General features: G+C 42.0%; 3 protein-coding genes across 3 annotated transcripts in view; all 3 read right to left on the bottom strand.

Annotated features, from left to right (window-relative positions):
• The window catches only part of TRIM36 (tripartite motif containing 36), a gene marked incomplete at both ends in the record, with an annotated part of 17623 nt that extends 6668 nt beyond the window's left edge, over positions 1-10955 (bottom strand). Inside the window, 4 exons of the mRNA XM_080638337.1 lie at positions 2673-2998; positions 7739-7768; positions 10029-10260; positions 10806-10955. Coding sequence (XP_080494463.1) covers positions 2673-2998; positions 7739-7768; positions 10029-10260; positions 10806-10955 — 738 coding nt within the window. The remainder of the gene's footprint in view (positions 1-2672; positions 2999-7738; positions 7769-10028; positions 10261-10805) is intronic.
• A 19213-nt stretch (positions 10956-30168) lies between these two features.
• On the bottom strand, positions 30169-65150 carry PGGT1B (protein geranylgeranyltransferase type I subunit beta). Its single transcript, XM_080637301.1, is given in 10 exon segments — positions 30169-30735; positions 30738-30869; positions 34646-34754; positions 35025-35209; positions 36646-36691; positions 40570-40702; positions 41786-41937; positions 48913-48980; positions 58016-58134; positions 65008-65150. Coding segments are annotated over 10 exon segments (1122 nt in total). The 5' UTR covers positions 65139-65150; the 3' UTR covers positions 30169-30688.
• A 232-nt stretch (positions 65151-65382) lies between these two features.
• Positions 65383-91037, bottom strand: CCDC112 (coiled-coil domain containing 112; the record flags this gene model as incomplete). The annotated part of the gene is given in 17 exon segments (XM_080638336.1): positions 65383-65433; positions 67357-67368; positions 67371-67454; position 68156; positions 68158-68425; positions 68428-68521; positions 68523-68561; positions 69662-69695; positions 69697-69760; positions 71044-71093; positions 71095-71131; positions 72841-72962; positions 74494-74525; positions 74529-74588; positions 74590-74610; positions 75350-75484; positions 90990-91037. Coding segments are annotated over 17 exon segments (1152 nt in total).
• Positions 91038-144179: the final 53142 nt, after the last annotated feature.

The following is a 144179-nucleotide window of genomic DNA, read 5'->3' as shown; positions in this document are numbered from 1 at the left end:
ACTTCATGTAGCCTCCATACTGCAATTAACCCTTTGCTAATCCCTGAAGTTGCATGCCACAAGCTCCCTACACTGTTCTTCACAGCTGTAATTGTAAATGCAATATTTAGCACACCCACCCTTTCAGATTTAACCATGTCCACAACATTTCTTGAAACAGCTGTGAACTGTTTCTTAAAGCAAGAGTTGATATAATACTGCCATGATCTAAGTTTAAGCAAGACTCTGATCAGTCACATAGCCATTAATCTTAGAACAACAAACAAAATGCAGCCACCATGACCAGTCACAGTCATTTTAAAGACAAAAGGCTCCAGGGTTGCTATTTTTCTGTCTGACTCCAATTACAAGTTGTTCATGCTTAGCACTAATTCCAGTATCAGTTTGAACAGCATTGTGAAAACCGGTGTTCACTAAAAGTCATCTTTCAAAGACTGAACATCTTGAAATAGCTACTCTAAGAGGAGAAAAAAAATTGCTGCTCTACTCCAAGCTCAAGCAACAGATAAAACCATCTAAAGTGAGGGAGAGGGGGTGTTAGAAAAACCTAAATATTTGCCTCATCCCAGAGCACTAAAAGAGAACATCTGAGTCTGTCTTCTCCATGTTAAGCAAAGAAGAGCTCTTGATAAGGCTGTTCAGTTTCAAGTCAAGGAGAAGAGCAAGACAGCAGTGTCAGCAGTCGAGCTTTAAAAGTATAATCTTTTATCACACCCCTTCAAAAAACCAAGACCAAACCCCCTCTCACCCCCCCCCAAAAAAAAAAACAACAAAAAAACCACAAACAGCAAAGGGCACCAAAACAGAAAATTTTGAGTAGCATAGATATGGACACAGTAAGCTAAAACTGCAGACCATTTCAAGCCTGAAACATTATCTTAGGCTTGTGCTTTCCACAACAGTGCATAGTAACACCTAACAGAAGCCATGCATTTTTATTCACTTCATCATATAAGCAAGAGTTACAGCCTGCAAGCTAAAGATAGGTCAGCAGATTACCTAGTCTAGCTCTTTAAAATTTCAAGATCTTCCCAGTACGTGCTTCTCCTATCCCCACCACACATTACAAAGTGTTCTGCAATCTGGCTGCAAATTTAAGTGATGGCTAGGAATATTGTCTGGGAGACCAACAAATACTCTGTGCACTCAGTTCACATCTTAACCACACAGTGCACTGAAAAAATGCACTTTTCTTTCTAATAAGTTTGAGGGGTTTTGTTTTTAAACAGTGCATCTGTCTTAACACGATTTAAAAAGCTAATTACACACAGTTGATACATCAGGATGATCTAAACCACTTTCCCCCCCTTTGCTCTACTTCAACAGAGTTCAGCTACTGACTTTTAAACGCAAATTAGTCTGTATGTAGGCATGCAGAATTCCTTTAAGTAAGAATGTTACAGCAGTGAGAGCTTAGATACCCTAGAGGCAAAGTTTTAGGGTACTCTACTGCATTTTAGATTAAGAACTGGAAGACAGCATGCAAACTTTTACCTTACTTGTTTATTCAACAGATGGACATTTCACAAAGATAGCTGTGTGCTAGCACACATTAAAGCACATAAAGCACATGCTTGTTCTTACAAGGAATTGAGGCGTTAGACCTAAGAAAAACAGCACTAAGCGGACTTCTGGATGTTCACTGTCTGTCAGCTCGCTAACTTTCAAGGCTCAAATTTTTCCAGCCTCAGAATAAAGGTACATCACTAGTTAAGCTCTTCTTACGCATTGCACATTAATCAAATTTACTTAATTTAATCAAAATTAATCAGGACTCTTTGAACATCAGCATTTCCAACATATGCACGACCTCCAGTGAGGTCACTGGCCACCAGCACACAGAGTGGTTGGACACTAAGACCTGCAGTGGTCCCTTGCTAGGCACATGGCAGCTGTGACAATTCCTCATGTCGTGTAATTAAATTGAGTAGGGCACTGCCACGTTCTGCACAACACTTAGCAGAAGAGACAAAGGTAACTGCACTTTGCAAATATTCTTTTCTGTCCAAATGTGGCAATAGCAACAGCACCGTGTAAAGCAGAAAACTGCTCATTACATTTCTCTCTTCTGCCACAGCTGAAAAAAAAAAAAAACCAAAAACCCAACAGTGTAAAAACAGCAGAGATCTGAGCTCCACCTTTTGCTATTGCTAGACGCAAGGAAGGAGGAGAGGAAGAAGATGCTTTGTGATAGATCAAACTCAGGCACAGAACATCCGAAGGGAACCTGCCTTAATGAGGCAGGGGAGGCCAATTGTGTTGGGTTTTTTAAGCTTACCCACACAGACATCTTCCTTAACTTGACTTCTACCAAAAATCACCGCCACTCTAGATGTTCAAGATCATCAAGTCTTCCAAAAAAAAGAAAAAAAGGACCCAAATCACAAATACCACAATCCATTCTCCAAAAATATAAAAACCCCACACAAACAAATAATAATAATAATAATAATAATAATAAATCCTTATTTTAGGGTCCCCTTCAAGTATGCTCTCAATGTCATGTCCAACAACAACCACTTGAGCATCAAGAATAACAAAGGCATATGGTGCACTCAATAAATAACAGCAATAGTCAATAAAGCAGCAACGTCCTAAAGTGCACAGATATGCCTGAAGCTCTATGGATGTGAATACTGCAATGCAAATCCTGTAAGATACAGTATACTTACCTTGGGTCTGAAGTTGGTGGTTGGTCCCACATATTCATGCTGGGCTTTCACAGTTCCCCAAGGATGGTATATTTTGAAGCATTCATTACAATAGCTTGCGCTGCAGTCCATGCAGCTCTTTGTGGACTCTTGAGGTGGAGGTTTGCAGAAATCGCACATAATAGCAATGGCTGCCCTGGCTGCCTGTCTGTATCTTTCCACGATGGTTTCCAAAGTAAAGTTGCGAAATAAGCCACTGATGCCACGTTCTCCGAGATCAATATCCCGCTGGCAACCCGGACAAGGAAACAGACTAGATCTAGGAGTCAGTGAATTGTGTTTCCTGCCTGGGTAGACACCTGATTTAGGAGTAGCATAAACAGAAGATGTTTAAAGGGAGAGGCACAGGAATTTATGAACCAATTCCAAACTATCAAAGCACAGTATCCAAATCACTAGATTACCAATTCATACGCAGTCTACCAAGCCAAAGAGAATACATTAACCATAACAAGGTAGTGAAATGTCTGAGTCCAAGGGACATTATAAACTACTACTCTAAAATTAATTCTGTGGTAAGCTTAATTTAGCTGTTTCAATCCTGTCTTCATCTAGTTTCAGATACATTCAAGCTGCAGCCTTTCAAAATGCTGAACATAGAACCTTCAGAAAAATTTTAGTTTCAGGTTAACCGGCTGGCTATAGAGAGAGCAACAGCTTTGTAACAGAGTGAAGTGAAAGATGCTTATTCCCAGAGTGAAACTAATTATTCCCAGACAAACATAGCAAAGTTCGAGCTCCCTAAAGGTTGCTTTAGCTGAGTCAAACTTACCTGTCTCATCTCAAGGAACGTCATTTAAAAAAGAAAAAAAAAAAAAAAAAAAAAAAAGAAACAGTACCCTAAAAAAACAAAAACAAAAAAAACAAAACAAACAAACAAAAAAAAACAAACAAAAACAAAAAAAAAACAAACAAAAAAAAACAAACAAAAAAAACAAACAAACAAACAAAAAAAAAAACAAGAAGAAAAACAAGAGAACTAGATACTACCAGTATGACATCTCAGCCAAAACACAGGGAGAGGCTGACTTGACTCTTGCTGAATGGCCTTGATAAATCCCCACACACCAAAGGGAATGTTGAGACGGTTATGGCTGGAAGATTCCTCTACCTTGAACTGGGGAACCACAGATCTGCAGTTACATAGGGTGTTACATTTCTCTGCATTTCAAAAGAAACAGCAGAGAAGCTGCACTCCTACCAGCTATGCAAAAATTTCCCCTCCTATCCAAACTAAAGTGATTAAAGGCTCAAGTAAAGCTGCAAGCCTGAGGAGCCTTAGGAGCCTGCTCAAGGGGATGGCTCACAAACCCAAAGCTATTTACAGGGTAATGTTCTTGAGACTGTCAAACAGGGAGGGCATTCCAGTGTCTCACACATGAACTCAAGGAGCACAGCTATGTCTTTATGTATTTTTGAAGCAAGCTAGGCAAGTGTTTAGGCTTGACATGTATCCTCTCAGCTTTCTCTGGCAAAGAAACAAATGAAAAAATCCATCTTCTGTAGCTGGAGTGTGGTTTTAAGATCTCTTTGAGAGGACTGCATGGTGTTATACCTAAGGTTGTTACACCTAACAGATTTGTAAATGGAGGCATGACTTTAAGCTGAATTCTCTGGGTTAAAATTGACTCTTCTTCATCTGTATTTAGTCAGTATCTTCTCATCAGAAATGAATATGCTTCACCTCTTTTTGAAGTGTCCTTTGGTACTACTCAGAAGACACTTACTTGTCTTGTACCACTTCTCCTCTGGCTGCTTAACACAATCTAAAACCTTCCTTCCTATCATGTCTCTAGCATGTGCCCTCCTATCCAGTCTCTTTAAAAAAAGACAAGACAAAAAAAAAAAAAAACCACACACACAAAAAAAAAAACACACACACACAAAAAAAAACCCCAAAAACAAAAAACAACAAAACAAACAAGCAAAAAACCAACAATAAAACAAGCCACCACACAAAATGGAAAAAAAAAACCGAACAAAAAAACCTCAAACCACCCACAAACCAGTACTCCTGTAAGGAACCAGTTCCTTTAAAGAAATCTTTCTAATGTGCCCCATGGTAGTTATGCATGACTATTCACGTCAGAAGCAACAACCAGAGCATGAGCACATGCATACAAGCTGGCAGTCCCAAACCTCATGCCTTTCTGTAGGTTCTGAGTGGACCAACTAGACTGCATTTACAGAACAGTATGCAGGACACAAGGCACCGGCGTACAACTCTCCGGCTAAGAGAAGCAGCGATTTTGGTTTTTCCGTTATAGCACTTACTTGAACTGAATTAATTGCCCAGCTGCACCTCCTGCAGTACCTGTAACTTGGCATACACAGCAAGACACACATGCAATGCACAGCAACAGTAGTGAAACACAAAACTATACTTCCATATTTCCAACGTATGCTCCAAGCTAGCACAGCATACAGGAACACAGAGAGATCTTCTACACAGACGTCCACAATGGCCTAACAAGAGATGATTTCACATGCAGTGCCATGCAGTCACCAACTACAGAAAGCGACCCAGAACACTTATATTTGCAAAAACTAATAAAAGAATGATATAGTGTCATAGGTACAGGGACTGCCTACAAGCAGTATGCTATAGCAGAAATCAAGCAATGACAAAGCAAGATAGCAAAAGAAAAAAACATGGTGCAGTGGTCAAGTTTAAAAATACAATTGGTCAAGTTTAAAAATACAATCTGAAGTTTGTAACCAGCAGCATGCTTTTCAAGTCTGGCTCATGTGGCTCAAACACGGAAGGGGCGTTTATTAAACTCAAAGATTAGTTCAGTTGCATTTCAAAGGAGGCCTTTCATTCTGCCCGTAGTAGAACAAAAACACGGTAGACCAGTTGTGAGCTCTGCAACTGGTGACACTGCTTACAGAAAGCAACTCAGTAGCAAGGAAGTCCTGTGCACCTTCAGATGTCTCATCCCTTGTCACTGACAGCACTCTTAAGAACCAAGGTTTCTCCCCACCATGTTTCAAACCGTGGAAGTTTACTTGCTAAGCATCTCGGTATGCTCTGCCACTTAAATACTTAAAGTATGGAAACATCCTCTTTTTGCCAAGTGTTGTAATATTAACTAACATGCAGTAAGAATTAGTCTGCTTTCTGCTTATAGGATTTCTACACTCGGATTTAAAAAAAAAAAAATAAAAATTATTTCTTCAGCAGGGCTTAGAGTACTATCTTTCTTATTTGCCTTATGTCCAGTTTGCTATTGCTTATATACAAAACAGAACAGCAAAACCCATGGATTCTGTAGTCATATTAGCTGTGCAGATCAGAGAAATTTAGGTTCTCACTATATTCTCTTTTACACTTTGCCAATCTGGTTTACGACATACAAGTATGGATTTTGTGAAATCACCAGGAATCCTCAAAAGAAATTTTCTGCTGTGATTTGTAAACTTAAAAAGACTTAAACTTAAAGACTGCTCCACTTGCACTAAATAGCTTGGTCACTAAGTAAAAAATTAGCACAGCGTATGCTCCTGCTTAGACTCCAAACTCCAATACTGCGATATTGATTGCAAAGACCAAAGTCAATCTTAAGTATGTCTTTTAAAGACAACTTTTAAATATCCTCTTCCAAAGAAGTGATACCAACACTTAAAATGTTGAAAAGCCGAGTCTCCAGCTGGTTGTTTGCAAAGGGGTAAGACATCTTAAAGATAAAATTGTGTTTTTCAAGTAAGCAGGATCACCAGAATTCTACAGTTATGGAAGACATGGAAGTTAAATGTGTGAGAATTTAAAAAAAAAAAAAGAAAAAGATTTTAAAAGTCAACTGGATTCTCATGTAAGTTTTTAAAAATATATAAATGCATATTGCCACCTCCCCCCCCCCCCCCCCCGTTACTATTTTTGGAACAATTTTTAGGAAGAAAGAAAAGAAAAAGGCAACAAACAAACATGAGGTAAGTCATTAGCAGCAAAATGTCATTTTTCAGACACTTATCTTCCACAAACCAAGGGTGCTTTCTGCAAAAAGAGCAAAGAAGGACAGCTTCCCAAGAGCTCTGATGGTGTCCTACAGTATCTTTGTTTTATGACACTTCCAGTCTTCAACTGAGGCAATTCAATCTTCTTCCTATTTCCTGTCCTCCACTGAGTGTGAAGTTCAGGTTTATGTTTAGCTCAGTTCATGTCTTTCTTGGAAGATACAGTACTTTTATGGATTGCTTGTGTGCCTGCCAATATTATGGCAACATGTAGCTTTGTGGGGATTTCTGCCACTTTTGACAGAGCATCCCATCAAAAAAAAAAGAAATATTTGTATTAACAAGCCCATGCAGTGGCTGAAATGCTCAGACTAGCTTAGTTTTGGAAAGGAGATGTATTTAAACCAAAGAGACACTGGCTATCCTTCCACCCAATTGTGTCGTTAAGCACACCAAACATCACAGTTTAAAATATGTAGGTTTCCCTGTATATTCATGTGCCATGCTAAATTGCCAGATCCAGAACTACTATTCAGATTAACATGGTATAAATTTCTGTCTGTTTTTTTATCAAATTAATCAGGCTCAGATACAATGAAGAACCAGTATTACCTTCCATTTAAAAGCTATGGCCAACCACAAGCTCTCAATGTTATAAAGACTGATTCAATAACTATACTTCACTACCAGTAAGTCAGCAGTTTCACTGGAACTTGACCATATAAACTCTTGAAAACTAAAAAGTGTGGGAAAGGGGGGTGACTGTTGGGGTTTTATTTTTAAAAGGAAGAGAGAATATGCGGTTTTGCACCCATCAACGTATGTTCAGACACAAGAGAAAAAAAATATAATTCAACTCCTAACTGAATTTCAGTCCAGTTGACCTTTAAGTCAATGTTAAACAGAATGAAAAGCTTTCCTTATAGAAGTCCTTTGCTGTACCTTTGCTCACTGCAAAAGCAATTTTGTGGACTTGACCACTGACAAAAAGCTATATGCTAACCAACAATATTTAACTTGAGATCTAAATGCTAGACTACCTCTAGCCAATACAAGAAAGCAAGCATTTCTACCTCTCCACCCAAAAGACCTCCTCTGTGAGGCTGTGAACAATGAACAGAAAGCCATTTAGAAACCCAAAAATGAGATATACCATTGGTTTACAATGGTTTAAATAAAAACCATCAACTGTTATCTCTCCTGTGGCTGTTAAACTCCTGCAGGGCTGAAAGGAAAGAGTGTTTAATTCCCTCGCAGGTGAAACAATTGTAGTATTTAAGCAGAACTGAAAAAGGGAGAAAGAACAGAAAGATCTAACACCCCACACAGCAATGGAACTCTGGCTGCAACATCAGAAGTGAACACAGTTTAACCTGACTAGCCAAATACAATTTTAAAGCTCCCATTTCCATATGTTTTCCATTTTGCAAATGTGAACTGCCTGAGATGATAATTTGCCTGTGATGTGCATCTGCCCAACACTCTTTGAGGGAAGAGAGGGAAGCCCGTTATTTTCATGTCTCCACCTTCTCTTGCTACTACTCATCAACAGGTATGCAGTCTTTAGGAAAGTATTAATCTCCCTCAACTAGTAGGTCCGATCAGAAGATAACACACATAACTTCCAATCAGTTGCTGGGATGATGGCAGGCTACTGTGGATTCAAAGATTAGAACCCCAGCAACAACTCACATGCATGTATCTCATGGCAGGCAGGAGCACCATGAACAGGTCTATGATTCTGTGATTCTAAGAGCAGCCAATAACTATGGCAGCACTGCAAACTGAAACTCCGCAAATCTAGAAGTATTTAAATGTCAGGTTCTCAAGGGAGCATGGCCCCCTTCGAGCACAGGTCACACTGACCCACAGCACCAAGTGCTGGCCATGCTGCTCTAGATCACTGCCTGAATAAGAGCCTGCTGAAGAGCAGCTTCTGATGGGAGATAAAGCACTACCTCCTCACTTATGCTGCAGAAGGCAGCACAGGGGCTTCTCCCCACAGGCAGCCTGTCCAATTCTCCCACACTCCACAAGCCACACAGGGAGATCGGGCTGCCCACAGTAGGCCTACCACTCCCTCAGCACTCTGATGTTCACGTTGTAAGAACGTACATCTACAGTGGAAACCAGCAATCACATCAGTCCATGCATGCAATACCATGCCAGAACATTATGCTTACTGAGGAAAAAGAGAATAGGCTTGGATCTGGGAGAAGGAAGGCACCAGTAGGCTCTATTCATTCAAGTGTCACGTAACACTGCAGTTAGAAAGCAGCTGACGTACGCAGAGCTAAACAGTGGCTGTGGGACTGCTCACCCCACATCCGTAAAATAGGACTGTAATGCAGATAACTAGCCGTTTAGTTTGAGGATTCACGCAAATCATGTAAGCTTCAACCAGCCCAGCTACAGCAAACACAGCATTCACTCATCAAACTGGTCTGAGAGAATACCAGTACTAACAACTGAGGAGTTGTATGAGAGAAGCAGAGGAAATAAAACATCTGAACTTTGGAAGCTGGGAAGATGAATGTTAGTAATATATGAAATGCAAGACACAGCTTCAGGGTTTGTCTTGCGGGCAACTCTTCCAGAGCATTGTGGAGTCTGGTTTTAAAGAGGATAATTATGTCAGAAGGAAGCCTAAAGGTCACGATCATGTTTCTTTCAAGAAGTGCAGCATGCACAAAGCACTTTCAATTTATCTATGTAAAAGCACATCAACTTATCCATGGATTATACAGACAGCTGTAAGAATCTAGTGTGATCCCACAACGAGCGTGCGCCTGACAGCCAAGCACTCCTTTGAGAAGATCATGCTGAAGGAGCCTGTTAGTACAGTTTCCTTACAGTCCTCTGTCCCCAATTCTGCAATGATCATCATCTATGGAAAATTATTTACCGTAAGCATACTAAAACAGGTAAGACAAAACGACCATGTGCACCGTCTGCAGGAGGCTCAGATGGAAGCTGGCACTAATGAATTCAGGCTGGCCGAAACCTGAGAGAACCACCTCAACAGTACTACTGACAGGCAACAAAACTGCTGAAATCTACACCTCAACACTACTGAACATGATGCTATTGCATCTCGATGTAACTGAAACACAGGAACAAAACCACACAATGGTCACAAAGATTTACAGGATGCCACAAAGACAAATTTATTATCTACAAAATAAAGTGCATTGTCCTTGAAAATATTCCCATTGTTCTTGCCACGGAATGAATAAGACTTGCAGTATCTCTAAGTCACCATCTCTTTAACTGCCTCAGACATTTTACCAGTGCAGATAACATTCAGCTCAAGTCAGTCCAATACATTAAGTCAGGAAAACGCACAAAAATCCTGACACATACCTGATCTACTGATCCTGTCAACTCGGTCCATGCTAGAAGAGATTTTAATTCGAGGGCTACTCTGATTAGAGGATTCGGAACCTCCATCAGCAAAAGAGTCTTCAAATGCAAATAGTATTTCTTTCACACACTTGTGACAGATACTGTGCTGGCAAGGAAGGATCAGCGGATGGGTGAATAATTCCTTGCATGCTGGGCAGATGAGCTCTCTTTCAAATCCCTTAATGGCAACCTTCATGACAGAAAGATGGAGAAACAAATGTAAGAGCAGAGAACATGAGCCAGCATGGCACAGCTGTCTGTCACCAAACCCCAGCTCTGCTGAATAATCGCTGCACAGTTCTAGCTGGTTTGAAGCACTCCTCCAGTTAACTCTGCAAACAAATATAAATTAACATTTATGAGAGCACTGACAACATTCATTTCAACTGAAACGAAAGCTGCCACTAGGAAAATTCAGTTCATCTTTAGGTCATGTCTGCATTGCAGGCGAAGAAAAAGAGGAGGGGAGAAGTCTTAATTCCACTCAAGGACCAACTGAGATGAAATCAACCATACTTCCTAACAATAGGAATACACACGTTTAATCCTGCTTCACCTGCTTTTCAAGAAGCAAGAAAAAAGAATTAAAAAAGGAAATAAACTGTCAGGCTGGTTCAACAACAGGCTTCCCTGCCCTGCAACTCACATTTAAGGAGAAACTATTCTGACTTCATTTGGCTAGTAGCTCTAGTCAGGAACATTATTTGTTTGTTTGCTTGACGCACAAAGACCCGCCTGTGCACCAGTAGCAGCTCTTCGGCAAGTTAACGACTCCACAGCCGCCTGGTGCTGGCTCCCGGGCCTGAACCTACCGGCACCTCCTCGCCGCGGCACTGGCCCGCGTCCTCGACTGTCCAACCCGCCGTCAAACCACACCAGATTCATGCACAGGAATGAAACCCATCGCTTGCGCGCCCCGAGCCCCGGCTCAAGGTCCCCGTGCGAGCCATGCCCGCCGCCCAACACCGCGGGCTGCCGTCGAGACCGCTCCAGCCGGACGGGGACCGGGCAAACACACCCCTACCCCAGTGTCGGCTCTCACCGCGCTTTCCCGCCGGTCGCCCTCCATCCCCAAGCCTCCTCCTCCCGCCGATTCCGCGGCTGCAGCTGCCATCGCGACGGGACGCCGCCGGCCCCGGCGGAGGGGGGGAGGCTGTGCCGTGCTCTCGGGCGGGGCCAGAGGCAACGCCCAGCTCACAATGGCGAGCAGCACCTGGCGCCGGCGGCGCCACTTCCGCAGCGGCGGAGGGTCCGGCAGGGGGCAGCGCGGTGCAAGGCCTGCAAGAGCCGCCCCCCCAGACACCCCCCCTCCGCTTCCCCCTTCGCAGCGCCGGGGAGCGTGCATAGAGTCCTAGAGTCATAGACTCAAAGAATGATTTGGGTTGGAAAGGACCTTAAGATCATCTACTTCCAAACCCCCTGCCATGGGAAGGGACACCTCGCGCTAGACCATGTCGCCTAAGGCTCTGTCCAACCTGGCCTTGAACGCTGCCAGGGATGGAGCATTCGTAATTTCCTTGGGCAGCCCATTCCTGTGCCTCACCAACCTCACAGTAAAGAACTTCTTCGTTATATCTAACCTGAACTTCCCCTGTTTAAGTTTGAACCCATTACACGTTGTCCTATCACTACAGTCCCTGATGAAGAGACCCTCTCCGTTATCTTTGTAGGCCCCCCTCAAATACTGGAAGGCTGCTTATGAGGTCTCCACGCAGCCTTCTCTTCTCCAGGCTGAACAGCCCCAACTTTCTCAGCCTGTCTTCATACAGGGAAAACAGTCAGCAGCCTTATGCTACACAACAGGCGGAGGTTTAGTGAATTAAAGTGGATGGAGCCTGGACTACATGAATGATGAAACACTGTAAGTTTGACAAACCCTAAATTTGACCTATTTGTGTGTTTGAAAGACTAACATCAGGATAAGATCCTTTCTCCACTCAGAATTACTGTTTCAATATGAGTCAATAAAACAAACACATGGAATGTCTTATTTCAGTTTTGGTCATTATTTACATCTGGGATTCAGTGTCCTGGACATGAAATTTAAATGAAAAATAACATTCACAAATGATGAAAACAGAGGAGACTGCATAGCATATTCAGTATTACAAAGAGCTTTCTAGAGAACACATGTAAAGATGCCGTTTCACATTTACTTTGGAAAACCGCCCTCATAAAAATACAGAGCACTGTGCTTGAAATAATTCTGATATTTAGTATTTATATTCAAACTGATTATAAATGCTCACAGTATTTATATTCAAACTGAAACATGTCACTTAACCAAGCATGTGGGGAGAATGGTTTGGTAAGGACATGAGTTGTCAGCCTTGCAGCTATGTTTTGAGTAATGATTTGCAAGCATCCAAATAACTATATTATGCCTTAACCACCTTTACTACCCCCGAATTTCCTGGTGTTACAGGCAGGCTTTAAAGGATGTAGCTCTTAGTAAGCCCTTGTCTATGTTAGCACACTACCAATTGGTGACACTGGATGTGATTGTTTTGGAGTCAAATAAACTATCTACCACAGACCAGCACAAAGGCCCTCTTGGCTCTGCTGCTGCCTTTCGAAACAGTGTGAAGAACTTTCGTCTTTGGTAGCACAGCAAGGCAAGCCGTTCTGCACTCCATGCCAGAGGTGTATGTGCCAGCAGAGGTGGGTCTTGCTAGTGTGGACAAACTTGGATGAAGCACGTATTCTCTTACTGTCCTCTTACAGCCTTCACACAGGCCACAGTGCTACAGTCAAGACTGGTGACTGACTCCTCGTTATATCTCTTAATAGATCATTACCATATTATCTTGTTTATGTGCCTGTTTGCTCTGGCTTCAGGGTAGTTTAGAGCATGATTTTAATTACCACTTCCTCTACCACATTACGACGTTACAGGATTAAGAGGTCCTTGAAGGCTTCCAAAGTGCAGAACTCCCGTGTGTGCTCTCACACCTTTTACTAGCATTTCGATGCTTCCCTAGGCTAGGACTACTGCATTTGCCAGTACCTTTAAGGTACTGGGAGGAAAAAAGCAACAGCTAGGAGTCACTGGCACACTGAAAAGGCAAGAGCACAAATGACTGCTGAAGGAGGATCCTGTCGTTTGCCTCTGCAGAAGGAGGAAGTATGACCAGTGCAGCCACGGAAGTCAGACCTACCCTTCTGCTTTGTTTCCAGCCACTTGTGCATCACTCGGAAATCTCTTCTGCTAACAGGGGACTCCTTTTACATGAAGTAATACCTGGAAAGTGTCAAGACAGGTCAACACATTCTTTACAGTTCTCTCCTGCCCCTCAGCAGGCAGGGTCTGACCAGGTGTCAACAGCATGCCTTGAGCTCCCACACAGCAACACAACACAACCTGGGCGGGGGTTGTCATCCTATTTTCCCTCCTACCTCAGGTTCAATGTGCTTATATCAATCTCTGGTACACCGCAGTCTCCTAAGCACTCATTTGCATTAACTGTCAGTACAATGCAAAGAAGGATGATGCAGCCAGGTTTTCAAAGATCCTACACTTGCCACACAATGTAACAACATTTGGGTGGTTGAGGCCCTACTGCACGAAGCAGCACAGCCCTGCCCCAAAGCGCTCAGAAGTTCTGTCAGCACCTCTCATGCCTTTAGCAGTCAGGATCCAAGACCAAAGCTTTCCAGGACACTTCTTTTCATGCTGCTTTTGCAACCATGGCTCAAGCCTAAGGCAAGTTCCCAGCTGGTCTGCACTCCTCTGACTGAACTGCTGAAGCCTGCCTTGCAGGCTTCCAATGCTTCCATGGCAGAGGTACGCAGGATGAAGAGTGAGATTTGTTCCTGAGTTAACGTGACTATCTTGGGCACTGAGGTACAAGAGACATGCTTTTTTTCCCCTAAACAATTGTATTCCTGCCAAGATGGATGTAGTGAGTGTTTAGCCCACGTTCTGGTCTCTGTAAATCATTGGTGATGCAATTTGCTTCTCTACTTAACCCTGAGCAGTTGAACCCGGAAGATGACTGTTTTCCCCAGGATTTTCTCAGTCATGCAGGCTGAAAAATATATTGTTTGCTCAGCAATAAGGCAAGAATTTATGCTGCCTGAGAGAAATGTGCCTGCTTTGGCTCAGGAACATAGGCTCTTCTTTGTCTATTTGATGTTTACCTTTCAATTGTGTCGCCCCAAACAACCAGCAAGGGCCTTAGACCCTGGGGTTTCAAAATAAATATAACAATTATTTGAGAATCTGTTGTCATAAAACAAAAAATATCAACCCCTAACCCTTTGATTCTCTTCTGCAGAGATGTGCTACAAGCCCAGAAGCGTCACAGTTGGATGGGTTTCCTAACAGATCCCATAACCTGATAAGCTGGACCAAACAAGTGTGGAAGGTCACACAAGCTATGCTCTCAGAGCACTCAGGCAATAAAGACTGCAATCATGCAACTGTGAGAATGTTTGGACCATAATCAGCTTTGGGTAGGATTTGTAGCTAGCACTTCTCAAAGCGTGCTAAACTGGCTCAGTATATTTTTACTTTTTTCAGTTACTGCCATGTGTAATGTACTCTGCTTCAACCTAGGACATCCAGAAAGCAGCAGTTACAGAAGATCCAAAGAGCAGACAAGAGTCCACACAAAGGACTCTGCTGTTTCCCCCTGCACTTGAAAAGCAAACGAAGGAATTGTAGTGAAAAAGCTTCCAAAAAAATACATGACATTTAAATCAAAATATCCTCCTGCTCTGAAATAGGGAAGAACATAGCTGTAAACAAATTATTACTGTTTAGCAGTGTTGGGGTTGGAATGTATTGAAACTGTCAGATACCATGGGAAGGAGAAACTACAGCAGGCAATTAAGAGTGACCCGTCCCTGACTGGTACTTGGAAGATGTTGGAACTGGCAAGGAATAAGGATGTCGGAACTGGGCAGAGGATGTTGATAAGAAAAATCAGATAGACCTTTTGCCCGAAGTCGTAAATGTAACAGCAAGGCAGACACAGATACGCTTGGCTGATTGCTTGGAGGCATATAAGTATCGTTTAATCCTTGTAATAAATTATACAGCTTGTACTCTGCCTCTGGGTCCGTGCCTTCCATCCTCACATAGCAGAAAGTTAATGTACAGATTATTTTTAAAAGGACTTAAAATATAAAAAGTTTACATTAAAATAAAAAACCCTAAAAATTTACAGGAAGCCCAACCACAGACTCAGTTTCTTACACCATAAAGATATGCACAAAAATATATGAACCGTTCACACATAGCACATGGGGGATTTCTATTCTGTCCTGCTGCCTTCCTCCCTTCACCTGGCCATCCCCAAAGCTGGCAGCTGGCCCTTCATAGAATCATGGAATGTTTACGGTTGGAAAGGACTAATGGTGTCCCCCTGGGCAGGGATGCCTCACACCAAACCGTGTCGACCAAGGCTCTGTCCAGCCTGGCCTTGAATGCTGAGGGAGATGGAGCCCTTGCCACATTATGTCCTGTGCTCTTGAAGGCACTTCATAGAACCCACTGCTGGAGCGATGAGAACATGCTTAAGCATGGAAACACATCTTTGTCGCAGAGTCATTAGCCCTGCTAAGTAACTCAGATTGAAAGCTGTGAAGACAAGCAAATGGGATTTTAACTCATTTTATCTGCAAGATTTCAAACTCAGACCCCTCTGCAGCGTCTTAACTTAAGCTGTTAACTGAAACTGAACTCCCAAGTTATCTTCATGTGCTCTTTTAACATAAGTCACCTTTTTGCGCAAATACTCATCACAGCATAGACGTAACCTGGCACACTACTGGATATCCCAGAAATTAAAGAAAACTGCTGGTAAATGGCCCTTCTTCTCATAGGAACCCACCCCCCTATTAAGGCCTTTCCTACACATAAGCAAGAATTATGGAAAGCCTTAAAGATGAGCAGTAGAACTCCAGATAAGTTGAGTAAGGAGCCCAGAGCAACCCCACAGCCCCCACAGCTGCTAGTAAACTTTGCTGTATTTTTTCTCTCCAGTATCTCATGTGATTTGTTTTTTTTCATGCCTGTGTGGCTCTATCTCTGATTCTCACCTGGATAAAAGTTGGAATGCTACCATGAAAGAATCCTGCATCAGTTAGTATATGAAACCAGGCGAAAGGGAGGACAGAAATCAGTGTTATCTGCAGGGTCCAGGTGGAGAACATGCAGAATTTTAAATGCTTTTAAATTTATATTTATATATTTCTCATGTTTACGTCATATGGGGTTTAGAGCTTGGTTTTAGTAGTATCTATTTCTGTAAATGCTTTTAAGTGTTTTTAAAGCTTTTCCTCATGAATCACAATCTGTCAGTTTCTGAAAACCATGCAGAGCGTAGAAATAGAGAGTAAAACAAAGAAAATGTGAGGGAAAAAACAGAAGGGTCTGATTAAACAAATGAAGTGTATCAAGTTCCTCATCTCAACAAAATCAAACAAGCTAGTGCACAAGGACAGTGTCAGTGTTCCTAGCCTCTCTCTGACGTTCACATTTGTTTATATTGGCTTATTGAATTTACTCCACTTACAGGAAAATGACTGTAAATGTTTCTACAAAATGGATGACTGGTATCGATATCAGTTTCCATGTCAGGCAGAAATGTTTCTTCATAGCATCTAAAAATTCTTTGAAGTTAAAGTTGCAAGAGAAGCAGATGCATTCCAATCAAAAAAACCGTCTTATTGCACCTAAAGTGTTGCATGTATCTTTCTGTTCCAGGTACAATGTGCAAGCTGTGTGTGTGAATCAGAGTCATGGAGGAATACTTAGTACAGATCACTAAAAGAGATAACAGGTTTTTGAAGTGCTACTCCCAGAGGGAAAAGTGACATATAATGATTTACCTAATTTGAGGGGTCTGACAGAGGATGCAAGCTAAGTGGAAAAAAAAGCATGAGTGCCAAAAAAGGTCACATGCACAGCATTGAAGAGCTGATATATCATACTGTAGGGACCCTACACAGTGAGTGGTGAGTGTGAGAGTGTACAGGATTGTTATTGAGTCTTGTTTCTCTAATAGTTCTTTGTTCAGTGAAAGCCAGATACTCAAAAGTTAATTCAGAGCATGTTCATGCACTCAGGCTTTGTTGCAAAAACTTTATTGATGTAGGAGAAGAAGAAAGGGAAAACCAGGACGCTGGGACCTTTAAGCAGTAATACCCTGCCCCTAAGTGAAAACATTTTACCATGCAGAAGACTCCTTTTGCTGGCATGATTTATGTCACCTGAGAAAGCAGCTTAATTATCCCAGCAGATACCTCCAAGCTGCTGGGTAACATCAATAAATTACAAAGGGGCTGCAATCTGAAACCCTGGTCCAGAGGTAAAGAAATGCAAAAGGAAAACATGGAGCGCGAGAGATCTCAGAACTGGCCCTTGGAGAGCCTCAAGCAGTGACCACCACTATGGAAAGTCTGTGAAGGTCACACAACTGCTAACTGCTCCTCTTTTTTCCACATACATCAAGTGTCTCAGAGGATGGGACTTGGCAATGTGATGCTCTGTGTATAAACAGCAGTCTTGGCAATAAACATGCATGATTCACACTAGTGTTCTAACTCTGCCTGTCTACCAAGCCATATGCTCTTTCATCTGACTCAAGCAACCAGCACAGGCTGTTTAAGTGTTAAAGAAGGGCAGAGATAACATCCCTTTACAGGGAAATCACAGGCAAAGGGAGTTTCTTGCATGAAACCGTTTACGATTTTGTATATTACTTAAAATGGACAAGAACAAGACCAGAACCTGGATTCCCCCTCCTTTTTCTACAAAAGGCACATGTCAGTTTCCCTCAAAATACTTGCAAGCTCTGAACTATTGTGGGGGCAGAGGGAGGGGAGTTTTCTGTCCATCACTGACCACTGCCAATCCAGCTGCGAAAACAGCCTGTGTCCGGCGCCAGGCTGTGTTCAGTGGTGAGCAGCCGGACAAACTGACGCACACCTTTCAGAGGGTGCAGAGGTGCCTGCCTGTGCTGGGCCAAGCAACACTGCCCATTTTAGTTAATTTTTTTTAGTTTTTCATCCGACAGCCTTGGAAACACATGGCAAATATTAGAGTCATAGAATCAGAATAATTTGGGTTGGAAAGGACCTTAAGGTCATCTAGTTCCACACCCCTTCCATGGGCGGGGATGCCTCACACTAGACCAGGTTGCCCAAGGCTGTGTCCAACCTGGTCTTGAACACTGCCAAGGATGGAGCATTTACCACTTCTTTGAGCAACTTGTTCCAGTGCCTCACCACCCTCACAGTAAAGAACTTCTTCCTTTCATACCTAACCCAAACTTCCCCTGTTTAACTTCAAATCCATTATCCGTTGTCCTATGCTACAGTTCCTGAAGAAGAGTTCCTCTCCAGCATCCTTGTAGAACCCCTTCTACAGGGGGTAGAAGCTGGAAGGCTGCTATGAGGTCTCCACGCAGCTTCTTCCTCCAGGCTGAACATCCCAAACTTTCTCAGCCTGTCTTCCTACAGGAGGTGCTCCAGCCCCCTTTATCATGCTCTTGGTCCTTCTCTGGACTTGCTCCAACAGCTCCATGTCCTTCTTATGTTGGGTGATCATCTGTACATCAGCTCTAAAGACGAGTCAAGTTCCCCTACCCAGAAAAACACAAAACTTAAGGGCAGGATAGGCTCCTCTTTCAAGGCTGGAGCCAATCCTCCTCTCCAGGCAGATCTGCAGGCGGACGCCGGCCCCGGCACCGCCACCTGCTGGCCCCGCACAAGTGTCCGAGGGCAGCCGCTCCGCACCCCTGTGCAGTGCCTGGTCCAATGCAGCAATGCCGCAGTGCCACAGTCCCGCAAGGACCACGCCGCCCCTACCTTGTCCCGCTTCAGCGGGCCCAGGACGTCGTCGAAGTGGCTGCCGGCCGCCGCCGCGGCCTCTCTCTCCGCCGACACCCGGTCCCTGCAGAGCAGCCACGGGTGCAGCAGCCACGGGTGCAGCTGCCACGGTGCGGGAGATGTGCTGCCCGCCCTCACGCACTGGCACCTCGCTCCTGTGGAAGGGCTGTGGGGCACATCGCGGTGCCCAAAAGCACCATCTCTGCTCAAGTGCTGTGCGCGGTATTAAAGCTGCTGAGATTACACCTGCCTGAGGTCTCGCCAAGCCCGAGCACGGCTGTATAAACAACGCCGGGTCATCGCTGAGCCCGTGGCGTGAGGCTGGTGTAGCGCCCGGGTCTACCCAAGGCAGCATCCCGATGTGGGCATGCCTCTGTTAGCACAGCTTGAAGTGGAATGCATGCTGAGGTACAGTGCGGTGTATTTGTTCCCAGGCTCCTGCTAATTCTCTTAAACTCCAGGGTTTCGTTTAGATGAGAAATTGTGCCTAAACACATCTGCAGAGAAGAGCACTTACTAATGTGATGTACATTACTGCATGTGTGATCTGTCTCATATTCATGTGCTTGGGATATATGCTTGTCTCCTATGCTTGTCTGCAGGGTAACTCAAAAAGGAAGAAAGCTTCCTATGATGTTTTTCTGCATCTCAGGCCTGATGCTGCCATTTGAGATAGGTACAATGTGCCTGTATAGAACCGTGGCAGAAAAACTGGTCCCAGCAGTTCAAGTCCCCTGCGCTGCTTGAAGAAGGCAGCAACCCTAAGGGCCCATTGAAATGTTCATTCCTGGCGAGAGGGCCGGCTACCAAGAGACACAGTTGCAGGAGAGGCATTGCAACACTCCACCCCAGCCATCTCATGGATGGGGAATGGTGTTCGTGATGTTGCAGACATTGAACCCCTGCTCCGTGCCTGTCTCCATTCCATGATGCTGCAATAGCTTGTTTCTGGTGGAGGAACCGCAGATCACTTCAGCCAGCAGCTGGCTCATTTCTTCTTCTGGTCTCAAACCGCTCCAAACCCAAAGGTGCTAGCTTCCCCCAAGACCCAGCGAGAGGAACAGATCAATGTCCTGTCCACTGTTCTCTCACCAGCTGTCTCCCAGACCACCTTTAGGCTGCAGCTATCAGGTAGCCCAAGAAGCGCATCACCCTTATGTGGTGAAAACATACCAAAGGGTGTTTTATAACAGTGTAATGTCTTCCCTCAGAGGCTGTATTTCCTGAATGTACTGATATGGTGGTAATGTTATCCCTGATTCTCTCTACAGGTTACCCACTGAAACAATATACCCTTTCTTTTCCAGGAAATGGGGCTCATGAATAGCTACAAGACATTTGTGTTACTAGATACTGTACAATAATATGTATCAGATGACTCATTAATCAAATAGCTTGTTATTGGGATATAAACAGGCTTTCAGCATTCCATGTATTGTTTTGTGAAAACAGCCCAGGAATAAACAATGGGCAGTGTCACAATGGACAGTGAGCTGTCATCACCCACACAGCTGAGAGGTCCTCAATACATAATCTAACTCAGTGTGAGATATTTTGCTTCTCTGATCCAATTCCTGTTCACCAAACAGCACTCATGTGGGAAATCTTTGCTGCTGTGATTTCTTTGTGTCAGTGCTGAGGGCTGTCAGAGAGCAGGGCTGGGCAAGGCTGGGATGGGAACTGCCTGAAGGAGCCCCCTCCCTTCTCCCACACTGCTGAAGCCCCGTGGTCATCTGCAGGACACTGTGCTGGTGTGGCCTTGGCAGCAGCAGCACTCCCACATGAAGGAAGGTCGTACCACTATCGATGTGAACCTCCAAACATAACCAGTGCCAAGCAGCACACATACCTTTGACCTCACTGCTCAATAATGACAGGCTGCGCAGAAAGAGAAGGAATTTACAACCTTTCCTGCTACATAGTGCAAAAGGCAGCATACAGCTTTTTACTCCACTGGAACCCTTTCACCTGAAGGCACGCCTGCACCTGAATCTCATTGCAGCTTTGTTATGTCCATGTGGAACAACCCCCAGCAACCAACTCTCAGGGCCTGTGAGGCAAGTTTCTTCTCCAGTGTACCTGCTCTGAATCGGTGCTTTTGTCTTGCCTTCTTTGGCCATTAATCACACTATATTTTGAATTATGTGTTCCAAATTTCTGCTTATTGTCTCATGATTATTTTGCTGCACCAGTGTGATTAGGTTTTTTCCTTTTTTTTTTTTTTTTTCCTTTCTTTCTGCTGCACACCGCAGTACTGGGCTGAAATTCGAGGACTTGGGACAGAAAGGATGATTCTCGGTTCCCCTCCCTTCACCTCCTTATGTCCTGCTTTCATAAATTGATCAACAGCCCAATCACAGCTGAGTTGTACTGTCTTCCAGAGGGAAGAGCTGTGGCTCTCATTAGAGTGCTCTGTAAATGTAAAGAGATGTAAATGTAGCTCAAGTCATGAAGTCAGCCAGGGCAAGAAGGATATGGGAGAAGACATAAGAAGCTGATGGTTCTTTCATGCTTTCTTCTTGGTGTGGTTTTGTTTCAGTGTTAGCTCTGCTAGTATTCCAGGTTTGGGTGGCTGCTAGTAAGCAAGCAGGAGGATGCCACAAAACATTTCCACATTAATTTCACAGTTTTGGCAACGGCATACTCCCTAGCACCTCTTGCTGGAATGATCCTGGCCCCTGTATGGCAGCACTCTCTGTCATAGCCCTGCAGAAGAGTATATTTCTGTGGAGTCCTGCAAGCTTCAGCAGAGCCTTGTGGGCAGTTCACTATTTTTAACACAAACTGTCTCCATAGATCCAGACCAGTGAGGAGTTTGGGACTATTCTCCGCAGCAGATATCAATTCCTGTGGCCATTCTGAAGGCTCCCGTTTATCTCCCCTTGGATGTGAGACAGTTTGTGCCAGCCTTTGCCTTGAACGGCTGCAGGCTGACAAGGGAATGTACACTTGGAAGGCTGGAGACAGATGGGGAAGCTTCATGTTGCAGCTGGTAGCTCAGGGACTTTCACCCCTCTTGGTAACCAGTTGCTGTGTTTTACATAACCTTTACTGAGGTAGGCTACATCTATGTCAGAAACGGCTGTGAGCTCCTCACCTGCTCCACATAAATTCCAGATATGCAATTGCTTTTTACACTTCCACTCCTTTTGTTACATCTCGCAGGTCAGTTCCTTTCTGTGGAACCAGGGTGTCTGAAAATTAATTCAGACCTTTTGTTGTCATGAAATTATCAGTCTCAGAGCATGTCATACTATATTAAAATGAATCAGTAGAAGGATTTTTTTTGTTTCCTTTCTATCACTTAAACTCAAAGTGGGTCTCCAAAATGACAAGATCCCAGGCCAGATTATTAACTGATGTAAACTAATTCATATAATTTTAAACCAGCGGAAAAACTGGCCATGTGTTGCAATCCTGAAATGTCGTGCAACACTTGATATATAAATTAAAATAGAAAGAAAACCTCTGCTTCCTGACCTGTGAATTATGTTCATTCTCCTAGGATGGCAGTGACAGCTTTAGATTATCTGGTTGATGTCCTTCTCCATCTCAGTTTTCATTTCTGAACTAAATCTGAGCAGTGAAGCTCTTGTATTTCTGCTGCCCATGGATGGTGAAGTATTTTCCCATTTATGTTATACAGGCTGCTCCTTTCAAGCATGCACCCTTGGCAGTTGTCTAGTATCCTGGGGGGGAACTTCTCCCACTGGGCACAAGTGCACTGTGCTTGAACTGGTTGCCATCAATAGATGAGGAAATCTACTTAAAGAGTGTTTGAAACCAAGTGCAGGTTGTGATACGGGGCAGGCTAATGCAAATAGTTCAGTACAGAGAAGAGACAGACTGCTTCCATTTTATAGTATGCATAAGGGAAATGGATGGATGTAGGTGTACTTCCATCTCAGAGACTCTGATGCCACACACAGTTGCAATGCCAGAGCAATGGGGAAACAAGAAAGATGATGTTAAAAGTGATGGAAAACTGTGCTAGTATTCAGTATGAACTACTTCGGTGTTAAATTGTACATCGAACAAACATCTGAAATAACGGAAAAACTCACCACTTAAACGCATATCCAAGCCTCTGGAAAGGATTGTGACCTGCTTTTATTCTGTTAACAGTGTTCAGAGGCCGGCATCCAGCTGAGCCATTCTAAAGAAAATTCATGTGAATAGTTTATGAATTTTACATAAACTGTTTCCTTCCACACGGAGTGATGTAGATGGGAACCATCAGTAGCAGAAAAAAAATAAAAACCATGAAACAGATGAGACCTTCTGATGGCTGAAAAGGTTTTACAAGCAGGACAAAGGAGACCAAACTGTATTTAAAAGCTCACAGTACCTGTATGTAGGCCCAAACCTCTCCTGGGAATAAACACCATCCCTTCTTGTTCTTTTAGGCACCACAGAGGGATTCCTTTCTCCCTCTTTTCCCTCCCTCCAATTGTCAGCTGTGCTGCTGTGGGGAAGAAAAAGGAGCACAACTATCTGGAGTATCTCGGTGAATGGCCAGAGAGCTGTTTGCTTCTGTGTCTTTACCACATTCATCCAGGGTCCCATGGAGCCCACCTCAAGCAAACAAATGCCTGCACCTTCTCCCTGTCAGCCATGTTAATAAATCCCACTCAGGATTCAGATATAGCCTGTGATTTCCTGGGATCCACAGATGTCTCTCTATGATGCAGCTGCTAATTCACATCTTAACTTTCTGTTGGAGTATTTAACTTCTGCCTCCTCGGTGTCTTTGGTCTTCCCTTGTGATGAAAGTTTTACTCCCTGTCACTACGGACTGAAGCACATATATTATTTATTTCTACATACTTTGTTCTAATAGATACTGGCAAAACCAAAAAGGTCACTAAACCCCATAACAGTAAATATAGCAAACAAACAACAGTCACCATGAGATATGGAAGCAGCTCTGCTGATGCTCTGTGGCTAAGTCAACATCATCCGTTGCTAGTGGCCAGAAGAAAGAGGCTCACTCACTCTGTGCCTCTCATTTCTCTTACTTCTGGCTGCAGGTTCTCCGGCAAAGGCAAATGTAATAAAATTAAAAGGTGAGTTTCAAATCCACAGTACTTTGGAGCCAGACTTTTTGTTCTGCTGTGCTCAGACCTTTTTGACACTAGAGATATCTAGCTCTAGGCTTTTTGCCTTGCTCCATTTAAAGATTTCCAGCCAAATTCCGTAAACATGTTCGTTCACTATGTGTCAGGCACAAAACCACTAAAAAAAGGTTAGTAAAAACTGCATCTGTACTATGTGAAAAATTGTCTTTATGTATGATTTCCCCTTACCCTGTTCCATGTGACACCAGCACAATATCACATGCCCATGGGAGCAAGCTCATTTAAGAAATATGAGTGAAGTATGTAGATTACTATTAATATTTGATGTATTGAGTATACTATTAGATATTTATAAGGAATCAGCTAAAGTACATAATGATGCATACCATGAATATGTTATCTAATTGTTGTTTTTTGCTACAACTGCAGTTAATCAAGTTTGACAATATAATTTTGGGTATATAGAGTGTTAACATGTGTTTATTAAGCAAAACACAGCAGGCTTGAGTCTGTTAATTTACTGATTCTATTAATTTACTTGAAAGAGTGTGATTAATGAAGAAATCGGAGACATGTAAATCAGAGAAAGATAAGGTAAAGGCGAGTACTGCTGAGCTCTACATGCAAGTGTGGTGATGGGTGGTTTTGGGTGTTTTGCAGAAGGAGAAGGTCTGTAACAGGGAAGGCTCTGAAGGAGATGGCATAGATAGAAAAGGTTTTCAGATTCAGCTGGTCTTCAGAGAGCATTATGTCCCTTTAAAAAGATTATCTGATTTATGCCTTCAAGGTTTAAATCAGCTGGCCTCCTGCACTTTTCTTTCAGATTAACTACAACCAGGATTAGGTTTGTGTTAACTTCCCTTTTTCAAAATGGCATGTCCTCTCTTCCTGCAATTAATTTCTTCCACTGCATTAACCTGTGGGCTAGTACCTCTTTATTCCCCACTGACAGTGGATTAAGCTCCCTACAGATTGAATTTGCTGGTGCAGACCCCACTGTGCTCTGTGTAAGCTGGACAAGCGCTGACTCTCCTGGCACTGCCTCACACCAGAAAGAGCCTGCTCCTTTACTTGTGTGAACTCCAGGCATCCTCCTGGCTTCTCCAGAATCTTAACACCAATAATAACATGCTTTTAGCATCAGTGTCTAGCTGGGACTGGAACTTTGCCAGATGTGGGGGTGTGAAGTACCTGCCTGCAGTGCAGCAGGAGCACTGCCAAGAGCCTGGGCGGGCAGCATTGCACTGATTGGGGTTCCTGCATCTTCTTCCTCCTCTAAAGCCTGGCAAAGGTGTGGGTGACGCCTCAGACAATCACTTGCTTAAACAAAATTGGCTTAAGTATATAAAATCCCCTTGTTTTCCATGCAAGTTTATTTTCATTCCTTTGACTTCTATAGGCCTCTTGACAGCTTCAGCCCCTTTCCTCGGCATACTTAAAGAGGCCTCCTTGATGCAGCAGCCTAGCTGAGTGGAACAGATTTCCTTCCAGTCCAGCTGTAATGCCCTAACTTCACGGAGGCACGCTTGCTTTGCCCTGCTGTGAGGGAAAGCCAAATGCATCTTGGTCTGCCAAGGGTGGCTCCTTCCAGTGTCTTCCTCAAGTGACCTGCCACCTAAGGATTTCAAATAAATTAAAGACAAGGCAAACCCTTCTCCTGCTACCTAAGAATATTGCATTATTTGTTACCTTTTCCCATTTTCACATACAGCTGGGATGGGTGAAATAAAATATGTTGGCAAAAGGACATTTTAGCCTGGTTTGATTTAATTTTTCAAATGTAAAGCAATCAAGAATAATCCGTTCCTGACTGACACCAGTATGTGAGCAGAACTGTGTAGGGTAGAGCTGTCTCAGCCCACAATACAAAGCACCTGCAAAAACTCTGAAACTTCATAGAATCATAGAATGGTGCGGTTGAAAGAGACCTTCAAGCTTATCTAATTCCAGCCCCCTCACCCAAGGCTCATTCTTACCTGGCCTTGAACACTGCCAGGGATGGAGCATTTACCACTTCCTTGGGCAGCCTGTGCCAGTGCCTTACCACCCTCACAATAAAAAACTTCCTCACACCCAGTCTAAATCTACACTCTTTCAGTTTAAAGCCATTCCCCCTTTAAATCTTTCTTTGCCAGTGTTTGCACTGTACAGATTTTTACTGTAGTGGCAGACATTGGAGCATTTATTTTTGAAAGATAAAAAACCCCATAAATAACTTCCTTTATGGTCCTGTTCGCTCCAAATCTGGCCAGCATCAGAAAGCACCAAAAGGCTCAGCTTGTTCCAATATCCAAGAGCTATCTGTGGGTAGCTGGAGTAGGCAGGGCAGCCAGCAAGTGCATGGGAGGGGAATTGAGTACAGGCTGAGTATCAGATCCACAGCTGCTGCAGAATTCCTTTTATAGAAAGGAGATAGTGGGGATTGCTACTCTTCATAGCCTGCAGTCTGTGGCTTGTAAAACTACTCTCCCTGGGGACTCTCAGCATCATATTCCTCACTCTTACCAGCAGCTCCTCATTCTGCAGAAGGAAATTGCTTGGGACTGGGGTTTATTTACACTAAAAACAAATGTCAAAGTGCAGAGCCATCAGGAAAGTTTGGTGGTAGTAGCCATTCACACAGTCTGTGTAGGAAGCTATCTACAGCAACTGGGAAGCCACAGGCAGGCACTCGCTATCCCCACTCTGCAAGACACACTCTGTCTGGCCATTTACAGGGAGTTATATATACAGCCATATACAAAAATAAAGAAGAGCCCTGTGGCTGCATTGGGAAGCCTCACCCAGACAAATCTCTAGCAGAATCCCAACCTTGGCTCCAGCAGAGAGCTGTGTATTTCAGAGTCTGTTTCAAAAGATGCTGATCTGTAATGTATGAGCATACAGACCAGGGTGCAAATATGCCAAATCCTTCTAAGATTCCTAATTTCCTCTGAAATATCTGTGCTATTTATAGAATCCCTTCCATTCCCTTCTACGTACTTTGCAGATAAGCACTGCATTAAATAGTCCCACCAGCAGAACTCTTTGTAAGAATTTTCAGGCTGAAAGGGGGGAGGGGTGGAAGAGATTAAAAAAACCCCACAACAGTAAAGTAGAACTTAAGAACTGTAAAAAATAGTCCAGGACAGTTCTTAAGACCTTTAGAATCCACCAGACTTCCCCAAGACAGGATTAACTGCCCCTTTGTCATTCCCAATTGTTACTAGGCTATCTTGCTGTGAAGGAGCACCTCAAACCCCTCACCTCCTCCCCCATGAAAGCTCCTTGGTGAGTAGGTTTACACAAATGCTTTTCAACACGATGCTCCTCCACAATGAGCCTGCTGAAGTTAAAGGAGGATTTAGTGGTACAACAAACAGTTAGAAGGTCAGGTCCAAGTTTAAAATGTAATTCTGTAAAGCCGGCTGATTTCAGTAAGGCATGGCCATAATTCAAAGAAGGTTGCTAAACGAAGAGTCCTGGACAGTTTAACAACAAAAAAATATAGCTCCATGCACAGGGAAACACTTAAATTAAGCAAAGGCAGCACGCAATTTCAAAATCAGTGCTTCATATTCTGCTTTCTAGGCAGCATGAGCACCATTCCTTTCCCACAAGCATGCAGGAAGGCTGACAAACAACAGAATGCTGGGCCTCAACTTGGATTCTGTCATTTTCATGTCAAATTGCCCTTCTGTGGATTCACAGAAAAGGTTACGACGGGATCCTCCCTCCCAGGGTAAGGCAGAGCCTCTGTCCCGTATGTTGTAGCAAAGGGGACACAGCGAGAGATCTGAATGGAAACCCAGGGGTGGATCTTCCAGAAATAGCTTCATGAAAGCCTCTGTGCCCGCTCAGACTGCGAGCATGTGAGGTGGCTAGTTTAACTGGTGCACAGGGTAGCTCCTCGTCCTTGTATTTAGAACAAAGGGTGAAGAGGTACGCATTTTGCGGGCTTCAGATCAAATTTGGGAGGCAACAGGAAACAAATATGCATCTTGCAACCTTCACAAAAGGATAACTGCTGTCAACATTCAGCCTGAAAAAGTGCTATTACTTAGCTTGGGAAAAAAAAAAACCCAACTTTGTAGAATAACTTGGGCAAAGGATATGTGAAATGTAAAATCTTTACAAACAACACAAGGTAGTTAACAGATACAGAAAACAAAGCAACAAATGTTAGCTGCTTTTTGAAGCAGAACACTGTTATATTACTTGCTACAAGGAATTAACTTATTATTCACAGAATATAATTTTTCACTGTTTTCCCCCTACTTCTGCTCCTCCACCCTGATGTCCCCCACAGATGAGAACCTCGTCACAGATTGGGAAACTCCAGAAGCTAAGTTTGGATTTTGCAGGTATTTTCCCCACAAGAATCAAATACATCATTCCTCATGAAGCTAGGTAAGAAAGTATCAATATTTGGACTGTTTCCCAGCAGAGACTAAGAACACCTTCTTCAACTGTTCTGAAATTCCTCTAACAGGGGACGTAGTAAAAGCCAAACCAGTTCTGCATGAAGGCAGAGAGGAACGGGGAGGGGCGGGTACCTACAATTACATCTTCATTGTTAAGTTAACCATGGTCCAAGAACCCATCCCACTCTACCATTGGTCAACTTGTGGCCGCCATCTGATATCAAGAACAAATGCGGTAAAAAATGGTTTTTACCCCATTTTGGTTGTGTGTGTTTTTTTTTTTTTAATGGATTCTCTTCTAGGTAGACTCCCATGACCTGACAGTCTTCTGTTCAGAGAAGCTACCTCAGCCTTTGCTGACCAACATCCCATTAAGCCTCTCCAGGAAAATGGACTCCCACAGGAACTGCTGTAGCCCACCCCCAGCTTGTTAGATCCTCTTTTAGATATATCTACTTGCAGCTGAATTTTAGGTCATCTCAGGATGTGGGAATGAAACAAATTCCCAAACTCCATCTCCCTTACTTCACTTCCTCACACTGATGAAGTCTTGCTCCCTTTATCCATGCACTTACCCTTAGGCAGCTCAAATCCCTTCCTCCATTTTGGTTCCACTCTTTTTCCACATTTCCTTCCCTATTTTTCTCTTGCCTCCACCTTCCGTATCTCCCAGTTTTAACTTCTCTTACTCTGCACCAGTCCTATTCAAGCACCTTATTCCCCCTCCCCAGTTCTAGTCCTACAGTACTCTTGCTTCCAATGATACAGACATCTTACAGTTCTCCCAGCTATGTAGCCTCCCCTCCTACAAGGAAAGTGTCTGCTGATATGCACAAATCACATCTTACTTCCAAGCCCTGCCCCATGCTCCTTCTCTGTTTTTCCAAGCAGATCACCACCACTGGTGATGTTCCCAATACTGCCATGGAAATTAATCTGCTTATAGAAATAAGAATTTCTTTTAGTAGGAAAGCTGCTAGCCTTGGACATCAAGGAGGTTCTGGTAGCCTGAAGATGCCCACTGGGTCTCTCTGGTATGTGATCAGAGGTTCAACTACTCTATTTTTTTCATTGTAAAATCAGAACCATGGTTCTGAAGCTCTTTTTGCTAACTGAAAGGGTATATATCCTGTCTCTCGGGCTCAGTGGTGGCAAATGGTGTGCTTAACCTGGTTTAAGAGGTCTTCAGTCATCTGTATTTGGAAAAAAAGAAAAGAATGTACCTTAATGACTGCCAAGTAGAAAGACATCCTGGTATCTATGTATGCCTGAAATGCACAAACTGACCTGCCACAAATGCAACAGCTGCAAAGTTGCCTGCTTTGATTCTGAACAGCAGTTCAAGCATATGAATTAAGGCACCACTACTAAATAAGCTGAGAATGTTCTCCATCTCTCTAACAGTAAACCACTGCCACTTACTTTAAAGCCCAATGTTTCATTCTTTACACGGAAGGGTTCAGAAACTCTGAATTATTTCACAGTAAAAGGAAAATATGTTAAATAATCAGAGTGCGATTGTACAATTGTAATGTACTGCAAAGGCAGCAAACAGGTTCTAATGCTACTCTCACATGCAGCTACTTTTCCAAAAGGCTGCCTTGAGTATCTGATACTGACATACATCAATATGCCACACTGTCGTTGAATTCCACGATGAGAATTTTTCAGATGAAGACTCTTTGGCTAACGATCCGTTTGATCTGTGTAGAAGATACTCAGAAGAATGATGACATCCATTTAGTAAGGCCACACAACTTTAAAAGTACAGTATATTGAATAAAATAATTTTATTTGCATTTACTTGATTTTTTTTTTTAAACAAAGTTTATGGAATCTGAAAGTAGACGATAAAAGGTAACTTTTAACTGATACTTTAATATGGGAGCTTCTCCACTCAAAAATATGTTGAACATTAAGATAAGGAACCCCGAGGATCTGTGCTATACTGTATGATATGTAAACAGATTTTGAAAATATTTTCCCATTATGTATTTTGACACAGTAAGCACAAATTTAAAAAAATAAAATAAAAATGAAGTTTAAACGCCTCAAGGGATTTCTTAGAAGCCATTTGAAGAGCCATTTACAGTTTGCAGTGACAAACTTCTATATAATCAAAATACCTCCTTTTTCACAATGTAGAATATTCTGCTGAAGGCAGCTCCCTATTGAAGTAATGCCAGCAACACAGATCTGATTGTATGACTCCAGCACTTAAAAGAGCACATTGGTTAGACATGGCTTTTAACCTTGGGCTACAGTTATGCTACCAGAACTAAATTCAAGTCTAAATCAGTCATGAAGTGAGATGTGTGTCATCTGAACACTGTTTAGAGTCCTTGTTTTCCACATCTGATGAAGGTGGTGAAGGCGCTCTGAGGTTCTTATGCTTACATTCAGGGCAGGATGAACTTTGCAAATACCAGATTCTCCAATTAGTGACAAACCACAGATCCCAAAGTAGGCATGTAAAGCATCTGAAACAAGAACAGAAAAGGAAAAAGAAAATTACATCAGGCTGTCACAGCCAACTGTTTCTGGATTCCAACTCCCCTGAATAATTACAGCCAAGGAAAATAAACAAATAGATGCTTCATTTTAAACGTAAGTTTTGACAGAAGAAATAAATTTCTGCCCGAAGTGACCAGCGTGAAGCAGTTTGCAATCTCTAGAACTGGAGTCTAGTTTTGTTTTATAACAATTCTTGCCCACTACTTTATTTCTTCTGAGAGCTCAAGTCAAACAGCAGAAGAATTTGAGCATTCTGAAAACAATTTTTGCTTGTAAAGCAAATTTTTATTCCCCAAAAATGAAAGACTTTTTTTGCTGAATACCAAAATTAGTGCCAGTAGCTGTCAAAGGGCTAGATTTAGATGCATGAAAGAAGTCATTACTTTACCTAGCTTTCCCCCTTCCTGAGATAATACCCTAAGGATAGGAATTCATGAGGTGGATTGATCAGTCTTAACAGCTGACTGCCATCAAAAAGGGATGCACTCATCTCCCCATCCCAGGCTGCTCCTGCAGCCTACCTTATACCAGCACTACAGCTTGCTGAAAACTCTCCATGACCTAAAGCAATTGAAAAAACATGGAAGAAAATTAACCCAAACAGGATAAAATGGACAGTTTTCTGATATACTAGTGAATTAAACTGGTTTGCAAAACATTTTGATATACACCAAAGCTAGTGCAAAAAGGAGAAAGTAGGTACCACTATACTTGGGGAATCTGGGAGGAAGAGAAGCGAGTATGCCTCCTCCTGGCAGCAGCAAGTTATGAGATTGGATCATCTGCCCATGAAATCACAGGCTAAAATGGAATGAGGATGTGAACTTAACATGCCCCTTACAAATTCTCAACACTTGGTAATCTTTCGGAGGTGTCAGTAAATTTGAATCTGACTAAAACGATACTACAAGAAAGTATCTGGGTAGAAAGACCCTGAAAGAAGGCTTCTGCTGATCAGCATTAGCATGCAGACAAAAGCATGCTCAGCAGATACAACCCTACTGACCTTGCAGAAAGTATGTCAGGCAAGGAGACCTCAACTTCAGGAAATACAGCGTATTAATCCCTGTGGGCAGCTGCACTGAAACCATATACAGACTGGATTACCTCTATGTGGCTATTTTCTGGGTTTAACCACAAAGTTCAGCACTTGTGCAGATCTGTGCTAATTTAATACTCTAGCTAGTTCAAGACAAAATAAACATATGCAGCCTGTGTACATCTCTGTTTCAAGCTATAAAATACATCAAGCTTTTCACGGTCAAAAACCACAGGTCCAAACATTTTGTTTCATAACTAACTCACAAATACAGAATGCACCATGCAACCTTGCAAATGCTCTGGGGCTGTCTTAAAATTGTAACAAAGAAAGGTGTATGTACACTTCTACAGAAGCAAATCTCACTTCGGTGTTTTACACATAGTAATTGTGCACATCTATTTTCATCCTGTCATTCCTTATGTTAAATCTTTTAATCTTTCATAACCTGTAATTCACATGTGCTTCCAATTCTTTTAAATTGTATAACATTTGAAGAGAAGAAGCAAGACGCATCAGAGTTCTGCTTGACCTCCTGAGGCATGCAGCAGTACATTTAAGTCATTTAAAACGAAAGTTTATTCAAATCTAATCATGACTCATGGACAAATCTGGAAAAAAACCCCTCAAAACCCAACCCCAAATGGGTTAAGTATCTATACTAGCAAAATGTTGTGGATTAGCCCTGCAAGGCAGCTGAGCACTGCACAGCTGCTCACTCACTTCCTCCAGCCCCAGTGTGAGAAGAGGAAAGGGAGAGTAGAAGTGAGAAAAATTGCAGGTCAAGATAATGATAACAGGGAAGGGGAAATCTGCAGCTGCAAGCAAAACAAACCAAGGAATTCATTCCCTGTGAATCAGCAGGCATGTGTTTAGCTGCTTCCCAGAAAGCAGGGCTCCATCACGCATAATGGTTAGTTGAGAAGACAAATACTGTAACTCCAAACGTCCCCCCTCTTCCTCCTCCTTCTCTCAGCTTTTATTGCTGAGCACAATGCCATGTGGTATGCTGTTCCCTGTAGTAAGCTGGGGTCAGCTGTGCTGGCTGTGCCCTGAACCAACTTCTGGTGCATCCCCAGCCTGCTCACTGGCAGGGCAGCATGGGTAACAGAAAAGGCCTTGATGCTGAGTAAGCACTGCTCCACAACAGCTAAAGCATCCTTGAGTTTTTTTGGTCCCAAATCCAAAACACAGCCTCATAAGGCTCCTAGGAAGAAAATGAACAACTGAGCTGCGCAGATGCTTCATGTCAGTGAACTGTGAAATCGTCATTGTGGAGTTATACAACAATCAAAAGACAGCTTGCCTTCCAGATACTAGACTGAGCTTGTAGGAAGCTCAGCTGTGTACATATGACAATAAAATCACAGTTACACAGGAAGAATGCTGCATTATAGCAATTCTTTACATTAGAACTGCATTAACATTTTTCTCCTTCCTTCAAAACATGAAGACAGACTTATGTCACTATCTGCATGAGGAAAGAATGCTGCAATAAGCTCATCATCATAACAAAAGAGACGCAAAAGAATGCTTTATAAGAAACAGTGGTGTTCAGGCTGGAACACCACACAAATCAGAGGAAAGCAGCTTTATTATTAAATCTTGCCTTTCTCAAATCTTATCTCAAATAATCACAGCTATGCTAAAAGACAGGTTAAGAAACTCTGAACATTACTGTGGTTTTACATAGTTTTTTTTTTATCCCTAGCTCACTAAGTAAATGGTTCATCAAGATAAACAGAAATATTTCCTCCAAGTGATACTTACCTATATAATGCACAGTAAACACATCTAAGGAATCCTAAACTGCTTTTCAGGTGTGTGCGTGGGCAAATCTGTCACAAGCACTGTGTTTTTAGTTTGGGTCCATCTTAAAAAATTCTCAACTGTGTTCAAAATGAAATTTTGAAAGGAGAAATATCAGGGTGCAGACTCTGAACAGACTCACCCACTTTTACCACATTTGGTCAGTTTACAGTCTCTTTATCTTTCTGTACAAAATGCCACTGGGCATAATTTTGGGTTATCGTTTGTTCGTTCATCTGTTTGGTTTTTTTTTTCCCCACAAGCTTGCAGTACTTCCACTGAATTCTAGCATCTTTTTAAACTATTTCAGTTGGAAGATTTTAGCATCTTCTCAAGTTTTTCACAACTTCAAATTATCTATTTCTAAAGGATAATTAACTTATATACTATATATAATAGATACGTGTAACTACAATCTATAAATCATAATGTCGCTACGTAAACTTGGACTGTTTTTACATACATCAATGACTTCTGAATAAGCTTACAGGAATTCATTTATTAACTAAAAGCAGTTTTCAAATATTTTACTCAGACAATTTGCAAAGGTACCCAACTGCACGATTTTCCCTTTAACTAGAACAGTTACACACATACGAAAAGGCTTGTCCAGCTCTAAATAGACAGTGACACCCTTAGCAATAATCTAAACAGCAGCTCACTTGCTCTGTGGGTGTGGTGAACAAGAAAAAACCACTTCCCTCTTCCCACTTACATCATGAAATCTCATTATATTTTGTTTGTTTGGTTTTGGTTTGGGTTTTTTTTTTTTTCCCCCTTCTCATTTTTTGGAAGAAGACTGAGGAGAAAGCTTCCTTTACATCTTTCTGATGTCTCACTGCTGGAGTGTGCTTGTAGGTTAGAATGCACCATAAGTTTCAAAACCAAATTTACCTGGATGGCTATCTGGCCACTTGGCAAATCCCCCAACAAGGCGATCTTGAGTTGACAGGATGTAATTTCGGTTTTTCTCAAAATTTGTATATTGGAATATGTTCAAGAGCTGAAAAGAAATTAGACCATTACAGTAACATCCTAAATCTTAGTCTATTTTTAATACTAAAACATACTGCCTATTTATGAGATAAGCAGTGATAGCACAGATAGCACTAATCTGGTAAAGCTCCATATTTCTGCAATATGAAAGACTTTTATAGTGATGTGTGCATATTCAAGCACTTGGACCAAATATGTACCTCTTTCGAGAAAAGATAAGATGCATAAAGAAGTCAAAACAAGACGGTAACTATCCTGCAGCTGTTCCGTACACTACCTTCAATGTTGCTCCCACCCAAAATGAATAGCAAGTGTCTACAGGCTTGTTGGGTCGTCCATGGTAGCCATTCTGTTGTCTCATTATACACCACCTTCTTATTCTGTTCAGTTCTTTTTCTGAAAAAACTTCTTCCAGTTTACCCATCAAACACAGCGATGCAATGCCACAAAATGTAGAGCCGCCTGTGAAGAGAGTTGTTTTTGCAATGTTTTGTTACTCAGATTTTCACTGAAGCCTGTATGATCTCAGCCAGAACTTTAACTAGGGTGGTAGCAATAGCATCAATGGATTTTCAAAAATATGAAAATGTTTAGTCTAATCTCCAAAGATATAAAACCACTTTAGTTCAGAATATATGTCAAAGGGGATCCCATCCCCAAATCAACTCTTGCACTATGTTTATTTTCTAAAAGCCGGATTCCCTCTCAATGCTGCACAATTTACATTACACACCAATCCAGAAAATTGCAGAAATCATTTCTTCATATGTAACTTAAAAAAGAAAGCTATTGGGATGCCAGCAATCAGAATGAAGCAGACATGCCAAAGGCAGTCTCAGATGCAATCCCCACATGATACAGACACAAGTGTCTGATGAGCAGAAAGCCAAATAAAAAAACTAGGAGGGAGGGGCACAAGAAATAAAAATACAACAGCAATCACTTTTTAAAGCCCATCAAACCTCATTCTGAGTATATTGCCTGATATGACAAAATTACAGCCTGGAAAGACTGTAAGAAAGCCACTGATAGAAGACTGAGGCCCAGTGCTCCTCACACTATCATAATGCTACAAGACCCCACAACTCTAATGTTTTCATTTTGATGCTGAAATGCAGCAGGAGAAGGATGCGGAAGTAATGCAATTTGTTAGCGCTAGCATTCTATGGTACTTTAGTTAACTGATTTACTTAAATACACAGGGATATAATCTATTCCTTTTAACTTGATCCATCCTGTAGGAACAAAAACCAGATGCGATCTTATCAAAGCTCCATACTAAAAATAAAACTAATAAACATTTGACAGATTGAATATCAGTCACGTAAAAGTGATTAGTTTGTGTCACAATCAGACCACTACTTCATGGCAAAGAAACATTTTGCTTAAAAAATATCAGTCTTTTGGGAATTCCTGTTTTCCCAACTACCAACTATTTGCAACAACTAACTGCTGCTTCAAGATTTGAGGCCCCAATATATGCTGTAATCTATCAAAGGAACTGTTTCTAGGTTTTACTAAGAACTGCTGAAATTGGAGATTATCAGGTGCATTGCACAAAATCTCTTGCAGATAAATCCACAGAGTATCAGCAGTACCTGTGGAAAAGTTTCATCTTTCAGCAAGAGACAAGAACCAGAGCCAACACCTTTCAACAAAACATTCATGATGTAAGATTAATGGAGTTGGTATATTAAAAGCCTGTCTGGTCTGATATTAAGCTGGAACTAAAGCAAAAAGACAAAAGACAGACGACATTCTGAGGCATGTTTTGGATTGGTTTCTCATCACACTTCCCTAAATCAGAAAAGAAGGACAGATATGACATCCCCTGCACCTCTTACAGCATTTCCAATCCCAGTCATAAAACCAGGTGTGGAACATTTTAACATTCTTACCATGAGATTCTAGTCCAGCTCCCTGTGCCAGGCCATTATCGTAAGACTGAAGGAAAAAAAAAGCCCACAAACCGGTTACTTTAGAATCACATCACTTTCACAGTCATTGCAGTTTCTCTGCCCTATAAAATATTACTATTAAAAAAATACCTTAACGATGTTGAAAAGTCACTTTGTTAAGTGAAAGAAAAAGGAGAAAGCTGAGTCTGATGAACAAAGCACCAAGAATATTATAGTACAGGTCTGTTAGGAGAAATCTAGGAGCAGATGGTATTTCACATGTAGCAATAACAATCTTTTTTCCTTAAAAATTCATTAAATTATTTTGTATAAGAAACAAGACATCACAGAAAGATACCTATAAAATAGAAAATGGTTATTTTACAAGAGTTCATAAAATACTTCATAAATTATCACTGGACAAATACCCAGCTCTTTAGGAGGAACAAGTATGAAGTTTAACTCTTGGAGTTAAATTACACAGATACTAGATCTTCTATATTAATTGCTCAGTTAATGATTGGTTCAATATCTGAACAGACAGAAAGCAATTTTAAAACCTACCCCCAGGTGCCGACTATGAATTTCTCTTGTTTTCTCCAAAACATTTAACATGTTAGCAGATACAGGACACCTCCACAGACTACTATTGAATCCCACAGTCCTAACTAAAGAATGGCTACAGGACCTAGCATTTCATTAGGAATGACCTAAGGATTGTTTTTAAAGCTGGCATTGAGAAGAAAAAAGGCAACAGCATCAGACAAAGAAGCTACTTTGAAACTGTATTTCTCAGTTCTTCAGTTCTTGCTGCAAGTTGAAGCAACTAAAAAGACTAACATCTGATATGTATACTTAAAGCTGCAGCTTGACCTCCTGAACTTTGAACCCATCAATTTTAAGTAATCCCAATGAACATCAGGATTCTAAAACATTGTAAGCTTGAATGCAGTGCAAATGTGCTACCACATTCCACAGGCTCATTAAGCAAAGGCAAGCTGATTAGCAAAGCTATGCTGGCAAAGCTAATTAACTCTACAAACACTAATTTTAAAGGGAGGTGTTTTACTTTATGTATGACAAAGTAATTAGCTCTGGAGAAAAGCTGTTAAGTGTGTATCCCAGACCTTGTGCTATGTTGGGCTGCACAATTAGCTTGTAATTTTAATAGATAATCGTTAACCTTTGGCTGACCGGTGCCTATTTGCAGACAGCAGCTGCTCTTTGAGGACTCTTGAGTTTGGGGACCCCCTGGTTGAAGAACCAGGGAAATATTTTTGTTTCTTTGCCTTTTTTAAAAGACTCAGGAAACTATAAGTGAAAAGAGGCTGTAGGTTACTGCAACATGAAACCTGCGTAACTGAATACTAGCCTCAGGAAATGTGTAAATCCAGTTGGGTACGATCTTTGCGTTGCAGTCTAAAAGTTTCATAATTAGGTTAATTATATAAACAGACTCATACACCTGCATTTCAAGAAGACTCTACTATAGTAGAAGCAGCATATGGTATACTTAAAAAGCTTCTAGCAACATTTCCACTTTAAAAACCAAATTTGGGGTAAACCAAGCAATGTTGCAAAAAAGCATATTTTAGAGTCTGTAGGAGTCATTACAAATTTCAGCATCTTAGTGTTTGTTGTTTTTGTGATTAGTGATATATCTGACTTTTGAATGTGGAAGCCAAAAATCAACCTCTGTTGATAAAAATAGTGTTCCCGGACTCTATTTATTGACAGTAAAACTGATCCAGAATTGGTTTTGTGATCAATTTCAGCCAAGTCAAGTGACAGTCAAGAAGGCTATCCATTCTGTATAAAGATTCAATTCTTTTTAACATGGTTACTTTTCTGAATAAAGTAACACCATTGTTTCAATCTTCTGCTGTTCTTGACAGGCCTAACTACATAAATCCACTCCCTCCTTCAGATATGTTGAATTTTATCTGTCACAAATCTTACCCTCCATCACTAAATAGAATAAATTCCAAAGGATAAGCTAAAAAAATCCAGAAGCTTATATACAAAGATTACTGTGTTTAACCAGTCAAGTTACTCTCCATCCAGATTAGTTGCACTCCACATACATGCCAATTTGAATTACTGAAAAAAAGTTGGTGGTCACTTGCTTCAGCAAACCAGAAATAGGCATTTGAAAGAAAGTCTACAGCAATATTCACAGTGTAGTTAGTTACACAAGGAATAACAAATGAAATATTCTCAAACAGAAATTACTTGGAATTGTAATATATATGCATTCTTTTTAGCACCATCTATTGATATCTGTAGAGGAGAAATCAAGCTAACATTCCTGGATACCACATTTTACATTCATTGTATTTATCTTTATAAATAATACCCTTTAAGAAACATTTGGTTCACGTGAGAGGTAACTCAACTGGAACATATCTCAAGGAGGATGGTGGAAAGAGATCAATCAGAGGAAGGAACAACCACAAGCGTGAAATGATTTTCACACAGGGCTATTCCTTGAATATCTTGAGACTTCTTTAGACACATCTCTGACTTCACAATGTGATTGATCAGCACGCAGATTTTGTGTATTTGCCACGAAGTACCAGACACTTTGCAACAAGTTAGCGTATTGAAATTCTGCTCTCACCAAGCAGCGCACATGCAGAAAACCCAGGCAAAACTAGCGTAACATGTAGCTCTGCAAAGAGTTAACAGTGTCCTTTAGGAGTGTGCCAAACACAGTGTGTAGTCAATCTACCAATTCACAGTATATCTGGACAAAAATACAGCATCTCTTGTTATGTATTAGCACATGCTAAGACGACTGCTGCCCAGGATTGTATAAAACTTGTTATGCAGTGTCTTCTAGGGAATGCAGGGGTGTGCACAACTTATTACAGGATGGACAGGGAAAGGACCAATGGTGAAAAAGGGAAAGATCAAAGCAGACTGTGGAACAAGCAACAGAAAACAGAAAGGAGAATGGTATAAAAGGTACCACTCTTAGTAGGAACAGACTGCTGGTCTGTTTGTATGCTTATATGACTGAGCCTTGCCTTGATCACCTTGGTTGGTCCAAGATTACGGCAGAATGACATAAAGCTTCTTGTGATATACAGTAAAAAATGCTTACGCAACTAACTACTTCCATAAAAAATAAAACCCAAATTGATCAGCCAGCAGCAACTATTAAAATACACTGGTTTACAACAGAAGTTGTATGCCATGATACATTTGGCTCTTTGAATCACAGAAATTTACTATTTATGTTTACTCACATTCTGGGAACCCTAGCTTTCAAGCTTGATTCAGGTTCTTTGAAAAAGTTTTATTTTAATTTTGGAAAATGAAACTTAATTAAACGAATGAAACATCATGAAAACAACCCTGAAAACTCTCTTGCTCCAATCAAATATGACGACATCTTGCACAGACACATGAAAAAATATGTATGTTCTAATGTTTTCTTTCATTCCAATATTTACTAAATAATGAAGTATATGACTGGAAATACTTACTGAGCTTGAACTGATGCCAATACTTATTTTTTCCTTTGATTCTGTATATCATTTAAAACACAGGACTACAGCTCACTGAAGTATGAGAAGTTTACCGCTGCAGTACTATATTTATGCATTTTTCTACATTAGAGGAACATCAGGCCCCAATTTTTAAAAACTTACTTTTGATTTTAAATTGAGTTTTAAAGAGAAAAGATCAGATTTAATTTGCCACTAACAAACACACCAGATAATTTTAACTTGCTAGTAGACACATTACAATGAAAACAGAAATGCAAAAAACCCAACATATTTTTTCATTTTCAACTTGCTAAAATAGGAACAGAAACTGCCATATTTAAATTTAGACACAGACATTTTCAGTCATAGTTAAGAAATAAAGCTAGTAAATTTAAAATACAGTAAGATATAACACTTTGTGAACACTCACCATACTTTTTCTAATGTAGTCTATAGCTTTTTTCATATCCATGCCTGACCAGTTATCGAGCATATAGCAGATGCAGGAAGCACAGTACACAAACCTCATATCATTCTCACTTCCTTCCAGCACTGCACAGAAACTGAAAGAAATGTTTTGGTCATTGTACATTGTATAGCCTCTTACATCAGAAAATATGAGAAGCAGTTTGAGGAACTGCGTAATTTTTACTTTAAAAATGAATTACTTCTATTTACATTATTTCCATAAATATAACCCAAAGCTATGCTGCATTTTCTTTCTAGAAGATGTGATTCTAACTAACCCAAGTAAAATGAATAGAACTATTAACATTCAGGGGCCTGGGTGACTTTATCTCCAACAATGTAATAACACCTGTCTTTATTTATTCAAAGATGTTAATGCTTAGAGTCTATCACAGTTTATACTGATGTATAAGTTACCATTTTAACATTTATTGTTTTAAGGCAGAATTCTTTGCCTTCCTAGAAATCATACCAGATGACCAGGCTTTCCTTCCTGACTGCAACTTCAGGATCAGTTTTCTATGTATGTATAAATGTACTTGTGATTGTTATTTGTTGATCATTCTAATACAAATGGTGAAACTTACCTTCAAACCAGTTTTTGATTTCTTATAACTATCATATTTCCAAACTACAAACATTTTAAAGTTGTTGTATCTGTGTTGTCTAGGTAAAATATTGTGCTCTCTCAGCCTCAAAATGAAGATGGATGCTGTGATTTGAATGCCTGTACCAGAAATAGTTCGGCCAGCAAGACCAGAGCAGTGATCATAACCCTGTACTTGGCACTGGTGAGGCCACATCTTGAATCCTGTGCTCAGTTCTGGGCCCCTCATTACAAGACAGACAACAAGGTGCTGGAGAGTGTCACAGCTTGATGTCATCTGTAAACCTGCTGAGGGTGCACTAGATCCCACTGTCCATGTCACTGCCAAAAGACATTAAACAGCACTGATTCCAACATCAATCCCTGAGGAACACCACTTGCCACTTATCTCCACATGGATATCAGCCACTGACCATCATCTTTGAGTCTGACCATCCAGCCAATTCCTCATCCACTGAATGGTAATGCTATGATACTCTCTCTTTGACCCTGCAATTCAACTATGTCCCATTCCACATCTGGGTTTTCTATTAACCTTCCAAAGAGTTGCAGAATATAAAAAATATTTTACCTTCCATCCTCCAGCTGGAGAGCTCTCAGTCCTGCCAGTATGGCATCTTTATTTACTCTACTTAAATCATCTCCAAGAATAACCAGACATGAGAGACCTGTGTAAGTCATTGCTATGTGTCCGCTATCATAGGGGTGAGACAAACCTGGACCCTAGAAAAAAGGGAAGAAAAATAAAAACATAAAACATCATAAAACCTTATGTTACAGTCAAGCATTCACACACACAGACAAAAAAAAAAAAAAAGAGAGAGATAAACAAAGTTCTTTTCCCATCACTCATTGTGGCTGAACTAGAGGCATTTCACACAGCTTTTCTAATCACACTAAGCTACCGCACAGCTCTGCTACCCTTGTAAACAGTCAGTGAGTAGGAAGCTTTGAAAGAAAACTTTGCAACAGTATTATTTATGCAGGATTTATTTTATTTTTATTTTATTATTGTTTATTTTGCTTTTAAGCAAAAAGAGAGGGTGTACTCATCCTGATATTGGGCATTAGCTTCCTGGAAGCTGGGTAAGCACTGTGAAATAGCCAAGCCTCTGGAGATACGTTCATCAAAGACTGTAGAATCTAATGATCTACAAGTAGAAAGCAGTGTGAGGGATTATTAGCAATCTCTCTGCCAACTGAAGCAATATCAAACTAGCCTCTCATCTACTTTCATCTCTATTCTAAAACAACATTCAGAGCTTAAACAAAGTATTTATGTAGCAAATAATGTCAACAAAGCAGCAAAAATAGCATTAAAATGCTGACTAGTCACACTACAGAAATCACTATAATGTTCAGGGGATTAATACAGCTGTGTTAAATCACTAGTTTTCACTCTGACATTTTATAGGCACATCCTGGACTGTACCACTTCACAAAAACAGCAACCACATGTAACAAGATGACTCTGGGTACCTGGGATGGCTCAATTTGGAGCAACTGGAAGACAGCTATTTTGAACAGGATAAAAGCTATTTCAACACTGAGTAGTAGAGACAAGCAAGTTTTTAAATCACGCTTTACTAGCCTTATTGCCTAATCAGTTGCTTTTTTATTTTGCAATTAATCCTATAAACACATTCAAAAAGCAGGATGAAACCTAATTTAAGATTACGTTATGTGTAATTGGCATTCTTCATGCAAGTCACGCTTATTTCCAAAACCAAAAAGCTTTGCTTCTAACAAGAAGCTGGGAGAAAAATACTACAAAATTACCCAGTAGACAGCAAGGAACTGGTTTCATGCTAGGGAAACAAACGAAGTTGGAAAAAAGAGGCAAAAAACAAGGTGAAAATGGCTGCAGCATCACTGAAAAAGCTTTAGCTGAGGAAACAAGAGGAACAAAGGAGTGCTGAAAGCTGCTCCTCCTCTCCCTCACTTCCAGCCCAGGATCTCTGCTGAGAAGGGGGCACCAGTCTCAACAGCTCCTACTCCTATCCCTGAGCTCCCAGTGCCCCTTATTACTGTCTCCTGCCCTGCACATCTAGCCACAGACACACCATCACACGGTGATGCGAAGCTCTGGACTGATGGGACCTCTGGAGCTGATCTGGTCCAAACCCCTGCTCAAGCAAGGTCACGTAGAACCAGCTGCCCAGGATCTGGGCAGTGTCTTTTGAGTATGTCCAAGGATGGAGACTCCACTACCAGAGCCACCTGTGCCTGTACTCAGTCACCACCACCATGAAAGTGTCTCCTAATGTCCAGAGAGACCCTCTTGTTTCAGTGCGTGCTCACCGCCCGTGGTCCTGTCCCTGTGCACCACTAAAAAGAGCCTGGCTCCGTTCTCTTTACACCTTCCCTGAAGGTATTTATATATACATTGACATGACGCCCCTGAGCCTTCTCTTCTCCAGGCTGAACAGTCCCAGGTCTCTTGGCCTTCCACGTAGCAGTGGTGCACCAGTCCTTGACAGACCTCCCCATGGAGCACACCACAGATGCAGGACAGCTATGCCCTCAAATAACTTAGAAAAATCTATCGCAGTCATGTTTTCTAACTTGAGTGGATGAAAGGCTCTAATCCCAGAAGGAACAACTTGGCCTATCACACCGATTTTAACGATTTTAAATCAGTCAAAACAAAAAATCTTTTCAGAATACCTTCCCCTTGGAAATTTCATTATAAGCAGCTTAATCCTTGTGATGCATGAATTTATTTAAAATATAAAATTCTGCACAAAAAATCCAGACATACAGGGTGAAAAGAATTTACCCTGACAAAGAAGTATTTGGTTTAATTTAATTAATTAGTAATTTTAAGCAAAGCATGTCTCTAGTTTAAAAAGCCAGCTTTGAAAGAGTTCCTGCCTTAAACGATTCTCTGTATCTGTAGTTAAAGCTTTGCATGTATTTTGTCAAAGGGAATACAAGACACACTCTAGTTGATGAAAAATTCCTGGAAAGGCCCTCAGTATTAGCACCAACCATGTATAAAACATCCCAGCAGTTCCCAAAGAAAACTAAGTTTTTAAACATCTATATAATTGAAATTAAACTGGATTGAGAAGAACACTGGATTTCTTCCTACTTGGATGCACCGAAGATGCCTCTGTTTCACACAGACACACTGAAAATGACAGAGTATGAAAGTCAGTGTTAACTGTTCACCACCGCTGTTTACACACTTTAATAGGTAGTTCATCTCCAAATCAACTGGTATCAACTGAACAGTAACAGACAATATTGTAGAAGTTTCACTTTATATTTGAAAACATAATATCCAGAGGCAGACTGTATTTGCTAAGCAAGGAAGATTTATTCTAAGGATATTCAGACTTGCTTTTGAAAACTGTATTTAGGAAAACTCTACCCAGATATTCTAAATACTACAAGTGTGCTTGGATGTTCACGAAGTTTTCTAAGGCATCTATAGTTCTCAAACAACGTTCTCTTTCAAGAGATGATTTTTCACACAATGTCTACATAAACTATTTCTTTTTCCTAATTGTACTTTTCTATACATGTGCTAATGCCGTATTACCTGTAAAGATTTGGTAGCCTACAAGCAGGTTTAAATAACTGGGCCCCTTATTTTTAATGAATTTTGTATTTTAGTAATTCTATTACACTATTACTTGCTGCAGTAAAAACAAAGTGCGATAACCCCATATACTGTATGCTCCTGAAACTATGTATTACTATCCTCCCCAAATCAGTTTTATCAATCCCTACCATATCCAGACAATGTAAAAATTCTAACTGTAATTCAATTTCTATGCAAACATTTCAAAACGTAGCAGCAGCACGTTGCTTTTTCCAGAACAGGGTTTCAGCAATTCCAGAGCTATACACAATTTTGCAAGTCTGGTAGTTTTAATAAAGACCACAAACTATGCTTGTATGATGCATATAGAGCAAACAATGATGTCTGTTGCCTGTACATACAATCAGTTTAAAGTTATTTTAAGAATAGCAGAAGTCAAATCTCAAAAACTGGCAACAAGAAAGCCATTAAACTGTGGATGGATTGTTGAACACTTAGACTGAACAACCAGAATAAATATATTTAATACTAGCAAGGATATATCTACATGAAGGAGTAATGCAACAGGAACAGGTCTGGAGGGCAGAACAGTAGGTGCTGAGGTACAGATGCTGACATCATATCCTTTTCACAGTCCACGCCAGCTGTAGTCTGGCTCCATGGATGAGCAGTCCACTAATGGAGAAGTTCACTCAGGGTGCAGCTTCTGGTTTAGTTTGACTTAAAAGGGGCCTAGTATGTGTGTCTCGCTCTTTTGGAGCAAATACATTAAACTGTTCTTACCAATGCTCTCTACTGATCTGAATACACTAGTGCAGAGAGAGTCAGAGGAGACAACAATGGTGATATGGGCTGGTCTTGGTCTCTCTTAAAATTCACCTGTTGTAATAAGTACGGTCTGTAAGTCACACAGTAAACAGATTAACTTGGATACCAGTGACGGAGTAAAACAGTTCTGCTACATGGGCATTACTACCATGGTCTCCACAATCTGAGTCTTCCTTAAAAGAACTGATGCTTAAAGATGCAGGGTGAGGGGAAGCTTTCAAACATTTACATCTGGTTCAGTAACGTGATGTTCCCTACCACATGGTCTAGAACAGCTATTTAAACGTAACTCATGGTCACCAACAATTCCCACTGACCACTGCAAAGACAGCTAAAGAAACTCTATGCCGCAAAAGCGTTGGTAAGATCTCTCCAAACATTTCTAAAGAATGCTAGTAACCATACTTCTAAACATACTTCTACACAAGCAGAGTGCCACTTTCAAAAAACTTTATTCTCACACCTGGCCATCAGTGTTACAAATATGGACTGCTTCAGCCTTAAGAAAACAGTGTGTTGGGAACACAAATCATACCTTTCTTCCCCAAGTAAAAGCACGTGTTATTTTGCAATCTTAACACAGAAGTTCCAGGTATTCAATCTAGCCTCTAAAACTGTTTCATAACACTTTAAAGAGACTGAAAAGACCTAAGCCCATCTGTTCACCTCTAAAGTAAAAAGCCAGTTGAAACTCCAGTAACACGAGATCAGACAGACTGCAGAACCTGAAGCCATTTCAGAAAATAAATGTTGCCCTATTTTAAATGATTCATTTTAAATGCAGTGACAGAAGCAGCTCTCTGCATTCATTTACAGTTACGACTGTTATGGCTTGTTATGGCTGTGAGCGTCGAGTTGGTCATATGGATAAGGTTTTTCTCACTTTTACTACAGTCACAAAGAGCTTCATAGCTACTACATTCAGGCACTGAAAGGGTAACAGCTAAAAAACCCCAACAAACCCCAGACCAAAACCTAGGTACTATTTAGTAAAGTTGGAAATTGTAACATATCCCTTGCCTTTTTCTATTATTTTGGAGGGTCCCTAATGACAGAAGAGATTTGGCGACCTCCAGTGTGGCATTTTCCCAGAGTTCAAGAATGAAATCACTGGAGTGGCATGTAATAAATAGTAACTGTCAATGCAAATCCAAAATGCTTACAGGCTTTTCCGAAAATTGTTTTTCAAGACAGAGATTTAATATAACATTTTAAAATGATAAACAGAAAAATATTAAGACCTTAAACATAATTCAAAGTGGGTTTCCAAGTTTTTCTGAGTAATTTCAGAACATTTTAGGGCAATACTACTGAAAATACTTTGAATCTTTGTATGCTGATAGATCAAGCAGATCTGATCTCTCTAAAGCAGATAAAATGAAAAAAGTACTGCAATGCTTGAACAAAAAGCATGCCCATCTGCAGAGAGTTTTCTAAAGATAATGGCCCTGTAGGTAACTGCTGCAGCCTATTTGATTCTACATCTCTGTCCCTTCTGCAGACTGGCTAACACATTACAAGACACTGATGGGCTGCAACAGATTTCTTGAGAAGAGAATATTTAAGTATGAAGCATGTACTATTGGAAGTTGAGAGTTAAACTCCTGAAAGTGCTGGGAACGGATAATGATGCTTTGACAATCTTACGGACTTTTTGTCTTCATGGACCTTTACAAGATCTCAAACTATATCCAGAACTGGCCCTTCAACTGTGGAAGATTTGAAAAAGATTGTCAAAAGAATGCACCACATGGCACTGACCCAGATCTTTGAGGAAACATGACTGATAATTTTTTATCATCTCAGTTTGGTAAAATTTTGTCTTCATTTATTTTATAATGCTGCTATGCCACAATAATAGCATGGCAACCTCAGCTTCTTTAAGTGACTTATCGAAGAAAAACACCTTCCTTTTGAGTTAAACCAGTCTTTTTCTTATACAACTACACTTAAATTATTATCTACTATTTCTTCAAATAAACAAAGCATCCCAGTAAGCCACTAATACAGATCCCAAACTGGTTCAGGTTTTAAGTAGAAGTTTTCCTATTTTCAAGCTCATCAGTAGTTGGATTGCCAACTAAATTGTCAATTCCAAATAAAACAGATGATGAATTCATCTTGCTACTACAGTGTGAGCACACTGAAACACCATCTGTAGTGTAAACCAGGATAAATACCAACGCAAACTAAGAGACGAATTACCTTCCCTGTCATGTGCAGTCGCAGCACCCCATGCAGAGATGTAAAAAATTCTCTTCACAATTATCTTCCCTTGTTAGAAAGTGCTACTCCTGAATATTACTGCTACGAGCACTTTGATGATTTGCTATGCAAACAGGCATATGCAGTTATCACTCCAATGTAGATTAACATTCATACAAATTACTCATAAGCACGAAGTTATGATGTTAAGAGTAAATAAAAATAAGGCCAAAAACAGGCTGCTGTGCTACCTTCACAGGCACGTTAGTCCAAGCATTTTAACAAACATTTTTACAGTCACCAGTGTATCAGATGTCTATTCTTGCTTTCAATTTCAGATCCCAAGATCCATTTATTTATATCTGAAATCTTGCTATAAAAATCAAACACTTGGTGATACATGTGTGATCTTGCAGATTTTTCATCCACTCTTTGGTGAGATTTGACTTCTCACTCTTAAACACAGGATAGAACTACTGTATCTTTCACAGTTCTTCCTGGACACTGGCCTCGACTTTCCTTTTCCGACCCCATCAGTCCTCTATACCTTCTTTAGCAGCCTCTGCTAACCTCCTTTTCCTCTTGTATTAAGGGCACTTTCTTTCTGCATACAGATTTAACTCTCTAGAACCTCAGTTCCATGGGCTTCAAAGCATCCTCTCTTATGGTCAAGAAAAACTGGGATGAGCAGAGACTTGACTATCTTTGAGTGGATATGCTTGTTTCATCACAGGAAGAGAAATACTGAAGTACTGTGTACTAAGCACCACCTAATACGGAGGTTTATGCCCTTCTCTACCGGGTGACAGCTCTTGAGGTAGAGAAGTTTTCCTACTTCAGTAACATCAAAGAACAGGGAAAGTACACTGAGACAAGCCCCAGTTTGTAGATCAATTTTTTCACTGTCCTGGAAATGTGAGTGGTACCATTTTAGCATGTTTCTTATACATGTTTTTTAAAAGGTCTGCAAACATTTTGGTGTGTTAACAGTGCAAAAATCCCTGTTTTCCAGGTATTCTGTGATTATGCAGTTAATATTAAAAAAACCCCGCAAGATCATTTATTGCCCATGTGAAAATATTTCAGACACATACATACATTGTCAATGAACTGACCTTGGAGGGACTGAATGGCATCCCCAAATATGAAGAGCCTCTGAATCCACAGCGATCCAAATTTGATCCTGGAAAAAAATAAAAAAATAAGGACTTAACTAGCTTGTTTTGCTGAAGCACTCATTATAAAATAATAATTCTCTAGTCAAGCTTAAGACCTGTTAGTTCAACACTACTGATAGTATTACTAGAGTTTGCACGTATCTTTCAGTATATTCCCAAACTCAGTTTGTTTTCACTCTAATAAAAAAAAACAAACAACAAAACCCAAACAAAACCACAAGCAAACCTGATCCTCCTGTAATGACAAAGCAACAGATTACTTTGATATGGTGGAAATACAGTGTTCATATGAGCAAAGAACTGTCTTCAACACTTGCCACAAAAAAAAAAAAAAAAGAAAAAAAAGAAGAGATTGCTCCCCTGGAAAAGTGCCCACAGCCAGAGTTAACAGATTTTTTCCTCCTCTCTGGATTCCTGCCTGGTAATACCATCGGTTCCCAAGCAGAGTTGTTTTAAGATGCTTTGCAACATGTAAAAGGAAAAACCGTTTGCAGTTGTGAGCTATCACTGATCTAACTCAGTACTGTCAGAATGAACTAGTTAATACCATGTGAAAGGTAAATTTTCAACTGGAGCCATTTTTATCTCACCCAAAAAAAGATGGCACAACAGGCTGCAGCTATCAAACATTTCTGTTAGCGATTCAGTATAATGAAATGTGTCACAATAACTAAGCATCAAGCATAAAGAAGTGTGCACCACACAGTCTAGAAATAAGTACAGGTTTGCAGGGTTCAAATCTGATTCTGCATGGCAAAAAAAATCAATTACTTTGGTCCTCAGCCTCTGAAAGTAAAAGTCTAATGAGTGCCACAGCTCAATGCCACTTGGGTGTCCTTAAATTCTCTTCCCGACTTTCCCACCGCCCATCTACTCCTCATCTCCTCAGCCTTTAATCATGAAGATTAAGGAAAATTGCACCACACTAACCAAACAAAAATAGTTATAAAGCTGAAAGTCCTAAAAACATCACTATGAAATGTGGTCTACCAGTTCTGGTGTCATTTATCAGCATGTGTCCTGGGTTCAGCAGTAGCAGACATTTTTCTCCTTCTTAGTAGCTGGTGCTGTGGTTTTGACTTTCAGCTATGGAACAGCGCTGATAACACCGATGTTTTTAATTGTTGCTAAGTAATGTTTACTCTGACCAAGGACTTTGTGAGTCTCATGCTCTGCCAGGGAGGAGGCGAAGCCATGAGGAAGCAGAGACAGGACACCTGACCCAAACTAGCCAAAGAGGTATTCCATACCACAGCACATCACGCTCAGTATATAAACAGGGGGCAGTCACTCAGAAGGGCTAGCTCTGCGCTCGCATCGGGCTGGGTATCAGTCAGCAGGTGGTGAGCAGTTATGTTCTCTTCCCTTGCTATTTCCCTTATCATTATTATTATTGGTAGCAGCAGTAGTGGTTTTGTGTTATACCTTAGTTACTGGACTGTTCTTATCTCAACCTGTGGGAGTTACATTCTTTCAATTCTCCTTCCCATCCCTCCGGGAGCGGGAGGAGGAGGGGGGCAGTGAGTGAGCGGCTGCATGGTCCTGAGTTGCCAGCTGGGCTTAAACGACGAGAGCATGTTGGTTTCTAATTTTAAATACATTCTGCATGTATGCAACATTTAAACTAGAAGCTCTTATCAGTCTAAGTACTTTAAAGTATGTAAATTAGTTTCTCTACCAAACAAGTCTTAGTATCTAATTTACATGGAGTGAACCACCTGCAATTCTCCACTTCCCCCACCTTTCAAACAAAAGTACTTTTTGATGCAATTACAAGTGTAACAAAGGCCATTTCAACCTGCACTGAAACTGGTAAGTCATATCCACAAAGAGAAAACAAGAATACCTGTGGGGGGAAAAAAAAAAAAAAAAAAAAATGGCGTGCACAGCCGACCTGAGAGACACTGGCCCAAAAGTATCACAATATGAAAAATGGGACAAAGTAAATGAAACAGTAAGAAGAGAACTGGAATTCCTACTTCCTATACACCAAATTCCCTAGGTGACATTGTGGAAAAAAATTACCATTCGCTTGGCCAATTTTTGATAAAAAAAATCAATCTGTCTTAGCTGCTTAAATAAACTACAAAATTCAGTTTGAAAAGGCACTAACGTGGAAACCCTTCACCCAGAAAACAGTTCCTACCTTACCAGCACACAGTTGTTCTGCCCTGCTGCAAATGAAAATATGCTACAATCAGGACAGCTCTGCAGTCAAACTGAACTCAGCTGTTAGTTGCTAGATGGAAGGACTCATCCCAGAAAGACTGATCCCCATCACTGGACTTCTAGACTGTAGCTTGTAATTCATTACCAAGGTAGAAATGGCAGTGTGAAAGCCAAGTGCTCAGGTTATTGTAGTTTTAGAGGGTCACTTTGACTGGCTTCTGACTTGACAGCTACTCTGAAAAAGAGTTTAAAATAAAGTACATGAATGAAATCAGGATCTGTTACTTGCTTTAGATGTTCAATTTTCATGTAATATTTAAAAACTTTTCTTGCACTACTAAACTGCTACTAACTAAACCCCAGCATTGGTAATTTTAAAATACTGGATTTTTAACTGTATTGCTGTCATTGATTTAAAATCTATTCTGACTCTTTATGTCAGCGACTTCTGGTCTCACGTTCCAGAATTTACACACTGGATCCTAGGAGAAAGAGAACAGCATGGCTCCTCAATGCCCTTACTACTGCATAATCTTTAAAAGGAATTTTATCCCCTCCTCCAAAAAAAAAAATGCTTTGTTATTAACATGTATGCAACAGATGCTTCCCAGACCTTTGGGATTACAAGTAAATTGCTAAACTTTTAGTTACAACTCTTGAATTAAAAAATAGCATGCTGAGCAAAGGAAGTGTAAAAGCAGATTAATTTCTAATCAGATGACTCTGGAGCATTGACATGTATCTCAACTGGTGTTTTTTAGCTTTCTCTAAACATACAAGCTCAAAAACAAAAGGAAACCAAAGTGGAACTGGGGAAAACCCACTGTCTTTCAGTTCATGCACATCACCTCATCTTCAGCGAAACTGGTTTTATGATTTTTTTAAAAGTACTTCTACCTCCTATCTCACATAACAGCTTAGTAGAGCTAATCAAACTTTTGCCTACTTTCCTGAATCACAAACAGCTTGTCAGAATCAGAAACAGAATTAGAAATTAAACATATGATAATTAAGAGGATATGATCACAGTTTATGACACAGAACCACAAACAGTTAGGGTTGGAAGGGACCTTAAGAGATCACCTAGTTCCAACCCCCTGCCACAGGCAGGGACACCTTCCACTAGACCAGATTGCTTCAACCCCTGTCCAGACTGGTGCTGAACACTGACAGGGACAGAGCATTCACAGCTGCTCTGGGCAACCTGTGCCAGTGCTTTCCCACCCCCACAGGGAGGAATTTTTCTTAATGTCTAATCTAAATCTCCCCTCTGTCAGTTTAAAGCCATCCCTCTTGTCCTGTCACGACATGCCCTTGTAAAAAGTCCCTCTCCAGCTTCCTACGGACTCCCTCTTGTAAGTCCCTAATAAAAAATTGCTGGAGTGACTAGTTCAGCCTCAGCACAGTCTGCTGAAGCATCAAGTATCGTGCAGTTACGAAATGGTACCAACTAGTGTTCACTTTCAGAATTAAGCATATTTAAACACTGAAAGAGCTTGGAACAGTGCAAAAAAATAATAGACATATCGTCAACTGCTGCATGACTACTACTACTACTTTTGCACATTGACCAAAACACACCTGGAAAAACTTTTCACATCCAACAATGCAACTAAAGAAAATTAACCTTTTTCCCAAATCAAAAGACTCCACACATATCAAAGCTGAGACCTTCCCATGAATAAAGCCACATTGCTTATGTGTATACAGGTCAGAAAGTTCTTAAAACATGTAACAGAGCTTCAAGTCATGACCAGAGATGACTTATCCTGGCAGCTCTTTCGTTACAGACAGGACATTTTAGTTATTTATCTTTTATGATTTGTCTTGCATGAGAAGATTGATAACTTTTACCACTGCTTCATCCCATTCAGTTACCAATGCATTCTTCTCATTCCAAGGCTTTTCTCATTTTGCCAAGTACAGACAGAAGCAAGCTTACATACATCACTAAAAATCTTAACATAAAAAGTCACAGCTTTAACACAGGCTGACACAGCGGTACATCCAGACAAAAGTACACATAAACAATTCTTACTGAACTAGGGCTAAAAAATAGTTATTCTTACAAATCAAAGCACTAGAATATGTCATAAAATGTAAAGTTGCATTCTCTATAATCAAAGTCCATTACACATCCAGTTAAACACTTCATATGTAGCCACTGAAGAAGGTTATGTTGGAGCAAAATTAATATTTTTGCTGAAGAAACTTACAATCAGAAAGGTCACAAGTAACAATGATCTCAAAAAACAGTCAATGACATTTTATCCATTTTCTTCAGTACTGGCGCACAAGTAAAGAAGAATTATTAATTATCTAAATTTAGACTTTGACAGAAGTTTTAGGTCCCTCATGCAGTGCAATGGTTTTCAGCCTTCTATGCACAGGTTTTGGGGGTCCAGACCCACAAATGAAATATGTCTCAGCTCTCCTTCTGGTGGCACTCCTTAGTACAGCAGAGCTAGTGAAGAAGCTTGCTGTCAAAAAGCACAATCATCTTCTCTCTCCGTTTAGTAAGGCTGGCACTAGCACTCCCAGCCAACATGGCTCACAAGAAGAACACAAAGCTAACCTTCTGTTAGACAAATAAATGGATGCTTTCTTCCGCTTTAACAAGCTAAACCAGCTCTCAAACAGGGCCAAACACATGCCGGTGTTGCTGTGGGGGAGGGTGGTGGATGACTGTCTCCACTGTCTGTCTGTAGTTAGATTACTTGAGTACAGAGCCAAGGGTTGTACTTCAACTGGAAATTTTGTCTAGGAGCTGCTTTATGAGAAGAAAACCAGTAAAAGTCTGACATAACAATAATCTTCAGAACACTCAACTGAAACAGGATCTCCTGTCAACCCTTTTCCAATTTTACTAACACTTTCAAAAGCAAGTCTAAGTCTAGATACATATAATTTCTGATAAGGCTTGTAAGAGAGCACCACCCTCCTCAAAATAAAAAAAGAACTTCTTATTTTTTTCAAGATTTCAACTTCTTTGTGAAAGGAAACACAGCATGGCCTTTCTGCAGCGAACACACAAACCAAAAACATGTATCAGCCATGTGCCTAAGCAGAGCATTTACTAAAAGCAGAGGTGAAGTACAATGGCCCAAATGGAAGGACTATAAAGTCAAACTATTTTGCAAGAGTTATAGAAGACAGGGGTCCTTCAAAGACAGTAATCAGACTAAGCCTACAGCTAAAGAAGGCAGGTTTTTGTGGGAGGGTCACCCTGCATGTGTGACATGCCATTCTCTCCTAATTAGAATTGGTATTGAGTCAGTCTCTTGAACACTTAAACTGATATTATGGTACCTGAACGACATTACTTTTTTTTTTTTTTGCATCAGTTACAATAAACTCACAGAAGAACATAGTCTATTCTGACAGACCTTAATCTTTACCTTCCTTTAATGCATTTCAATTGGGCTCATTAAAGCATATATTTGCTTTCCTACCCATCGAGATCAAGATCTCAACACTCTGCATTCATAAGCTTTAGTTTCACCCAAAAAATTTCAAATGCTACAAACCTCTCAGTTGAAGCTTTTATGAGCCATCAGACATATCACATACGAGTAAATACAAACATGTTACCTAAATCTATCACAGTATGTTGTGATATTCTGCCTAGTAAGCATTCCAAACCACAAAATTCAGAATTTTCTGCCAGGTTCTGTAATGTCCTGCTGTGGTGGGTTGAATCCAGCCAGCAGCTAAGCACCCGCTCACCTCCTCCTCCCATGGACGGGTGAGAAAAGAGAGAGAAAGTGAGAAGGCTCACAGATTTAAACAGAAACAGTTTGATAGGCAAAGCAAAAGCTATGGGAACAAGTAAAGCAAAGGAGGAACTCATTCACTACCTCCCATCAGGCAGGCAGGTGTCTAGCCACAACCTATAAAGCAGGACCTCAGCACATGTAAGGGTTACTCAAGAAGACAAATGTCACAACAAAAAACATCACCTCCTTTTTCCCCACCTTTCCAGGCTTTTACTGCTGATCATGATGCCAAATGATATGCAGTATCCCTCAGGTCAGTCAGGGCCTGTCCTGGCTGTGTCCCCTGGCTATATCTGCTAGGGGAAAACAGAGTGCAGAGGTGGAAAGAGAGACAGCCTCGACACTGTCCAGGCACTGCTTAGCAGTAACTCCAACACTATCGTGTTAGTTAGCAACACTGTTTTAGCCATAACCTCAAAACACAGCAGCAAACAGGCTAGTATGGGAAAAATGAGCTCTATTCTAGCCAGTATACCTACTGTCATTGATAAAAACAAATAGATACTAAGTCTGCAGAGCATCGACTGTTCTCTCTCATGTTCATTTGAAAAATTATTAAGTAGCAGTAGTGCTCAAATGAAATTGAATTTGCCATCTTAAAAAGTACTTTGAATAAAAGTCAACTGAAGTGCTATGGATATGGAACCTTTGGAGGGGGATAGACATGAACAGCAGAGAAATTTATTTTTCTGATGAGAATTACAGGGATTCTTTTTTTGCTCACTTTAAGAATTCAAACAGTGACACGATCAAAAACAAGCCCCAAGATTTAGGCTTTCAGTCACATAGACAAAATCAGTGAAGACTTGTATAAAGTACAATACGCTTACTTAAGGCAAGATTACTGGAATTCATCATTCCAGAAACTACATCATAAAAGCGTGATCTAAAAACATTAAAATTCTAAATCTTCCATAAAAATTACATTTATCAGCAAGCATGCAAAAAAAGCTGCAATAGAAAGTTTATTTTAAAAGCTATGTAAAGGCTTTTTTTTTTTTCTCACCTGGAAGGATTCTGATGCATCAAGCTAGCAACCGTTCTCTTTAACTAGAGATGCAGAAGCATTTCAAAACTAACAACCTGACATCTACAGCCTACCAAGGTTTAGCTACTTCTTAAAAGAGGAAAAAGAGAGCGACAGGGCTCTAATGCTGGGAGGCTGTCAATTAACAACAGGTTGCACACACCCAGGATTAAAAAACAGAAAGTGAATACATTTTATTCGAAGTAGACTCTACAGGAGGGTATACATTCTCTTCTGCACGTGTAGTCATCCAATATCTAACTTGCTGATGCTGGTATAGTTGACGTTTTGCACCCTCTACTGTCCATCAGATGAAGTAAAAATGGAACAAAAATAATGCTGAATTTTAGGGGTCAAGTGATCAGATAGCTTTACCATCAAAAGCCTAAGTGTGTACAATCTAGTACAAAAATACAGGATTGAAAGGAACTTTGTTCTGGGGAAAAGGAAATATTAATTACTTAAGAGCACAGAATGCACTCTCAAAAGTGCCCTCCCAAAGCTACTCTCCCATAGTTTTATGATGATAGCCAGAAAAAAGAGAGCATATCTCAGCTGTGCCCTGGACTGCTAGCTCCACATCTGCATGCTGAAATTTATACTGTTCTTCCTCTGAGGCTCTTGACAATGGGACTCTTCCAAACATTGGCTAGTTAGAACACCCTCCCAACAACTACTGCATGCTATTAAACAAATAAAAAAACACCTATTCTACTCTCTCTTCTTGTAAACTTCACTGTTCTTTCAGAATACACTCCTGAAAACTGGGATAAAGATCAGAAAATGAGCAACTCCTAAAAAACCCCAACATGTACATCATGGAAAAAATTTTTAACCTTAAGGGAGAGGAACCTTTTCACAATTAAAAATGTTGTGGGAATAATTACGTGATCCAAACCCCTAATTTTCTATAATCAGTCCTGGAATACAACACAAGAAAACAAATCTATTAGAACAAATGCCTGGCGTGGCTCTCAAGTCTCCAGGATAATAAAAAGGACCTTTTATAACTGTAAAAACTAAGCATCGTCAATCTTGACTTCCATATGCTTACTTCATAAAAATGCTTTTCCTTCATAGAACTGCTTTTAGGGAAGACACCTAATTTTAAGCATATAATTAGACTAGGTATTATAAGGAAACAGACAATTTTCTTTCTACAACCATGCAACATATGAAGTACATGTTCACGACTTTACAGAGGGGTACCTGGAATTACCTTTTCTCTAGAGACCAGCATGGATCTATCCCCACACCATCACTTCACATTTCAGCACCTCCTGCCACAAAGCAGTAGTCATCTCACCTGCATCTGCCCCCCTTTCGTGCCCTCTATTGCTATTAACCATTCACTTGCGCTGCCATATTAAAAACTGCCAACAGCAACTAACCACAGAAAGAGCACCCCCCTGACTTCTGCCAAGCTGCCAGGAAAAGGACCCTTCCTGTGTGCTCCCTCTCTGGCTTGGATCTGCACCTTCCAATCTGAGGACAGCTGGGATGCAGAAACAGCATTATTCCTAAAAACTTAGGTAACTTTAACCTTCACAGATCTAAAGAAAAGATTATTCATTTTAAAGTAGGAACTGAGCTCATCCTTTTTGCTTCTTAACTGATACCTTCCATTTTCCAAAAGATATTCCAAATAACCACAAGCTGTGAAGTTCCTGGCATAGCTACAATTAGCGGAAGTCAATATAATCACTATGATATTTGTAATCTTACATAACATATGCATTTCTTTTAAAACCAGGTGAAATGTTCCTGTGAGATGCTTAAAGATGCAACTTCATTATACTATTTGATACTGTCTTATCCTAAATAAATTCCAGTTTTTTGACTAGTATACATTAAAAAGCTAAACTAATTGCTGCTTCTAGCTTTACTACTGTAGAGAGATCTATTTCTAGGACTTGCTTAACATATCTATCTGGAATTACCAGGACAGCACTTCAGGAAAGTCAACTTTGTATATTATAAAAACCAAGAGGCTATTACCAGTATTCCCCAGGTAAAAAGCAAAAGTAAAGATGTTAATATCGATAAAAAAAACTAAAAACTCACTCACTGTCTTCTGTGGGAAGGACCTGCAGGGAATAAATCCATTCTATTATATCATCTTTGTTCACCACATCTAAGGAATCCAACATATCCAGACCAGAGAGTGCGAAAAATGCAATTGTCAACCTAAAAGAAAAAGATAAAACTTACACTTCCCACCATAAAGATCATGGGGAAATTAACAAACGGTTGCAGAAACAGCTATATCTATGAATTTTCAGCCTTTGACAGTGGTGCAACACACAATGCCTAGCTCAGAAAGCATGATGAAATTACATTCTTTGTACTGTAAACATTTCTCTGTAAGATGTCAAACAGCAAGGCTTCCTTTGTAACTAATCAATGTATGAACAGGCACACAGGATGAATCACCATCTACAGGTACTTATTTCTTGCAAGCAGAGATGACTAAATTAAAACACCAAAAATCAAGCACTTCAAGTGTCCAATACAAGAGTAGAAGAGCTAGCATGCTGAACATCTTTCTTGCACACAGCCCATTTCCTTCCATAAGCATGTGCTACCATACCTGTATGCTAACACCTTCTTTAACGGTTTTGTTTTCACCTCAAACCATTGCAGTCATCTAGTTTAAAGCACAGTTCCTCAAGCAGCTGCATTACTTGCTCTGACAGAGCACCAAAGCAATGGCACTGTGTTAGGAATTTGAGATAGCCTGCTATGAGAGAAAATGTTCATGTAATGGTACCTTGGAAGCTCTGACTCAGATTAAAATCAGAGGGATGTAATATTCTGCCACCCACCCTTGCATCTGACTATTCTTCTACGAACTCCTTTCACCATGTAAGATGATGGATTGTGAAACAGCTGCTAAGCAGGCAGAAACTGGTGTTCCTGCTCTGGCAGGGGGATTGGACTAGATGATCTTTTGAGGTCCCTTCCAATCTCTAACATACTGTGATACTGTGATACACTTCAGCAAACTAACTTCAGAAGTTAATGCCAGCTTTCCTTCAGAGACTTAAGTTATAATTTGCAGCAAGTCACAAGTTGATGAGCCACCTTGTCTGCCAGTAAGTAGTAGGCACCTCTGAAGATGAGAAACAGACGTGGAGAGAAGCCTCTGCAGCCACATAATTTCTTTATGTGGTTCTGCATCAGAAGCGCCAACAGTAAGACCAAAGACAAAATGGTGATGTGAGTCAGCCCAAACACACCTCCAATAGAATTCTTCTAATTAAATAACAGCAGCCAAATAATGATGCAGCAGACACTCATCTCACTACAGTGACACAACCTCAAAGGGTGACATTGCTACTGGAGGGCTGACAGGCTGCTATAGTCATTGCCTGGCCATTCACAACCAGAATTTAAGTCAGCAACTGCTGCTTCAAAAATGCTAGGATTACATAGCACAAACGATGGCCAGAACTCAGATGAATAATGGTGACTTGCTAACCTGAAGGTACTTGATTTTATTTTTTTTTTTTTTACCTTTTTTGACATCCTTTGATTCTTTCTCCCCCCCATCTTTTACTTTAACCCTCAGCTTTTCCATTGCTTTTCATACCATTCTTGCAAACAAAAGGTTTTAATCTGTAACCTGCCTGGATATTGAACACTGACATTAACACAGAATCACAAAACAATTATGGTCGAAAGGGACCTTAAAGATCATCTAGTTCTAATTCCTTTGCCACCAGCAGGGACATCTTCCATTAGATCAGGTTGCTCTAAGCCCCGTGCAACCTGGCCCTGAACATTGCCAGGAATGGGGCAGCCACAGGTTCCCTGGGCAACCTGTGTCAGCACCCCAGCACTCTCACAGTGAAGAGGTTCTTCCTAGTATCTAATCTAAACCTCCCTTCTGTCAGCGTAGGCCATTCCCCTTTGTCCTGTCCCTACAGGCCCTTGGATGAAGTCTCTCTCCAGACTTCTTTAGTCCCCCTTTAGGCACTGGAAGCTCCTCTAAGGTCTCCCCTGAGCCTTCTCTTCCCAAGCTGAACAAGCCCAGCTCTCTCAGCCTGTTTCCAAACGAGAGGTGATCAGCATCTTCAAGGCCTCCTCTGGACTTGCTCAAGCAGATCCACATTCCTTCAACAAATCCCTCCATGGAATGTTAAGGTCTTCGCAAAAAATTAAAACCACAAACCCAAAAGACCAACATAAAACTGCGTAGAGCTCCACTAGCACAAGTAGTCATGGCAGAACGTGTAAACATTCTATAATCACTGGGTTCTAAAACATGTCTTTTTCCTATTATTATTATTACAAATAAAGTTCTGAGTACAGAAAGCTAAAAAAGTATGGTTTACACAAAGGTGGAACAAGAGTATCTTTTAAGCCACCTGATGACTAAAAACTTGCCCTTCGAAGTGCAAAAATTAACACTTCAAGGCTTGTGTCAACTTTTGCTGTGTATCGGTTCTTTGTAACCCAAAATTCGATTCTGGATAATAACCCTCTTTTTTCAAGCAAAACCACTACTTTTATAAAGAAAAACAAAACAAAACAAGGAAGGTACTGTTCAGCTACAGTAAATTATTTCTTGGAAACCTCGCATGTATTTTTTGATTTTCACAAACATCACATTAGACAATGTTGTACTGAAAGCTACTTAGAGACTTTTTCACACTGTGTTACCCAGCTATGCTGCTTCCAGGGAGGCACAAATAACATGCCAACTTCAGCAGCAGAAACTGCAGCAAACTAGGTACAAACTCACAAGGCTGTACATACAAGACAGACAATAACTGTCATCTGTTCTTAAAAATACATAGAATAGAAACATAGAACAGTTAGGGTTGGAAAGGACCTTAAGATCATCTAGTTCCAACCCTCTTGCCATGGGTAGGGACACCTCACACTAGACCTTGTCACCCAAGGCTCTGTCCAACCTGGCCTTGAACACTGCCAGGGATGGAGCATTCACACCTTCCTGGGCAACACATTCCAGTGCCTCACCACCCTAACAGTAAAGAACTTCTTCCTTATATCCAATATAAAATTCCCCTGTTTAAGTTTGAACCCGCTACCCCTTGTCCTATCACTACAGTCCCTAATGAATAGTCCCTAATGAACTCAGCATCCCTGGGGATGGATTAGAACATGGATCAGGTAAATGTAAAAAGTGGGTTTACATATAGTTAAGTTTCAGTTTACTTATTGAGAGTTGATCCTCTGTGTTAACAGCACCAGCGTGACTAAAAAGCAGCCCATATAGTGTGCTGGAATTCACATGTAATGGCCAAGAACATCTGGCACCACTGGACATAGAGCTTGATGCAGCCACCTAGCTACTGCATCCTTACTCCCTCACAGAAAATTAACAGCTACATGTTCTAAGCCTAAAAGAGAAACTCTTAGCAGCACCTTAGCTAACAACATATCATGAAGCATAAAAATTTTGCATACAGCTATTTCCAAAGAGGGCCACCCTTTATAAGACAGCCCTCAAGTCTGGCATCACTTTTGCTGTTACTTTTCTTCAAACCTCGTACCAACCACTTCAGTTACTACATGTGTATTAATTCAGGAAGTCAAGCATCACAGCTTGGCAGCTGAAATTTATTTAACCAACCTACTGAAAGCTTACAAAACAAGTATCATTTGTCTTAAGTTCCTGTTCAAGACAAGCAAGTAAAGACATTTCTGATGACAGATTCAGTGCTCTTCATCTTCAGGCATGGATAAAGATTACTTAAAAACTACTGTTGCTGATGCTGCATGCAGTAACAACAGAAATAAAGGCTTAGAGCCAGTATGTTGAGTAAAAAAGGTAGTACTGAATTCCTTTTATCGCTGTACTTACTCTTTTAATGTTTGACAAACTACAAATTAACTCAGAACGGAGCAGCACTGCGTGGAAAATTTCATGCTCTACTACACTGCCTGGTGTCCACAAACGCAGCCGTTTCTGCTGCAGTGCAGTGAACTAAAACCAACTCACTGACAACATTTTTTTAACAATTCTCTCTTTAATTTACTTGAGTTTCCCCATCTAATTCTCCACAGAATCACACAAATGCAGGAACAAGAAAAGTAAGAATAAAAGGGTAACAGCTTTTCTTTCTGCAGCACTGCGAGCCCAGAAGGCTTTCTGAACCCACTGACCTTGTACTTGCCAAAACCAAAAACTTAGTACCCTCAAGGTCAAACTGGGGATAACATATTTATGGTTCAATCCCCCGCTTAGATTTTCTTAACAGATATGTATGCATATCTGCAGAACACTGATCTAAAAATCAGTGTGAGAGAACTGGAAAACCTCTGACTGAGTGAAAACTCAAAAAAAAGGCATGAGTTTAGATGACTGTCATTTTTATCCTAATTGAAAGGTTGGGCTGTGCTTGTTACCCAAAAATTAAGTCATCCTGAATCAGTTGCAAATTGACAGTTCCAATTTTCAGAAAACTGTTTTTTTGCAGAGCTGCTCAACCATTATCTACAATACATGGGGCACTGGTATTTAATGTATTGTGGTCACTATGGCCACACATTAAGCTTAAGCTCAGGCAACTCATTGTTTACTCAAGAATTTTCAAAACAATTAGCATTATAATTATGTACTTAATTATAATTATGTACAATATAATTATGTACTGTCAGCAAGTTTGCTGATGACACTAAACTGGGAGGAGTGGCTGACACACCAGAAGGCTGTGCTGCCATCCAGCGAGACCTGGACAGGCTGGAGAGTTGGGCAGGGAGAAGCTTGATGAAATATAACAAGGGAAAGTGTAGAGTCCTGCATCTGGGCAGGAACAACCCCAGGTTCCAATATAGGTTGGGGAACGACCTGTTAGAGAGTAGTGTAGGGGAGAGGGACCTGGGGGTCCTAGTGGACAGCAGGATGACCATGAGCCAACGCTGTGCCCTTGTGGCCAAGAAGGCCAGTGGCATCCTGGGGTGTATTAGAAGGGGGGTGGTCAGTAGGTCGAGAGAGGTCCTCCTTCCCCTCTACTCTGCCCTGGTGAGACCGCACCTGGAATATTGTGTCCAGTTCTGGGCCCCTCAGTTCAAGAAGGACAGGGAACTGCTGGAGAGAGTCCAGCGCAGGGCGACAAAGATGATTAAGGGAGTGGAGCATCTCCCTTATGAGGAAAGGCTGAGGGAGCTGGGTCTCTATAGTTTGGAGGAGACTGCGGGGGGACCTTATTAGTGTATATAAATATATAAAGGGGGAGTGTCATGAGGATGGAGCCAGGCTCTTCTCAATGGCAAACAATGATAAGACAAGGGGTAATGGGTATAAACTGGAACACAAGAGGTTCCACTTAAACTTGAGAAGAAACTTCTCAGTGAGGGTGACAGAACACTGGAACAGGCTGCCCAGGGAGGTTGTGGAGTCTCCTTCTCTGGAGACATTCAAAACCCGCCTGGACACATTCCTGTGTAACCTTATCTAGGTGTTCCTGCTCTGGCAGGGGGATTGGACTAGATGATCTTTTGAGGTCCCTTCCAATCTCTAACATACTGTGATACTGTGATACTGTAATTAGCATTATTTAAAAAGAATGGGAAAGACCCCATATAAACCAGGGCCCCTGCTTCAGCTCACTAGCAAACTGACAGCTTGGCAATCTAACTCATAGAACAGAAACGTTTGGGTTGTCAGAGACCTCTGGAGATCACCAGTCCCACCTCCTGCAAAGCATGGGGCTGTACATGAGAAGATGCAGGACCCTGAGAAGCCAGGTCTTCAAGGGAGACTCCATCACTTCACTGTGCAACAGCAAAGAACATCTTTCCTACATTTAAACAATTTTCCCGGAAGCAATTTGTTCCCATAGCTCAGGACACCCACTACCATGGTCCCTTGTAAGCAGCGCACTCCTACCTTTTCTGTTGCTAGTTTTCTTGGTAATGGAAGGCTGTGATCAGATCATCCCTTTTTAAGGCAGAACACTTCTTCAGCCTTTCTCTACGTGACAGTGTGGCCAAGGTTAACCCCTTGCATTATGATTCTAGTATGAATGCATGTTATTGTAACTGTAATACTTAGATTTAAGAGTACAGCATGCCTAGACTTCTTTGTGCTGTCATTTAAAATAACTGGCAAAGTACACTGAAACATCAGTTAATTCTTAATGACTTACACCTCTGAAATAAAAATTTCAGACTTCCCTTTTGAATATAAAGTGTTATTCCACACAGTTCAGCACTACCCATAGTAGTTCTCACATGTTTTTACCAAGTATTCGTACTTTCAACTGAAATAAAGCTTGATTCAGCAGGAAGACTTGATCAACAGGTAGGAAGCATTCTTCACAGCGTGACTTGCAAAACATTAGAAAGTGAAAAGCATCTGGTGATTTTACTGGCTGAATGAGATATCAAACCCTCTACATGTCTCCAAGTTTTTATCAAGTGCAGCCTGACAATCAAAATATTGATTCTCTTGTGCCCCAGATATAACTATGCTACGTAAAGACTAAGAATTTTCAGTAAATGGATCTTGAAGCCATTACAACTGTCCCTCTAATTCCAAACGAGGTACATACTTCTCTAGTACTTAAACTCTTCTACTAGTTAATGAAGATTTAAATTAATTCTGCTACAAAAAAAAAAAAAAAAAAAAAAAGGGCATGCATTCTGACTTCGATCAACAAAAGGCTTAAGTCACTAATTTTAAAATCGGCTTTCAAGAGTGAAGCACAGACCTTAAATACATTAAAAGGATCAAGTAAGCGCGCACAAACGAAGCCTCTGCATCCACTCGTATTTTGGGGAGCCGGGCGATGGTGGGCAGATCCTACAAGCAGCGCTTCCCTTCCGGCCACGGCGGGACGCGGCCACTCACAGGGCCGGCACGGAGTGCTCCTGCTGCTGCTTCCTGCCCCAGCTGCGGCAGCTCTCCAGGAAAGGTTTTCCGTCAAAGCGACCACCCGCCGGAGAAAAACGGTTCTAGGGGGAACAGGGGAAGCTGGCGAACGGCAAACGCCCCGCCTTCCCACCGTACTACCCGAGTGTCACGCCAGGTCCCCGGTCCCCGGCCCCCACCCCTGTTCCCAGCGGCGCCGGATGGCGTCCCGCTACCTGCTGGTCTCGAGGGAGCAGTACCGCTCGGGCAGGATCTGCAGGCAGCGCTGGAAGAAGCGCACATGGCGCTCCCGCAGGAAGTCCAGCCTCTCCGCCTCTCCGGACGAAGGCGCCGCCGCCGCCGCCATTTTCCCGCCGCCCGTGCCCGGCGCGCTAGTGCTGCGTCACGCGCGGCGACAGCCGCCCCTTCCGCGGCTACGTCACAGCCCGCGGGAGGCGCGCGCTTGGCGGTAACGGACACGGGTGACGTCCGGCTGTGTCAGGCGTTTGACACTCGCGCTCACACAATACAAAGGCAACACGTCATTGGGTCAGTCAAGCTCTGTGACAGCTCTCAAGGGCTGCCGGCCGCTCCACTGCTGAAAGTCACCCTCACCCTTCGACAGGCTCATCTACAGGCCTTGTCTCCAGGCTGGGACTGCTCTAAAAACAAGGCAAAAAAAAAAAAAAAAAAGGCCTAAAGAGGTCATATATAATTATATTTCGTCATGCTACGCATCCATCATTCTCCTTACCTACGAGGAATATGTAGAATTGGTTTTGAAGCTGGTAGTGTGACCTCTTGCGCGTTCCTCCCAGCTCTTGGTAAGTTAACGTGAACCTCGACCTCAGAGTGAAACAAACAAATTGATCTTTTTCATTGATCACAGAATGAGTTACAAACCCTCATTAGGCCCTCATCAAGGCTGCATCTTGGATACTGTGTTCAGTTCTGGGCCCCTGCCCCTGACCTTGGTTCAGCTGTAACAGTCATTTTCCTCCTCCTTAGTAGCTGCTGCAAGTGCTGTGTTTTCGCCTGAGAGCAATGATGATAATACATCAGTGTTTGTAGTTGTTGCTAGAGGAATGTTTACCCTGATCAAGGACTTTTCAGTCTCTCATGCTCTGCCAGTGGGGGGCACAAGAAGCCCGGAGGGAGCAGGGTCAGGACACCTAACCCAAACTAGCCAAAGGGGTATTCCATACCACAGCAGGTCGTGCCCAGTATGTAAACTAGGGGGAGTTACCCAGAAGGCCCAGATCGCTTCTCAGATCAGGCTGGGTATCGGTCAGCAGGTGGTGAGCAATTGTACTGTGCATCACTTGTGTTTATTGTTTTCCTTTCCCCTTTTAGTTTTATATTCTTTCCCCTTGTTATTTCTGTTATCATTATTATTACTAGTGGTGGTAGCAGTAGTAGTTTTGTATGGTACCTTAGTTACTGGACTGTCCTTATCTCAGTCCATGGGGTTTACATCCTTTTGATTCTCCACCCCATCCTTCAGGGAGTGGGGGTGGAAAAAAGTTCCCAGCTGGGCTTAAACCACAACAGACCCTCACTCCAAGAGAGACATTGAGGTGCTGGAGCAGGTCCAGAGAAGGGCAACAAAGCTGGTGAAGGATCTGGAGCACAAGTCTGATGAGTAACAGCTGAGGGAACTGGGGGTGTTTAGTCTGGAGAAAAGAAGGCTCAGGGGGGACTTTATCCCTCTTTAAAACTACCTGAAAGGAGGCTGTAGTGAAGTGGGGGTAGGTCTCTTCTCCCAAGTAACAAATGATAGGACAAGAGGTAATGGCCTCAAGCTGTGCCAGGGATGGTTTAGACTGGATATTAGGAAAAATTTCTTCACCAAAAGGATGATCAAGCATTGGAATGGGCTGCCCAGGACAGCAGTGGAATCACTGCTCCTGGAAGTGTTAAAAAACTGTGTAGATGAGGCCCTCAGTGACATGGTTTAGTCGTGGTCTTGGCAGTCCTGGGGTAAAGGTTGGACTTGATGATTTTAAAGGTCTTTTCCAACCTAGTTTATTCTACGATTCTCTGATAAAAGGTACACAGTAAACCAGAGCCAGGTGGCCAGCTAGAAGAGATGTTTTTTCCCTTCACACCATCACAGGAAACAGCATGAATACAAAATCAGTGAGAGGGGCAACAACTGCTTGCTGTCATTAAACTTTACTGATTTAAAAGGATAAACTCCAAGAACTCAGGCAGTGTTCCCAAAACTCTTCTGGAAGTGAGTCTACTTATTTAACTAGTGGTAGAAAACCATCTGAAAATAAAAAACATCACCCATATTGCAGCGCATTTGTATGAGCTGTAGGCTTTACCCAGAATAAATACTGCTGGGAGACAAATTAGTAAATTCTCCCTTGCCCCCTTTCTCTCCCCCCCCCCCCTTTTTTTTGTTTTAAAGGACAGCTATGCCTGCTGCAATTTTGTTTCTTGGGAACAAGCATGACTTTCTTTTTTGCCTTTATCAACCATTTTGATAAGGAAAAATAATTAGTTTTGTCTCAGTGAGGAAAATGGTTGCTTAAACAGCTAAGCTGCACACGTCAGATTAAAGTAAAAAAGAGGTTTACCTTCTCTCTTAAAAGTTTGCCAGCCTTTTTTCTTTTTCTCGTTTCTCCTCTTCTTTAGCTTGTTTTTGTAGAATCCTTAGCTGCAGTTTCTGTAGATCCTGAAACATACAACAAATAGAAAACCAAATATTTCTTTGGAAGTAAACCAAGTTGTATGGAATATGTATGGAGCCTTTTCAGTTATATTTTCTTGTTGTCTTGAAATTATTTTGTCACAGTACAGAATGAAGTTACACTGTGTAGCTGTTTGCTATAGCTTGTCCTGCACAAACAAATTATAGTTATGTAGTTCTGAAAAACATAAATTGTAGTAGTTTAATCTCTGTAAAAATGAACTCCAGTGGGAATGGTGGCAATGCTACCAGTTCTCCAATAATCAGATTCACATTGAAATGGGATCTCTCATGCCCTTACAGCTACTGAAACCTTCAGGATATTCAAACAGGTCTTTTGATTTTGTATCTACATACAATAATCAGGTCTTCTGACATTTTCTATAGCATGGAGAGCTACACAGCCCAAGCTGATTTTCCCAAACATTTTCACATTGAAGTAAATAAAACCATTTCTTTATGCAGAAAGAAATATGGACTTGAATAATCCTGTAGAACTTAAAATAGTGAGGAAAAGGAACACTTTTGTATAAAATAAAGTTTCATACTGCTTCTTGTATGCAACAGATGCTATTCATAGTGAATCACAAATAGATTTAAATAAATGAAACTTGTGTTTAACAGATTATACTGTAGGAGGAAGTAGGTGAATTTAAAACATGCATAATGGGGATGTAATTATGCACACTGTTGAAACTTAATTTCTTCTGCAGCAATTCTCTTCCTTTCCTCCTTTCCTGCCTCCTCTCTCTTCTCCTTTTCAAGCTTCTCACGTTCCTCCTTTTCTTTCTTCAGCAAGGTATACTTTTCCAACACTAACTTCATGTGGCATTGGCGATCTTTTTGTTGCTTTTTCTCCTTCTTTTTTTCTAGTTTTAGTTGTGAAGCTTGTTCCATTGCCAGTGCTATTGCTTTCTGCTCCTTCCATGCTTCTGTTGCTGCTTGTTGTCTTTTCTTTCTTCTGCTGCTTTTTGCTTCTGAGCTTCTTCATGCTGTTGTGATTCTTCCTTAAGCATTCTTTCTGATTTCTTTTTCTCCTTCAAGTTGCATTGGCTTTTCTTGCTGCTGCTTTTCTTTCCACCTCTTAAGTGACTGCGGGAGAACAACAGGGGGACGGAAGGGGAGAGAGTAAGATTTTCATGAAAACTGTACGCGTCCCTGTTGGTCTGATGAAAACATGCTCCAAGGATACAAACTAGGATACAGATAGGAATTAAAAGTCTACTAGAGGTAAAACCTAGGACAAAGAAGCAACTATATCTGCTTCCTCACTTTTTTTTTTTATTACAGATCACACAGGGGTATTTAACATATGCCTGATAAAATCATTTAAATTATGGCATTCATCTTAACTTTGGGTAGTTATGAATGTTGGTGTATTATGCTTTTTTGTAAGCAAACATACATTTTTTTCTCCCTTCAAATTAACAATTCCACATCCTATTTTATAATTCCATTTTTATGTCAGTGTATTGTTTATTACTTGGGTAGCTCTTGAAAGAATTGTAATTCTCTATGTCAGAAGAATTCTAATTCTTTACGTAAGTATGACACAGTGTCCTGGTTTAGCAGTAGCAGTCATTTTTTCTCCTTAGTAGCTGGTGCAGCACTGTGGTTTTGACTTTTGGCCTGGGAACAAAGCTGATAAAACCGATGTGTACCCTGACCAAGGACTTTGTGAGTCTCATGCTCTGCCAGGGAGGAGGCGAAGCCATGAGGAAGCAGAGACAGGACACCTGACCCAAACTAGCCAAAGAGGTATTCCATACCACAGCACGTCATGCTCGGGGATGTAATGGGGAGTTACCCAGAAGGGCTAGATGACTGCAGGGTGGGGGCGAGTTATCGGTCAGTGAGGTGTTGTATTCTCTTCCCTTGTTATTTCCTTTATCATTATTATTATTGGTGGTAGCAGTAGTGATTTGTGTTATACCTTAGTTACTAAACTGTTCTTATCTCAACCCATGGGAGCTGCATTCTTTTGATTCTCCTCCCCATCCCTCCAGGAGTGGGGGGAAGAAAGCCGGGGGGGGGAGGGAAGTAGACTGCGTGGTTCTAATTTACAGCCTGGGCTTAAACCACGACACACAGGTATATTGCCTATACAGGGGGACAGACATTCTTTGGGACAGATGTAACAAGAACTGCAGTTCCAGATAGGATCGCTTACTGCTTTGGAACTGGCACCTAACTTGCTGGTCCACTGCCATCAAAAGTATTTGTCTGTTCCTCTTTAAAAGCATTTATTGCATTTTCAACTTCTTCCATCATCTCTTTGAGCTTGTCAACAACTAAAAAGGAAAAGAAGAAAAAAGACTATTATTTAAGAAGGCTACAGTATTTACCACTAATTCAGCACTACCCAGAAATGCAGGCGCTTGCAGAGTCTTCTTCGACATTTACTTCAGTGTACAAAAAAGCATGCATTTTCATCTTAAATAGCCTTTAAATACTCTCATTTATTCAAAAGACGTGATTTCACAGTGATTTAGGTCACTGGATGCAAAGCCAGTATAAATGCTTACTTCCTTTAAGTAAGTCGCATTCTGAGTAACTTTCAACTGATTTAACAGAATAGGACAGCCTTATTCTGAAGTTTCCACTTTTGTTTATTTTTATAACAATGCAGTTAAATGACTGCTTGTATCTTTGGTTTACGCCAGGATGCAGCAATCCTATTTAACTTACTTTCACAAAGCTGACAAAGACCCATCAAAGTAAGACTTTATCCTGTAATGTCAGCATACTGTAGTCTCGATATGGAGAAAAACAGCAAGAGGGCTGCCTAGAGAAGATCTATGGTAGAAATGGTAGAAAAGAAGTTTCAGAGTCTGTTTTAAACCAGCACAACATTTCTGTGAACACATATTGAACACACAGCTTAACTAACCTGGCTTAAAAAAAATAATAAACTAAATTGGCACCGTTATGTCATCTGAAACTCCCTAGTTCAGCTTTCATGCCGTGTTAGTTCTTCGCATCTTTGCTGACAGCTGAAGAAGATAATGCATTTTTTATAGAATAGACACTCCATAGATGAAATGAGATGCATTTTATCCAACATCACAAAGCCCTCAGCTAGCAGAACTTCAACCCAAGTTCTACATGAGGTAGTGGAGTATCATAGGAGAATGTGCCTATTTCGAAAAAGTTTCAAAACATCCAAACTGAACAAGTTCTTTCAGCATTTCCCGCAGAATATTCCAACTTACGCTTCAATCCATGTGGATGGCTAGAAATTAGTTTTCTGTACACCCTTGCTCTGTGACCTTTTACCAAATGTAAGGGAGCTGTACCTAAACAGAAATAGAATACTAACTTTACATAAGGCAAAGTTAGACATAGAAATACCTGGCTTTCAAGAGCCTGAGGAAGCAAACCCACACCACTTCTGAGAGAGAGGAAGTTTCTCTGTTTCCACACAGAAATGTATTTCTGCATTCTTCCCTTCCGAGACTGCTGGAAAAGCAGATAGACTGCAGGTGTATCCCAAGTCTGCAGGAGAATCACAAGCAACTATGCAAGGAACCTGTCTGTAGGTGGAAATGTTTTAAAATCTTTCATAATGACTTACATTCAGGTGTAGGTTTCATGTATTTTAATTGATGCTGAAGTCTCTTCACAGTCTTTTATTTTTGATAGCTGCAGCAGGATTTTAGCTTCTATAAAACAAAATAAGGTGTCCATAGTTCTAACAATTTCTGCATTGAAGAACAGGAGCAATGAAGTTTCCAAGATAAACTGGGGATTTCATCTAAGCAGGGTCCCAAAGTCTGATCCTAACACACTGCATAATACTAAGCATTTTAGCATGATTGTAACTGCATGTAGCTGACTACATGAGCCATGTAGCTCCCCACACTGTATCAACAGATTTATAAATCAGTAGCTCCCTATTTTTAAAGGGACCAACAGGATAGTCGTATTTGTATTAAATCAGTTTGCTCTCCCCACCCCCCAAACCTTTTATGACATAACTGGAATTTGGAGAATGTTGCCTATGCAGATGATACCTCCTCTAGAATTCTGAGGGAGACTCTGACCTAGGCCTCAAAACACTCAGCATTGAAAACAAACTTGGAAAGTGTATGTGAATGTACTGCTTCAACAAGCTTTGTTTATTTGCTGTGTTAACTAAGTTACAATCAATGTTTTCATGTACTCCAGGCATGCAGGTACTTACCTGCTTTGTTACCACTCGGCTCCTCTTGAGTTCATAAATACAATACTGATGAGGATGAGGTTCTGGATACATCTTAGGTACTAAGGAACTGTATCTTCTATCCTGAAAGATTTGGTTTAAGGAAAGGATAACAGAGTTCAAGACCTGAATGTAAAAAAATGTAGCTAAAACATGACTTTACTAGTACCTGTTGAGACCATGGACGGCATATAGCACACAGATGATATTGAAAGACCTGAACATAGTAAATAGGAAGTTTGGGAGTTCTAGTACATACCCTAAAAGCTTGTACTGTAACATTCCTTCATATCGCACATATAGCGTGATAGTCCTTCATAGGTCACAACAGTATCTCCATCCATACTTCCATGCTCCCTTCTTACCCCTGGAGTTTTCTGATTTTTTTTAACGTAGTTATTCCTCGGAAATATGTAAATTTCTTAAGAATTGCAAGACATAAAGGATATGTTAAGTTTCTTTATTTAAAAGACGCACATTGAAACATACAAATCTGTGAGTATATTTTTAGTTATCTCTGTTTGTCCTTTCCTTTCTTCAACTTGTTTTGATCTTCTACATCAAAAGGCATAGCATGATTTATTTGATTACTTCTGAAAGAATCTAGGTACTGTGAATAGGGAAGCACCTTTTTTCTTCAAGTATTTAATTAGTCCCTAAGCAGAACAGATACTGTAGGACAGATCGTGTACCATCTCACAGCACTATTCAGACTATTAATTAGCCACAGATGTGAAAAATGCAAACAGAACTGTTTAGAAGTATATTTAAAGGCAGCAATCAGTGTGTGGAAACTTACATTGTGGCAAGTATGTATTTATTGTACCTTAGCTACACTATATTAGATTCTGCAATACACACACACAATTGATTCCAAGTTTCTAAAACAGTAACTTCCCACCAAAGTTGTTGCGAATAGTACCTGCTACACTCAAGATTAAAATAGTTACTAACACAGAATGCCCAAAATGTTTATGCCTTTGAATTTTGCAAGCCACCTGTGGAAGTCTTCTTTATAAGATGTACATATGGTGAAATACCATGCTTTTGTCAGGATCCACCTTCCACCTGAACTAACCTCTCTGTACTACTGATTTTTAAACCATTTAAACAAACAACAGTAACATTAAAAAAAGGAAAACAAAAAACCCCAAGTAAAACCCCACTTACTTTCAGTTTTTCTACTGATAGTCAAGCTGTGTTCTAGTTCTTCTAGTATGCTGTCTTCTATCCTGAAATGACTCTTCCTATTGTAAAGATACCCATTTTTGTCTTTATCTAGATTTGCAAGCCTGGAAAAAAAGGTTGCTGCACTGAGTAAGAAACAAAGACTTAACAAAGCCCCAGGATTTTCCAAGGTCAGTATCCAGCTGAGGCTGTATCAACAGACTGTCTTATATTTTACACAAATCACTGTTTTGTTCCTAGAGCTGTTTTCAAGGCAAATCTTTCTGCTGTTGTAAGACTATGCACCAGAGTAACCCAAGAACTTGAGCAAAAGAAAGATGCTAACAGGGAAATTATCTTGCTAACAGGCAAGTGGTTCACACACTGAAATGACCTGAAATTTTACTGGTATGCCTCAGGGAGCCTCACGAGAATTTTCATTGGAAAGTGCAGGGACAGAGGCAGGTTGTCTTAATGTGGCTGCACACATAGATGGAGCCCCAACACACACAAAACGTGTACATTCAGTCAGTCTCAATACTAGTAGTAGTAGTAGCACTACTGCAACTGAAGATTCAAATTCAAGCTCGTTATTCAAGTAGCTTCAGATGTTAAATTACTTATTACAATGCTACACTACTTAATGACAATGCTTTATGTATAGTACAGAGCCTACTTGCTTTTCTTGCTTTCAGAAGCTTTAGAGAAAGCTCAACAGGTGCCACTCAGTACAGAGATCTGTACAACATTCAACAACACTACCAATAGCCCAAGAAACTTGTCTCTTAGCAGCTTGGCTGTTTAACAGTCTACTCCTTCTATATGGTTAAAACCCTTATATGGTGCAGTTCATGGTTCACAGTTTAAATGCTTTGCTGTGCCAAGTACCCTATCTCCCCACACAGTGCACTGGAAACATTCAGAGCACAACTACAGAAAGCTAATGAGGCAAAATTAAATACCGTGTCTTGTTTGATGATGCTTGGGAATGTCTACATTACCCATCAGTCAATTTTTGAGCTATAACTCAGTATCCAGAATAAATGAGAAGCCGATTCAGGCAGCATAAAACAGTGCTGTGAGATTCAAGTGTCACTGTTCATTGAAGATTCACAGCTACAAACCCCTCCTTCAGTTGGGTGGCTGTGTCAGCTCTTCCTCATAACGCTCATACATTCAAGAAACCTTCTGCTTGTTTCAGTTGCCAGAATAGTTATGACAGCACTTACTCAAGATGTGAGGAAACAAATTTAAATGACTTCTGTGCCTGAGCTGTCTTGAACCCCCATTTTCCAAAGCACTCGCCTACATATTTCAGATGAAGTGTCTTCAGTCTTCTCTGAGGAATCTCTTGTAATGCTGCTGCAATTCCCTTTTTGTTGGTATGTCTTAAGGGCTTTAAGTAAGGGTAAAAACAGCTGAGTAGGAAAACTGAGAACTCAGTTACGTCACATGCACTTTCTTTTTTGTGTGTCTAATGCAACAGGCATTTTGGAGCTCATGAGCATATCCTGAACTACTGTAACAACCATGATAATCTGCCTGAGTTCCTCAAAAGGAAATCTTAGCCTAAAGGTTTAATTACCATAAACTCTTACCTTGAACCTCAAGTTATATTACCTCCAGAACAGCATGAAAACAAACTGTACAGCTTACTGAGTCTTTAGATTTTCTGCGGTTCTTAAGCATTAAACTTTTTTAGCTTGTTCAGCTTTCATCTTCCAGTTCTGAAATTGTTGACCAGTACCTGCAAGTACTGGAACAGCTGTCATTCTGTATGTAACAAAATAAAGTATTATTCAAAACCAGTATTATTTAAATGCTTATTAATTATTTTTAAGCAGATACCACCACAGTGCAGAGTAACAGCATTACTTTGGTTTTATACCGGTGCAATTCAACTAATTTTAAGTCCCACAGGTATAAAACTAGGGTGATGAGTGACAGTGAGCTGATGACTGTATACAAAAAATGTATTCTGGTGAATGAATGAATGAATGAATGAATGAATGAATGAATGAAAAAAAATGAAAAGACTATAACATCAGCTTGCTTTAACAGAGGCTGCTCACCACACTGCAACTGCCTTGCCTCTCCCAGCAGCCAGTCTCTGGCAAGTTGGAAGAGCTACCTACCTGATTATAAACATGTAATCTACGCTAGGAAGACTGCCCATATTTCATCTTGTTTAACAAAAATACCAGCTTAACATATGAAATCTGCTTAATAACCCTTGCAAATTGCCAACTCTGATTCACAGCAACCCTGAACACCCTTAACTGCTAGGAACACAGCTAATAAAACTGCCTGTTCGGGTTACGGGTTACATTTTGAGGCCAGCTACACAAACCTGCACTGCTTCCTACAGGTTCCTGTTTAACGTTTATACCTACACCTCATACAAAGACAGAATTCCTCAGCAGCCGCCTCCCAGCGGGCCTGCGGAAACGCACTGCCTCCCTAGCCGGCGAGCAGGGAAGCTCGGCAGCCCTGCGTTGTGGAGACGCTTTACCTGTTGCTGCCCAGCGGCCACAGCAGCGACCGTCGTTACGAGGGAAGCCATGTTGAGCGCGGCCCCAGCGGCTGCCTCACGCCGTCCGTGCTTAGGGGCGGGCTGGCAGTTGTAGCCTTCCGAAAAGCTGGGTTTCTACAGCAGGAAGGTGGGTTTATATGTGAGGGTCTGTCAGCATTGTCCGAACCGAACTATGAAGGTGTGTGTGGGGGGGAAGACACGGGTCGTCGCCGTCATGGAGGTGGCAGGTGCCATTCAAGGTCTCTGCACTATTCCCAGCGCTGTCTGAGCACCCTGAGTTGTCTAAAGTTGGTGGGACCACAGCCTGGGCACCAGAAGCTGGTGTCCCAGCAGAGTGATGTGCTGAAGACCACCACAGTGCCGGGCCAACCTGAGGGCACTTCAGGAATGCTGCGTATGGAGATCCATCACATGTATGGCAGAAAGTGGTGCTGGCTGTAGGGCAGTGCCGTGTGGCTGATGTGAATTAAGAAGTACTGTGTGTGCAGTTCTGGTGTCCCCAGCTGTCCTGGGTTCAGCAGTAGCAGTCATTTTTCTCCTTCTTAGTAGCTGGTGCAGTGCTGTGTTTTTGACTTTCAGCCTGGGAACAGTGCTGATAACACCGATGTTTTTAGTTGCTGCTCAGTAATGTTTACTCTGACCAAGGACTTTGTGAGTCTCATGCTTTGCCAGGGAGGAGAGGAATCCAGGAGGAAGCAGAGACAGGACACCTGACCCAAACTAACCAAAGAGGTATTCCATACCACAGCACGTCATGCCCAGTATATAAACTGGGGGGAGTTACCCGGAAGGGCTAGATCACTGCTTGGGTTGGGCTGGATATCAAACGGTGGGTGGTGAGTGGCTGTATTCTCTTCCCATGTTATTTCTCTTATCATTATTATTATTGGTGGCAGCAGTAGTGGTTTTGTGTTATACCTTAGTTACTGGACTGTTCTTATCTCAACCCATGGAAGTTACATTCTTTCGATTCTCTTCCCCATCCCTCTGGGAGCAGGGGGAGGAAGAAAGGGGTGGGGGGGGCGGAGTGAGCAAGTGGCTGCTTGGTTCCGAGTTACTGACTGCGCTTAAACCATGACACCAGGATAAGAAGAACATGGAGCTGCTGGAGCAAGCCCAGAGGGAGGCCATGAGGTCCGTAAGGGGGCTGGAGCACCAAAGACAGGCTGGAGCACGGAAGAGAGGCTGGGAAAGGTGGGGCTGTTCAACCTGGAGAAGAGAAGGCTGCTTGGAGACCTCAGAGCAGCCTTCCAGTATCTGAAGGGGGCCTATGAGGGTACCAGAGAGGGACTCTTCATCGGGGATTATAGCAACAGGACAAGGGCTGATGCGTGCAAACTTAAATGGGGAAGTTAGGGTTAAATACAAGGAAGAAGTTAGTCTTAGTAGTGAGGCACTGGAACACACTGTCCAAAGAAGTGGGGTTAAATGCTCCATCCCTTGCAGTGTTCAAGGGCAGGTTGGAAGGGCCTTGGAGCAGCATGATGTAGTTTGAGGAGTCCCGGTGCATGGCAGGGGGCTTGGAACTAGATGATGTTAAGGTCCTTTCCAACCCAAACTATTCTGTGATTCTATGACTATATGATTCTATGATTCTCGTTTCACTTATGTTAAGTTTTAAGGTTTTGTATTGATAGCTTCCTTCAGGAAGACCAGAATATATCCTCACTATCCTGACGGGAAATAGTTTCGCATTATTCAAGACATTTTTGGGACTCTCAAGGTCTTGTTTTTCACTCATGTATGCTAATTGAACTTTTAACAAGTTACTGATTTACATTTCTGCAGAATAGAAATAATCTATTCATGCAGTGGCTTTGCTAGCTGAAGAGATTTTGCAAACTAGTGTTTTCTCAGCTGCAGAACTCAAAAGTGTTCACAGATGCTAACCACATGGCCTAAGCCGAAGACATTTTATTGCCTAATTGATGTTTTTAATGCACTTTCCTGGTATGTTTTCCCTCTTTATGACTGTGCTTACATTTGACTTCTTTGTATTTGCTGAATAGGAGTTAATAAGTAAAGGAGAACATTTCAAAACCTGAAAATAGTCATCAGTATAAATTAAGGAGGATTGTTATCGCAGACCTGAAATAGCTTGTATTCTCTCCAAAACTATGTTTCAGTGTAATTTTTGTCTTTGTCTACAAGAAGTCTGGAGAGGGACTTTTAGAAGGGCATCTAGTGGCAGGACAAGGGGTAATGGCTTTAAGCTGGCAAGAGGGTAGATTTAGATTAGATATTAGGAAGAAGTTCTTTACTGTGAGGGTGGTGAGACACTGACACAGGTTGCCCAGAGAAGTTGTGGCTGCCCCATCCCTGGCAGTGCTCAAGGCCAGGTTGGATGGGGCTTATAGCAGCCTGGTCTAGTGGAAGGTGTCCCTGCCCATGGAAGGGGGGTTTGAACTAATGATCTTTTAAGGTCTCTTCCAACCCTAACTATTCTATGATTCTGTGATTGTCTTTTAATTCACTATTACATGCAAGAGAAAAAAGTGTGTCTAGAACTTGTTTGTATTTGTTTTCCTTTGGTGACTGTCAGACATTTCAAATTTTCTGTTATTAGGATTAGCAAACTGATAACTGGTCAGGAATTGTTCCACAGCAAGCATGTGTTTTCAGCAAGCATTTTAACAAGGTGGCTCCAGCCATAGTGTAATTCAGATACTGTTCAGTAGCTCACCAATTTCTGGATGGTCGATCTATATTATTGTTTGCCACATACTTTACTTGTGAGTTATTCAGAATCCTGAGGGCTTTGAAAAGATGCCCTATAAGCCATATGCAGAGATATTTCAGATATCAGAGTTAAGCTAGGCTTGGCTAGTTCTGGCTCTTCACACCAGGGTGCCCAGGCATTGAGTTGTGATGCTAGTAAAAGATGAACCCTGGCTTTAAGCTGGGCCAGGATGTTACTTTACTCGCTATGTGGAGCAGGACTCGTCTAAGTCAGAATATGCCTTTGGTGGGGGTTGGCCTTGCCTGGCCACGAGGTGCCCACCAAGCTGCTCTGTCGCCCTCTCTCCACAGCAGGACAGGAAAAAAAAATAAGATAGAAAACTCATGGGTTAAGATAAAAGCAGTTTAATGAGCAAAAGCAAGGGCTGGGCGTGTGTGTTTTTTGTGTGTTTGTTTGTTGTTTTTTTGGTTTGGTGGGCTTTTTTTGTTTCTTGTTTTTTGTTTTTTAAGTATGGGCAGAAAAGACAGCCAATGTTAGAGAAGAAGCTGGAAGTAGTTTAAAAGAGAAAGAGTAAATTAATGATCAGAAGATAATAAAAGCCTTTAACCCTATGAGTACACCTGTCTATTTGTGAAGGCATTCTTAAAATTGTCCAGTTATCTGAGACTCAGTTGCTGCTAATAACATGAGTTTTCCTGGTATTTTGACTTCTAAAAACAGTATCTCTACTTAGTCTAGCCTGAGACTCACAGGTCAGAATTAAATCAACTCAGGACATCAGCCAGAATATATTACAAAAATAAAAAAAGTGGGAGCAGGTGAAAAAAAAAAAAAAAAAGCTGTTACAGGCACATGGATTATCCTGGGTTGCTCTGGCGGGGGATAAGAACAGCAGGGAGGGCACCTGGTGTGTACAACAGCAGTTAAGTGCAGTAATGCAGATGTGGGCAGGCGTGGTACAGTTCTGCACTGTGAAGGCAGGCTACTTTCACCCCCTTACTTTCTGTCCAGCAGGTGTCATCTGAAAAGAAGATAGACCTTGCTGGACCTTGTACTAGCAAAGCAGGAGGGACTGGTTGAAGATGTAAAGGTTGGGGGCAGCCTTGGTTGTAGTGATCATGAGATGGTGGAACTCAGAATCCTGCGTGGGGGAAGCAAACCAGTAAGCAGGACTAGAACCCTAAACTTCTGGAGAGCTAACTTCAGCCTCTTCAAAGACCTACTTAGAGGAATCCCATAGGGCTGTAGAAGAGAAGGGAGTCCAAGAGAGCTGGTCAGTTTAAGCACCACTTCTTCCAAGCCCAAGATCAGTGTATCCCCGTTGTCATGGTTTAAGCCCAGCTGTAACTCAGAACCACGCAGCCTCTCTCTCACTCTCCCTCCTTCCTCCCCTTGCTCCCAGAGAGATGGGGAGGAGAACCGAAAGAATATAACTCCCACGGATTGAAATAAGAACAGTCCAGTAACTCAAGTATAACACAAAACCACTACTGCTGCCACCAGTAATTATAATGATAAGGCAAATAACATCAGAGGAGAATACAACCGCTCACCACCCGCCGACTGAAACGCAGCACAACTGAGCAGTGATCTTGGCCTTCCGGCTAACTGCCCCCAGTTTATATAGTGGGCGTGATGTGCTGTGGTACGGAATATCTCTTTGGCTAGTTTGGGTCAGGTATCCTGTCTCTACTTCCTCCCAGCTTCCCCTCCTCCCTGGCAGAGCATGAGACTCAGAAAGTCCTTGGTCAGAGTAAACATTACTGAGCAGCAACTAAAAACATCGGTGTTATCAGCACTGTTCCCAGGCTGAAAGTCAAAACCACAGTGCTGCACCAGCTACTAAGAAGGAGAAAAATGACTGCTACTGCTGAACCTGAGACAGTATCCACCCCTTATCCCATACCATTCACATCATGCTCAGATCCCACATTTCCAATATGCCATCACTCATACATATATGTACATCCACAGAGAGAGACAGAGAGAGAGATCATTCCTTAGTGCATGGACCAATCCCTAGAAAGCTGCTGAGTCCATTTTGTCCATGATGTTGGGCTCCATCTCTTGTAACAGTCTTTCAGAGCAGGAGAGGCTGTGTGGAATGTTCACACTTGTGAATAACCTGGGCAATAGTGTCCATTGCTAAGTCCACCCCTCGATCATGAGTCCATCTCTGTGTTGCATCTCTGCTGTGATGGCCTGAAGTGTCATGGGCCCACCAGGCTCAAAATAATTCACCCTCCCCTTCAGCAGTTTCTGTATCTTGTCGTTGGGGACTCCATACAGCTGCCTTCCATCTCAGACACTTCCAAAGCACTGGAGGGGCCCAGTGGACCAGATACTTGCCCATACTGTCCCACACACCCTGCCACTCATGACTGTCCAGCCTCAGGGAAAATCTCTTGGTCCTCCTATATTGTCGTCTAACCCTAGACAAGACTCAAACACGACTCCGCTTAACGTTCAAGATCAGACAAAATGGTCGTGGTTAAACCACACTCTGTATGTGTGCCAACATGGTGATCCCCATCACAATCAGCAGACAGGTCTCAAGGGTACCCAAAGGCCATTTAAAACCTTCAGACCTCTCAAATGACGCTGCTGTACTTGTCACTGGAGCTGGTGTAGCTGCTGTGCTCGGAGCTGGAGTAGCTGTGCTGTCTGCTGCTGTCAGAGGTTGAGTAGCTGCTGTACTTGTCACTGGGGCTGGTGTAGCTGCTGTGCTTGGAGTTGGAGTAGCTGCATTATCTGTTGTAGTCAGAATTTGAGTAGCTGCTGAATTGGCACTAGGGTGTGTGGGAATGTCTCCCTCATGGGCTGACCACCTGAGGAGGGGAAAAAAGATGTGTAATTGCTATACACTCCTATTATATACCTCCCAAAGTATAGAGGTGGCGACCACACTGGGAACGCAAGCCAGATCAGTTTCATGATCACAAGTCATTACCATAAAGTACAATGAAACAAGAACCATAGCCCAAGCCCCCCCAGCCAATAAACACTAACACAGCAAATACTGGCTGTAAGTAAGGTATGACATGCTGATACTGTGATATCAAGAGCAACAACTTCGAGAGCCAATAAATCAGCATTGTGACGAGTGACTATTAGTCCAAAACAATAAATGCTTATCACAAATATGATTAGACACACTCCAGTCAGATCTGTCATCTCAACACTTCATGCTCCACATTGGGTGCCAAAAAGAACTGTCGTGGTTTAAGCCTAGCCGTAACTCAGAACCAAGCAGCCTCTCTCTCACTCTCCCTCCTTCCTCCCCCTGCTCCCAGAGAGATGGGGAAGAGAATCGAAAGAATGTAACTCCCATGGGTTGAGATAAGAGCAGTCCAGTAACTAAGGTATAACACAAAACCACTACTGCTACCACCAATAATAATAATGATAAGGGAAATAACAAGGAAAGAGAATACAACCGCTCATCATCTGCGAACCTATACCCAGCCAGACCCGAGCAGTGATCTAGCCCTTCCGGGTAACTCCTCCCAGTTTATATAGTGGGCATGACGTTCTGTGGTATGGAATACCTCTTTGGCTAGTTTGGGTCAGGTGTCCTGTCTCTGCTTCCTCCCAGCTTCCCCTCCTCCCTGGCAGAGCACGAGACTCACAAAGTCCTTGGTCAGAGTAAACATTACTGAGCAGCAATTAAAAACATCGGTGTTATCAGCACTGTTCCCAGGCTGAAAGTCAAAAACACAGCACTGCACCAGCTACTAAGAAGGAGAAAAATGACTGCTACTGCTGAACACAGGACACCTGTGATGAAGAAATCAGGCAAAGGTAGCAGGAGACCTGCATGGATGAGCAGGATGAATCACAAACACAAGAAAGAAACTTATAGGATGTAGGAAAAGGACAGCCCAAGTGGGAGGAGAATCTTCAGGGTATGCAGGGATGCAACAAGGAAGGCCAAGGCCAACTTGGAATTGAATGTGGCAAACTACATCAAGGACAACAAGAAGTGCTTCTACAAGTATGTCAGCAGCAAAAGGAAGATAAGGGAAAATGTAGGGCCACTGAATGTGATTCGTGTCCTGGCAACAGAAGACACAGAGAAGGTGGAATTACTGAATGCCTTCTTTACCGCAGTCTTTACCACTAAGGATGGCTTTCAGGAGTCTCAGATCTTGGAGGTAAGATAAGAAGGCTAGAGAAAGCTAGACTTCCCCCTCGTTGTGGAGAATTGGGTTATGGATAGGCTTGACAAACCTAACACCCATAAATCCATGGGTCCTGATGGAAGGCACCCAAGGGTGCTGAGGGAACTGGCAGGTGTTGTTGCTCTGCCATTCTCAATCATCTTTGAATATCATGGAGAACAAGAAAGGTGCCTGATGGTTGGAGGAAGGCCAATGTTACTGCCATTTTCAAAAAGGGCAGGAAGTAGGACCCAGAAAACTACTGGCCAGTCAGCCTCACCTCTGTCCCTGGAAAGGTAATGGAACAGGTCATTCTGGAGGTCATCACCAAGTATTCACTCTCTCCTGATTTATAACTGTGTAAATGATATCTGAATCTGATCTTTTAATAATTCATCCTCTTCCTTCCTTTCTTCCTCCAATTCTTTACTTATTTTTTTTCCCCCATTCTCTAGAATTTCTGCATGTATTTTCACATCATCTTCTATTCTTGGCTCTTCTGTAATTCTCTCCTTGTTCATCACCCATTCCTGTTATGAAAAGAAAATGTTTCCCACAGCTGTACGTGAAACAAACAAACAAGAAGAGATAGCAAGCCTGCCACTAAAACATAATCATTTCCTAATGTGTTACTTAAGCCTCACATGTTTTCTGAAAATCATTCTGAAGGTGCTGAAGGTGATAGTCCAAAGTTCAAGTCCCAGTCTTCCAAAGTATCTCTCTTCTTAGATCTGGCAAGCAGAGGACAGAAATGTGCTCTGGCAAAATTACAGAAAGTTTTAGGCTTGGCCAAACCTCAACACAGCAAAAAAGTTGGATGCTTTCCCTGGTACACATTTGTATATTCAGTCAACAACTTTAGCAGCTGCTTGTGTTTGAAACTGGCAGTCTACATAGGTCACACTGTTGACAGCATCAGTCATACTGGGGCTTAAAGATCTTACCCTGCAGCTGTCTCTGCCACTTCTTTTTCACCAGTATTTAATTTATCATCTCCTATGCTACTTTTGTGTAACTAGTTATTAATGCACTTTCTTAGGGCTTTTCGTTGGCTTTTCCTGTGGTTTCTACAAAAAACTGGCTCCCTATTTTAGGCTGTCAAGAGCTTTTCTTCCTTCTGTCACATGAAGCTCCAACCACTCAGTGGCACTCAAAAAACCTTATCATGTAAGTCAGAGGCAGATAAATGAGAATACATTACCAACATAATGGAGGTTCTCTAGGGAAGTGTGCCCCGCAGAAAAGAGAGTACGAGCTCCTAGGTGTATGAGAAAAATGGCTGGTTGGCAAAGTTGACCCAGCTTCATGCAAATGAAAGGATATTTGTGCATGAAAGCAAACTTAGAAGGATCATCAGGGCCACTACTGATATCTATCTGCACTAAATAGAAATTAGAAAAGGTTTGAAAATGCCAACAGTGAAAATATTTCCAACAGAAACCTTCAGTGTCAGGCAAGTGTTTTGCCTTGGGGTTGAAAATGCTATAATTGGTATCCCAGGTCAAACTAGGATCAGTAATTAGATTGCATTCTTATTTTTTTGTTCTTTTCTATCTGTTTGTTTTCAGGGTTGTTGGTGTGGGGTTTCTTGTTGTTGTTTTGTTTTCTTTTTTTTTTTTTTCATGGGATATTAAGTTTTTGTCCTTTTCAAAGTAGAAAATGAAAGCAGAGCACTTTTGATTAGTCCCCGCCTGCTGGCAGAACATTAAAATATCAACCTGTTATTTTCAGTGGAAATGTATGGGGTATCAAGATGTATGAAACACAGTCACTCGCATGTAGGTGAAGAATAGATTTACATACATAATGTGTTATCAAATGTGCAAGGCACTGAAGACTGCTGGAGTGGAATAGCTCACGGTGGAGGCACAGTGATCAGTGGTTCTGGAACCATGACAGGGATTCAGAGGACGTCTCTTTTCCCTCCAGCTCAGCTGCTTGGGAGACTTGAGGCGAGTTACAAAGGCACTAGCTGTCCTTACATTGGCACATGCACCCTGGGGTGGAGTGCTTGGGGAGCTTGTGTGGACAGTGCTACAGCATTGCCATGCGCTAAGGAATTACAGTGTTGAGAACTGAGTTCAGTTAACCATTCACTTTGCAGCATGCAAAATCAAATAGTGATGTCTGGATTTGTACTTGTCTTGCTGTTAGCCACAGGACACTTCCGAATTCCACGCAGGTAATCCCCAGAGCTGAGGCAGCACAAAAGATTGCTTAAAGCCACTTCTGCCCCTACCAAATCCTCCTTGACTTCTGGCTGAGTGGTCACTTCAGTACGCACAGGAGAGGAAACCCAAAATGAGCTGTAGGATTTCAGGGCTTTTCTCTTGTCAGAAGGCACATCTGTAAAAAGATGAACACGGTTAAAAGCCCTAAAATAAACAAATGGTAGTTACTACCCAAGCAAAACAAAATACAGATTGGCACCCTTTACAGATGTTTAGGATATTTAGCTGAATCTATTCTGAGAGAGGTATTATACCCCTGAATATACAATAATCCATTTGGTGGCATATCCTAGATTGGTACATCATAAAGCTGAAAAATATCCATCAACCTCAGTATTATTCTCCTCTGTCCTTCCCCTTCTGACATCCATCAAGAATTATGCCCATTAATTATGTTTCCTTCTAGGGAGAGAAAATCTGGATCCTGACTATTCCTGCAAGTCAGATTACACTATCCAGACATATCACCCTATTGAGAACCTTTAGTATCCCAATGGCACCCTGCAGAGCTGAGCGTAATTCATGTTTACAGCAGGGTACTGTAAGTTTTCTGATCCCTGCTCTGCATTTAGAGGAGTTTTCTTTCCACTAGATCTCTGCTGACCTTTTTGAGTGTCTGTTTGTTAATTGGTGTTTTTCTGTTGCAGCAGTACACTGAGCACTCAAATGAGTACACCATTTGCTAGGACTCAGGGATACTCATGTTGCAAATGAGCATGTGTTTAGGTGCGCTGATGCTCTGACAGTGCTCGTGTAAGATGATCTGGAAAGTGTCCCCACTTGGAGAACTCTGCTGCAGAGATGCATGACTTTAACATGGTCTTCATATTGCAGGCATCTATTAGTGGATCAGCATATACACACTGGCATTACAGTACTTCTTCAAAACAAAAGCAGTCCTAACACTCTACTTTTGTGCCTGTGCCATTAGATCCTGCTGTGCATTAAGGTCACTTTGTGTCTCTGCTGAAGCCAGCTAAAGTGATCCAGAAGGATTTTCCCGACTCACCCATGTCCCAGGTGGCAAAGAACTGACATTGTGTCTCTTCCATTCCCCAGCTGCAGGCTCAGGGCACATGGTTTGGGAAAAAGTTCGTTCGGATGTGTAGAAGGCCACATACTGCTAAACAGCTGAGTTCAGTGGGGATCTGGCTTATAAGTCACCCCCTGGGATGCATGATTTACCTAGACACCAGCATCTGTTCTTCTCTTTTCTATCCTGCCTGAAGTCTCTTTTTAGATGCAATCATATGATGTGAGAGTCTGACTGCCAGGTTATTTTTCACATCATAATTCCTCTTATCACATTTGCACTAATACAGGTTCCTGCAAGGGTAAAACATCAGGCACAGTGGTGTGTTCACAGCCATTAAATCAAAAGGAAATGTTGTGCCTTTCAAATCTGGCTCTAAGTGTCATAAATACCTTTTAACCCTTTAATTTAATGCAGGCTTTTTTCTTTTTTTTTTAATTCATGTTTTCATCGGATGATATTTTACTTCGGTGGATGAAGCAGCAGATGCTGATGTTGCCATACCACTGCTTGTGGACCACCTGCGGGAAACAGTAGCTGCTCGATGGCCATGGAGACACCCAGTCCAACTGAGCCTTTGCCTTTTTGCTGTGTCATATCTCAACCCATGGGATTTACATTCTTTCAATTCTCCTTCCCATCCCTCTGGGACTGGGGGAGGAGAAGGGGGAGAGAGAGAGGAGCTGTGTGGTTCTGAGTTACCAGCTGGGCTTAAATCATGACAATGTCATATGGAACGTCCATCAGTATTAAATTTTAGCTCAAGTGCCAAATCCTATAACCAAGTACGTACATAAGTAACTTGACATGGTTGAGTAGGTCCTCCATAAAACAAATATTTGTGGTCTTAGATTCTAAGGCGCTGGGGAATGTGTTACACAATCCCTGTCCCAAAACTGATTGCTAGCCGCATTCCTTTTGGAATCTAATGATTCATGTATATATTCTGGTGTTAAACACTCTTGAAAATAAGCTTAGCTATCTAACAACTCTGTCTTATCTATCTGTTATACAATATCAAGGTGCTTTCTTTATATTGCTATGTCTGGTGTGCCAGAAAGATTAAACCCTGGAGGGGCAAGATGAGAAAATGAAAGATACCCGCTTGGGTCATGATCAACAATTAAAGGAAAGAACAGCAGCAAGGGAATCTATAGGTACTTGTGTAACCCCAGAACAGCTCCTGAGACTTCATACACAGGAACGAGTATCAAACACAAACATCAAGTTTTTCCGAATGATTTTTACTCATAACACCAAAATTTTTAAGGTTTCGATCATAACATGCTTGTTAGTGAATCAAGGCATACTTCTCCTACACACTTCTTTGGAGTTAGCCTCCAGCTGACCAAAATGTTGTTGCATACAATGCGTTATCTGCATGTAAACATGATAGAAAATTGGACTGAATGGCCAAACCTATGTTGTAGCTACATGACTTACACTTGCAGCACAGAGTGGTCTAAGCATTCCTCCTTACCTGAGTAATGCTTTCTGTGAGAAGCACCTGAGATGGCAGCTGCTGTCAGAGCTCACCAAAAAGCACCAAAACTACCTGTTTTCTGTCAGTAAATGCCATTTTCTCTCATGCTTCTGTCCTGAGGACATTTTCATTCTGACCATCTGCACACGTGTATGCTATCCACTGAGTATTGACTGGGGAGGCATGAACACTGTCTATGCAGTTCAATGCCCCATGCTGTCCTGGTCTGGGGCAGCCCTACATACAGCTGAGGTAGCCACAGATCAGATGGGTACCCAGAGATGGATGCCCAGAACATTCAGACATATTTCCTGTACCGAATTGTAAAAGTAGGCACAAAGATCTCAAAAAATGGACAGACTATTAAACTGCCCTTTTTGTCAAGTGTTTGCACCAAAATCTTAGTATTTATCTAAAGTTTTAGAATGTGCACTTCCCCACATGTGTGCATGGAAGTAATGTCTGTCTTTACACACCTAAGTGTGCATCATACTCATGTATTTCAGTGTGTTACTTTATCTTACAGAACTGGTGTGCTTCGAAAGTAAGACATAATTAAATTCAAATACCTTTTATTATAGTGATTAAGAGTTATTGGGAAGTAAAATTTTGGATTTTACTTGAAAAAGAAGTATTCACTCTTTACTTGCAAAATAAAGACTACATCCACTGATACTTGGATATGCTGTGCCATGCTAAGAGCATATGAGAATCACAATTATTTTTCTTAAACAATTAATATCCTTATCAAAAACAGAAATACATTTTTTTAAATGGGATTGGGCACATTGTCATGCACAAGTCCTTTGAAAAGCTATGTTAATCCAGGGCTAAATGATAGATGTAATTTCTAGCCAAACCTGCATCTTGGAGGGTACAACCAGCCTGCCATTTAAACTAAAGCAAATATTCTCCTGATTATAAAGATTAGTAATAGCAATACTGATAAATTTCCCTACATTTTCACCAGTACTTGTAGTAGATATAATTGAAAAGCTGTGTCCCGGGTTAAGCAGTAGCAGTCATTTTTTTTAACTGTGGGCAGTTACCTGGAAGGGCTAGATCACTGCTCGGGTCTGGCTGGGTATAGGTTCGCAGGTGGTGAGTGGTTGTATTCTCTTCCCTTGTTGTTTCCCTTATCATTATTATTATTGGTGGTAGCAGCTGTGGTTTGTGTTATACCTTAGTTACTGGACTGCTCTTATCTCAACCCATGGGAGTTGCATTCTTTTGATTCTCCTCTCCATCTGTCCCAGAGCAGGGAGAGGAAGAAAGGGAGAAATTAGCACGTGGCTGCTTGGTTCTGGGTTGCCGGCTGGGATTAAACCATGACAAGCTGGTTTAAAGTGGTTAACATTACATTTTCATTTGAAATGGCTGAGCAAACAACAATTGTCTAAAAGCTAGCGATGGTTTAGTATTACAGATTTTATCCATTGCTTGCTGAACTGCTCCAAAACACTGTGCACTCCCAAAATATTAATGACATAGCTATAAACTACTGTTTATAAACTATAAACAGTAAACACTTTAGGGGCCTATAGAATTAAGGGGCTTAACTGGTACCTTCATTGCCTAAGTTATTGGCAAACCAGAGCATAATGGTGATGTTTTGAATAAAATAAAATCCAACAAAAGATTAACATAAAAAATTAAAGCTGAAAAAAACTTCTCTCTCTTTTGGGAAATAAGAATAAGAAATTGTTTAATATTGATAAAGAAATTAATTAAATAATCTAATGTGAACTGGATCAACTGATTGCATTTTCACCTTTTGAGAGTTTCATGTGCAATCCAGAAATGTACAGGCCTCTTAACTCTTGCTGATATCTTCAAAAGTTTGATTTCTAAGCACACTTTAAAGTTCTGTCTTTTATATAAAAGTAAGAATATAACACCTGTACTAGTACAATGTCAATCAGGAAGAGAAGAATTAAATTCTGCTGTCCAAAGTGTCTGTTTCATTAGTCTTCAGGGCATTATAATCTTCTTATCTTCCGTCAACATATTAAGTGGCTTCCAGGAACCTTTTCCAAAGTAGATTATTAGCACACTTAATTGTTCTTTCATGGTATCTAGGCAAAGTCAATGCTGTGCTATAATATATGCTCTATATCAAGTATCCAATGCTGAAGCAGCAGCTCAAATTATCTAAATAAATACACTGACTTCTGTTTTATAGTTTTTATCTGGTTTTACTTCAAAAATACACTTAAATAATTAAATATACACTAAAATGTTAACTGCACTAAGGAAGTCAACAACAATTCTTATTTTCCCAGCAGGATGATGGTATTAAGGTCACATGAGACAGTTCATAACAGTGGACAGGACTTGCCCTCTGCTTTTACATCTGGTGGACCCCTTAGTGGTAATGAGTGAGCTTCTGAGGGGCTAGCTAAAGGGGAAATAAAAAAGGGAAGTGCTGCTGGGGAAATAAGAAAGGGAAATGCTGTGGTTCCCCCCACAGCCAAAGCTCATGGGGGAATGCAGAAGAGTGCCCACCATTACCTAGAAGCTCACACAGGGACAAATCCAGAAATTGCCCCAAAGGCTGGTGAAGGGCTGCAGTGTCAGCGTTGCAGTGGTAGTCTGTTCATGGGATGATGACCACATGGAGACACATATCTACTCCCCTGCAAGGCCCAAAATAGCTGCCAAAGCTGATGAATGGAATGTGAACGTGCTAAGTACTTGTGCTTGCCAGGCCAATGTATCCAACAGACATTTGCATGAAGGACTGCATTGTTATCCTCTGCACCATGTAACTTCTGTTATGAATAGCATCTTTTTAATTTAGCTTATTAATCTCTTCAATAGAGAAAAATTTAGCTTTTATTTTACCATCTGGTGCCATTTAAGCTTTGTTTTTCTGGGAAATACTGTTCTCCAAATGGATAAACTTGTAAATGCCCTCATATATTTACAATAATTCATTTTGTGGGCACAAAATAGTAACAATTGCCAAATGTTTAGTTATAGTACAAATTCTTTAAATTAGACACGATTTAAATTATCTTTGATTGTTCAGAGGACTTTTACTGATGAGATGTTGTCAGATGTCTTCAGCTGGGCAAACCTGACAGACAAATGCCAATAGTTTTAGCTTCATACTCTTCCTTTTGTTTTTTTCTGCACTGAAGCAGTAGACAGTGAGTTTTCTCTCAGATACCTGGAGCTAAAATGCAAGGCGGCATACTGTTCTGTCTTGTTCTTAGTGGGAAGATACTTTAAAATTAGTCTGAAAATACTTGCCAATTAATTTGCAATTGCTAATATTATAACTGCACTATGACTTTACTCTTGATGACATGTCTATAGAAAGTCTGAGAAAGTTGGGGTTGTTTAGCTTGGAGAAGAGAAAGCTCCAGGGAGACCATTAAGCAGCCTTCCAGTACCTATAGGGGTCCTACAGGAAATCTGGAGAGGGACATTTTATAGGGGCATCTAGTGATAGGACAAGGGGGAATATGAGAATGGTGAGACATTGGCTCAAGTTGCCCAGAGAAGCTGTGGGTGCCCCTTCCCTGGTAGTGTTCAAGGCCAGGTCAGATGGGGCTTGGAGCAACCTGGTAAAGTGGAAGGTGTCCTTGCCTGTGGCAGGAGGGTTGGAACTAGAAGATCTTTAAAGTCCCTTCCTACCCAAAACATTCTATGATTCTGTGAGTTCTATGATTAATGCTGTTCCTTTGAAATGATATACAGCCAAGCCTACAGTGCTACAGACACAATCTCACAGGTTACAGATGCCTGTGCAGCTCCAGACTATGATGAAATGTCTCTTTGATAATGAAGGGTGGCCAACTTATGACTTAAAAAGGAAGACATATAAGTTGTGTTTCTTATATACCCTTAATACCCTTTCCAGTGTAAATACTAGGAAATCACTGACCACTGAGGAAAAAATTCACGGAAAGAAGTAATCAGTTCAAAAATTTCATGGTAGTAAAGCTGTAAATGCTTGCTTCCTGTTTGCAGTCCCCAGAGGTTTTGACTGTGCGGTCAAAAGAGGTATGACAGTGCACAGCTTACCTCTGAGAGCCCCACGGATGGTCCCCATGAGAGCATGGGGACCGTCATGTTCTGAAAAAGCTTGTTGCTCCATAAAGGATAATTCACAGGCCTACCCAGGGTGGTTGCACATTTACTCATCACTAGATGTATTTTTTTTATATAGAAAAAGGAAGTAATTAAAGACTTAAGTTTCCAGAAAGAACCATCCTCAGATAAGGGGGAAATCATGAAGAGTTGCCACAAGAAAAAAATCTGAAGCACATATTTATTGTTTAAAGTATGTGTCTTCCTACATTTTCATCCAGAAAAGGACTTTTTCTAAAACAGTGTAGAAGCTGCTGAGTATGGCCTGGGCCACATTGGTAGACTGATCGTCTTATCTGGCAAAAAAAAAGAAGTACAATTTAGGAGACTGACAGGGAGAGGTTTGCAGTAACCCATGCAACACAGAGCTGTTGATTTTGACAGTAAAAAGCCCATCTGTTCAATGTGCTAAAATGCACCAGCCAGGCAAAGCCAACACAGGGTGATGTGTGTGTGCAAGTATGCATTGCACAGGCTGTCAGTGTTCCTTTTTCATGGGAAGCCAGTTTTGTATTGATTTTTTCCAGTACACGTTATTTATTTGGCATTACTATGACTATGTGTAATCATTAATGTGGTAGCATTATTATTCTTGCTGTTGTTATTATTACAGGGTATTATTACAACATCTGATATTTAGTAAGCCATTTTATATACATTTATGGTTTAAAACGAGCACACATTTATCCAAAGTTTGCCAGAAGTAGGCTCCAGGGTGAAATGGACTGCTAGTGTGCTCTCTGCAGACCTACTACTCAAAGTTTCCTACTCTGAAGCCAAAACAGGGATCACCATTTGCTCCAAATGAGGATGCTTTGGACCTGATTGCTGATTTTGTTTACATCACATATGAGTTCCTTATTTATGTGTACAAACAGGAGGACAGAAAAAGCCCTGGGCCTGTGAGGTGGGAGAATGAAGTACCTACATTTTTCATGCAAGACTTCTTATTGTATATGAATCACTTGTCCATGATTTGGCCCTGTACTGTTGTAAAAACAACGGTCTTAATTTTCCTCAGGACAGGATGCCTATTAATATGTATTGCTCTCATAGACTCCTCTTTGATTTATATGTTCAAAGAATTCAAGAAGATCCCAGCAGAAACACGTCCTTCCTTGTTCCCCTATGTATACTCAAGAAATAAATGGGGAACAGATTTGGGGAAGAGAACTAAAGTTACAGCCACCTGGCTTCTTTGGTGAGCAGTTCAGGCTGGTGCAGTTTTCCCCTTTGCAGACCCTCTCCAAAGAATTGCATTTCACTCTATCATCAGCCCTGTGAATGCAAACAGATTATCTGCCTCTCTCATTTCATTTGACACCAGGTTTGTGCAAATGGAGACTGATGACTCACAAGGATTGTTCTGGGATGGCTCAATATGTGACTAGGAAAATATCACAATGGCTTTTTCCAGAGCAGACAAATGTGGTTCTACAAATAAACACACTGTACTAACTAGTAAGCCCTCCTAGTGTGTCTCGGCTTTATTGCTCTCTGTGTGTCTATGTATTTTGCTGTCTGCCTCTGAACCCAAGGTTACTTATATAAAGGCTGCTCATGCAAATGAAAATGTTGTTGCTCCAAAGGACACATACCAAGCAGTCAAAAAGTGTATTGAGTTTCTAGCTGGCATAAAACCAAGGCCTCAGTGCTTTGCATAGATTCCCCAACTGATGAGTAACATGCACAACATGATGGAAAGCAGTGGCAGAATCTGACATCAAAAAGCTTTTACGTAGTTTGGGGCCTCAATTACAACAACCGCCCAAATGACATATACAGAGGTATATCTATGTTTGTATTATGAATTTCTAGTATCACTACTTTAAATTATTAACTTTTGAAAAGGTAAAAAGGACTAGAGGAGCAATGATAAACAGAACGAAGAGGTATCCTGAAGTGTTGCAAGGTAACAGAGTGGGAAACATATTATAGAATCATAGAATAGTTAGGGTTGGAAAGGACCTTAAGATCATTTAGTTCCAAGCCCCCTGCCATGAGCAGGGACACCCCACACTAAACCGTACCACTCAAGGCTTCATCCAACCTGGCCTTGAACGCCGCCAAGGACGGAGCATTCACAACCTCCCTGGGCAACCCATTCCTGTGCCTCGCCACCCTTACAGTAAAGAATTTCTTCCTTGTATCCAATCTAAACTTCCCCTGTTTAAGTTTGAACCCGTTACCCAACCTGTAGCCGTGCCTGGGATTGCTCCGACCCAGGTGTAGGACCTTGCACTTGGCATGGTTAAACTTCATACGGTTGGCAGCAGCCCACCTCACAAGCGTGTCAAGGTCCCTCTGGATGGCATCCCTTCCCTCCGGCGTATCAACCGAACCACACAGCTTGGTGTCGTCGGCAAACTTGCTGAGGGCACACTCAATCCCACTGTCCATGTCACCGACAAAGATGTTGAACAAGACCGGTCCCAACACTGATCCCTGAGGGACACCACTCGTTACCAGTCTCCAGCTGGACATGGAGCCATTGACCACAACTCTTTGCGTGCGGCCATCCAGCCAGTTCTTTATCCGCTGAGTGGTCCACCCATCAAATTGATGTCTCTCCAATTTAGAGACAAGGATGTCGTGTGGGACAGTGTCAAACACTTTGCACAAATCCAGGTAGATGATGTCAACTGCTCTGCCCCTGTCCGTCAGTTCCATAGCCCCATCATAGAAGGCCACCAAATTGGTCAGGCAGGATTTCCCCTTAGTGAAGCCATGCTGGCTGTCACCAACCACCTTGTTGTTTTTCATGTGCCTCAGCATGCCTTCCAGGAGAATCTGCTCCAAGATTTTGCCAGGCACAGAGGTGAGACTGACTGGTCTCATATTGCAATGGTTTCATATTGCAATGAAACATCTACAATGCTTGAAAACACCATATGTTGCTTTGCCAAGAACTCCATCTGTGCCACTGTACTATGCTGAGCATTAGTCATGAAGCAAGCCACCTTCCTGGAGGGAACTGGAGTTAGTGATCCTGCCTTTAAACAAGCTTGCCAATGCAAGAACCCTCTCCACCCACAAGCCTGCAATCTTCTGTGGCAGCAGGAGCCACCATCCTTGTCAGGACTTCTGCTGTATAACGGAAAAACTGATGAAAATGAAGTTTGCAACCCCAGTTACAAAATGATTTTTGATGCATTTTCTAGGATATTCCCACTCTGCAAGCTTTGAGGTAGTGATATCCCTTGATGTCTTTTGGAAATAAGAGGCCTGCCCTAATAAGTCATTCCCAGCCCACCTTCCTACACTGTGGCAAGAACATGTCTGGGAACCTAGCTAGGAAGCTTTGCCAGTGCCTTACTCTATTGTGGCCTGATTCACACTGGCTTTTACCCCCATTAGGCAGATGTTGCCATTGCAAAGTGGCTCCAAGTCTGCCAGATTACTTCCCAGGATATTTCTCCCAGTGTCAGTGAATTGCTCACATGGCTTAAGGGACACGCAGGTATCAGTGGTGGACTCTCAGTGAAAATGTTGACGCCAAGCATCAACCATCACTGATGTAAAAAAGGAAATAAGATATACCACAGCACTTTAGTGAAAACCTGTGTCACCCGCAGTGGCATTTTGCTTTCACCATCCAGTGACCAGTGCAGAGCCTTGGCACCCCACAGCTCACACATGTTCCCCTCCCACTGAAGGATGATAGAAATACAAAGAGCTGGAAAGAAAGCTTTGTACATTTGAACTAGCAGTTGGAAGAGAAAACAAAAGTGTTCAGAGAACAGCACAAAATATTCAGTGCTTCGCCAGGATTTTAACGACATTCTGCTATATTCTGCTTAAAATTCTCTTTATGGCTTCTCTCAGACAAGGTTTAAACACCTAATTAATCAGATTAATTTAGAGACTGAAGTAAGACAGTTAAATTAAGAACTGTGTCTCCTCCTTTTTCGGCAACATGAAAAGGAAAGGCTCTTTGAACGTGAGGTGTATCCGGTGAAAACATCAATTCAGTTCTCAGCAATCATCAGAAAAGTGAAGGAAGATCTCAGCTGTTCAGAAAATGGTAAAGGACTAAACAGGTAAGGCCAATATGCCGTTATATGTATATCTAGGATATATCTGCATCTTGGACACTGTTTTTTGGTTTAAAAGAGCTCAGAAAAAGTAAAAAATTGAGAAGTTACAGAGAATAATGGCAGGATTTGTGCAGATAGAGAATAGCTTTCCTACAACAAAAAAATAGAACCATTTAAGATACTTCAGTCTGGGAAGGAGCAGAAATCAAGTCTCCGTAAAATCCTGAGAGACTTCAAGGAATTGACGATTTTTCACTGGCTGTTTGGGGACATTGACAGAAATAAACGTAGGTGGGTTCCAGGAGAGCACAAGGTGGCTTTTCACAAAACACACTATTAACTTGTATCACTCCTTGCTGCAAGACATTGTAAATGATAATAGTTGTTTGGATTTTCAAATTAACCCAACAAATTGATGGGGAAAGTCCATCCTGGTTTGCTAAAAATGAAGGAACTACCACATAAAGATGGAAGAACTCTTTGGAAAGTACTCATCAGATTTTTTCTAGGTTTTCCCTGCTCCTTCGTCCAGGCTAAAGAAGTCTCATTAAAGGCTATCTGGTGAAATTTTGTAAGATTATTTAAAGCAGCTTTGTTGTTATTAATGTCAACTAGTTTGGAATTAGTAATATGTCTATTTTTGGGAAAATTTTCAGGAGTTGCAAAATACTAAGAAAATGATAGGCAAATATTCAGAGACTAAATAATTACACAAATGGACAGGAGTAAACTGGTTTGTGAACTGCTTCATAAGATTGGTAAATCAATTTGCACAGCTAAGTGTGCAGTCCTCCTAAGCTTTGAGGATAGAGCTTCTGATTTTTATCACACGATTATGATTATGCAAGGGCTTATGGAAACAAGCTTGAAAAAATCACTGGACTGGCCTTCCGTCCAAACTATGTGCATGGTCTAAATCATTATACTTTGAGCTGTCAGTCAGGTGGATGCCAAAAGCAAAAATAACTACAGCTTCAGAACGGTGAAGAGAAGAGAATATTCCCATGCAAATTTTACCTGCTTAAGAAAAGCAAGAGAGAGCACCACTGAGAAGCCGGTGCAGATGATGTACTTTCTGCTTTCCCTGGCCACTTCTATCTGACCCTGTCTAGGAAGTTCCTGTTTGAGGTTACACCTGCTGTCTTGTTCATGTCTTAACAATTTCGGAGGATCTTTCATTCGTGTTCCAAGTGCTGTAATGGAATACAAAAATGTATGTTTGGCTGAACTGTGGCATGAAGCCTCTAGTATCCAAGGTAACAGAGAACACACATGGGTATCTCCTCTTGTATAAACCTAAACCAAATTATCTGTATCATTTTACTTGTCCAAGGGACTTATTTTCTCACACAGATAAGCCAGTGTTGAAATATTAAAAATGGAACCCACACTGCAAAGTATAGTTCTTACTCTCAAGCACATGAATTCTTAACAGGGTTTTCATCTGCAAGTGTAATTTTTTCCTATTAAAAAAACAAGGATGAATCACAGACCCATTATTTGACTCCAAAAACATGGATCATCTCTGAAGATGAGATACTGATTGCATATACCTTGAAACTACACATATTTTCTTCTTCCAGGTAGCAAGAAGTTCATGCCTGCCAGTTATAAGAAATAAATTGTAGTTAGGTAGTTTGGCAAAAATTGAGGTGTAATGAAGTGAAAGTACTGAAATGCTATCCAGTAATCTCAAAAGAACCTCAAAAGAAAAGTTTCTCGTATGTATTCACTACAGTTTACCTGTTGCCAGGTATGAGAACTGCTGAAAGTTATGAGAAATGAGAACTGCTGAAGTGTTAGGAAAAATATTTCTGTCTGGAGTTTTCCATTGCAGCAGAGTCCTCATGTTTTGAGTAAAAATGTGAAGAAACTTTTAGGTAAGTTGTCAATAACTGGTTCGTTTTTATCTGTTTCCTGTAGGTAAGCAAATCCTGTGTAATGCTTTTTGTTCTTTTGCTTGCTGTCTGTGCCTATGCTTATGTCTGTCTATTCTATGTCTATATCTATGCCTATGCCTATGCCTGTGCCTATTGCCTATGCCTATGCAAGACTTACTGTAGCTGTCCCAGGGGGAGAAATGCTGAGTTTATGGGCATTACTGGCACTGTAAGCTGGCATTACTGATCTCCTAGGGAGGTTCCTGGACCCAATTAAAAATGTACATGACCTTTTCCTGCTTAATAGCATGCTGTGCTAAGAGTTTCAGGACAGTGATGGTTGTGTCCAAAAGTGTGACAGAACGGAACTTACAGAGATGCTCACCCAGAGGCAGAGTTTGTTGCAGATGGGTGCAAGCTAAGCGAGATGAGCTCCCAAACTGTGGTAACATCTGGCAAAGCTTCAGGGAATGTACCTGGGGCTGATGCCACAGACCCTCTGCAGGGTGAAGAATGTCTTTATCTGCAGGTCCAGGTCCAAGCCCAGAGAGCAATCAAGCCCTGCGTAAGTGCTATAAAGAAGGCAGTGCAGCCTTTTCATTGTAGCAGGATTTTGAGTAAGAGGTAGAAAAAGTCTCACTTTTTCTTAGGGTCTGGAAAGCTCACTGCTCATGTGAAAGGAGAGTGGGGCAAGGGGTCTTGCTTAGGCTCTCTCCTGTGGGCATGCAGCACTTCCATGGAGCAGGTAGTCCTGAGTATGGAAAGAAGCCCACAGTGGGAGGCAACAAAAGTGAACATGAAGGCAAATAATTCTTGATTTTGCTACAAGAGGATGCTGCTTTTCAGCCAACTTCCTTCCATTCGGTGAAACAGCCTGCATTACCCTGCTGAATGTAAACAATATCAAGTACACAGTGGCTGCCTGCTTTTAGCATATAGAGCCATCACACTGAACTACTCATTATCATTTCATAAAGAGTGTGAAAGAAAAGTACTGCATAAAGTTGAAATCCACTCCTCTTAGAGCAGCAGATGCGAAAATGTCTGTACTGGCAAGCCATGGGTGATCCTTCATTTTTTCCATATGCCAAGTGAGAATATGTCCTATTACTTTGCACAAGATTGCAGGAAAATTAAGAAAGATAGTGATGAAATGGTTTACTCATGATTCTGCAGCATGTCCGTCAAAAGTCCAAAAACTTCATCCTCAGTGGAAAAACAAGTAGCCAGAGAGGCAGCAACCCAGGAACACAGTCCGGATCACCCTTACTGAACTTTTTACCCAAGCAAATAAACATTATTGAAGTCAGCATGACACCTTGACAGAACAGGCTTTACCCTCACACAGGAAAAGACTGTCAGGTAAAGTTAAATTTTAGAAAAATTTCTGCTTCTTCCCATTCAATAAAACAATTTTCATACAATAAAAGGAGAGGGAGATGACACCTGGTACTGGCGTGCCAAGGAAATATACCAAAAAGGCTCCTACTTATTATACTAAATTGCAGAAACTTATTACCATGAATACCTTTGACAGAACATTAAAATGTAAAGGATTAAAATCTTACTGACACCTGCTGCTATCAGTAGTGTCTCAATCAGTCAATAGCAGCGTGTGGTGCTGTTGGAAGAAGAGCACCACATTCTGCATTGAAAATCAGATCTCCAGAAGGGAGGTGGGAAAAAAAGTTAATAACTCTCCTGAATAAAACTAATGGATGCAATGGGAAAGAGTTCATACCTGCTGCAGACAGGAACAGAAATTGATACCCAGTGTTCAGTTTACCCAAAATGCTGAGTGGGTTTAAGACATTAATGATTACCAGCACGTGTCAAGGAAATAATTGCTCCAGTTAGCACAAGGTTTAGGAGGCTTTTCATTTTTATACGGCTAAGGATACAATGTGAAAGTTTTTAGGCAGAGCTTTGATGAGTGGCTGGGTAATCCTGAAGCACTCCTGAAATAACAGGAGAACTAGAAGAAGACTGGAGGAGAAAGGAAGGAGCAGGGCATTTTCAGACCCACTGCAGCTCCCCAGCAACATGCTCTGCTCAGTACACAATTAAGCACAGTAGTGCAGTTTTGTAATGTTCCACTTTCCCATTCCCCAGTGTGTACAGCGTACCAGTTACAGGTTGTGGTGACAGCCATAATAAATATACTGCCACCTTAAAAAAAAAGGCATCAGAAACAGGTTGTCAAAGTTGGTGAAAAAGCTGAGGGAATTTGAAGCCTGGGAGGTTTTGCTAAGTCTTCTTTCTTCCCTCACACCGACACCATAACCTTCTAGAAATATATCCACATATTTTAAAATGTTCATACTTTTTTCTGTCTGTTATCAGACATTTCAAAACACTGCTAACAGCATCGGCCCCGCCTGTCTGAATTGGAGGAAGCAGCCAGAGAAACATTCTAATGGTGTGGCATGGTTCTGTTGAAGTCAATGGACCTGTTTCAATTCACAACTTCTGAGCATCCAGAGTTGACCCTTTCATTTCATACCTCCCAAAGCGAGCAAAACCAAGAAGGGGTTTTCTGGCCTGCCCTGGGAGACCCTGCAAGCAGAGGCACAGTAAAAGAGAAGGTTCCCATGGTTAGTGATTAACTGCAGAGCACATGAGTTTTGGTGTTGCGTTGCTGCCTGCTCGTACAGTGCCTTGAACTTGCCAAAAACTCCTGAAGAGGCTCTGAAAGCTTGATGACTTCATATTTGCATCTTGTTGGCAGTAACAAACTTTAAGCTAGGAAAGCTTAGTTCACTTAGGTGCTACACAAATGTGGTCAGGAGACATCCTTTTCTCTAAATTGGAGACACATCAATCTGATAGATGAACCACTCAGGATAAAGAACTGGCTGTATGGCCGCACGCAGAGTTGTGGTCAATGGCTCAGTGTCCAGCTGGAGACCAGTAATGAGTGGTGTCCCTCAGGAATAGGTGTTGGGACCAGCCTCCTTCAACATCTTTGTCAGTGACATGGACAGTGGGATTGAGTGCGCCCTCAGCAAGTTTGCCAATGACACCAAGCTGTGTGGTTCGGTTGATGCTCTGGAGGGAAGGGATGCCATCCAGAGAGATCTTGACACACTTGTGAGGTGGGCTGATGCCAGCCTTACGGAGTTTAATCATGCCAAGTGCAAGGTCCTACACCTGGGTTGGAGCAATCCCAGGCACAGCTACAGGTTGGGCAGAGAAGAGATTCAGAGCAGCCCTGCAGAGAAGGACTTGGGGATGTAGGTCTGTGAGAAACAACATGAGCCTGCAATGTGCACTTGCAGCCGAGAGAGCCAACTGTATCCCGGGCTGCATCAAAAGGAGTGTGACCAGCAGGTCGAAGGAGGTGATCCTGCCCCTCTACTCTGCTCTTGTGAGACCTCACTTGGTGTATTGTGTGCAGTTCTGGTGTCGTCAACATAAAAAGGACATGGAGCCGTTGGTACAAGTCCAGAGGAGGGAATTCTCCTTGCCCCATCTGCCATACAGACCTGAGCCTGCTGGCTGGGCAGTGTGACACTGCTTATCTGGTTGGGTCTCAGCTGGCAGAGGGCTTTCTAGTGCCACCAAGGTATAAAGCAGCCTGAGAAGTCTACAGAAGCAGCTAGTGCTGGCTTGAAGAATGGAAAGCAGGGGGGATTGATTGTAGGCTAAACCCTGCAAGTTTTATGCAGTATTTTTTTACCCTAAAGAGTTGCAAAGTCCAGGAGTCAGCCCAAGCAAGATTTCGTTGGGAAGATACCATGAGCAGTGCTTTGAGCCCACCACATATGGACCTAGATCCAAATTGAGCCCTATGGACAGTCTGTCCTAAACCTGGATGCTTTCCATCTCCATCAGACAGGCATCATGCTGGGCAATGCCAGGGCACTTGTGGTCCAGCACAGAAAGGTCAGACTTAAGTAACAAGAGCTCTCTGATGGGACAGCTTTGCAGGAGGAAATCATTAACCTTCGTGGTACCAGTGGTCTTCCTACCTGCTAATAGAGCAGCTGTAAGGCTGTGCCTGGAGAAGAGTTAGGAGCCAAGTCTAAGTCCCTGCGCCAGGCACCTATGCCAGCATGCTCACCATCCCCATGTGGGGAAAGAGCTTTTTCTGCCCCTCCTGCCTCCCTGAGAAATGCTGCATAGGAGTTTTATGTCTACCCAAAGGACTTTGTGAGATATGAGCAGCTCATTATTTTTAATGGCTCTGATATCATTATCAGTCAGGGATTTACCAAAAAGATAATGGGCTGTTGCTTGCCACTGCCTTCAACACTTAATCCCATGGTGTGTGCGCACCCAGTCACATAATGCAAGCAGTTGCATAGCCTCCATCTTCACCTTAGGGCTACAGTCCACATTTTTTAAACCACCCACTGCTTTAGTGGCTGGAATGTATACTGGAGACACTACTTGCTCTCCAAGCATGTTGTTGTTAGTGGTTATGAAAATACCTCTTGAAGATTCTTCAGAGGCTGAGAAAAGAGACAAATTTTCTTCCTTCTCATACCAGAAATACCTGACGACATCAAAATTATTAGTGGATCAGCAGGTGAAAGAATATTTTTTCTCGGGTTATTTTTTTGGTTGCTTTGTTTTTAAACTTCTGTCCCAAAACTTCCAGCCTAAACCAATTTTCAACTTATTTATTTTTTTTATAAAGTAAATTTTATAAAGTAAAACATTCTCACCTATTTAATGTAATCAAGATCAGAACACATATTGGCATTTTGATAGTACTTCCAATCTGTTTTTCTCCTTATATAATGACACACATCCCTGTTCAGTTAGGTGACTCATCATACACCTCATCATCAGGGCGCTTTAAAAAACAGAGCAAAATGCATTCCTTATGATTAAATACTTCTTTTAAAAGTTAATGAATCAAGATTGATAGAAAGAAATAAGGTTAAGCCCCTTTTATGTAATATAAAATGATAGCGTGTTCTATTTCACAGCAGCACTCATTTTAAAAATGGCAGCAGTTTGTGATTCATACCCGTACCCCCCGTCACATAATTACATGTGTAACTCCATTTAGCCACCTACATACATTGGCATGCTTTTCATTTAAATTTTGCTTTTTCATGCTTTACCCAGGCCAGCATGGTCCCAGGGCTCTTCCGAAGTCACAGCGAAGACGTGTTGTTTATTTATTTATTTATTTATTTATTTATAAACTTTATATTTAGTCTGCCAGTTGTTTCTGAAGTTCAATGCACAGTCATCAGGTAATCTGTAGCCAGAAAAATCTAAGCTCTGCAGACATGTCTAAAAGGAAGGATACATTTCAGAGAAGCTGCAGAGGAATCAACACAGGGAAGAGATTTGGATGCACTGACTCCTCAGTGCTCTCCTGGTGCGACCTGCAGGTACAGCCAGGTCAAACACGTGGCAAACCCCAAGACAGCAACTCCATCTCTAACAACTAGACAGGTTGCTAATTGACTGCTCAGTTAGTTTAGATTCCTTGTGCAAGTGCGATTCAGAAACTGGTTTATGGGAATACCCTTCCATGAAGGAGTAAGGCCTGCCTGCAGACAAGCCACCAGGAGAAGGCTGTTATACAGACCCAGGAGACTGGATATTGTGACTGTCTATTTCAGCCCCTCCAAAATCTCAAACCAAAACATCTAGGCCTTGGAAGTCTAAACATAGACTTTAGTTTTAAACATCATGAGATATCAGAGCACTAGGCTGACATGTTGCTGCCAACAGCTGAAATTGCAGGGTGCTGCACAGTCTACCACCATCCAGTGACCATGAGTTCATTTCCGAGTGCAAGGCATTGGAAGTATCAAGACCATGGGACACAAAAGTGTGGACCTTTGTGGCATAGCTGTGTATCTAGTGTGAAGGAAGACAGCTTCTATTTTGCTGTAACATGAGAAGAACTGTTTCTGCAGCTTTGAGATTTATGTATCCAGTATGTGTAAGGAGTTGAGAGAGACAGTGTGTGATGTACTTTGCAGATTTGCCCAAAGAAAAGCGGGATAAAAGTCAGATCCAGTTATAATGATTTGACCTACAAGAGGAAAAGCATTGCAGAGCTGTAAAAAGTTCAACAGGTGATTCCTGGATATAAATAAATTTACTTATATATCATAGCTTATCCTTAAGTAGTCAATGAAGAAACAACCAGTCAATGCTATAAAGAATTCAGAGGATGAATAATATTAGAGTTAATCTTGTTTGGAAAAAGGTGCCAAAATGTTAACGTACTTAAAAATTACAGATATCATAGCAGCTCAGGAGATCTGCAGAATTTATTTCAGCAATCCTGCCTGGATTACTTTGCTGCAGAAATAATGCTGGAGATTTCTCCTCAATAATAGACAGATCCTATTTGATGACTTACTTGTTTGTGCCTTGCCTAATGAATTGACATGCTATTCAGATTCAGGATGTAGGAATTAATAGTATCTGGGTACATTCATTAAAGTTGATTTAACCTTGCTCTTTAGTGTGCTTGGTTTATTGCTATCCCTTTTCCTGTAACATTGCTTCCCAAAGGCTCACTGTGGCTTGTGCTCAGGGGCTGCCAGCTTGAAGCCAGTGGGGGAAGAATGACTGGCAGTGAGCACTGCTGGAACATCACTCTACTGATGAATAAATGCAGAAAGTTCTAAACTTTCTCTGATGCAGAAATATTGGTGTTTGGAAGAAAGGATTTTCAAAAAGCAAATAATAGGGGTTCAAGTTACTGAAGCCAATAAACTCATCACGCTTACAAAACATTAGTGACTTACTATGTTGTCATATACTAGAGATTTGCGCAGCCATCTCTTAATAAGAATTATTAAAGTCAGAGCTGAACCTCTAGTTATCGTTCATACACAAATTCTCAGAGTAGAAACATCACAGCACTGAAGTACCGCCTAATCTCTGGTGCTTTATTCAAACTAGTCAAATGTTAAACTCACCTCTAACTTACTCTCTTTTGGCTATATCATGTAACATAGATTAAACTTACTTAGTTATAGCTAAAATTTGTCTTCACACATGAACCACAAAAAGTTAAATCAAAACATTCGGGTGTAACATCCTTAACATCTGTATTTTCCATGCAATGAGGAGAAACGATGTGAACCTCAACAAACACATTTAATAACTCAAACTCATAGAGCTTCCTGGGGAGTAACTTTTATCAAACAAGAGTAACTGACAAATTTTAACTAACTGGCTGCAGTGAGGTTTATTCCTTTTAAAATATATCAAGCAAACTGATCAAGTCAGGCTGTTTGCTAAATTCGTGACTAATGGAAATATTTTGTTCTTACCCAGAGTAATTCTGCAATTTTCACTATGAGTGAAACTTAATTGGAGGCAGCCAGAAAGCTAAAGGTCCATGTTTAAATTCAGCAGCTCCCTAATCTATGGTACATCTAGAAATCAGCCCATCTTGTGAAGGTAATGTGTCAGCAGACTAAGGAAACAAAACTGCACAAAACAGAGCATCTGCATTTAGAAAACACTGGAGAAGTGCCCAGCGTGAGCATCACAAACAGGCTGAACCAGAACTTGGCAGCTGGAGAGGAATTCTTTCCAGGTAGAAAGGGATCTTCACCCTTATTTCATCCTGTTTCTTGCAAGTCATAATTGTGCTTAGGAACAACCTGTGTAACAGGCAACTTCCAGATATAAATGGATGTGTTTATATTAGTGCTGTTTCGATGAAACCCTGTGCAACTGCACAAATTGGGTAAAGTCAGTAAGGACCACGATATTTTGCCCAAGATACAAAGGGACATTCATAGGAGATGTTGACTCACTGGAGTTTTCTTACAAAACTATTCTAAGGGAATAGCATTTAAAACTAGACAGTGCTGGCACAGTTAGTCTGCAGACACACTTTGGAGCTTGAGAGCGAATGGCGGGATTTTTTTCCACAGAGTACGCCTTTGCTGGTGCAGAAGGTAGTGAAACCACTGCTCAGAAAAAGAAAGAGGAATGCTGAAGTTAACATAGATACAGTTGATCTAATGAATTATTTTTAAAAGAGAAAGAACTAAGAGATTTCCACTATACAAGCTTTAGGACATATAATGTAAGAATTGCTGTCCTGGGTTCAGCTGTAACAGTTAGTTTTCTCCTTCTTGGTAGCTCCTGCAGTGTTGTGTGTTTGACTTTAGTCTGAGAGCAACACTGATAACACACATATGTATTTAGTTGTTGCTAAGTAATGTTTACTCCAATCAAGGACTTTTCAGTCTCTCATGCTCTGCCAGGGAGGAGGGCACAAGATGCCTGAGATAGGACACCTGACCCAAACTAGCCAAAGGGGTATTCCATACCACAGCAGGTCATGCCCAGTATATAAACTGGGGGGAGTTACCTGGTAGGCCCAGACCGCTGCTTGGGTCAGGCTGGGTATCGGTTGGTGGTTGGTGAGCAGTTGTATTGTGCAGCATTTAGGTTAATTGTTTTTCTTTCCCATTTTAGTTTTATATTCTCTTCTCTTGTTATTTCCCTTGTCGTTATTATTACTGGTTGTGGCAGTAGTGGTTTTGTGTTATACCTTAGTTACTGGACTGCTCTTATCTCAACCCGTGGGAGTTATATTCTTTGGATTCTCCTCCCCATCCCTCCCAGAGCAGCGGGAGGAAGAAAGGGGAAAATTAGCAAGTGGCTGCGTGGTTCTGGGTTACTGGCTGAGCTTAAACCACAACAACTGCAATATGATAGTTTTGACACAATAGTGGTATTGTAATTCTAACAGAATGATACAGTTATAAGACCAAATATTTAAAAGAGAGATGGAAATACACCATACAGAAGTATGTGCCAATTTAACCCCAGCTGTCAGCTCAGCCCAAGAGAGGTGCTCACTCAGTCCTCCCAGTTGGCTTGGGGAGAAAATTAGAAGAGTTAAAGTGGGGAAACTTATGGGTTGAGGTAAAGACATTTTTGCAGGTGTCGTGGTTTAAGCCCAGCTGGCAACCAAGAACCATGCAGCTGCATGCTCACTCCCCCCACTCTTTCCCTCCCTGCTCCCGAAGGGATGGGGAGGAGAATCGAAAGAATATAACTCCCACAGATTGAGATAAGAACAGTCCAGCAACTAAGGTATAACACAAAACCACTGCTGCTACCTCCAATAATAATAATAAAGATAAGGGAAATAACAAGGAAAGAGAATACAACTGCTCATCACCCGCCGACCAATACCCAGCCTGACCTGAGCAGTGATCTAGCCCCTCTGGGTAACTGCCTCTAGTTTATATAGTGGGCATGATGTGCTGTGGTATGGAATACCTCTTTGGTTAGTTTGGGTCAGGTGTCCTGTCTCTGCTTCCTCCTGGCTTCCCCTCCTCCCTGCCAAGTATGAGACTTACAAAGTCTTTGGTCAGAGCAAACATTACTGAGCAGCAACTAAAAACATCGGTGTTATCAGCACTGTTCCCAGGCTGAAAGTCAAAACCACAGCACTGCACCAGCTACTAAGAAGGAGAAAAATGACTGCTGCTGCTGAACCCAGGACAGTATCCACCCCTTATTCCATACCATTCACATCTTCCTCAGATCCCACATTCTTCAATATACTGTCACTCTTGTCTCATATGTATATATACATCCACACACACACACACACAGATATCATTCCTTAGTGCATGGACCAATCTCTATGCAGCTGCTGAATTCATCTGGTTCATGATGTTGGGCTCCATCTCTTGTAACAGTCTTTCAGAGCAGGAGAAAGTGTGCAGTGTTGTATTGTTGCCTGCTGATGACACCGTGGAACTTATCTGGTCACTGCTGAGCTCGTCTGGTTTTGTCAAAGTTCTTCCTTTGTTGGAATGATGGTCAGAGGGAAGTCAGCGCCAGTCGCTGGTGACCTGAAGACATCTAGTTGGTGGGCTATAAAAGTGCTACATAGCAGGCAACAGCATACAATTGTGTTCATTGGCTGTTTTCCCCTAAAATCAAATCCCATTGAGGTACACATCGAACTTCCACATCTTCCCTCATTACCCACCACGTATATCCGGGTCCCTGAGCAAAAGCAATCCCATGAGTGGGTTTGCCTTTACCTGAAGCAGGAATAACCCAGACTGTCTCACCCAGCAATTCTTTATGTGCACCACAGGAACTTTATCCCTTTCTATAGTATGTAGAAGTTCTGACTGGGCTGGGCCAGCCCTGTTGGCAGATCCTCTGGTGTTGACCAACCAGGTGGCCTTTGGTAAGTGTGTATCCCAATGTTTGAAAGTTCCCCCACCCATTGCTCTCAGTCTAGTTTTTAACAGCCCATTGTACCGTTCAATTTTCCTAGAGGCTGGTGCATGGTGGGGGATGCAATACACCTACTCAATGCCATGCTCTTTGGCCCAAGTGTCTATAAGGTTGTTCCAGAAATGAGTCCCGTTGTCTGACTGAATTCTCTCTGGGGTGCCGTGTCACCACAAAATCTGTTTCTCAAGGCCCAGGATAGTGTTCAGGACAGCAGCGTGGGGCACAGCGTATGTTTCCAGCCATCCAGTGGTTGCTTCCAACATGGTAAGCACATGGCGGGTTGGTGGGAGTGTGATATAATCAATCTGCCAGGCCTCCCCATATTTGTACTTCAGCCATCATCCTCCATACCAAAGAGGCTTTTACCGTTTAGCTTGCTTAATTGCAGCACATGTTTCACACTCATGAATAACCTGAGCAATAAGTGTATATTGTTAAATCTACCCCTCCATCATGAGTCCATCTGTACGTTGCATCTCTACCCTGATGGCCTGAAGAGTCATGGGCCCACCGGGCCAAAAATAATTCACCCTTATGTTGCCAATCTAAGTCCATCTGAGCCACTTCAATCTTAGCAGCTTTATCCACCTGTTGGTTGTTCTGGTGTTCCTCAGTGGCCCGACTCTTGGGTACATGAGCATCTACATGGCGTACCTTCTCCACCAGGTTCTGCACCCGGGCAGCGATATCTTGCCACAGTGCAGCATCTAAGGAAAGTTCATACTGTCTATTTGGTCCATAGAGAAAAAAAATATCTGTATTTCTAGGCTCGTGTGTAGGGACAGTGAGTTAGCCCTTTTAGCACAGGTGAAGGCACAATGTTTAAAAAATAGATCTTTTAGCTAATGTGAGTAGGTTCTCAGCTTCCATAGACATTTTTCCCTTTTGGCAATAAAGGGTGTGTTTTTCCAATCACATTAGCTCTCTGAAGTTGTGGCAGAAGCAGTCCCAATTCTTACCAACAATCTTGTTATGAAGCTAGGATGCTTGATATTAGGTTAGCTGTCCATAAAGGGCCTAGGTTTCTCATATGCTTTATCTTGCTAAGCTAAGCATATCTTAAATCAGAGTGCCTATACAAATCAGAGACTCCAGATGAGCACAGCAGCCCGCTATCCCAGCACAGACAGGGCCTCTACCCTAAAGGAAAATGTGCATAAATGATGTAGTTACATGGTGGTTAAAATATAACATACAACTATATGGCAGTTTTACAGCACTGTTGTACAAAGGTTCAGTAATAAGATCATGTTGTCAAAACCGTAATTTTGATGTCTTCCTGTCCTGGAAGGGGCAGGAGTGCAGCTCGAAAACAGAATTTTCTGGTTGAAAACATTGCAGGACATAAAGGTGACAGAAGCTTTGTGCTAACATCTGGATCCTGATGGAAAAGCCTGTAGTATTGCTGGGATTTGCAAAGCACTTGAGCTGCAGGAAGGGAGATGCCCCCAGCCACAGGCCCCTGCTGCAGCAGTCCTGGAATTCAGCTCTGGAAGCTGACAGTCATGCACTCTGCCAAGCCTGCACCGTAGCATGTGAAAACATGAAAAATGCATTAGCCTCACAGACATAGCTGCATGTGAAGAGACTTGCAGGCAAAGTGCTTTTGATGCAAAAGATTTTCAGTTGTCATTAATTACAGAGACATCTTTTCTGTCTCCATTGCATCCAGATCTCATATTACAAGAGATAATAGCTTCTGAAGTGCATTTAGGCTGTAGAATTTTTGCACTAAAAAGCAATGCAGTAATACAATGTTTATTGTGGTACTTTGTACTTTAATGCCTTTTTGAACTAAGAAATTGCTCTGTGCTCAGTGCTGATGTGTATATATATATTTTAGAAAAGGATTTAGTAACTGGTTCCCAAAGAGCTGTGATAATTTTCTGGTTTATGCTGTGATCTTTCTATTGTTCCACCAATAGAGTCTTCTTTAGTGGTGGACTTGGTGATCCTGGAATAATGGTTGGACTTAATGATCTTAAAGGTCTTTTCCAAACTAGTGGATTCTGCAATTCTATGTGGCTATACGGTGTCTCAGCTGCACTGAAGGAACAAGATAAGTAGTTGTTCTGGTTAAATAAGAATAGAAATGCACGGGATTTTCTACTGACATAGGAGATTTGCTTTATCATCTTTTTCGAGGAAAAGAAAAGTCCTTAGGAACATGACATATTGCGGGCAAGAAGGAGTGGTTTATGGCCAGTAGCCCCCCACATTTACAAAGTTTTCCACTGTGGAACAAAGGAGGAACACAAAATTGTTGCTCTCTGTTTCTCGGAACAGTCAAAATGTGGCATTAGGTCTCATTTGAGCCCTCAGAGCTACTTGGGCCTCAAATCCAGCAATGCATAAAAATAAACAACATTTAAGCTGGGAAACTAGGAGAAGGAGGAGAGGGAGAAAAAAGAACTATATGTCTAGCCGTTCAGGAATGCTACCATGAAACAATTAGTCAGATGCACCTCTGCACTTCAATGGGAGTATTTTAAAAGGAACTAGTAAATGCAGTCGAAGATATGGCAAACAGGAAATGTGCTGCATATTTTATAAGGACAGAGAATGTCGTCAACCTAAAAAACAATCCAATCTTTCATTTTCTTTAAAGCAGCCATTGTTATTTTAACAGTTTTTAAAATTCTTGTTAGCACTGGATAAAAACTTATTTCTAAAGACTGAACTAACCGTAAAACTGACATCTCTTATAAGGAACGACATGCATGTGCATCACAGATTCCTTTACCTCTCCTTCATTCACTGCTGCCCTATGCTAACCCCAGGCCTGCAAACCCCACCAGCACATGTTGTGCACACCTTGCTTCATATGCCAAAATATAGCAACCTGTTGGGATGTTAGCACACACTGGGCCAGAAAAAGACACTATTAGCCCCAGCTAAACTGCCTAGGTTTGGAGGGTCTTGAACATGTCTTTGGCTCTGGCAGTTCTGTGCAGACCAGTACACACTGTTAACCGACAGTGTGCCTGGGTCTTGCCCCATTGCGGTGTCATTGTCAGTTATAAGTGGCTGGTGTTTCCTTATGTAAATTATGTTGTTTCCAGACTGCTTACCATGGTGCTACTTATTTGCCACAGCTGGAATAAGTTTGATCACAAAATGCTGACCCAAATGCTTCACTGAAAATGTCTCCATTCCATCTCAATCCTCACAGGAGAACATGTGCAACAGGTAGAATTTCATGAGCAGCCAATGGGAAGCTCCCACAGAAACCACAGGTACTTTCTGCATCACGTTGTAAAGTCTGCTCAGTGCGGAAACCAGTTCTAAACATAACAACAAATTGCTGCTTAATGAGTGAGACTTCATTCATCAGAAAGGATTTCTCCACTAACTTCATTGGCATAAACACTTAAGGTGTAGGAAGCTATGTAATGTATGGTCTGGAAGTAAATAGTTCTTGATTTACTGTCAAACAGAGCCTTCAATGTTTTCAGAACCTAAACAAGATCATGTATTTTCACACAAGACCAGGAAATTCCCTGAGCCTGAGACAGTCTTTTCCATGTGGCAAATGGAGGGGAATAAAATGTGTTTATTGCAAATGATTCCTATAGGAAATAAATGCATTTCAAAAGGAATAAAATGATATTGCATTCCTATGGAAAGACATGTATAGAGGAACTGATTATGAATGGCATGATTTATTGAAGAAAAAATAATAAAAATTCAGTTTGCAGGAGATCTTGTGTATCTTTTTGAATTTGGAAAATAGATGTTAAAAATGCCATAAAGATGAGATGAAACCACTATTTCTGCTATTCATGGTGAAGTTGGTTAATGACTTGGGGAATTTCAATTCTTGTAGATCAAAGTAGAACTGGGGGCCAATTTTCTCTTCAGTGGGAAGCCTGTGCAAGGAATGTGAAGTTACGAGTCTGCGCAGCCCTCAGTGCCTGATGTTCTTCAGGACATCGACGTCCTCTGCTGCTGTCTCAAATTTGCTGTTTGGCTTTGTTTGCTATGTGATGCAAATTGGCTGCACTTCTGGTTCCTGGTCTTTGTGTAGTTGCATGCTGCAATAATAGTATACAGGCCTGAAAAACAGGAAACCTAATTATTGGAACTTTGCAATTAATATAATATGATGATTGAGAGTGTAACTGGTAAACAACTGGATAATGGTCTTGTGAGGAAGATGTCTGGAGTTCATCAAAGGATTATCTGAAGCCTCCTGTGGTATTTTATGACAAAGACATCCAAATATAGTACTTGAGATGTACAGCATGAACCTAATACATGATGCTGCTAATAACGAGTGCTGGAGTACAAGCTTAGCCTAAGGATAATTACCCAGTTAAGTATGTGTGAGTGAGAAATGGTAACAACAAAAAGGTATGATGTGAAGCATAGGAGATTGGCAAAGCATAAGTCCTGGGGAGCCAGTGTGGTGGACTGCCTCACAGCTCATTTACCCCTCATTTGACCCCTCACCTCATTTACCAGCACTGCTGACCGCTGGTGCCCAGGTTGCTGGCTCCTGGCATCTCCAGTGTGCTTGCACAAGCCCGACCAAAAGGACTTAAAGGATCTGCAGCTTTGAGCGCCTTCTCCAGAAGATGCCTGTGGAGGGGAAAGGGCAACCATCTTGCTGTTGAGCGGACACAATTACCTACTGCCATGACAGCTCATCTCTGCCGGTGGATGTGAAGGCAGAGCTGTGCAAAGTGAGACAGGGTTAATCCCAGTGAGGTTTACACTTCTTCTCCTTTCTGCACTTCCAGAAACTCATATTGACTATGTAAATACACACACAGGATGCAGAGTTATTTATGCAGACACAGCAGAAGGGATTTTTTTCAATGACACAGGTGTCATGAGTGAAAGCTGCTGGGGCATGTCTGTGTCATGTCCGTGGGTCTGCAGTGTGATCAAAACACACAGCCTGAGGTATGCTAAAGATAGAGTGTGTTTGCTGCCAGGGAAGTAGCTTTCTCTTAAAAAAAATAGAACAAAAGTAGCTAAATAAATGTGTATCTTGAATAACCCCAAAACTGCCAAGTGAAGTGCCCTTCAGACAGACTGCAGCAGGGGCTCTGGATAGCAGCCCCTAGAGCCCTCAGGGGCTGAAGGTTCAAATTCTTGCACCTTAGGCTATCACTCTCTTTCCCTCTGGAGATGATCCTTGCTGTGTGGATGGCTCAATATCTGCCAGATGGCAGTGTGGCAGATTGAGTAGATAGATGGCTCAGGGAGTTCACCTGAGGCATGAGCAACAAATTCAAACCTGCACCTCAATTAGCAGCTGCTGACACAGAGTGAAACTGCTCTGCTGCAAAGGCTGAGAGTGAAGCTCAGGTCCCTTACCCCACAGCTGGTGCACTGGAAATTCCTTTTAACCTCCCAAAGTTCCACCAGTTATTGTTCCACCATTTTTCCATATCCGAGTTAAACCATTTCCAGGTTGAACGGGAACATGTGCTCACCATTCCCTCCCTTTTCCTGCTAAACTTTAACCTTAGGTGTGTTAAATATGAACTCGCTCCTTTAAATGAGATAACAAGGTTTTATTGAGGGACAAAAGCGACAGCGCTGGGCGCATGACAGTAGCCAGAGGCACAAGTGATTAATGTTTGTTTCAGGTTTGTATACTTCAAGTCTCCTCCTCTTGGTGTCTGTGCACTGCTGTCTGGTGATTGTGGGCAGGGGTCTTGAGGATGAAGTAAGCAGTCTTCCTCTTGTGAGTAGGGGTCTTCAAGATGAAGTAAGCAGTCTTCCTCGCAGTTTACTTTTCACTTTTGGCACAGTTGGACGACCCAGTAATCACACAACTAGCTGAAACCAGCCATATCTGTAATTCTTCTGATAACTAGCGAAGATTTAGAGCAGTGTGACCTTCCTGCGAAATTTATTGCAGGACAGGCAGGCAAGGAATATCCCAAGCTAGCAAATGCTTGGGAGGCTCTGTCTCTAAACTAACAGATAAGTAGAAGGATGCTGTGAAATAACTCATTCAGGTTTAGCGGGGCCACTAAATCCTGTTATCTCACCACAGACCTACAACACAAATGTTGTTCTTTAAAGCTAAAGATACTTTAGAAGACTAGTGTGAAACAATTAACTCATGTTTAGTGGGGCCCCTAAATTCTACAGACTTACAACATAAACATTGTTCTCTTTCTACAACCTAAGTTAAGCTAAAAAGTACTTTATATTTTCCAGGCACTAGCTTTTCTTATATCAAGCCTCCCCCCCTCCCCCCCCACTTTCTTTTACCTTTATAATTTCTTTTGCTATGTGACTCCGTTTTGCTCAAGAGTTCTGGCCCTTCTTTAACTTGTTGTCTAATCTTGTGTCTTTAGCGAGCTTTGTTTCTGTTATTGTAAACTCATACAGTTATAGCCACATAACCACACTTATGATTTGCGAAAGCCAATACATTTATGCGTTTATCACAATTCCCTCCTTTTTCTTTTTCTTAATCCATTTGGCTTGAGCCATAACTTCCATTTCTGGCTCTCCTCATTCGCTCATTTTTTTCGAAGATTTGTTTTGCCTCCTCAAACGGATCATCACGAGACCGAATTTTTAACATACTAATTTTTGATTCTGTTCCCTCAGGAGTAATTATTTCAAATCGTAATTGTTCTATGGTCCTATGGACCATTCTACTCATAAGGGGAATAACACAAGGTACCACGAGTAAACCAGTTATTAGCAAAACAACACCCAGCAGAATTCCTTTTAACCTCCCAAAGTTCCACCAGTTATTGCTCCACCATTTTTCCATATCCGAGTTAAACCATTTCCAGGTTGAACGGGAACATGTGCGACCCTTTTCATGTCAGTAATTATCTTGTCAATGGCTTTTCCTTCATCATCTATCTGTAAACAACAGTTAGACAGATTGAATTTCCCACACACACCCCCTTCCTGGGCCAAGAGATAATCCAGGGCAAGCGATTCTGATATACTGCTGTACAAATTTTGCTGTTCTGCTTGGCTAATATGGTTAATGCATCACCAGTTTCGTTAGTCACAATTTCCAGGACTGCTTGCAACCTAATTATGCAATTTAATATATATATAGGAGTCCGGTATCCCCAGGATCCATCCTCAGCCCAGGAAGCAGGATTGTAATACGCAAAAATTCACTCTGGGGGCCACTGATCATCTTTCCAGTTTCCAATCTGTAGGCCTCTTTTTGCCCGGGATATTTCAGATACATCAGAATAGACTGGCTCCCCTAATCACTCACCCCTTCGTATTGATAACAAAAAGAAACTTGGCCAGATGGTTCCTAAAACACATGTTCCAGTCCAATTCCCGGGTAATTCAGAGTAAGCATATTTACCACAGATCCAACAGAGTCCTTCTGGAGCTTCCCACTTATTCCCAGGATTATTATTTAAAGTCCAACTTTACCCCCCCTCTGCAATATCTGAAGCATGGCCCCATGTTGTCCATTTCCTTACTGTTTCATTCCAGATTCTACTGTTTTCACAAGTTAAATCCCCCACTGGCTTTTCCCCTTGTCTCCCAGGGGGCTTTTGCCAGCAGTTTTGGCCAATGATACTCATCTGTAGTGCCCATTGTTTCACTCTCTGGACTTTGCTTGAGTTCCATATGCTATTATCAGTGATACTAATTTATTTCAATTCCCAAGGCCATTGTTCCCCCATATTGGTACCTCCACAAACATAACAATTACTTATATTGAGTACTTTAGCTATATTTTCTGCCAAGTTCACAAACAAATTTCTTGCAATTGTGGGAATTTCGTATTTGGCTCCAGTTTCCATTTCATGATAGAAAGAATGGAACAGTAGTTCTTCCTCCTTGTCCAAGTGTACAACTTCCTGGATCTTAATATGGATTAGAGTTCCTGGGTCTGAACCAGTGGTGTCAATCTGCAGGCCGAAAGTGTGTTTGGCCATTTTCCAATCCTCATTCCAGGTTCTGGGTTTACTTATGGTTAAGTTCAGTGGGTTACACTGGTTTCTCCTGCATTCGTTTGGGGCGATCAGTCTCTCTAGCTTAACTACCCAATATCCTAGCTCCTGTAGTCTCTTGGTATACTTTTCTGGAGTATAATTGGTGGTCCAAATGACACAGGTTCAAAAAGTACAATAATTCCAGTTCCTTGTACAATCAATACTTGCCCATTTAGACTTGTACCTCCAAGAGAAGCACGTATATTTCAGGTCACGTGAGTAGGTGAGCACCCGTTTCATACTTCCACATCCCCCTGACCACTTACGACTGTCTATTGCTTCACAAGCATCAAAAATTAACGCTTCCTGGATTATTTAGGTTAGTAATTTCAGTTCGCCCTACTACTATTCCATCTTTCCCCAGGGACAGCACTTCCAACCACCATTCCTTTGCTTTCTCTTTAGGATCATAAGAGATTATCTTGCCTTTAACATTACATCTGGTGTACTCTGTATTGTTATGGGTACACATCTCGAGTGGGGTTCCACAGCATTGATAATGGGTGTGATAGATTAAAGTTTGTGTAGTCAAGCACCCACTCAAAGTGGTCTTTATACATTCTGTGCAATCGGAGGAGGCTCGTACTTGTGATAAGGATAGGAGCCATAAGATGATCAGAGGTCCAGTATGACATATGCCTCCACCCCTCCAGCCTGTGGGGTTGCTGCCCACAGCCGAGGTATGTTTGTGCTTCTTGGTGGCAGGCATAGAGGCCAAACTGAGCTTGCTCTCGACCATCTTATTTCCTCCTATTCAATTTTTACACAAACTTTATTCACAGAGCCTTATAGTGGATTCCCTCTTATTTTCAGTTACCTCCCACTCCGATGGTATCAATAGGTCCCAGATGGTACTAATAACTCCCAGCCACAGAGCAGAGTAAGTACATCAGCGTCCTGTAATAGCTGTCTATATGAATTCTGCTTACAAGTCTTACGCTGACAGAATACCCCAGTCATATAAACCCGCACTTCACCTTTTGTCTCATACCTTGGTGAAGGCTCTCGTTCCTCTGTTACAGGATCACAAGCCCAAGCCAGTTCCCCATGTATATCTGAATAATATAATCCAGAGCACCCAACTTGGAGAATATTACCTCCCCAGGAAGAGAACCAGAGTTTCCTCAAAGTATCCCACTAGGAAATTTGAGATTACATAGTCCTTTTCTTGACAGTCAGTTTGGTGTCACCTGGCGCAGATACAACAGTCCACTCCGTAGGTTCTTCCACAGGTCCTTTAATCCTGCTGGCGTGGGTCCATCCTCTTTCTCTGGTCCAGACTCCAGATTCCATCTCAGCAATACCTGAAAGGGACCTTCCCATTTTGGAGTTAAAGATTGCTCTCTCCAAGTCTTAATCAATACCCATTGCCCGGGATTAATGTTATGAATTTTAAAGTCTAGAGGTGTCGACTGGGGAATCCATCCTTTTAATCTTAAATTTTCCAGAGTTTGAGCTATTGTGGTGATACATCTTCTGATACTCGCCTCTCCTCCCTTGTAAGCAGCAGTCTCCTTTTGGGTTGTCATAAAAGGTAATCCAAACATCATTTCATAAGGAGATATCCCTAAATCCGATCTGGGCTGTGTTCAAACTCGTAACAATGCTAAAGGTAAACACTTTACCCAGGACATCTGGGTCTCAATCATTAGTTTAGTTAATGTTTGTTTCAAGGTTTGATTCATTCTTTCCACCCTTCCTGAGCTTTGAGGATGCCATGGGGTGTGCAACTCCCATTTTATCCCCAAGGTTTAGGTTACTTGTTGTACAATTTTTGAGGTAGAATGTGTTCCCCTATCTGACTCAATTCTGCTAATCATCCCATATCTAGGGATAATTAGTTCCACAAGTTTTTTGATACTGTATTTGCTGTAACCCTGACAACCGGAATTGCTTCCACCCAATGAGTTAAGTGATCTACTATTACAAATAGGAGTTTCCACCTCTGCACAGGAGAGAGTTCAGTGAAATCTATTTGGATGCTTTGAAAGGGCTGCACCACCAATTCACGTCCCCCAGAGGTAGTTTTTCTTATAACCTTTTTATTCACTCTTTGGCAAGTCATGCATTTATCAGTTATTTGTTTCGCTAACCCGAAAATTCCAATACATCCATATTCCCTTAAAAAGTGGTCACACAGGGCCTGTGTGCCCCAGTGAGTCTTTTGATGTATGTTTTCTAATATCTGTCTGCTCAGTGGTTTATTAAGGAGTTGCCTCCCATCAGGGAGTTTCCATTTCCCATGTTGATCCTGTTCTCCTCCTGTTTTACTCAACTCTTTCTCTTCTGACTCACTGAATTTTGGAATCTCCAATTCCTCTTCCTCAGGTAACAGAACCAACATGACTCTCCCAATTCCGTTTTCAGCTGCATCTCTAGCTTCTTGGTCTGCTAGATTATTTCTCCTTATTTCGGGTGTCATTCCTCTATGATGTCCCCTAACATGCACTACAGCTATTTCTTCAGGTAATTTTAATGCTTCCAAGACTCCCAGGATAAGCCCTTCAGGAATCAATCCCTTCCCTTTCGAATTTAAAAGTTCCTATTATCCCCAAATTTTCCCAAAGTTGTGCCCTACACCAAATACGTATTTCGAGTCAGCATAAATAGTTCCCTTCCAATGCACTAGGTATTCTAAAGCTCTTTTCACAGCATATAGCTCACATGTTTGAGCAAACCAATCTGAGGGTAATTTCTCTCTTTCAATGATTTGCATCTTTTCTCCGTTAACTAGCGCATACCCTGACATCCTTTTTTCCATTGTAGACATCTAGATGATCCATCCACATAAATTCTTTCACCCTCCGGGAGAGCCTGTTCAATTAAATCTTCCCGAATCTCGGGCTGGTATTGTATAACAAAAAGTCCCCATCTGAGTGGGTGGTTTCCATGATTCTAGTTCCAATGCTAACTGATTTTCAAAAATCGTTGGACTGTTTTTAAACCCTTGCGGTAATACTGTCCAAGTTAATTGGGTTTTCCTTACCGTGTCAGGATTCCCATTCAAAAGCAAATAATTTCTGGTTTTCTTTGGCCAATGGTAAGCAAAAGAAACAGTCCTTTAAATCCAAGACGGCAAACCATTTCTGATTATTATTCAAGACCTCATAGCAGCCTTCCAGTATCTGAAGGGGGCCTATAAGGATGCTGGGGATGGACTATTCCTCAGGGACTGTAGTGACAGGACAAGGGGTAACGGGTTCAAACTTAAACAGGGGAAGTTTAGGTTAGATATAAGGAAGAAATTCTTTACTGAGAGGGTGGTGAGGCACTGGAATGGGTTTCCCAGGGAGGTTGTGAATGCTCCATCCTTGGCGGTGTTGAAGGCCAGGTTGGATGAGGCCTTGGGTGGCATGGTTTAGTGTGGGGTGTCCCTGCCCATGGCAGGGGGGTTGGAACTAGATGATCTTAAGGTCCTTTCCAACCCTAACTATTGATTCTATGATTCTAATAAGGTATACAAATTAGCTACTACGGGATGAATATCCTCTGCAAATTTGTTGATTGCTCTGAGATCTTGAACCAATCTGCAACTTTATTTCTTCACTGGCAAGGTAGGAGTATTATATTCCACACATTCAATTAATAATTTATATTTTAAAATTTATCAATTATTTTTAATTCTCTCTCCCTGCAGTTTTAGGGGATATTTTTTTATTCTAATTGGGCAGCCCCCCCCCCCCCTTTTATTTCTACTTTAACAGGCAAAGCATTTTTCGCCTTACCTGGAACTTCAGATGCCCATACTCCCAGATATACCTCATTAAGGACTTCTTCTATTTCACGGAGGTCCTCCTGTTTGCTTTTCTGTTGAATTAAAGATAAACTCAAACCTGCAATTAATTGATCATTTTTAACTCTTAATTCCATTTTGCCTTCTGTAAATGCTCCTTCTCCCCCTAATAAAGATTTTGGAGAATTTGACATGCATAAAAATTAATGCATTCTTATTTGTTTTCCCAATTAGTACTTTAAGGGCTTCAGAAAGAATGCCTCTCAATTTTTTATTTTTTTTCTTTTTCCTGGTGGCCAGTAGCTCCCACATCTGTAACAAATTCTTTTCCCTCTGATTTAATGCTGAATAAGTTGCCCTGTACCCACTAAAATTCCGCTTTATTTTCTCTAGTCCCTAGTTTTAATTTAACCAGTGGATCTGTTAGGGGAGATTCCCCAGGTCCCTGTCAGTCTAGTTCCAATTCAGTCATCGGAGCCACCCATGGCACTGCCCCCGCAGGGCAGTCTCATTTCCAACGGAAGAAGAGCTCACTCCGCCCGACATCCCTCATCCCATGCTCAAACACAGGAGTTGTGCGAGCTCCCATCCTTTCCCCCTTGGCTTTCCCTTTTTTTTTTTCCTCCTCACACCCTGCTCTGCAGGGGCTCCAGATGCCTGCCTCTGCAGCAGCACTTCTGTTGTAACCCTTTCTTAACTCTGAATGTGAATCTGCCGCTTGTTGCCAGTGACAGCAATCTGCTCCTCCTTATCAATATCAGATAAGACAGATGCAGAGGGTGCTCCTCTCAGAGGTACCTGTGATACATAATTTTCCAACCTATTTTCCTGATTACTGTTTTTTTAACTTTAAACATCTTCCCCCATTATCACAAGCTGAACAACATCTCTCCATCTTAACTTTCATTTTTTTTTGCCTGTCCTTTTCCAAAGCCAAATTAAGGGATCTGGCAGAGCTATATTAATTTTGCATTCAGTCTGTCATGCCGAGTGGTTTCTTAAAGTGAAAAACATATCTGCATACATCACTTCATCCAATTTTCCTTGTCACTTTAAGAACAACATCAACTGTAACAACGTATTATAGTTCAAAAGTTCCACTGAAGGGCCACTTTTCCCCATCTTCCAATTTATATAAAGGCCACCATTGATTATAATATTTGGTCAGAGTTTTCTTATTCACACTTTCTCCCAGTGACCCCCCCATATCTTTCCAATGAGCTAAAATGTAACCTAACAGGCTCTTTCTGAGAATTCCCGCACTCTTTTGTCCTCCCATTGTATTCCTTTAAATATATATGATGCAGTTAGCTCTACAACAATAACATTTTACCCAGAGAAAAAGTATAACGGACTGCTGCACCCACAACGGATACACTTAAATTCCAAACAGTTACTAACAGTGATGGCAGATAGGGTAAGAGCTAGTTCGAGTCCTGCGTCAGGGAGCTTGAACACTACTTTGACAGTTAACCCCTATATTGCTCTACTGGTTCTTTAGTTCTCCCAAATTTCCACAAATTACTCAAACTAATTCGCCTGAATGTGCAATCCGTTTCCAATTAGAGCAATTTCCCGGGCAATTAACACACCAAAAATCCTGATCAAATTCCCCCACACTTTATCCTCACAAACAAAACATTCAAAGACAAATATTGGTTTACACACAACACTACGGTGGACAAGACACCAAAACTCAACAATAGGTTCAATTTCAAAGGATATATAAGCTTCGTCCGTCTCCGGCCGCTCTCCTCGCAGAGAACACAGAATTGAGGATCAGGACTCCGTACTCGCTTCGTAGCTATGCCACGTCTCACTCACACAAAACACTCATTCAAACAAGGGCACATCTCTCAATCACCCACTTCACACAGAATGTCGTCTAAGCCAATAATTGATAACACATAAATCTCAAGCCATTGTTTACCTGCCAAAGGTTCCTAAAGCCGTTAGTACAGTTACTCTTTACCAAACCAACCCTTGGGGTGAGCACCCATGCTCTTTACCTTGCGTAGAACGTCTCCTTACGACTTATAGGTATCCCATTTACCTGATACTCCTCAGGAGGTAGAGCCCCTGACACCCCTAATCTTGTCTCTCCTCCTGGTCTCCTCCTGTTAGCTAGCGTAACCCCCAGTGGACTGTCCAGGGGTATTTCGGCCGGTGTATCCTTGCTCCCTTTCTTTCCTGGGAGCTTACCTGCCCCTTGTTCCAAACTTTTACCCTGGGGGGTCTTTCAGTTTTTCTTCAGTTACTTGTTCACTTCGTCTCTTCACCGGCCAATTCCGTCATGGGAAATTGGAACCGCAGTTAGAAAGGCTCCACACCTGCTTCGCAGATCACAGGTGGTTCATCCTATGGGGCAGAAAGACAACTGGAAAGCTGAAAGAAATAGGCAGAATGTGAACAGCATGTATTTCAAAGGATTACGTACCAGTAGAGAAAACTTGTATCAGATACAAAAGTCTCAGAAATTGCATTTCATAAATGGAAAATAGTTAACTTAAAACGCTTTCAGGGTCAGTAAAATCAAAGAAGAAGAAAGAATTCAAGGAACAGTGCTTAGTTTTAAAACACAGTACATGATACTTAATCTGTCACCCCATGCTTTCTCAATGAAAGGTTAAAACACTTTTTATAAGAGGAAGAACACTAACATAATTTGTATTAGAAATTACTATCTTTGTAGAGAAATCAGGGCAAGTATTTTTATTCATGCTCATCTTCTAGCAATGACAAGTTACTTTTCTAATGCCTGTGGGATCCTGCTCAAAGCTGTAAATGATACTATCAGTCATACCTCAGCAAACTGTGCACACACAGGTAGCATTCTGGCAGGGCAGCAGCACAAAGAAAGCCTGAGCAGAATAGTGAAATGAGCCCCTTTCCATCCTACAGCCTTATGCATTGCTATTCCACCTGCAGGATAGCTGTTGGCACGTTAAAAGACAGTGGGGTTACATCAGTGGTGAATTTCGCTGTTCTCTTCAGACCTTTTTAATAGGCGTGTTGCTGCTATCACTGTATTGCCACCTGAAGCCATTCATGGAATATGGACGTACTGAGCACACAAGTCCTTTAATTACTCACCAAATGCTGTAAGACTTGTAGGTGGCTTGGTATTCAAGCAAACAGCACTTCTGAGCATGTTTATAATGTTGCTTCCTATTATTATCAGTATTGTTATTGTTGGTATTCTTTCTATTATCACTGTATTTTACTTTATTTTAGTTACAGGACTGTTCCTATCTCAACTTGTGGATTAGCACTCTTTCCATTCTCTTCCCTATCCAGCCCAGAGAGGGTGAGTGAGTGAGCAGCTGTGTGGTGCTGAGTTACCAGCTTGGGTTAACCATGGCACTCACCTTTGGTAAGATATACAAAGAGGAACACAGTGTATGATAGAGCCGATGTCAAAGAACTAATTAGCAAGTCCAGAGGGGAAAAAAGATCATATGAGCAACTGGGAAAGTGTCATAGGCAAGTAAGGGGAATATCCTGCAATATAGGTTATGACATCTGGGACTGAGTATGTTATTTCAGATCTACGTAAGTTGGCTCAAGATAGCTTTGCCTCACACTGAACTAGAAAAATAAATTGGGAAGGGGCTGCTCCCTGGCTCTGAAATGGGTGGGGAAAGCCAAGTGGCTTGGTGTGTGCAGAAGGTATTTCGGGAATTATAGATTAAAAGAAGACAGAAATCTTGCTACTGTGTCATATTGCAGGGACAGTTGCCATAGAACCATTTGCTCTAAGAATAGATTTCTATAGCCCAGCAGCAGGTCAAAATATTTATAACAGGATCTTTCCAAGGCCAATTGAAATGAAAAGCAGGACCCTGTACACAACTGCTGAAAAGCACAAGATGTAACTTGCATGTCCCATCCCCAAACTAGAATGAGGTGGGGTGATTTGGATACAGATGTTCAGCATTTTGGTTACATGTGCTTCCATGAAAATCAAAGTAAAGTAGTCTGTAACAAAACCCCAGAACTTGGATTGCTGGTATCCCATTTTAAAGCAGATTTTGTAGAACAGGGGGATAGGTGAGACAGAAAAATTATCTGAAAGAGATCACTGGGGAGAGGGCACAGATCCATCCCAACCCTACCAGTTGAATGCCAGCACCTGCAGTAAATGCTCAGAGCAATGCAAAGGTACTTCGGCTGCTCAATGAGTTGGCTTTACTTGGGGCTTGGCTGAGATGCCGCTATACAAACACCCATAGTATGGAGAATAAACAAGAGGAATTAGACATCTGTACACGTCTACAGGGATACGATTATCACGGGAATCACAAAAACACGGTGGGATGGCTCCTGTGACTTGAGTATTGGAATAGAAGGTTATAGACTCTTTAGGAAAGACAGGCCGGGGGGGTTGGGGGGTGGTGGGTGGGGAAGAGTTGCTATCTATGTCAATGACACGCTGGAAAGTATAGAACTCTCTGGGGCCAGATGATGAGTCAACAGAGAACTTGTGGGTCAGGGTCAAAGGGAGAACTGCGATGGGGCCATTACTGTGGGAGTCTGCTACAGGAGGACTGTATGAATGAAGCCCCCTATAGACAGATACACTGGTGCTCACAGGCCCTTGTCCTCGTGGAGGATTTCAACCACCCTGACATCTGTTGGAGTGAAGGTACGGCCCGGCACAAGCAATCCAGGAGGTTCCTCGATTGTGTGGAAGACAACTTTCTTCTGCAAGCAATAGAGGAGCCGACAAGGAGAGGTGCCATGCTTGACCTGGTGCTCAACAAAAGGGAGAAGCTGGGTGGAATGTGATGCTCCAAGGCAGCCTTGGCTGCAGTGATCATGAGATGGTCAAGTTCGAGATCCTCAGGACAGTGAGAAAGGGATGAAGCAAGCTCACTGCCCTGGACTTCAAGAGAGCAGACTTTGGCATCTTCAGGAACTTGCTTAGTAAAGCTCCATGGGATACAGCCCTAGGGGGCAGGGGGACCCAAGACTGCTGGATGATATTCAAGGATCACCTGTTCCAAGCTAAGGAGTGTTGTGTACTGACATACCTGGCAGTGTGCACTAGCAGCACAGAAAGCCAACAGTGTCCTGGGCTGCACCAAAAGGAGCGTGAACAGCAGGCCGAGGGAGGTGATCCTGCCCCTCTACTCTTCTGAGACCCCACTGGTGTACTGTGGGCAGTTCTGATATCTTCAACATAAGGACATGGAACTGTTGGAACAAGTCCAAAGGAGGGCCATGAGGGTGATCAGGGGACTGGAGCACCTCCTGTATGAAGGCAGGCTGAGAAAGTTGGGGCTGTTCAATCTGGAGAAGGCTGCATGGAGACCTCATAGCAGCCTTCCAGTATCTGAAGGGGGCCTACAAGGGTGCCAAAGAAGGACTCTTCATCAGGAACTGTAGTGACAAGACAGGGCATAATGGGTTTAAACTTAAACAGGGGAGATTCAGGTTAGATATAAGACAGAAGCTCTTTACTGTGAGGGTGGTGAGGCGCTGGCACAGGTTGCCCAGAGAAGCTGTGGCTGCCCCATCCCTGGCATTGGTCAAGGCCAGGTTGGACGAGGCTTTGAGCAAACTGATTTAGTGGAAGGTGTTCTGCCTGTGGCAAAGGGGGTGGAACTAGTTGACCTTTAAGGTCCTTTCCAACCTCAATCATTCTATGATTCTTTGAAATGATTTTTCCTCTCATTCACCTAATTGTTCTTTGTAGGGAACCTGTCAGCTCTCTGTGCTGCTTGTGGTGCAGAAAAGAGATTTTTGAGTCTGAAGTAGGACTCTGCCCTCTTGATAGTCTTCTCCAAAATGTGGCTGGCAATCCAGCTGCCCTGGTTAGAAGCAGGTCAAAGGTGCCATGAAAAAGCTGCCTTTTTCATGTATAGAAATAACGTGGCCTGAAGCAGATGTCTGGAGGCAGAAGGAGGATGGATAATTGAACTTGCATTGGTGCAGCATGGGAACTGTTCTTGTGCTCCCAGCAATTATCAGGTAGAGTTAGAGAGATGTTGAGCAACACAAAACAGTTCTTGACACTGCAGTGAAATAGAATCATTTCAGGGAAACACGCTGCTATTTTCTATTTAACCTTGTGCAATACACTGGATCCACCTTCGCTGTCTTGCCTACATGTGGTTACACACTTGGACCCACCTTTCTATACCATCTCATCTTTGATTCAATTAAATCTTATCATTTAAAGGTGGGTATAAGGTGGACTGCAGTGTGAGCCATCTAAAGAATTTCCTTTAAGGGTGTGCAGGAGAAGGCAAAGTGGGATATGGACGTGTCCTGAAAAGGCTGTTTTTTAGTGCTGGTCCTATTGGAAAGAACAGTCTTCTGCCTACTGAATCAGAATCAGAATCAGGTTTAGCAAGTTGGAGAAAGCATACAGGAAGTGAGCAGTAGTAGAAAACTAAAAAGAGTCAGGTCACTTCTCTCACTGTGTTGTATCTGGGCCAAAACCTCTGCCTTTTGTAGGTCACATATTTGTAAGAGGGAGGACTAACTGCAGGTGAGAGGAAACACCTTCTCACTTGGAAGCAGGCATACAACTCCTGAGAGAAAAATCACTGCCTCAGCTGTGTGTGGTTAGGAACCTGGAAAGCCACCTTGGCTGCTGGTACACTGTGCTGTTTACATATTTTTAAAGGGGTTGCCCTGTCTTTTGAAGGGCACAAGAGACCTGCTGTAGCCTAGAAACATAGCTGCTCATGGTGCTGCAGTGAGTGGATGGTGTGAGGCCCCAGCCTGGTCCTGGCCCTTCTGGCAGTGACATCCCAGCAGCGATGTGGAGAGGCTCCCCTGCATTCTTTGGCTGGCGAGTTTATCTGTGGGCTTTCTTGTTTTGATCTGGTAGCTCTACTCTAATTAGAGGTAATTTTTATCTATATGACTATATGATTAGATCTGAAATCTAATGCTCATGTAGAGGAAAACGTAGTGATGATGCTACAGATAATATTCTGAGTAATTTCCTGTGTAGAAATGATAGGATTTGCATCAGACAGAGAAACATTTTTATCCCGTGACATCTGATATCAAATGAATGTGTGCACCTATGGCGGAAAAAATGTATCTTCCCGATTAAGGAGAAAACACATCTCATTTTCCTGTTACCAGCTAAATTACCCCTTACTAGGATGCCATACACCCTACCTCATCAGTGTTTGGTATTGCCTCCTCAATGAGTCTTCTTTTTCTGACACTTCCACTGTTTATTGTTCCCACTTCTGTCTTGACCTCTCACTCTCAATCTCTTTCTCCACTGCTCCGTGTGTGAAGTTAATAGCTCTTCCGCTGCCACTTGTTAGTGCTGCTTTTCCCAGTCACCTGCTCCAGTTTCTGTGGCACCTCCTGCTGAATTGGTGGTGATGAGAGAAACTAATCTTAGAGGCAGCAGTGGGGAAGCAATCGAGTTTGCAGCCACTGCCTTGGGAGACCAAACCTGTGTATTGCATGTTCTCAACACACACCACTGCTAGCAATCTCACGCTCTCCCAAGTGATATTTTTTGCTCATTGTTTTTTCTGCCTCAAGTTACACTGTTCAGAGGAAGTCTCCTTGTACAAAAGATTGTTGAGAAAATAAGTGTTTACACAAATCTGCTGCAAGCTTAAGGATGTTATGCACTGGAAGAATCCAGCTTCATCTTCTTACCATATCCTGTTACTTAAGTTATGTTAAGATACTGAGACAGCAAGTCCACTAAAACCCTCATTGTCTTCTGTTATAGCATCAATATAACATAAGCAGTGGACAGAAGATTTGTCCTGCTGTTTTATTAAAATAGCATTATTTTACAAAACAACACTCAGACCAACAAGCAAACATGGCCCATGTGAAGATCTGATGGTACTATTCTTCTATGCTAAGAGAAATACATAAAACATTAATGACAGATGATTTTTGCCTGGTCTATGTAAGGCAATTAAAAAAAAATAAATCCCAGAAGTCAGGTCTGTGCAAGAGCACCTCTTGCATTTCCTCTTTGAAGGACTGTCCATGAACTACTTCTTGAAATCTTAGACTGTGAACTACTGGAAATGTGAAAACAAAGCACCAGGGAAATAAAAGTTTTTTAGGCACAAGCAACACTTACCAGCTGTGGAGGGCATTCCATCTGTACCTGGTCACTGCAGCTTAGCAAATTGATTCATCAATTCTCAGCAGACAGAGAATGCCTGCAAATTTGGGACATCATTTCAGCCCTCCTTTAACGGAAATATCATGACAGACATTTCTTAAACATAGAAATTTCATATTTAAATGCAGTGTTTCTTTTTTTTTTTTTTTTCAGATTACTTTGTCTTCCCCAGATTTAGCTGATCTGACTTCCACCTATGTGACCAAGGTCCTCCTGGAGAAAGGGGGTTAGGGCAGCTGCCCAAACGGCAGGTAGAAACCAAGCCAAACAGGTAGACAGAAGCTTGCTAACCTATCTGGGTTACCAAGTGTACTTCTTAATCGCACCAAATGATGCTGACTTTGCTCCTTTGCAAAAGGCACAGGTTTGCCAAAATGTGGTACTAAAACTACCCGCCAAGGCTGGTGTTTCAAGTCAAAAGGGTATTTGTCAAATGTGTAATCTCATAGGAAAAAAAAAAAAAAAAGAAATAGTCTCAATTAGGGAAAGACAAGAAAACACAGACATGTTTCAGTTTGGTTTCAGCCTATCCTCCAACCATATCATACAAGTGAGTGGCACGAGAGCCATAATCCTGGACCAGGATGACACAGTACCTGTTTTTAACCTTGATTACTCAACTCCTAAAGAGAGATCTAAATACAAGGTTTGAGAGTTTTTCACTGAGGGGAAAAAAAAAAAAAAAAAAAAAATATATATTTTATTTATTTATTTTTCTAAATAAAATTAGAAAAGAAAAAGCATAGAATATAACCATTTCCTCATATCTTCTAGAAATGTAACGCATGGGAGGATGGTTTTTTTCTCAAAGTACTGCATAGGATGCTTTTGAAGGTACAAACAAAACTCCCCATTAATACCCAGTGAAAACAGCATAGGCATAAGCTGCCTTTATGCTTTTTGCTCCACAGGAATATAAAACAAGGGAGATCTGAAGTGCTTTCTGTAGCATCCCTTTCCAAATGTGCCTGCCTGAGAAGCCTCTGGTCTGCTCTGAGCACCCCAGGAGGCCCTGGTAGTTGGACCCAGCTGGCTCTGTGGGCTGACACAGCCACTGTGTGCTGAACTCATACTCAATGGACATTGTATTTCCATTTACTGAAGCATCCTGAAGGTCATCTCCTATTCTTGTATCTAGGATATTTTTCTATTTGTATTTAACTTTCCAGCTCAATCAGCACCAACCATTTCCATGTCATGGGTTACCCCAGTGATAGCAGCACCACTGAGAGGGCCACCAAGCCTTTTTTATGCATGACCCCACCACGCTGGGGAACCTTAGCTGGAAGCTATGGCTATTGTTGGTTACCCAGGCCTGCTGGCAGAGAACCTGGCTATCACTGCTGCATGAGTCCTTCTGGGATGTATCCTCTGGAGACCACAGGTAGAGGTCCCTTTAGTGACCAGCTGGAGGGGAAGCAGTTGTCCAGATTCTGCTTCTGCTTTGCAATGTGGTTAAGGAAGAGCCAAGTTTCTGGCTGTGGGGTCCCCTGCACGTCCATTGGTGCACTTGCTGTAGATGGCAACCATCACAGCAGCACTCATTACAAACCTGTGTGCAAGATGGGATTTTTGCCTGCTGAAGCACAGATACAAAAGCTGTGGATGATCTCAGCTAAGGATTCACAGAAAGAAGGGCAACCTTAATCTCCTCCAGGAACACAGCCTGAGTCATGCAGTTGGAAATAGCAGTGCAGATGCAGTAAACAAGTGCAGCATCAGCTTGCTCTGTGTGCCAGCACTACCTTCCCAGCACAAGGGGCATCTTAGGCCCCTGACATCCTTCTACATGAGCCCTAGGCACTCAGCATTCCTGCCAAGCACTGGTAAACCTTGATAAACCTAGGTTCAAAAATAGGGGAGGAAAGTGAGCAAGTGCTGGGTTGCTGCTGTGAACAAGAGCAGCGTGCACTGCTGTCATGTCTTTGCTGTGAGCTTGATGCGTTTCCGTGCAGAACATGACCTCTGCTCTCGCAGTTAGTAGCTCTACACCAGCGATTAGCAACTTGGGAAAGCTGAGATTATCTGCAGCAACCAGCCACTGTCCCAGGGAGGACACACTGTCCTAACCTGACCAGAAGTTCAGCTGATCTCTTATTGGTCACCGCACCGACACAGATGCTCTCATTCGTTTGTGAAATAACTGTTAAAACCTGTTCCTGCAGTCTTAGCATGGCAACTGAGCATCTTAAGAGAAACTGCTTTTTTCTTTGGCTTGTTTTTGCAAGATAAATTTTTTTTTAATGCTTTAGATTGCATTAAGGAGAACCAAAGAAAGGAGATTATTACCAGCGCAGACAGAGGTTTGCTGCTGGCCTGACTTTTGCACAGGCTGTGTCAGACCAGACTTCCCCAGCGTGCCCTGTCAGTGTGCTTTGTTCATGAAAGGTTGGTGCTGATCCACTGCTGGCCATGAACAACTCAGTATCAACTTGAAGCAAAGCTGGTGCAAGCTGCTGTGGTGGCTTATGTGACCTGGAGAGAGGACCTTCATAGTGTCCCCATCAGGATGCTACATGCATCAGCGGAAGCTGCATGGTGAGAGAAATGAACAAATTAACCTATGCAACTCAACCCCATGCACTGTACATAGCAGAGGAGGCGCTAGGGTTTTGAGCAGTCTTCATCCTGAATCACAGAATCTCATAATGGTATGGGTTGCAAAGGACCTTAAGAGACCATCTAGTTCACCCCCTATCATAGGCAAGGACATCCTTCCACTAGACCATGTTGCTCCAAACCCCATCCAACTGGCCTTGAACATTGGCAGGGATGGGGCAGCCACAACTTCTCTGGACAACCTGTTCCAGTGCCTCACCACCCTTACTTCTTTTTTCTTCTTAATGTCTAACCTAAATCTACCCAAATTTCTAATCTAAATCTACCCTCTGTCAGTTTAAAGCCATTCTCCCTTGTTCTATCCCTACATACACTTGTAAAAAGCCCCTCTCCAGATTTCTTGTAGACCCTCTTTAGGTTCTGAAAGACTGCACAAAGTCTACCTGGAGCCTTCCTTTCTGCAGGGTGAACAAGCCCAACTCTCTCAGCCTGTCTTCATAGAAAAGGTGCTCCAGCCCTCTGTTCATCCTTGTGGCCCTCTGGGTTCGCTTGAGCAGGTCCACATCCCTCTTGTGTTGGGGGCTCCAGAGCTGAATACAGTACTGCAGGGGGGATTTAATGAGAGCAGAGGGGGACAATCACCTCCCGCAAGCTGCTGGCCATGCTTCTTTAGATGCAGCCCAGCATGTGGTTTGCTTTCTGGTCTGTGAGCACACATTTCCAGCTCTGCTGCCATCCCCAGTTCCTTCTCCCTCTCTGCTCTCAATCCCTTCATCTCCCAGCCTGTATTGATACTGGGGATGACACTGACCCCGGTGCAGGATCTCAAATATTGAAATTTATGAGGTTCACACGGGCTCAGTGGGCTTGAGGGCCAACTCCTCAAGCCTGTCAAGGTCTGAATGGTATTTTCTTGTTAACATGGGTGTGAATAGAGAGCTGGTTTTGTATTTGTTTCTGTGCCAGTGAGGTTTATAAATCCCTGCAACTTAAGTGGGAGAAGAGCTGGCCCTCAGAGCCAGCCCTGCAAGCCCGGTGCTCCATGCAGTCTTGTGACTCATCATCACCTCTCTGGCTTCACAGATACTCTCTGGCACCCAGCTGCTGGTGACAGCTCCATGCAGAGTGGGGCAGGCTCCCAGGGAGAGAACAGAGCTGGCTTTGTCTCCCCACCATCACCACTGGGCTGTGGCTGCTGCTGCCCTGCCATATCCATACCTGGAGAAGCTGGGCTGCCCAGCCAGGCACTGTAGGAGAGGTGACTGCTCAGCAGTGACCTCAAGCCTGGGTCAGCTCTCATATGCTCAGCAAGCAAGTGCTGGCAGCTTGTGACACGAAATGCAAGTGCATTGTTGGGGCTTAAATTGACCCATCATTGAATTATCCCTGAATAGCAGCTAAGTGATTTCACAGAAGTCCCTGGCTATACTTTGAGAGGGATAAAGCAGGACTCAGTAGCGGCATGGAGGTGGAAGCTGTGATCTGGCACTGCCACCAACCCCCACATCCACTGCAGGTGACAGAGCCATTTCACGTTCATGCTCCTCATTGCTGCTCATACATTAGATACCTGGGACAGACACAGTGTAAGTTATACTGATTCAGATATGAAGTCTACTGCTGAAATTTTCATTGTTTTTTTTTATTTAGGTTTTTGAAACTGGCTCAGCCAATTGAAGAGAACAGAAAAGAAGCACATTTGGTGTTAGCCTAGTATCTTTCCTCCATCCTCCTATTACTCCATTGCTTTTTCTCCTCTAATTCATGCTTAGTTCTCTTATTTGGGAGGCATTAATTCATGAGCAGAAATGCTCCATTTCATCAGTCATGATGTGAGCTTTCTTTATTTAAATCCTTTACTGTTCCTTGCTATGAAAAACCTCTTTCTGGGCTATTATGTGAGAATACAGAGCAAAATATACTTATTTTTAGCTTTTTCATACGCTTTTTCTTCTTCTGTCTCATTGTCTACAAATGCCATTGTAGGAAACAAGTCTCTTCCTTGAGGTGAGATGCTCTGTGTGAGTTTCGCAGCAGTGTAAAAAAACCTTTCTGAGCTGTAGTTCCTAGCACAACTGATGTTACATGCAAAAGTTAGTGCACCTTTTGTATGTTCAGTAGCTTCCTAAAGCTAAAGGTTTTTTTTTCATATAGATGTTGTGCTGCATGTAGATATGTGTGCATGTGTATCTATCTGTCTAGATATGTTCTGCATTATACCCATATTCACACAATACAATACACAATACAAGTGTACTCCAGCTCAGATTTCCCATTCCATTTGAGATGATTGCATTGTTCAGACTATGAACAGGAAAGAAGTCTGCTCACACCCATCATTCTGTGTCCTGTTAGTCACATACACAAGACCATTCTTACTGTTTGAACGTATCAGCTGTCTTCTGGCCATTATTAACTCTCCCAAGAAAAAATGCTGAAACACATGCAACCTAAACCGGCTTCAGATAATGAGAAACCAAAGGGAAAAGTCAACTGTAAAGCAACAACAGATACACAAATGTACCCAAGTCCTTGGGGGAGAGCAGGGAGGAAAGATGTCCTCTCAGACTTGCATACCAAGCTGAAACTAGGACACCTGCTTTAAGCACCACCTCCATTAAATTCCACCCCAAACTTAACCAAACATAGATGTGCTTTTTGCACAGTAATAGTACAATCATACTGTTTGAAGTGCAGCACTGTATCAGCATGAAGTAACTCTAAGGCAGAAAAATAGTCATGAAAGGAAGCTATTAGAGTTCAGTGGAGCTGAGGAGGGTAGAGCAGACAGTGTTGCAGGGAGGCTCAGAAGAAGGCTAGTACGGTTTTTATTGGTTTTTGTCATGCAAGCAGCTTCATTAGCAGCCATGTTAAAGGAAGTCTTACATACATCACAGCTCTTTGAAAACTGCTGAAATAAAATTATGTAATTTCCATGACAGAGACAGCAAAAATGCAAGACCTTAGTATTGAGAAGGGTCAACATGAATTTCTGTATGTAAGTATGCTTTTAATTATTTACTTATTTATTTATAGGCAATTTTATTTGCATATCAAGTTGGGCACTCAAGAGGCCCATCCTGGGAGCTGGCAATATATTTACTTTGGTTATAACTGGAAGACATTTTTAAACAGGGCAGAAGAAATTGTGCAGTGACCTTGCTTCAACAAGCACTGCATTTGCAGAAGCTTAGGAAACTATTTTTGCCCTTGGAAAGGTGCATGCATATTTAAGCATTTATTTCCAATTTTAGAAATCATCATTCCTGTAAAAGTGCTTTGAAGTAATATAATGCAGATATGGTATCTTAGAGTCCAGCTTGGTTTCTTTAAAGAAACTGTAGCTGACAGCACACTGCCTGAGATCCCAGGAAACCCCAGGCTGCCTTCCTCCCTCTGCTAAAAGTTTCTTGTGCTGTCTTTCCAGAAATAGTGAACTACTTTTGTGTTCTGTTTCTTTGCCTATCAATCAGTAGAATTAGAGTGTGTGTCTTGGATGTATTTTGTGACTTAAATCATTTGCTTTACATCCCTAGGATGAAAAGCTCCATAAAAGTCCAGTGATAAATACAGCCAAGATTGCAATTTAATCAAAGTGGTCCAATTATTTAGGGAAAGAGGAAATGTAAACCAGAAGCTACCAAATGGGTAATGGGCTCAAACTGGAACACAAGAGGTTCCACTTAAACTTGAGAAGAAACTCCTTCTCAGTGAGGGTGACAGAACACTGGAACAGGCTGCCCAGGGAGGTTGTGGAGTCTCCTTCTCTGGAGACATTCAAAACCCGCCTGGACACATTCCTGTGTAACCTTATCTAGGTGTTCCTGCTCCGGCAGGGGGATTGGACTAGATGATCTTTTGAGGTCCCTTCCAATTCCTAATATTCTGTGATTCTGTGAAATGTTCTTTGCACTACTTCTGAAATCTTCCTTCAATAACTTCACAGGATTTTCTGCTCCTGGTAAGTTTTCTTCAACTTTCTTCTTGCACTCCCTGTTGGAACAAAATCCAGACAAGCAGTACTTAACATCTGTTTGAATCATCTTTTTCGGACCCATGCCCTTCACAGAATACTAGGAATCACAGAATATTAGGAATTGGAAGGGACCTCAAAAGATCATCTAGTCCAATCCCCCTGCCAGAGCAGGAACACCTAGATGAGGTTACACAGGAATGTGTCCAGGTGGGTTTTGAATGTCTCCAGAGAAGGAGACTCCACAACCTCCCTGGGCAGCCTGTTCCAGTGTTCCGTCACCCTCACTGAGAAGAAGTTTCTTCTCAAATTTAAGTGGAACCTCTTGTGTTCCAGTTTGAGCCCACTACCCCTTGTCTTACCATTGGTTGTCACTGAGAAGAGCCTGGCTCCATCCTTGTGACAAGCAAACATATCTACTGATGTATATTCTGGGATAGCCATCACCATTAACTTGTTATTCAGTACAAATCACATGGAAGAAGTATTTACACCCTTCCCTTTAAAATGCAATCGAGTCATGGAAAAGAGTGTGCATCACAGGAGGGATAATTTATCACATCCAAACTGGAAGCATTAAAATAAATATCCTGCATAGCTCTGCACTCGGTTTCATATATATTCTCCTAAATGCGTTGCTCTGCATGAGTGGCTATAGAATTCTAACTCAGAAGACCATAGTGAGGCACAGCACTGTTTTAGTGCAGGGCAAAGCTGTGCCCCACATCCACTGATGCACAGTATGCATGCAGTGGTGCCTGACACTGATGCGAGTGCAAGGAGCTGCTTTTGGCTCATGATAAATCCATGGGGACAATGACTCATCTCACATTATCATGTTCGCAATTGTGCTTGTTGATGCACAGTGAAAAATAAACAGAGCAGAGTTGAAATCAGAAGTTGCACTCCCAGTGCCAACAAACAGGTTATGCAGCCTTCATCACTACCAGCAGCTACTCTGTTCTGGCTTCCTGCTGCTGTTAGTGCCTCCCCCTGTTAGAGATGACTATGTCTGAGATTAAGGAGGAATGACCAACAGTTCCTATAGTAACCTGCCTTCAAAGACAGCCCTGCTGTGCACTGGCTTACATAAAAAGAACGATTGTATGTTTACTTGGCAAAAATGTCTTTTAAGAGAAAAAAAGTGATGTAGCTGGGAGACATGTTTTACTTTGAGCGGCCTTTTCTGTTAGCATAGATGTTACAGATAATGACCAAAAGCCTGGGAGTAGACTGCTAGGGCACATGCAAACCTTTGATTATAAATCAATTCCTGACTATTAATGACTTTCAATTTATTTTGACGAGGCTCTTGGCTTTCTTTGAAAAGTTCTAAGCATTTACAGCAGGCCACAGACTCTGCAGTGCAGCACAGCCTGAAGATGCAAGGATGTGTGCAAGGCCAAGAGCTTCCTTTACTAACAGGCAGGCTCTATCCACCCCAGAGGCTCTTGATTTCAAGCTTGCAAAGAAAGATAATAGTCATAGTTTGGATTGTTTTTCTCTTTAAATTAATTTAGATAGATCAACAATTAGTTGACCATACCTGCTACTTAAAAAACCTTCATGATCGCCACATCACCCTGTTACTGCTCAGTTTTCATACTTGCATCTTCTAATAAGGACATTTTTACAGCAACCAGCCTTCAAGCAGCTTCAGGATCCTGCATATTCCAGGTTTCACACCTTCCATGACCTCCATCACTATAAATCACCTCTGGTCTGCAGGCTTCCATCATCTGCATATTCACTTCATAAAATAAATCAAGGTCCTCCTCTGCAAAGCTCTTTGGAGCCTAAATCACAGTTTATTACTTCTACTACTTGAGGCCCTGCTCATCTATTCATGGCAGTCCTTGCCAGCCACAGTTCTGGTACTAAAAACCCAAAGACACTAAAGTTTTTGTTCTCAAAGTGCTTGATTAGAAACTTTCGGGAGAACAGAACCCAAACTTTGGATTTCCTTCCAAAGAAGGACTGCATGTATCCCAGTGTGACTGCCATCACGTCAAATTGAACCACATGTCCCTCCAGTAAGGCCAAATGATACCCGGAAAAATCCACATACAGACCCACATACACGTTAGTAAGGGGGAACACATTAAGAGCCTTTCAATTTCTTCATGGACTCCTCCTTCACAATTCCCAGTTGGCAGAGATGGATGTCTGGATGTGGGGGCAGGGTGACAGCTTTTTGTATTGAACCAGGCGAGGATGATTTTATCCTGCCCTTTATTCAGCACTTTTACATGCAGATTTTTAAAGGCAGGCATAATCCTCCCATGTATTGATTTGAAATTTGAGGCAGCAGGTTTATTTGTTGTTTCAGTTATGTCAGTTTCCAAACCTTTCCCCATTAACACACTTGCAGTAGAAGGGGATGGCTGAAGGTGACCCTCCACAGGTCACTGCAGGTCCCTTTCTTTCCTGCCTTGTAGCTCTTTACACTGAATTTCATTAGTACCTACTAACTCAATAGGCATTGTTTAAGTAGGTTGTTCTGAATTTAGTTACTGTCCTCCTTTTCTGTGAAACCAGCCTCATTAAATGTCTACGTGGAGCTGCATTCGCCAGGGGACAGCCACCATGGGATCTAAACCTTCCACCCAACGTCACCATCAACGTAAGGAGGGTGAAGTCAATTTCATTGACTTCACAGCAGGCTATAGCCACACTCGTAAAAGGCCTGAAAATTGACACAACCAACAAGTAAAAGAAAGGTGATCTGCATTGCACAAGGCCTGAAAATTGACACAACCAACAAGTAAAAGGAAGGTGATCTGCATTGCAGAAACGTGGAAAGGAGGCACTAAGAGGGGATGCGTCAGTCCCAAGCTGATGGCAGAGGACAGACAGTACACCAGGTCAGCATTAAGTTGGCCCATTAGCTGTTAGTAGAATTTTCTAACACAGCTTTTGATTTCACAGACAAAACTCTAGCAGATTGCTACATGTTCTTTCTTTGTAAAATGATTACATATCTTTACATCTGGCTTTTGTGGACTCCCTCAGAAATCTGACAGATTAGTTGGTTTGACTTCCTGCTCTGCTGGTAACATGCAACCAATTCACTCCAGCCTAACCAGTGAGTACACCACCATTTGCATAGAGCTCAGGTGGGACTGAAAAACACACAGAAGGCAGTCTCAAAGTACCTGTGTAGATGACAATCAGGGAGACAACAGCCCCAGTGGGGAGGGATGATTCAAGAGTGGAAAACCAGACCAGGTCATCAAGGAGCAGAAGAGTTTGCAGAAGTCAGCTTCCTGAGATGTCTCTTAAGGCAGTGGCCTCCAAATTTTTTGATTGCACACCCTTATCAGTAAAAAAATTTTGAGCATGCACATGCAATACATGTATATTTATTTACTAATAACATACATCTGCTACTGTACTAAATATTAGGTACATTATCAAACATACACAAAAGTAGAAATTAAAAAAGGACAGTGTAAAGATTAAAATCCCACTTTTTAAAAAATATAATTTTATCCTGTCTATTAATGGTACAAAAGATACTTTTTTTCCAGCACTAATAGGCTGTCTTGCACACTCCCTGGGGTGCTTGCCCCCAGCTTTGGAGATCACTGTTTGTAAGCTACCAGACCAACACAGAAGGAGGTTCCATGCAGTGAAGCTATTGAAGGCTGGTAAGAAGGGTGAAATAAAGAAATACAAAATGAAGTATAATCTTTGGTAAATAAGTAAAATCAGTTCTGCTTTGTGGTTAAGTAACACTGAGCTTGGTAGCTTTGCAACAATAGCAATGGGTAAGAGCTTTGTAGTAGATGACAGTGAAGAAGTATCTTAAGTAAATGTTTTACAATAACCAGCTAGAGCAGAACTGGTGTTTGCTGGCATGAAAATGGGACTTTCCAAACCTAAGTTCAGCCAAAGGAGGAAGCGAGAAAGAAGATGAGAAAGAAACGACCACCAGAGGTCCCAAAGACCACTACCACATTATTGTGTGCATGCAGGAGGAATTTTCTAGAAGAATGATGTCACTATTACCCACTTCTAGTGATCCATGTGGGTACTAGTGATGTTGATAGAAGTAGCCTGGAGAACATCAAGAAGGACTACAGAGCCCTGGGAGAGGTGGTTAGGGGCTCTGGAGCTCAGATTGTCTTTTCATCAATTCTCCAGGATACAGGTGGGGACCTTAAAAAAGCTAGGAGGATTGGCCAGGTTAATAAATGGTTAAAAGGATGGTGTCATAGTCAGGGGTTTGGGTGTCTTGAACATGGGGCCCAAGTTAGTAGGCCAGGTCTACTGGGGGCTGGTGGAGCTGATCTGGCAGAGAAGAGGAAGAGTGGTTTTGGTAGGAGGCTTGCCAGGCTGGTCAAGGTTTCTTTAAACTGGATGTGTTGGGGGAGAGGGGCATTGTTCCATCCCAACACACCCGGTCAGTTGCCAGCACCTATAATAAATGCTCAGAATGATGTAGAGATATTCCAGCCACTCCAGCCAATGAGCCAGCTTCATTTGGAGCTCAGCTCAGATGCCTCCATACAAATGCCTGTAGCATGGGGAACAAACAAGAGGAATTAGAGATGTGTGCACGTCTACAGGGATATGATATAGTAGGTATCACAGAAACATGGTGGGATGGATCCTAAGACTGGAGTGTTGGAATAGAAGGTTACAGGCTCTTTAGAAAAGACAGGCCTGGCAGGTGGGGAGGGGGAGTTGCTATTTATGTTAGGGATAGACTGGAGAGTATGGAACTCTGTCTGGGGATGGGTGAGCAGTCAACAGAGAGTTTGTGGGTCAGGGTTAAAGGGAGAACAGTGATGGAGGACATTACTGTGGGGATCTGTTACAGATCGCCTGATCAAGAGGAATCTGTGGATGAAGTGCTCTATAGGCAGATAGGAACAGTCTCACGCTCACAGGCCCTTGTTCTCATGGGAGACTTCAACCACCCTGACATCCGCTGGAGTGAAGGTATGGCCTGGCACAAGCAATCCAGGAGGTTCCTCGATTGTGTGGAAGACAACTTCCTTCTGCGAGTAATAGAGGAGCCGACAAGGAGAGGTGCCATGCTTGACCTTGTGCTCCCCAACAGGGAAGGGCTGGTTGGAAATGTGAGGCCCCAGGGCAGCTTTGGCTGTAGTGATCATGAGATGGTCGAATTCGAGATCCTTAGGACAGTGAGAAGAGCATGCAGCAAGCTCACTGCAGACTTCAGGAACCTGCTTAGTAAGGTTCCATGGGATACAGCCCTAGAGGGAAGGGGGGCCCAAGACTGTTGGATGATATTCAAGGATCACCTACTGCAAGCTCAGGAGTGTTGCTTCCCAACTAGAAGGAAGTGCAGCAGGAGGGCCAGGAGACCTCCTTGGATGGATAAGGAGCTGCTCAGGAAAATTCAAAGGAAAAAAGAGGCTTACAGAAGGTGGAAGCAGGGACAGGTGGCCTGGGAAGAATACACGGATGCTGTCCAGGGAGCTAAGGACCAGGTTAGGAAAGCTAAGGGCCGGTTAGAATTAAACTTGGCTAGGGATGTTAAGGATAACAGGAAGGGATTCTATAGGTACGTAGCGAATAAAAGACAGACTAGGGACAATGTAGGCCCCCTCCGGAAGATATCAGGAGAACTGGCTACCCTGGATTTGGAGAAGGCTGAGGTTCTTAATGACTTCTTTGCCTCAGTCTTCACTGGCAAAGGCTGTGACCACACCACCCAAGTCTTGGAAGGCAGACGCAGGGACTGTGAGAATGAAGACCCTAGGCCCACTGTAGGAGAGGATCTGGTCTGAGACCATCTTAAAAACCTAAACGTACACAAGTCCATGGGACCTGATGAAATCCATGAGCGGGTCCTGAAGGAGCTGGCAAATGAAGCTGCTAAGCCACTGGCCATCATATTTGAAAAATCATGGCAGTCAGGTGAAGTTTCCGATGACTGGAAAAAGGGAAATATAACCCCCATTTTCAAGAAGGGGAAAATGGATGACCCAGGGAATTACAGACCAGTCAGTCTCACCTCTGTGCCTGGCAAAATCTTGGACCAGATTCTCCTGGAAGGCGTGCTGAGGCACATGAAAAACAACAAGGTGGTTGGTGACAGCCAGCATGGCTTCACTAAGGGGAAATCCTGCCTGACCAGTTTGGTGGCCTTCTATGATGGGGCCACGGAACTGACAGACAGGGGCAGAGCAGTTGACATCATCTACCTGGACTTGCGCAAAGCATTCAACACTGTCCCACATGACATCCTTGTCTCTAAATTGGAGAGACATCAATTTGATGGGTGGACCACTCGGCGGATAAAGAACTGGCTGGATGGCCACACACAAAGAGCTGTGGTCAATGGCTCAATGTCCGACTGGAGACTGGTAACGAGTGGTGTCCCTCAGGGATCAGTGTTGGGACCGGTCTTGTTCAACATCTTTGTCGGTGACATGGACAGTGGGATTGAGTGCGCCCTCAGCAAGTTTGCCGATGACACCAAGCTGTGTGGTTCGGTTGATACGCCGGAGGGAAGGAATGGTATCCAGAGGGACCTCGACACACTTGTGAGGTGGGCTGATGCCAACCTTATGAAGTTTAACCATGCCAAGTGCAAGGTTCTGCACCTGAGTTGGAGCAATCCCAGGCACAGCTACAGGTTGGGCAGAGAAGAGATTCAGAGCAGCCCTGCAGAGAAGGACTTGGGGGTGTTGGTCAGTAAGAAAATGAACATGAGCCAGCTTCAGGATATGCTCGCAGCCCAGAAAACCAACTGTATCTTGGGCTGCATCAAGAGGAGCGTGACCAGCAGGTCGAAGGAGGTGATCCTGCCCATCTATTCTGCTCTCGTGAGACCTCACTTGGAGTATTGTGTGCAGTTCTGGTGTCCTCAACATAAAAAGGACATGGAACTGTTGGAACTAGTCCAGAGGAGGGCCAGGAGGATGATCAGGGGACTGGAGCACCTCCTGTATATATAGGCTATATACATATATATATATATAGGCTGAGAAAGTTGGGGCTGTTCAGCCTGGAGAAGAGAAGGCTGAGTGGAGACCTCATAGCAGCCTTCCAGGATCTGAAGGGGGCCTACAAGGATGCTGGGGAGGGGCTATTCCTCAGGGACTGTAGTGACAGAACAAGGGGCAATGGGTTAAAACTTAAATAGGGGAAGTTTAGGTTGGATATAAGGAAGAAATTCTTTACTGTGAGGGTGGTGAGGCACTGGAATGGGTTTCCCAGGGAGGTTGTGAATGCTCCATCCTTGGTGGTGTTCAAGGCCAGGTTGGATGAGGCCTTGGGTGGCATGGTTTAGTGTGAGGTGTCCCTGCCCATGGCAGGGGGGTTGGAACTAGATGATCTTAAGGTCTTTTCCAACCCTAACTATTCTATGATTCTATGTATAAGTAGCTTTATGAATATGCATGTAATGTAATGACTATGTATGTTTAATGACTATATAATTACGACCTGTTTGGTGCTCAAGTGAGATACGCTCAGAGGAGCTATCCCCCATGTTTCCTGGCGCTGCAATGAAGAATACCTGCTTGTCAACTTAAACTTTGTTAGCGAGTTCTTAGAGGTTTTCTATGAATCAAGGGGAAAGGGATGAAAATAGCACCGTGCAATGAACATCGTGGTCATGTACTACATGTGTCTGGCTATTTTAAGGATGAGAGGAGCACAACCACTCAACCAAGACCTTCATTAACTGCTCTTCTCAGGGTTTGTTATTCAGATATGCTATCGGCACCTTTCAGCACCAACCCAGACATCTGCAAACTATCTTCCAAGAGTTGTAGCAGGAAGAATTTGTGCAGGAAAACCGGCAGAGGCATTTTCTTGGTCCTGGTTTTACAAAAGGAATGTAGGGGGGGAAAGCATATTCTTTGGTATTTAAGCAAGCACTGTGCAGAGTGACACAGGCCAGAGCCTGTCAGATCCCTGCTGAAGGACCCATAGGTGGTGGGTTCAGGATCCTCGATGCAAAAGGCAGAGCTGCAGAGATGAAAATGTGTGCTTAGACAAGACAAAATGAAGACAAGATGAAGCAAAACAGAGGAACAGCTCTCCAGCATGAGTCCAGTTTAGTCCCATATTTCAGTCAGACATTAATGAGAAATAACTGCTTAAGGCAAGAGCATAAAGCAGAACACAAGTATGAAGCAAACCTTTCCCTAGCATACCTGGAAATCAACAGTTTAGGGATTCAGGTGCATGGAGGCCATGCAGTGTTTCCCTGAAGCGTCAATTTAAAGTGCCTAATCCCTTTCTAGACTTATGGGTACTTTTAGCCACCCTAATCCTGTGGCAAAATTGCAATTAACAAAGAAAACAGCAGGCCAAGTGGCACAGCTAGCAGTGATGGCCTGTTTATAGGTGGGTCTTACTGGTCGCTCACCAGTGATGGTGCACCTTCAGCAACCCCTAATATCTTCAAGTTTTTGCCAGTTCATTGTTCTCAGGGATCTCCTTTCTCCCTCTGGCCAGCTTGCAATGCCCAAGGCTCTGTGTGCACAGCTGCTGAACAACCTGAGTTCCCATTGTCACCTCCTGAGTGCTTCACTTTTCCAAACCCAGGATGCATGAACTGAGACACATAAAATAAGTAGATGCTTTTGAAATTAACAGACTTGAGCAACTTACTGGTGCTGGCAAGGTAACTCACCCTGCCTCTTGGGTAATACAGTAATGACAATTGTAAATAATACTTTCAGGAGGTGGGTAGTTCCTTCCCATGGCATCAGTACTTTGTCTTGCACTAGATAAGCAGCTGTCAGATTGCAGCCATATGAGACATGGCCAGGAGTAGCTGAGACAACCCTCTTCCACCTTTGCTCCTACAGGCAAGAGACTGTGGTGCTGCACAGTGGCTGCAAGTACCTGTGTGCATACTGCTTTGCCATATCCTCCCAGCCAAGCTGCCACCACTACAAAGGTGCTGTTTCTATTTTGTTCCTCTGCATCACCTGAAAGAGGAGGAGCCCTTGACACCCTACCCCATTACAGGGCAGGACTGCTGAGGATCCTCCTGGACAACATTAACACCACACAAACACACACATATGCTCTTGAGCTTGCCATGACATATGCAGCATGTGCCTATCCCAGAGCAAAAGGAACATTTGCTCTTCTGCTAGCCATGGTGTGCCCATGTTCCTAAAAGCATATAAAACTAATGACACTTGAAAAAGGGAAAGAAGGGGAAAAAGAGAAGGGGGACAGAGAAATAAAATCTACGTGTTCTGTGTTTATTGCCGTTGCTTGCATTACTTTCCTTCTGAGGATTTTGTGAACATCAGTTCAGTCATGACCAGACAAATGAACTGCAACAGGACCTGCAGAGATTACAGCTGAGGGGGGTGCTGGCAGTATGAAGGTATTTAGTATTAGCAAATGTATAGAGCCATAAACAAGAGACCTGGTATAAACATCATCCTGGGAGGTGGGAGAGGCAGGCAACGTATCCAAGCAGCTGCACTGCCAGGAGAAGTTTAATTTAATATTATATCGTGTATACCATCCCACAAATATTAGACCCTCTCACCAAATAGTGACTGTGCTGCTGGGAGATCAGGTGAGCTGTAAGAAATATGTTTTAGAACTGGTCTTAAAACAATACGAAAACACGCTGAATGCAGGATAAACAGCTGCTTCTCTGTCCAACAAATTCATCCTTCTGGAGTTTTATGATTACTGTGTCAGTTCCAGTTAATATATGATTTTAATCTCTTTTGAAACCAGTGTTCCTTGGAAATTAAACCAGCATTGCTTCCTCACAAGCTTTTGGCTAAGATAAGCGTCACATTCATTCCATGTCAGGGGCATGTCCTGCAATTGTTCCCATTCATGATGAAGTAACTTCCATTTTAGCAAATACAGACACACAAAAATGCTATGGTAACAGTGAGGTTATGATGTAGAGGAGCTGAAAAAGTAAATTCAATGTGACAGATTACACACTGGCTGCTCTTCCTATTACAAAAAAAAACCACAGGGCCATGACCAGGCATTTTGTCAGTTCCAACACCCAGGCTTTCCACTCATGCCAATTCATTTTACTATGTAAGTGCTATTTAGTGGCTCCATAACGCTTTTTCACCTGGTTTCCTATGATAATTCTTGATGTTATGGTTTACTCTCTCCTGTAACACACATAGCCTGGGGCTATGATCATACCATGAGGTAGCTCACTCCTATGAGCAAAGGAGAACTAGACATCTGTATCACAGAGACCTCACACTTCACAGCTAGTTTGCTTGCTAAAAGCAGTAACGAGACTTGTACCAACAAAAGCAAGGGCATGTCCTTGTTGGGGTTACAGCATGCCAGAGCACCCTGCAGCTGCAGGTTTCCCGAGGAGGCAGCTCCTCTGCGAACAGCAAAGGGCAGGAGAATGCTCCGGTGTCTCTTCCTGTGGTGGGGCACTTGGCTGTGCCACTGATTAGTAGCTACAGATTTTACTAATCATGCAGATATTTGTAGGATATAGGCAAAGCTGCAACGACATCCTCTATGTCTTACCTCACCTTACAGACCTATCTCCCCAGTGTCTGGGAGATACTTATTTTAGAGGCGATGTCCCATAACACTTTACAAGAAGTTGAAAAGAACATGTATATTCTTAATGACAAATAACACTTATCTGCTTCACTGAACTGCATTTCATGTGACTGACTGCAGTGGTTACATATA

This window comes from Psittacula echo (assembly GCF_963264785.1).
Source record: "Psittacula echo genome assembly, chromosome: Z".
NCBI lineage: Eukaryota > Metazoa > Chordata > Aves > Psittaciformes > Psittacidae > Psittacula > Psittacula echo.
This window is presented reverse-complemented; position numbering and strand designations above follow the sequence as displayed.